Below are 144,179 nucleotides of genomic sequence, written 5' to 3' on the forward strand. Positions count from 1 at the left end.
AATGAAAAATATTATATGTACTAATAAATTATATAAATTTATTTATATAAAATAAGTGAAAATATCTGATTTATTGATTTTGAAGAAAGAAAAAAATAAATAATCAAATCACTTCATCAGATGCTATTATCTTAGTTTATATAAATAAGTTTATATAATTTGTTTTTATACATAATTTTATTAGTGTTTGAGAGGTATTATAAATTTAACATCAGTATAAGTAATATTATATGAATCTATTTTGGGTATACATATATATATATATATATATATATATATATATATATATATATATATATATATATATATATATATATATATTTATATGTGTTATCATATAATTAAGTATTGTTTTATCCGTAATTCAAAATCTTCTAATAATATAATAACATATATAACTATGTATATATATTTGCATATTTAAAATAAGTACATATAGTTATATTGTTAAAGATAAAACAACATCTAATTATATGATAACATATCATTATTTATGCATAAAATTTATATATATAGTTTTATTATTAATTGTCGGAATATATATTAGATCTATAAGTGTGAAGATCAAAACTCATATTACACAAGATCAATTAGTTTGTATAAAGGTTCAATCCACACACTTATATACTACTTATTTTACCTAATTTTATTAAATGTGAAATTCTTTTTTTTTTTTATTTAAGTCTTCAACACTTCTGCTCAATTGCAATTATTGTAGTTGTTACTTGTATCAATGAACACTTTAAACTATTAAGCCCGCCTTTTGGCTCGTGCTCTGATACCGTATCTAAATATATATTGGGTCTATAAATATAAAGATCAAAACCATTATACAAAACTAATTGATTTGTGTTAAAGTCTGATCTACATATTTATATACCACTTACTTTACTTATTTTATTAGATATGAGACTCTCTCTTTTTATTTGAGTCTCCAACATCTCTGCGCAAGTATAATTATTATAGTTGTCACTTGTATTCAAGAAAACTTTAGGTTATTAAACTTGTTGGTTGACTCATGCTCTAATACCATATCAGAATATGTATTGAGTCTATAAGTATAAAGATCAAAATTCATATTATACAAAATCAATTGACTTGTATGTGTTAGAATATATATTGGTACTATAAATATAGAAATCGAAACTTATATAACATAAATTAATTAACTTATATTAAAATCTAATATACATATTTATATATTATTCATTTTATTTAATTTTATTAGATATAAAATTTTTCCTTATTTTATTTGAGTCTTCAATATAAACTAAAATATCTATTAAAAAAAAATAGAACTATTTCGTGGTTGATAGAATCATGAAAAGGGTGAGGCTTTTTTTTTCTTTGTGTCTTTTTAAGAGTTCGAAAATAATCTAGGGCTTCTTTGTTTTTTTGTCTCAACTAGAAGATCTGAACCCGTTCGATCGAGCTGCTGACAAAATTTGAATTTAATGGTGAAAAAATCTGCAATACAAATAAGTAAAAAAAAAAAAAAAAAAAGGGAAAATCCAATAGAAAACAATAAAAATACAATCCTAAAATGGTGGATCAATTTTTATATATTAAACCAATTCAAGTATAATATTATATATATATATATTTTAAATATTATTATATAATTAAATATTATTTTATTATTTATTTAAAATTATTTAATTATATAATAATATATCATTAAAATTAAAAAAAAAAAATACTCACATCGTTTTATTATAAGTTTAGCAGCAATTTTCTCACTACACGTGGAGAACAATCCTAATAGAGCACCTGCACCCAATTATGGAATTAAATAGAAATTCGTAAAATATTTAATAAAGAAAAAATATTGACAGGCTCGTCATAATTATCAAATAAATCAATGAAATTTGTTTAAGGTTTTGGGGTTGGATTAATACGGTTGGATTCAAACTAAGTATATTTGAATTTAAATTTGAGCTTAATTTAAATAAGTTTAAAATGAGTTAGTCTTAAGCTCGTTTGAGCTTGAACTCGAATCAAATTTATCAATTAAAAATTCTGATATAAAATGATATTGTTTTAATTAATATGTATTAAAACGATATCGTTTTAATAACGAAATAGTTAAAAATTCGAATTCTAAATGAATCGAACCAAATTCAAATCAAGTTCGAGCTTAACTTCTATAAACTCGAGTTCTATTATATATAAATCGAATAAAACTCAAACTCAAACTCAAACTCTATTATATATAAATCGAACATAACTTAAACTTAACTCGACTCAAATCTAGCCCTGGGTTTTAGTTCCAATTGGCAGTTGAGTTTCAATAAAAAACAAAATAATAATAAAAAAATAGGGTTATTAATTATAATAACCATATTTTAAAAAAAATTAGAATATTTTCTCAACGCATGCACAGTTGATGCCGTAAAATATATAAAACGATGTCGTATAGATATCTAAGGATCGAAGCTTCTCCTTCTCAGCAAAATGATGTCGTATGAATATATGAAAAAGTTGGCTGCTCTACGGTGGAATGACACTCTCGAAGTTATTGCAGCCTCTGATCTTCATCTGGACAACTTTCTCTCTTTCTGTCCCCTTTCTATGGTTGATGATCTCGCAACACTGTCTACGTGGCGCCTGCAGATTCAATCAATCAATCTCTAAATCTGTTAGACACTAAATAAAAATTATATTCAACGAATCAAAACATTCAAGCCATTGTTCTCACCGTTTTCCAAGTTTCAGGTGTCAATGTGGATGCCGAAATGGCGAAAGATTCGACGGCCAACGCTGGAGCATATTCAAGTCTATCACAAACTTGTTCATTTTCATCAATGAATCTTTTATACGTTGTCAATGTCTCGCCCTTTCCAACCCTTTCGACTCCATCCAAGAAATATATAAGCGGTCTTTCACAAGGGTCGAAGCTCATGGCCTGAGTGTTAAACTGGAATGGCTTGTCTTTCCAACTCCATGATTTGAACGTCAAAACCGCCGTTTCCATTTTCTTTGCTGTCACCAAAGTTGGATACAACTGCACAGTGTAACCCCAAGACACAGAAATGGACCAATATCGACTCAAATCATAGCAAAGACTATGCTGCAGGGCTCGATCAGGGTCCATTTCATATGCACTGATTAACTTCTTCAGCGAGTCAGTCTGAGACATATTCGGAAATATAGTGTCGACGTAGTCTAGATGATGCAGCGAAACCAATGGCGCCAGTGGGTGCGCCGCCAGTAAGCCAAACGGGTTGCCTCGTATATCAACCTGAAAACATTAGCGTCAATTAATACTTAATTACTCAATTATGTAGTACCGGAAACGGAACGGAAATGCCAAGACCTAAAATCCAACTCAGACCATCAGCTAATAAATAATGTATATCAAATCTGACTTGAGTGTTTGTCAACATTTGGAGAAGTCAGAGATTGAAAGAAAATGAGTTTTATCACCACATAAACAAACTTTGCATACGGAAGAGGAGACCAAATCAGAGTTAGGTTTGAAATTTTTTGTATTTTTGAAACACCCCAAAACATTTTGTATCAATTTAGAGCATTTTAGAGACGGAAACATTTCAGAGTAGAGGTGTCGATGGGCTGGGTCGGCTCAGACTCGGCCCATTGGGCTAATGGGTCAGGCCGGACCCAAAGCCCAAACAATAATGGGCTTTTGGGCCAGCTCGACTCATTAATATATAAAGGCCCAAGGCCGGCCATATAAAAAAATGGGTCAGGTCAGACTTTAAATATTTTAAAAAAATTATTTAAAATTTTTAAACACAAATAATTTTTCAAATTATAAAACATAAATAAATATATAATATAATAATATTCAAATGGATTGAATTTATTTGATACTTGATCCATTTGTAATATTTTGTAATGATAAAATAAAAATAAAAATAAAAATAAAATTATAAACACAAATTATTATTATTTATAAATTTAGTTATTTTCTGAAAGATAATTGATAAGAGAAAATGAGATTGAAAATATAATGAAATAATTGAGATTGAGAGATTTGTAAATGAAAGTGAAAATGAAGAAAAATTGAATAGGTTTATATAAAAATGAAGGTCCAAAAGCCTTGGTCTAGAAACCTTGCTTTTGCCAGCAAATTAAAAAAAAATATATATTTTTAAACAGTATTAAGCCGGGCCAATCTATGAGTTTAATATTAAAGTCTGAGACCCAACCTAATAGGCTCATGGGCCTAGCTAGGATGCTACAGTACCAAACCGGGTTTCTCATGTCGTGTTTTTTTTTTTGTGCTTCATATGGAGCCTCCATTCCATCCGGCCCAATTGACGTGTCTATTTCGGAGTGACCCAACATAGACCTATCTCGGTAATGCAGCCTATATACTCAGCAAACTATTATAAATAAAAAGACAGAACTTAAGAAAGAGATAAACCTGGTGAAAACCAGGTTCTTTGGTAAGGGGTACACCAATCTCGCCAATGCAGCCTTGTACTTTTGAATCAGACCCATAAAACTCTGCGTATCGATCAATGCATCCATCTAAAATTTTGACTAGTTCGGCAGCTAAAGGGTAACTTATAGCGAAGCCGCCGCCACCGTAGGCCATGGTGTAGGAATGTTCAACATCTTGATCAATACTCTCACTATTGGAGCCAATATAATACATCTGATTATGATCATATTTCCCCAACACAGTGATCAAATTCTCCACAAAAAAAACTGTGTCGTCGTCTCCCATGACAAACCACCTTACATTATCCAATCCAAGCTCGAAACTTTCTTTCACAATACGAGCAATACGCACAGCAGAGGGCGAACCAAATGAGCAAGTGTATTTAAACCTCGATGTGTCCTCTGAGACTCTGTACGGCGGGGATGTCTCGGGCCAAGGTTGGTTTGGTTTCTCCTCCAGCCAAACGTACCCGCGGGTAATGTTGGGCTTCCACCATAAGTCGGAGAAAAGCCGGCGGGTGTCCCATGACTGCGCTGAGCCGCCTATGCCAAACAAAATATGTGATACATTAGTATTTTCATAATTGATGGAAGTTTTATTGTTATTAGTGGTGTTATTAGTGTTATAAATGGTGATGAATTTCTGTTGAGTGATGAATCTGTCACATTGAGGGCAAGAGTGGACTTGAATATGGGTTGTGAAAGAGTGGTAGAAGAAGAGATAGACGGAAAGGAACAGTAAAATAGCAAGAGTGGCCTTCATGAATAAAGAGAAAAGGTCACTTGGTTGGTTTTATTGTTGGGAAAACTAGAAAATTCCAGGATTTTAGAGGATCTTGTGTCGTGTCTCTTGTCGATGACATGATGATGATGAATATGAATGGATAGATAGATAGATATAAGCATTTAGATTTTGAAGATTAATCCCTTAAGAGTTGCAGAGTTGATCACCTTTCTCCAGTTTCTCACTTGAAGACGACTCCTTTAATACAAAATAGGAGAAATGATGTGACGTCTTTCTTGGTTAATTAATATCTTATTTCCAGTAATGCCTACACCAGAAGATCATTGAGCACCTTGAGTCGATGTCGTTTGGCATATACAATAATGCACTAACAATTTGAAAAGGGTGTTTGGTTGAACTCTAATGAAATTTGCTCTGTGGATTTATTTTTAATTACTTTTATACATACATATATATATATATATATATATGATTAAATAGTATTTTATTTTTAATTTAAAATTATTAATTTATAATTTATATAATGATAGATATAAATATATATATATTTATGTATTTATTTGGATATTTATAATTTTATTGAATTATTTATATTATTTTATTTGGTTTATAAATAATAAAATATTTCAGTAATATTTTATTATTAATAGTTAATAAAATATTTTGATAATTTTCTATTATTAATGATGATTTAATTTTATTATAACTATATCTTTATTTATTAATTTTTTAATAACAGAAATAATCTCATTTTTAATTAATATAATAAATAACATAAAATTTTTTATAATAATTATATTCAAAGATGTTTAATTAAATTAATATATTAGTATTTTTTTTATTACTTATAATCAAACATAATAATTATTTTTATTTATTTATTTTTATCTAATTTTATCAATTATAATAATAATTTATATATAATAATTCGTAAGATAATATTCTAATTTTATTATCCATATAATATGTTATCCTATCAAAGCTTTGAAAGAATTTGGCTTCTTCGTCTCATGTAATAGACTACTGACATTTAAGTTTATGTAGTAAGAGGCCTTTAGTTTGGGACAGTTTGTACTTACCTCAGTAATGTATTATTTTTTATATCTAGTATTACCTTCATTTTAAATATAAAAATATTATCAATAATTATTAATTTTATTATAATTATTAATTTTATTTATTAATTTTTAAATAAAAATACTCTTACTTTCAATTAAATTAACAAATAATATATAAAATATTAAAAAATATATATTAACAACAAGATGCCAACTTAAAAAAAAAAAATCTATATTGATAAATTTTATAATTTGACAACATAAAAACATTTTATTAAGATAAAAAAATATTTTAAAAAAACATAAGGAAATATTTAACAAAAGGTAAATTAGTTAACCAAACACTATTCTAATTTATATTCAATAATTTTTTAAGAGTATCTAAATAAAATCATATTTTAGTATTATTTTGTTATTGTCAAATATCAATCAAACACAATAACTATATTTATAAAAACCAAATTTATCTAATATAGTAATAATTAATATTGAATAATCTTTCGGGTAATTTTTTTTGAGGTAATATTTTATTTTTGCTCATAAATTATTACTTGAACCAAATGATGATAATACTAATATAAAACTATATATACTTATAAGGAATACTAATTTAAGAAATGATAATGATGTGTTACCATATAATTGAATAATTTTAAATTAAAGATAAAGTAATTAACATCTAATGTCATGATAATCATTATCATTGATGTCTAAATTGATATTTATTATAAATACACATAATATTATTTATACATATAAAAAGGATATGATGTGGGTACTTAAAAAAATAGAGGTTAAGAGCATTTTATTGCACATAAATAGAGTAATGTTATATGTACAAACAATATACATGATTTTATGCATAAACAATAACATATCAATATATAACTAGATAGTTCTAAATTAGAGGTAAAATAAAACTCAATCACATGGTAACATATTATTATTAGTATACAAAGTTGTATATATTATTTGTGTACATAATTTTTTTGATTTAGATTAAGTTTGGATTCGATCTGAGATAATTCAAACTTGTAGCTCGAATCAAAATAGCTTGGATTGAACTCAAATGTATCTAGCTTGATTTTATTCCAGCACAAGTTATAGGTTGAGCTTGTATATTAAAAAGGAATTGAGATTTATCTTGATGAGCCCACCCCACATATTTTAGTAAAGTCCAAAACAACACTGTTTCATCCAAAACAATTTCATTTCAAAGTGATGCATAAAATGAATCCTAAGTTTACGATTCTTCTTCATTTCATCTTTCAAAATTTAGTCACAAACCCTAAAACCAATTCTCTCAAAATCTTACTAGATAAGAATTCATTCTAGCCATATTTGTGGAAGAATCAACATTACCAATATCCAATGATAAACCTTTCTACCACCTCACATTAGAGAAGTTTCACTTAGATCACTCATGCAACATAAATAACTAAAACATTCACCATGTGTAATTATGAAAATACCCTTTATTAAAATACAAGTGCACAAATATTTCCAAATGTCAAACACAAGTCGACTATTCAGAATGTAAAAATAATAACATCAACAAATCAAATAACCATCCATAAGCATGTGTACATAAAATAAATGAACATGAGTATGAGTATGAAATGTTCCTGACTAGCTACCTTGTCACCTCCATCTCAATGCTTACCTACAAAACCAACAAAAATGGAGAGGGTGATAGAACTTTCAGTAAGTAGTAACATCTATCATATATAACATATTTATCAAAAAATTCCTTTTCTTATTCTCTTCTCGTATTCTTATTCTTAATCTCTCTTGTTATCTAAGGTTCGTCTTTACCCTTTCTTGGGTGACACAAAATGCGTCATATGCATGTTATTCAATAATTATGGTGAAAACATTCATATTCTATCTTTCCTCTTTTCTCATCTATATGTCGATCAGTCTTGTTAAGTTAAGGATTAAGAGATATGTGAGTTGGTTTATTAATGGTTAAGTCATAAGCTATGTGACATACGACTAAACATAAAAGTAGTAAGTCATCAACTTTGGGATCTATGATAAGAAGTTAAAATGTAAGAGTCGATGTTGTGTGATTGTTGACTTAAAGAAATAGAATATCTGCTAATGTTGTGTGATCTTTGGCATGATGAAAACCATTGTTGTTGGTATGTGGCATAAGAATAAGTTGAGATGTCCTTGTTGTGTGATATTTGGTATAAAATTAAGGAAACATGTTATTGGTATGTGATATGTAGAACTATGTGCTACTATGGTGTGATTTGTGGTGCAGATTCATAAGTCAATAATATTGAGTGATCTTTGGCTTTGGAGCCTAAATGTGAAAGCATGAAAGTTATCATGTAAACTTATAAGATACTTCATGCATACGCCTGTTTTAGGGCATCCATTATATGATGTCAATCTAGTAGTCCATTTATATTGTGTGCATGAAAAGAGGGAGTACAAAAGTTTATTCCTTACATGGCCAGTGAGATGGTTTATGTATGTAGTCCACATATATTGTGTGCATGACAAGAGAAATCACAAAAGTTTATTCCTTACATGCCTAGTGAGATGCTTCATGTACACATCGACGATAGGGATGACCTTTGGATAATTTAGTAGTAATGTATATTGTATGCATGGAAAGAGAAACTATGAGAATTTATTTTCTCATATAATCAGGGTGTCTACATATTTTTAACCTAGTCTAGCTAATAAAGCTAAGTAAATGAAGTAATGTAATTGTTACAGAAATGAATACCTATGCTTTCATAGGGAGTTAGTGATAAGTTGAAGTGTTCTTTCCATGATGAGGAGCAAAATGTCCTAAAGATTGTTTGGAATAATTATTATAAAATATTCTTCATGTTACTTGTTATATTAATTGAAAATGAGAAAAATTTTGTCCTTAAAAAATAAAAAGGATAAAATTATAACAAAATTAATATTATCTTGATAATATTTTAATACTTATGATGAATGTGATAATATGATTACCTTCTATATCATTGATTGGTCATATAATCATTTGTAATAGAATATTGTTGAAATATTTTATTATCTAACGAATCAAAAAAGATAATATCAATAATAAAAGATATATTTTCAGAATAATATTTGATTACATTAATCCAAACACCCCTTTAAAATATTACTATATAGATTGTGGGTTGACAAGTTTTCTTCTATTGTTCATTCTTCTTTCATGTAAAAAATTTATAGTTTTTGCTTGAGGGAGGATAAGAAGAATGAATAACTAATGGAGTTGGTACTCTGTTAAAACATATTCAAGCCAAATGTACAAATGAAAAGGAGACAAAGTTTGTAAATTTGATAAAACGGTGCGTATTGGTATGAATAAGTGAAAGGATTGAGTTTTAAAGCAGAAAAGTATATTGATGTGGTTTTTGTTATGAAAACATTCCAGAAGTGTTGGTGATTTAGGGTTCGAATAGTTTTCTTTGCTCCTACCATAGATATTTTTGTGATTGTTAGATCCAAAGGTTATAATAATCGATTTTGTTGGTAATCGAATGATTAGAATCGTGTTCTAATAGTTTTGCGAACTAACATTCATTTTTCTCTGTATAAAAATAGAAAGACATTTTCTGATCAATAAAATTATGTGTACATAATTTCAAGTATATAATTGAATATATAAATAATATGTTATAATATGATTAAATGATTTTAAATTAAGAATAAAATAATAACACTCAATCATATAATGATACATTATCTGTATAACCAACTGTATACTAAAAAATGTAGATATATAACATTGATCTTTTATGATTTGTATAAGATTCAGTTGAAATTCAAGAATCGAGTTCTTCCTCTGTTAGGGTTTCTAGTATTTCTCAAAGATTTTCAAAGTACAAACTCTATCTGTAAAATGTAGGTAATGATCTACCAGCATGAACTTCAGTTCATGTTAAGATTTCTATAAGCAATTACTTACAAATTATACAGAGAATATCACAAATAATTAATCCAGAGGGAAAGAGATGGGTAGGATCTGAATAGAGAAACTTCTAGCAAAATAGATCTAATTAAGATGTTTTGATAAATATAACCTTAATTTTACAGTACAAAAGCTGCCGCAATCTAATATGAGCAGCATAAAGCATTTATCCCTTTTATATCCTGAAAGACCATTGAGAAAATCTTAACAATAAAGGGGAAAAATAAGAGAGAGATGGTAGATAAGAAGATAACCTCTTTATTAGCTTAACCTGCAGCCTATTTACTTGGAGGACCAAAAAATTCTTTGGTGTTTGTGGCTGCTGATGCCTCTAGAGGTTCCGGTCCTAAACGCAACTCAAGGTCCAACTCTATCCTTTTCTCTTCATTCTCTCTCGTAGAAGTACCACTTGACGACGGGGCCTCGGAGAAGAAAGGTAGCTTCTGAAGTTCTTCAACATCTTTACTCATAGGCGTATTGCTGTGATCCTCTTCTATGGAGAGACTAGTGGATGGTCTTTTTGGGGTACAACTTTTTTGTTCACTAGATTCCAATATGACTGCAGTTTTCTCTTCTTGTAGTTGATCGATCAAGCATGTCTTTGCAATGTCCAATGAAAGAAGATTTTCTTCGGTGAATTGTCTGAGCTTGGCTCTATCTTTTCTGTGAATATTCATGTGACCTCCTAGTGCCTGTGCGTTCGAAAACCCTCTTTTGCAGAAGGCACATGTAAAAGACCTAACACGGCCTAAACCCTGAAGTTGATCATCATAGTTCCACAATATCTGGTTAGACTTTTCTGTGCCTTGGGGTTTACTTTCCATTTTCAAGCTACGAAGAAGAAGAGAGAGAAGAAAATGGGCAAGTAGAGTTGGTCAACTTGTCGGTTGCTAGAGATTTTCATATATATCAAGGTCAGGCTTGCTTTTTCCTCTCGTAAGTAACAAATAATTTCTAAAATAATTGTTGAACTGGCTCAATTTTTTACTAACAGGGGCATGTTTCAGTATTTAAACTGAATTATATCCTTAATACATTTGTGTAACAAGTCAACAATGTATGCAAGAGTGATGACATGGTACATACATATCTATGAAGTTCTTGTAAAAAAATAATTGGCTATAAGTTCTCTTTGAAAGATGGATCAGTAACTTATACTACAAGTTATTTGCTTACAACTTATACATATTGCAACCCTTGGACTTCCTCAAACAGTTATGTGTCATCTTGAGAGAAGTTCTTTGAATCCAATGAAAAGTTAGATTCGCATATTGCAACTCTTTGACTTTCTCAAAGAGTTATGTCTCATCTTGAGAGAAGTTCTTTGAATCTAATGAAATGTTAGATTCAAAAGTTTATCATATATATATATATGTGTGTGTGTGTGTGTGTTGCTTGCTATGTATACGTTAAGACTATTTGCTGTTACCAAGAGCTTACTATTATTAGGATAAAGATGACAACATAACCTAAGAAACTAAATCTTTACCCCGAAAAAGATGAGGATAAAAAATGAGATACAAATGAATAAAATTCTTACAATCGAAAAAGAAAATAACTATATCTTGACTGTCCTCTATCTGATTAGTCTTTTTTCTTATATATTTTTTAAACTTTTACATATTTAATTACTGTTAAAAGTTTTGAATTATTATAAATATATTTTAATACCGAATAAATACTTTATTATTTTTTAGTAAGGATAGAAAGGAGAAAATGTGGAAAATTTAAAAAATTTCCGTGCGGGAGAGACTGAGATTCCCCATTATCTTTGTATCAGAGACCAAATAAAGTTTGTTTTGCAGGGCAAGAACATGATTTAGGTATTCAACCTAGTCCACCCCATTCCCATCTCTAGTTCGGGAAACATATGTTTATTTTTGAATTATTTAGCTGAGAATTTATAAATAGAACTTCTTGCTGTTTATTATTTTACATAATAATACCATAACGTACAGTAGATAATATGGCCATCGAGTTCAGATTGGAGGAAAGTTTAGACAGGCTATATATAACCGCGAAACTTTTGTTGTTGATGTTCTAACAGAAGTCTCCTAATTAAAGTTCCATATTAGGTCGAGTTGAGTTCTCCTAAGAAGTACTTTATCCTTTTAGGTGAAGCTACCGCCATACTGTGCAGTGATGGTGACTTGGTTCTATAATATTATCTTCAGTTACACATTTGAAGACTGAATGTCCTTAGATTAAAGACAGAAAAACACAAGGTCAAAGCAATATTCCGTGTTCCTTTTGATCACGAGATGTTAATTTTTATGTTCTGTCTATAAATAAATGTTCTTTAACAAAGCTTAGACTATAGAAAACCAACATAATTTAAACGTTAATTCCTTTTTATATAACCTTGGAAGGTAGTTTGGCCGTCTCTGTTGGCTGCAAATCATGAACAACCTGCCATTTGTTTATGATAGTTTTACCCGTTGACAGAGCCACGCTGACTTCCATGAACTCTAATTTCTTTTGATTGTATATATATTTATTGTTCTAAGGGTGTCACTACCAATCGACTTACCCTAACCAACATCTTATTTTACATATTTTAAGGATATTTTGACTATGCAATGAGATAGCGATCACAATTCAATCTGTAAAATTAGATCTTTAACTAGATTTTTTTTTATTCAGGATTGAGATTTTTTAATAAAAAATAAATAAAAAAAACTAAAATTTTATAATTGAGAACAAATATATATATATATATCTTCAACTTATCATCTTCTCATTTCATTCTCTCTATTTCATATTATTTATTCTGTTTAAGTTTTTATATATTAGATTATTATAATAAATTTTAAATTATTATAAATATATATTAATATATAATAAATATTTTATTATTTTTTTAACAGTAATAAAAAGAGAAAGTGTGAATAATTGTTCTTATAAAAAAGGAAATTTTTTTTTTTTCTGTGATAAAAAGCATGCTACTTTCCGATAATAAAATAGAGATTTTTACGAGTTCATGCACTGAAGCTCCTTTAAGTTGGAGATCCTGGAGGTCAATCAGGCCTTCTTTCCAAGAACTCCATTCAAATCTAATCTCGATTAAAAAACTAATTAATTGTGAGATGAACGATGAATGAAGTGACATTTACTTGTTTTTTTCTTACGTGGGCCTAACAGCTCCGTGACGTGGCAAGGTTTCATCCGACTAAGCATTGTGCATGATGCTGTGATGCCATGTTTGGATAATGACACTTGTTTATAGTGTTGATGTCTGTTGTTATCCATGCACTGCCTCATCATCACCGTCCAAACGGATTACTTATTTGATCATTCGGCCGCCAGCGACTTAATTGTGGCTCTCAGGGCGTCCATTACAGTGATATCGCGACCGACTATTTCATCATCTATGTAAGTATTTTCGCCACGTGGAAAAAATATGTGCCTGACCAACCGGCATTGTATATTTAATTAATCACTTTAATTTAGAATCATGATTTGCTGTCACACGAAGCTGTTCTAAGTTTTGTCACTTACTAAAGAAAGGGCAGAGCACTGTTTTTCATCTAAATTTTAAATTAATATTAAAAATATATATTTTTATTAGTTTGAAAATCTATATATTTATTTATAGATTAATTTTGATTAAAATTTTTTATTAAAGACAAAGGTAAAATTATTATTTTATTACTAAACCCTAAAACTCTAAAAAACTATATCATTTTACGCTATAATTTGAAAAACTAATATTTTTCCCCTCGAATTAAGTTTTAAAAATTTATCATTTCTCCTTTGTGATTTGAAAATTTTTTCTAGCTAGCAAATCTAGCAAGTCGTTAGTGGCCAGAACGCCAAGAGGACGGCGTCTGAACAATGAAGCATTTTCCATCATCCAGATGCTGAAGGATGATGCTTCGTCATCCAGACGAAGCATTGTCTCTAGATCAACTATTCTTCTGGACAACAAAATGTTGTCTCTAATAAAAAATTTTAACAGAAGGTAAAATGCTTCTGGACAGAGCACTATTTTTCATCTAAATTTTAAATTAATCTAAAATATATATATTTTTATTGGTTTAAAAATCTAAATATTTATTTATAGATTAATTTTGATTAAAATTTTTTATTAAAGGCAAAGGTAAAATTACCATTTTATTGCTAAACCCTAAAACTCTAAAAAACTATATCATTTTACCCTATAATTTGAAAAACTAATATTTCTCCTCTCTAATTAAGTTTTAAAAATTTATCATCTCTCTTTTGCAATTTGAAAATTTTTTCTAGCCAACAAATCTAGTAAGTCGTTAGTGACCAGAACGCCAGGAGGATGACGTCTGAACAATGAAGCATTTTCCATCATCCAGATGTTGAAGGATGATGCTTTGTCATCCAGACGAAGCATTGTCTCGAGATCAACGATGCTTCTGGACAACGAAATGTTGTCTCTAATAAAAAATTTTAACAGAAGTTAATTTATAGATAAGTATTTAAGTTTTTAAATTATCACGAATATCTTTTACGGTTGAGCTAAAACTTGGATGAGAAATAATCCTTTGCCCTATAGAAAATAATACGACGCCAGCCCTCTGCAATAAGGCCTGTCTTAATTATTAGTCTTGCTGTTTAGAAAAGGGTGAGCCCGCTGTTTGTTTTTGGCTTAAGGTTTTGGTGGATTATTCACTTTGAAAATGAGAGCTGGAATTTTATAGATAACCATAAGCTCTCATTTTATGACATAAAAAGAAAAACTTGCAAGCAAAAAGTAAAAGATTTTATGACATTTCTATTTCATCATTTTCCTAATTTATTTCAACTTTTTATTGTAATTTTCTTTTCTATTTCGTTACATATGATATTCCTTATAGGAATCAAGTTGTATATGAGATTGAAAATATGGAGATTACTCATTTGAATATAGGGATGATCCTTATGGTGAAATTGGTTATTATTATTATTATTATCATATAGATAGACTTGTGTTGATGTTACTCCTCATCACATACGGATCTATACAATTTATAGTTGTACGCAATTAAGCTATGGTAGTAATGATCATGAAAAGATTCGAATTGATATGTCATGGTATCTGCGAGAAAAAATAGTAATTAGTTAATTAAAAAATAAGATAAAAATATGTTAATATGATTCGGTTTAATTATTAAAATGCATACGTTTATGGTGTTGTTACCAATGTGAGTATTGTATAAGAGTATTACAAGTTAACTTATGTGGCTGTAGTATTTTTATTTTTTAGTCCACTGCCCCTTGTCATTTTCCTCTTGTTTGTTTGCATAGAAGATTCTCTAGAGGGAAAAAATATATATAAATCAGTTGGATTAGGATAACCCTGAATTATATCTATAACTTGAATTCAAATAAGAGGGAATCTTGCATCCATCAATAATATTATGGGGATGATATAGTCTTGTTGGATGAACTTTAAGATGATGTCTTGTTGAGGAATCTAGACATGTTCTTTTTGTCCAAGAGTACAATTATGACATCCACTTGCAGAGACTTCTTCAATTTGTAGGTTGTCCAGTAAGAGTTTTCTAGTTACTAATCACTCATCGAGATATATATAATTTCAATACGATCTTTGCAAGTTGTAGTACCACTTAGTCATTGTCCATTAGTCATTTATACTTGAGAGTTGACTTCTTAGATGACTTTTTGACTAGAATTGAAAAAAATTAAGTTTCCAAAAACCTCAAATATGACCTAGGAATAATCAATAGTTTTTGCACTAATTTTCACACCATCCGCCTCTCATGAGTCAAGGTAGTTGACCTCATTAAGAATCCCCAAAACCTGCACCAAAAATGGGTTGGAATCCACGTTTTTTAAAAAACCCTAATTTTACTCATTTTTATGGCCTATTAACATAATCCTTGAGGTTGGGTGAATGATCGACAATTTTTATGTTGTTTTTTGCTCCATCCCCTCCTCATTAGTTAAGGTAGATAACCTCAGTAAGGATTCTTGTAACTTGTACCCAAAATTGGCTAAAATCCATGCTTTTCAAAAAATCATCAATTTTGATCATATTTGTGGGCTATGCACACAACCTCTAAATGTGAGGGAATGATCAAAGGTTTTTGCACCGTTTTTCATAATATCCATGCTCTCACAATTCAAGAGGGATGACCTCACTTGGGATCCTTGAAACATACACCCAAAATAAGCCAAAATCTATTTTTTGAAAAAAAAAACACTTAATTTAGGCTTATTTGTGGGTTATAGTTTACAACTCTCGAGTGTAGGGAAGCAACCATAAGTTTTTGCATCATTTTTTTGTACCTTACACCTCCTCATGATTTAAGATAGAAGAATTTACTAAAAATCCTTATACATACACCTTAAATTGGTTGAAATCCATAATTTTTTAAAAACCACTAGTTTTGGCCTTTTTTTTGGGTTATAGCATATGTCCCTTGAGAGTCAGGGAATGACTATCAATTTTGTGCCATTTGTCTTACCATCCACACCCAAAATGGGCTAAAATCCAAGCTTTTCAAAAACCTTCTATTTTTTCATTTTTGTGGACTATAGCACAAGTCTCTCGAGAGTGAGAAAATGATTGACAATTCTATGCCATTTTTTGCAATCACCCCTTCACTAGTTAAGATAGATGACCTTACTAAGAATTCTCAAAAACCATATCCAAAATAGATTGAAATTCATGTTTTTTCAAAACCTCCAGTTTTGACATTTTTGTAGGTTATAACACATAATTCTTGAGGGTGAAGGAATAATCGACGATTTTTACACCACTATTCATTCTCTCACAAGTCAAGATAGATGATCTCATTAAAAATCCCAAAAACTTGCACCCAAAATTGGCCAAAATCTATACTTTTTCAAAAAAACACAATTTTAATTATTTTTATGTGATACAACACACTACCCCTGAGGATGGGAAAATGACAATTTGTTTTTACAATATTTTTCATACCATCCAACCTCTTATAAGTCAAAGTAGATGATTTCACTAGGAATCCCAAAAATTTGTACCCAAAATTAGTTGAAATCTGCAGTTTTCTAAAAACCTCTCAATGTTTATTTTTGTAAGCTACAACACACGACCCCTTAGGGTGAGGGAATAACAGGTGGTTTTTGCACTATTCACTCTCACAAGTCAAGGTAGGTGACTTCATTATTCTCCAAACTTGCCCAAAATGGACCAAAATCTATACTTTTCCAATCCTCTAGTTTAGCCATTTTTTGGGATATAACACATGGTCCAAAGGTGAGGAAACAACTAATAGTTTTTGCATTGTTCTGTATATGATTCACTCCTCATAAGTCAAGGTATATGACTTCATTGAGGATCCTTGAATCCTACACCAAACCCCCATGTTTTGGATATTTTTGTTGATTGTAACACATAACCCTTGAGGGTGGGGGAACAATAAAATTGTTTTTGTGTCATTTTTCATAGCATCCACCCATCCACAAGTCAAGGTACATGACCTTAATGAGGATTCTTGAAACATAGTTGTTGACTCAATGAGTCATTATGCTCTTATTTTGATGATAACAAACTAATATGTCCTTAAACATATTGACTAATGATTTTACTTGAGTGTGAGCTTAGATTGCAAGAATTTATCTAATACATTTGAAGGAGTTTTAAGATAGAAATGAAAGAGAAGAGTCAATTGAAGAATTATTAAAGATTTGAAGAAAAACTCAAGTGTTAGGTATATATATTTGTAATTTAGAGCATTCGTTTTGATTAGAATATTTATTTGCATGAGATAGCTCACTTGAAAACTCATTTTCATATCTTTCACATTTTGGGTTAAAATGTCGTTTCTCAAACTTATTGGTTTAAGCCAATTCTTCCACCAAAGTTTATTAATTCTTTTAAAATAATGAAGTTTTGTGAACTACATTTTCATATCTTAAAGTTGGTTTTGAAAGAATTTTCAAAAATGGGTTAAATTGTCACTTTTCAAAGTTTTAGGGGTCAAATATGATTTTTGAAAATTCAGGGGGTAAAATGGAATAAAATTTGGTCGACCGAATTTGACCGACCGAATCAGCTTTCGAATTGTCCAGAAGCCATGAATTTTGGCTTCAAAAATTCCGTCGACCGAATTTTGGTTTGAATTTTTTCAACGACTAGTGCCACGTCACATCTGGTTGACCAAATTCCATCCGATCGACCGAATTGTGTGTTTTTTAAAAAACTAAAAGGGCTATCTTTGTATACAACGGTAACTTTCCTTATTTTCCCCTATATAAACTCAACCAATTTCGTTCGAAAACAACTTTTGTCACCAAGAACTTTCACATATTTGAGAGTAAATTAATTTTGAGCTATTTACTTACAAATTCTTCTCTCTAATCAAAATCTTTGCTCATATACTTTGTAATTTCATTTGCATTGGGTTGTACTAAGCTTTAACTTTCATATATACTCTTGAGAGAGATCATATTTCAATTTCATACTAAAATTCGTGTTATAAAAGAGTGAGGTTCACTCTTGGAGAGATTAGAAAATTTCTTGTCAGAGAAATTGAGTTTCAACATTTGTAAAAGTTAATAGCACCTTGAAAGCTATTTTGGTTGTGAAGAAAAACTTGGTTGAGGTTTTAATCAACCAAGGATTAGTGGAATACTCCAAGGGAGAAAACTTGGAGGAGTGGACGTAGGCCGGGTTGAGCCGAACCACTATATATCGCGTGTTTGATTTTCTCTTCCCTTAAACTTATATTTTATATTATGTTATTTTGATTGTATTGATTATTTGAAATATTTTAGTTATTTTCATACATTGGATTAAAAATAGACAACATAATTTGATTTGATTAAATTGCTTTAATTATCAAATTTGATAAAGATAGTTTTAAAGTTGCCTAATTCACCCCCCTCTTAGGCCATTCAATCCTACAATAGTTTCAACACAAACCAAAATCCATACTTTTCCAAAACCTTTAATTTTGGTCATTTTTATAGGTTATAGCACATAACCTCTAAGGGTGGCCAAATGACCATTGCTTTTTGCATTGTTTTAATACCATGCACACCCTTACAAGTAAAGGAAGATACCCTCACTAAGGATCCCTAAAACCTTTTACCAAAACCTTTCAAAATCCATGCTTCTTCCAAAAGTCTCCAATTTTAGCTATTCTTGTGTGCTATAAAACATGGCCCTTGAGGACAGTGGAATGACCAATGGTTTTTGTGCCATTTTTCACACCATTCACCCCCTTACTAGTCAAGAAATATGACCTAAATGACGATCCTAGAAACATGTACTTAAAATATGTTGAAATCCATTCTTTTTCAAAAACCCTTAATTTGAGCTATTTTTATAGGCTATACAGTTGAACCTCAAGGGTGGTGGAACGACCAATGATTTTTGTGTTATTTTTTACCTCATCCACATCTTCATGACTCAAGATAGGTGACTTCAATAAAAATCTCCAAAACCTATGCCCAAAACTGGTCAAAATCCACAATTTTCCAAAAACACTTAGTTTTAGACAAATTTATGGGCTATAGCACACAACCACCAAGGGTGCAAAGACGACGACAATTTTTTTACCTTTTTCTATACTATCAACCCATCATTACCCCTAAGGGTGGGGGAATGACCGATGATTTTTGTGTTGTTTTTTAGACCATCCACCTCGTAATAAGTCAAGGTGGGTTATCACATTGAGGATCTGCAAAACTTGCACTCAAAACCAGTTGATATCCATTTTTTCAATTAAAATATCCCCAATTTTAGCAAATTTTTGTGGGCTATATATAGCACATGACCCCTGTGAGTTATGAAATGATGAACAGTTATTGTGCCATTTTTTGGCCTAGTCACCTCTCACAAGTCAAAGAAGATTACTTCATTGGTAAAACATAAAAGTTACGCCCAAAACCAACCAAAATCTATGTTTTTTCAAAAATCTTCACGATTTTGTGGGCAAAATTGGATGCTACTTGTGTAGGGTTTACAGTTTGATGAAGCCCAATATGTAAATAAATGAGTAGAGTTGGATTCGAACTGAGCCGAGCTCATCTTGCAGCCAGTTCAGGCTCGGCTCGATTTATTTATGGGCGGCTCGAGTTCGATTCGAGCTCAACTCAAGCTCAATTCAGCTCAGCTCGAGTTCCGCTCATTTTCGGTTCGATTCGTTTTCGGCTCAGCTCATTTTTCATATTAAAATGACATCGTTTTTAATATATATGGATTAAAACGGCGTCGTTTTGTATAAAAAATTTTAAAAAAAATCTACTGAGCCAATCCGAGTTAGCTCCGACTTGGCTCGAGCTCGATTGAGCCGAGCAGAGTCTGACTCATTTCGGGCCCGAACCAAGCCGAGCTAAGCTCGAGCTCGAGCTGGCTCGGCTCGAGTCCAGCCCTATAAATGAGATAATTATTTTGAGTGAGGTCATGAAAGTGGTACTTGCTTCTATGCAAATATGCCCTTAGTTGTCAAAATAATTATAAACAACAAATACTTCCAAACAACCAACCAAATTACAATGGAATTTAATTATTCTGAAATTCTCATTCTTTAAACAATAAATTGGAATTACAAAATGCCCTAAACATAGAAACGCTCGCCAGCTGAGAATAATTTGCCGTTCCTTGACTCAATTCAATTCTATATCAGCTCCTTAAAAAAAGATCAGGAAGACGACATATCATCCCATGTGCACTTCCGTCACTGCCCCCAAAAACTTCACTGCAAACTCTCTGTATATGCATCAGACCTCGCTAGCTGTTATAAACATAAACCTATTCAACTCACCTCTCAAGTGAAGAAAAATCCCAACCAGTCGCCTTTAAACTCTTACACCGATGTAGAACTTCGTAAAAGCCAGTGCATATTATCTTACTTTTCCTATAGGCTTCTACTCATCAAAACAAACTTCAATTCATAGCTTTTAATCGAAAATATTTGTTGGGTATGACTTAAATTCCCTCAGTCTCATAGAGTTTTTCAATGTTTTCGACAGAAAACTTGCTAAAGTCAGGGAGATGTTCCATCGTTTTTCTTTATATGTTTTAAGTCTACATCTAGGGTTAGGGTTTGTACTTTATTATTTACTTATATATTGGGCATACAGCAGTTGTCTAAGAGATGGTTTATATATACCATAACCTCATCATACATACTAAAGAAGAAACAAAAGATGCGTAGATAGCGCTTATTATAGTGATGCAATAATATTCTTTTTCTGATTAAAAAATGGGTATTATATATAATATCATGTGCAATACTTAAAAGACTTATTCCCGGAGTTGGTGCTATTTTGGATGGATTTTGAAGAAAGAGAGTGAAAGTGAAAGTGAACACAAGTAGATGGACTTATGTAGGAGATGATATATATATAAAACTGCAACAGTTCTGATATGATAATAATAATTCAACTGGAAAAGGGAATCGATGTTCTGATATATCTGGCTGATATGTCTTTGAAAATCCATGTGATTGCGTTAGTTTCTTAGTTTATTGCGTCTGATTGAATGTCAGTGAGGCACTTATTGGGAAAACGAACTTTGCAATTTTCCATGCAGTTTTATTCAGTTTCTTCACCCTTTTATACCCCACAATTTCCTTAATTGCATGGATATGTATTATGTCAAACCCTAAATCATGAGTAACATAAATTGTTTAAACTTTAAGTACACAAAATAAAATAATATAAAAGTAATATTATATGTACAAATAAATTGTATAAAATCATTCATAATTTAATTAAGTGTTTTTAAAGCAAAAGAAAAACTAAATAATCATATCATCAATCATAAACTTTTTAATTTTTATAATTTATTTACACATAATTTTATTGTATAATTTATTGAGAAAGCAAAATGATTTACGAGAAAAGCAAGAGGCCTAGAAAGGAAAAATGAGGAGAACAGACAGTAACAAGTCACTGAGACAAGTGTCAGCCACTTCTGGTTCTATTATTACTTTACCTTGGGCGGGTCACCGAGCCTGAGTTCAAGATCTAAGTCCTCGATCGGGCTGCCGCCAAGTTCATAATCTTCTGATTGAAGGCCATGCTTATCATCAGTTAAACTCGGCTTCAGGAAGAAAGGCAGTGATGACTCTTCTGTTCTCCTTCTCTTGCAACTAAAAGCCTCCTCCTTGTAACCAGATAAATTCCAGTGTGTTGGCCTGATAACCAAATTCAAGCTCACTGACAAATTGGTTTTCAAATAATCCGCTGTATGCCTACTTTCTGCTTTTAGAATTCTAGAATTCTTCTCTCCATCATTCTTCAGATCAAAGATGTGGTGACATCTCTCTGCTACTGAGTTTGACCATGACTGAGGGGAAGAAATAGGTGATCTCTTGCGATGATCTTCAACTATTGGAGAAGAAAAATGAGGGAGAAAGGCCTTTTCATGGCAATACTCCTGGCTAAGAGGAGCTGAAACCCTAGATGGTGAGGAGGGTGATAGGATAGTAGGCAGATCAGAACTAGGGTTAGGCTTATAAACCAAGGTACAAACTTCAGGTGGGTATTGAAAACTCAAAGATTCAAAGGGATTTTTAAGGTGATTGTGGTTATTTTGGTATGGATCATGATCATGAATTTCATCTTCAGGACATGGATACTGCTTTAGTCTAGCTCTATCCCTCCTATGGACATTCATGTGACCACCTAGAGCTTGTGCTGACCTAAATTCTCTTCTACAAAAGCTGCAGGAATAAGATCTCGGGGGCCATACACACCCTCCTAAAGACCCTGCTGCATCTTCTGCAAAAGCTTGTTCTTCCCATGAATCATAACATGTATTTGACGATTGAAAATGAGAACTCAAACTATGCTTTCTTTTAGTCCACATCCAGTACTCTGCTTGCTCCATTCCATTAAGTTGAGGTCCTATCTCAGAGATAGAATTGAAAACAAAGCCTTAAGTGGGCAAGAGTACATGAATGGAGATGGAATGAAAGAAAGTCTACATAATCTAAGTTTGAGAGCAAGCTTAAAACTGCATATTAAAATGGTAAGGTTGACAGGAAAAATGAGAAATTTATTGGTAATTGGTCATGGAAGGTGTGCTGGTGGGTACTCTACCGTGTCTAGCACAGTGTACATATCTACTCTTTTGGTTTTTCTGTGTTTTGGCTTCCAAAGAGAAATTTTAATTTCCTATTTCTTGCTCTTTCATTGAGCCGTGGGTCCCTCTAGGAGAGTCACTTCCGTAGTGCTAGGTTTAGAGACGAACTGTTAACTCTGATATCTGACTGAAGTCGCCTTAGAGAGATTTTAGCAGAAGGGAGGGCTCAACAGGTCTAAATTTACACCATTTCATCTTTTACTTGAGCCGGCCTGTCTTTGGATTTAGTAATTACCTAGACAATCAGTGCATATAAGTCAAAAAATTTAATATTGAAATATAGTAAAATTTGAACTATTACTCTTATCTTTGAAATCCTTATTCTTTATGATTCAAACTATCTTTTGAAAGTCAAATGTAAATTTATTCATTTGCTTGTTAAGAGATTCGCATTATTTTCCTTCTCCTTAATCTTACGATTTAACTGTTCTTATTTTTATTTTGTATTTTATGTAAGTTGAATCCACCCTTCTGCTTTGACTCCATCAATTAGAGAAGCACTCTCCAATTAATGTTTAAGTGAAAAGAAAAATGAAAAATTTTGTTTTATACGTACTTCTAGTAAACCCCAAAGATGTATGTAAATACAAACTAAATAGAAAAATAATAATCAACGAGACATCAACTGAATGGCAAAACTTAAATTAATTCACTAACATGGAATTTGTCCCTGCAAACAAAATTCCAACAATCAGTTCAGTCTTCAAAGAGGCTCCAAAACCAAAGAGGCACACTTCAAATAAAATTTCAGTTTCGACAAATAATATTTAATGGGATTTAATGAAAGAAGCCCTAATTAATTAATGAGAGAGCACTATGGGTATGTTATAAAGAATATGAAATGTAAAGAAATGAAAGGAGGATTAAGATGTAACAATCAATCTTGGCAAAACTATTATAGTTGTTGTCGAGATTGGCTGATTCTTTTAACTGGTCTCATATAAGAAGAAACCAGTCGTCATTTGCTTCTTAATTCAATGGAAATCGTATATTTTTCTCCAAAATATCTATCCATTTTCAAACCTTAGGTCCGATTTTCTGATATTTGGCTCAATTCATTGATCTTCGCTCGATCCTTTTTATGATATCAAATCCAAAGATAAACATCTTAATTTTAGACACGAAATTAAAATCAGAAAGTCGTGTGTGTTTTGGTGATTTTTTGTCTTTGTAATTCTGACTAATCTTTCTTTATTAATTTCTTTTTTACGAAAATTCTTGTTCTTAGCAATGGTTGAGTTTTCAAATGACTGAGTAACCTCGTATTTCTCACTTAATCAATATTTGTCCTCACTCAATCAACCTTTGTCTTGAACCTTTCATCCAATGTTCAAGTTATCTCACCAAAGTTGAATAACATAAATTGTCACAAGTACTATTTGTTGTGGGAGCTCTGACTTGGAAGACCACCAGCTAGGGTTCACAACGTGTCGAGCAACATTCATTCATGTTAAATCAAATGATTCAAAAACCCATTTTGGTATGATCAAGACACTTAATCCTGACTATGTTTTTAGGAAAAAAATTGATAAGTTACTTTTTAGCTAGTTGTTATCATCAATATTCGAAAGTATGTCTAGTGTAATTTGTAAATGTAGATTCTCTGTTGAAATATGGAAATGTTAGAAAATTAGTTTATCCTAGAGTCTAAGTCGTAATTGATGCACATACGTAATCTACTTCAGATAACTAAAAAGGACATTTTGAGTATCAATGAGCACGTGAACAAATGAAAAACTACGTTGATGTATTAGTTTCATAAGGATAGACTACCGTTGATGAAGAAATTATTAACTATGTGTTTAAATGGATAATTAGGATCTGAATATGATGTAGCAGTGGCAAGTTTAACTGCTAAAATGGAGCCTAATCTTGATAGATTTACACTATAGGAGGCTCTTTTTTTTTTTTTGCATAAACATGATTTAAGAATTGAAAGAGTTCATCAAGTTCTAAACTTTGAAATAGCTCTAGAATTTCATAGAGGTACAATACACAGTGCTAGTGTTGCAAATCCTTAAGAAAAATTAGGAAAACCTATGGCTTTTACTTCCACAACCACTGGTTTTAATCCTAGAATATTGCCTTCATCAGTACATGAATCGTTAAGGAATTTGTTTATCTCTAATAATCTAGCTTCAGAAACCTTTGCTTCTCAAATGAGCTCATTTTCAATAGAAAAGTTCAAGAGCTTCAACTATCCACAGCCTAACCATAGTGGAGTAACTACTTGAAACTCCCTATTATGTTCAGGCTCAGCCCGTTGAGAGTCAATTTATGGCACTTAATTCCTTCTACTTGGGTTCTACTGGTTTTAATAGAGGCAAAGGAAGAAATTATGGTCGAGGCAAAGTTATATGTCAAGTGTGTGAAAAACCAGGACACATAGCATTATAGTACTATCATAGGTTTAACTCCAACTACAGTACACACACTCTTGTGCAAAATTTAACGCAGGCCTTATAGGTGCTCCTGCTAGTACTTAGTTTTATAGAAGAAATTTTTGTGTTGATAAATTCATAATTATGCACTCTTTTTTCCAAAATACCTTCATTTTAGTACATGACTTAAAAAAAAAAAAATAGATCCCTTAATGGATGCGACCTTAATTATACAAGAAACTTTCATTGATAAATTCATAATTATGCACGCATTAATGAATCATTAACAAGAAGACTAATGGGAACCAAGGCCTGATCACTCTACACTTTACAGAGATGCTATTCTTGCCTTTATATCATAATATCATCAACCAAATGGGTAGAGTCTCGAGTGAAACATGCCCACAATTATTCAATGGCATGGTTTCACATTAATTATTAATTTTGTCACGTAAGACACCACATAGGATACAGAAGCCCTCGGGCTGCATCGAATATCACATGAATTCTACTTGAATAAAGAAATGGCGAAGTATAAAGCAACAAGTGTCCCACAAGATTGACCGTTGAATCATGGTCACATGTGAAACTTTCAATTATTCTCCTAATAGCCCAGGCTGGATTTTGGGAATATAATGTATAAAGAATGCTTTCTTGTCAGCTGAATCATCAATAGCAATTTTTTTTTTAACTCTCTACTGAATTTTTTTCGGTTTTTCTCAAAGGTCTTTGTAGAACATGTCTATTCAGGAAATCAACATTGCAACGAATATCACCCCCACGGTGGAAAAAGATTTCTGTAATTTAATAATGTTACTCTTTGTGCCTAAGATTGGGTCAAATCAATCAGTCATTTTGCTTAAGCTGTTACTTACTTTTTGTCCATTTGACCGTCATGTAATAGTGGTATTTTATGCATATTATTAGAGAAGAGAGCCGCGCGAATACCTAAATTCATGTTTCAGTCTCCAATATGAGAATGGTGGAAAATCATCATCCTGGTTATACAAAAATTTTCTCTCCCGTTCCCTCTTTCCTCGACATCCTTCCAAGAAAATTTCTTTACACTTCTCATTCTCGTCACTGCTAAAAAATAAATAAATAAAATAATTATTAGACATCTAAATTAACATACTAATATGTCAAAGAAAGGATGCAACAGATCAAAGATATATCATTAAAAACATTTGATATTAATGAGTAGAAAAAGAATTTATCTAATTATTATAATTTAAAAGTATTAATTTCATGATTTTTACTATTAATTATTTATATTTTCATTAAAGCTAAATAATTTTATGATTTAAAAAAATGTTATTAAAAACCTAATTTTTGTCATTAAAAAATTTAATAATGAAAAAAAATATCATCATGGTCTATCATTATATATTTCTCCGTTAAAAGTATTATCGTTATTAATATTTTTAACAGGAGAAACTATTAAAATAGATGAATATGAGAATTTTTTTCGTTGTTACAACTTTTTAGTGACGAGAAATTAACCACCATTTTTTTATTAAAATTATAAATTTATTTAGTTTTAACGTAAATATAAATAATTGATCATTAAAATAATAAAAATAATACTTATAATGACCGAATATTTATCCACTTGTTATTTTCCTCTCACTAAAATCATTTTGTTATAGTATATTTATCTTCGTTTCCGTCTTGTCTTTGACTATAAGGATTTTAGTTATTTTTGTCTATATTTTTATCGAAGAATCTTCACTCCATTAAAAAAGAATCAGACAAAAAACTTGGTTTTATAGGCAAATTGTCATCTTTACAAATTATTAGCATCAAGACAAGTAACAAGTCGATTTAATTACCCACTTAGTTTTTATTGTGATTTAAGGTTAGCTATGCTTTGAAAACAAAATGTTTTCTGCACAAATGGGAAAAGATTTAAAAACTATTGTACTATCTGTATATTGTGATTATTTCAGCTAATATTATGAAGAATTTAACAAAATTTGTGTCTGTGGTTTGAACGTTACTGTGAAAAACACAATACTTGGCTCCTAGTTACTTTGGTAGATGTGATTTGTCATTCATAAGAATCTTTTAATTCCAAAGGATTAGACAAAAGAGAAAGGACGCGTAACTTTTCCCCAACATTATAATATATTATGAGGACTAAGACAATGAAAAATACACGGGAAAGATAGTCTTATCCTCAGAGATTCCAATCAAATTGTCTTCATTCTCCAGTTTTTCAAGTAATTTCCTTTAAAAAAATAAAAAACAAGTTCATTATTCAAAAGTTCACGGGGTTGAAATGGATGTAACATGGCACTATGTAGCATACTACTTAGTGATGGCAATGGGACGGTCAAATATCTTAATTTATATTTTCATCCTATAAGAAAAATCTTTCTATAATCCAACCTTATCTTTAATACGGAGATGATAAAAAATTCTTATCTTCTCCTCATGGTAAAATTTTTCTTTATTTTTCCTCTTTATACCCATAGAAAATTTTTTTCACACTTTCATCTCTCTATTTTTGTTAGAAAATAAAAAAATATTTATTAAATATTGGGTATACATGAAATAATTTAAAATTTTTATAGACAATTCAATATATAAAAGTTCAATAAACATGTTGGATAGAAAACAAGTTGGTTTGTCACTGATCACAAGGATTTTAGTCATATTTATTTTTATATCTATCATTGTCTTTAACAATAAATTTTCTCTCCATTTAAGAAGAGATAGGTTAAAAACCTAATTTTACAAATCGAATTGTCATCTCTAAATTAACTCAACTATTAGTTATAGGTTTTGTGCAATATATATATATATATATATATATATATATATATATATATATGTATTGAATATTACAACATTTTCTAAAGATAGCTATCACTCTTTGCATATATACGTACGCAGAATATCTGAAATTTGTCATACTTTTCTTGCTTAAAATCTTGATAATCGACAAGTGCTTTTCTATGTATTTTATATCCGATTATTATATTTGAGCAAGAAAAGTCGGCAAGTTCATTATCCTGCTACTTACTGAATTATTGAAAATATAAATAAGGACAAATTTAGTTGCTAGTGGTACTTATAGTTTAATGCAACTTTCATATACATGCATCTTTCATTGTTATAATAGTCAGAATTATATATAACAGATCATTTAGCAGTACTTCAATCCAAAAAGCAACAACTTAATTAATCTCAATTATTCATGGAAGTAATGCATCCTCTTTTCTGCCGAATTGGAATAAAATTTCAATAATAATTGAGTTTTTTAACTTAAGAAACTTATTAAGCTAAAGTAAAAAGAAAAGTATTAAGACTAATTTGCCGAATAACCTCAAAATTGTTATAATGTAATTAATAACACTAATAATTGCAAATAGAGAAAGAGAATTATAGAGACAAAAAAGGAAGTAGAAGGAAAGAGAATTAAAGAGATGAACAGAAGTGTGCAAGAGAACTTGAGAGAGTGATTATGCTTTAATTAAAGGAGAGAATGTTGTGAGAAATTATATCCAAATACAAGTGACGAGGGGTTTATATAACATTTCTATGCCACCCATAAAGCCCAAAAAAAAAAATGACTAACTCTCAATTACCTTAAATGTGTTCACATAACATATTAATTATTTTGCTTCTAATGTAATAAATTTGTGTCTAATTAATCATTATATTTAATCACTAGTCTCCCATCATTTATTGTTTTTACATTGGTGGGAAGTCATATTATATGTAACAAAAATGATTTCTATTAAAATGAAAAATTACAAATTCAATGGTTAGTAAAATTTGTAATATATTAGAACTTTCAAAGAGTTTTCACTACACTTATGAAACCTTGATTTACCTAATGTAATAAGTTTGGGTATTATATCTTGACTTTAAATTTACCTATCTAACTAATATGGACAAGGTCCCCGATGATAAAAAAGAACTACAGGAAATATGAGAGCATATGAGTTACTCAAAATAAAGACAAATATAGAAGGAAGAAATGGGGTTTTCAATATTTAAATTACATTAATTCATGTAGTGATGGGAGATCACAGTAATTTTAATGCTGAAATATTATATCAGGAAGGTTAAAAATTTAAATTTGAAATATATCCAAGGGTAATTGAAAATTCCCTATTTTGTCACTCAAAATATCTATTAACTGTTTATGGTAAGAAAAATATAGTTTTGTCGGGTTTGATCGGATAGATTTGGCCATATATATATATATATATATATATATATATATATATATATATATATATATATATATATATATATATTTTTTTTTTTAAATATAAAGGATACCTGCCCACTTGGCTCATCCTAGAAGCATCCCAATTAGAGTCTATGCATGACTAAACAAAACCTTGCTTTAAATTAAACTTTTTTCTTCAGCTATCCTAATGTCTTTAGCAAGACTTTGGTTCAAACATTTTACCACGTAGGAATTTCAGCCAAATCTAACCCGGAATAAGACCATTTACGCCCATAAAGAAGCAACATTAAAAAGCTCTGATGGGAATTTCGTTTAACACTACTGTCGATTTCTTGAAAAACCGTGTTAAAATAATCAGAGCTTCCAAAGTCATGGAAAACAGTGTGATATTTATTGATAATATATAAAGAATGTGTTAGTTCCTTGGGAAATTAATAAACATAGGCACAAAATTAAACCTTTTTTAGTTAGTAATTTTATCTTTTTAAGTAAATTGTAACTTTCATTTCAATAATACCCTTCACCTTATTTCTTTGTATTTAGAGTAGGGTTTTTACTAGAGAATCTTATTTTTAAATATACAGATTAATTTTAAATTAATTTTTGTGTAATTGTTGATATTTACAGATTGAAAACAGATGAATAATTTCTAATGTAAAGATTGAAAATAATTATACAGAATGCGTGTGGGTAAGAAAAGAAACATGTGGATGTGAAATGATGAGAAAATATGCGAAAAGGTACACGTTTTTCGAAAGGGTGTGACAATGTATGAAAAAGTGTGTATTTTTCGAAAGGGTATGAAAATGTGCAAATGGATGTGCGTTTTTTCAAAAAGATGCAAAAATGTGTGAAAAGGTGTGCATTTTTTTAAAAGGGTGTAAAATTGTACGAGAGGGTGCACGTTTTTTCGAAAGAATGGGAAAATATGCGAAAGGGTGAGCGTTTTTTCAAAAAGGTGTGAAACTGTGCGAAAAGGTGCACATTTTTACGAAAGGGTGCAAAAATGTGCGAAATGATGCACTTTTTTTCTAAAGAGTGCAAAACCATGCTAAAGGATCTGCGTGTTTCTAAAAGGGTGTGAGCGAATACGAAATGGTTTATGCAGGTGTGAAGGGATACCCACAGATGTGAAACGTGTAGATACAAAAAAATGCATACAAGTGTGAAAAGGTGCATACAAATATAAAAAAGTGCGCGTATAAATATATTATATTATATAATAAATAATATATTTTATCATTATTTAATATAATATATATTTTATTTTTTATATATTATAATAATATTATATATTTTATATATATAAAACGGTTGCGACGCAACCCTTCACATATATATATATATACAATAAAACTATATGTACCCACTTTGGGTACACAAATGTATACACATTTATATGTATCATCATGTGATTTGATGATTTTGAATTAAGAATAAAACAATAACTAATCATATGATGACACATATGAGTGTGTATACATTTGTGTACCCAAAGTGGGTATACATAGTATTGCTCATATATATATATATATATATGCGCACATCTTTTCACATTTGTATGCACTCTTTTGCACTTGTATGCATTTTTTCGCATCCACATGCGCCCTTTCACATCCATGCATACCATTTCATACTCGCACACACTCTTTCACATCCACGAGCGCCCTTTCGTATTCGGGGGCACCCTTTCAAAAAAATGTGCACCATTTCACATATTTTTGCACCTATTTGTAAAAACGCAAACCCTGTCACACCCTTTCAAAAAAACGTGCACCCTTTCGCACCCTTTCGCACTCTTTTGAAAAACACGCACCCTTTCGCACATTTGCACACCCTTTCCAAAAAATGCGCATCCTCTCACACATTTTTGCACCCTTTCAAAAAAAACACACACCCTTTCACATCTGTGTGCACCTTTCTCACCCAGACGCACTTTGTGTAGTTATGTTTATTATTTCGTAAAGATACGTAAATATCAACCATTACATAAGAAATTATTAATCTGTTTTCGATCTATAAATATCAACAATTATACAAAAATTAATCTGTATATTTATAAAGAAGATTTTCTAGTAAAAACCTACTCTAAATACAAATTGCGCACCCTTTCAAAAAACGTGTACCCTTTCGCATATTGTCGCATCCTTTTGTAAAAATGTGCACCCTTTCAAAAAAAAGTCCACCCTTTCACACAGTTTTGCACCCTTTCTAAAAAACATGCCCCCTTTCGCACAGTTTCACACCCTTTCGAAAAAACATTCACCCGTTCACACATTTTCGCATCCTTTTGAAAAAACGCGCACCCTTTCACATTCGCGTGCACCTTTCTCATTCGCGTGCACCTTTCTCACCCACACGCACTTTGTGTAGTTATGTTCATCATTTCGTAAAGATACATAAATATCAATCTTTACATTAGAAATTATTAATTTGTTTTCGATCCGTAAATATTAATAATTACAATAAAATTAATTTAAAATTAATCTGTATATTCAAAAAGAAGATTTTTCAGTGAAAACCTACTTTGAATACGAAGAAATAAGGTGAAGTTTATTGTTAAAATAAAAATTATAATTTGCTTAAAAATGTAAAATTACTAAAATTTTATCGAAAAAGGTTTACGTACATAATTTAGTTTCTATTTTTATTAATTTCCCTAGTTTCTCCCTGCAGGATAACCAACAGGCAAGGAAATTGAAGCACTCTTCCATGTTTTATAATATCCTGGAGCTGTCATTTTCTATACACTGTATATCTGGTGGATCCAAGAATGACCATGTAGATGGAAGATGTTCAAACTTAGGTTAATCAATTACCTATTATATTCTTAGTTTATCACTTATTATTGTTGTTTTTTTTTTTTTCAAAGAAATCTATATATAGACAAAGAACAACGGACCTGTAGAAGACGTTATGGGAACAAACTAAGCTCACCACACCTGATGGAAAGATAGCAAGAGCAAGCAAGGATTGGTGCCACTACTCAAAGAGACTATACAAAGGGATGTTTCTTGTGAAAGTCTATCAGAGTTCTGACGATGACAAAGTTAGGGAAAAAAAAAAACCCTACAAGAACTAATAATCAAAAAAGGCAAAAGAGGACCTAAGCCGGCTTCTCATGCTCAAACTATCCAAAAAATCAATTACAACATAATGCATAGCAAAGACAACTAAGAAAAGGTTAATAACCACGTCATTGGCATTGCCAAGACAAAATGAGGACACTTGAAGAACAGGCAGATGATAGGAACTGGGATTGGTCTGAAACACGTGATTAAGAACTTGTGCTCATTTCTAATACAAAACAATCTTATTTATAGTTGAGAAATCCTGAGTATAACAAGTATCTAATAATAATAATATTTCAATAATAAATTCTAATTCTAAACAAATGAGAAAAAACAAATGAAATTAGAATCCAGTCTAATTTAATAAAACAACTTAGAAACCCACTCTAATTTAGAAAAAACAACTAAAATTAGCTAGGAATCCTATATAAACCATATAAAATATTCATTTATAACCATATGCATAGTCGTATATCTGATTATGCACAGTTGTACATCACTTCAAAATTTCATGCAAGCACGTTATTCACTACTCTGGCATGGTATTAGACGGACAGGTGTACACCCTTTATACGCAACCATTCATTTGCTTAAAAATTAAACTTTAATACTTAATCAACACATAATTTATGTCACATTGAATAATAACTATAATAATCATGAAATGGTAGATATGCCCTTGAGGAGGAATTTTTTTAATTAAATAATCATGAAATTATTTTTCTTATTAAATAAATAATTTAACTTCTACTAAAACATTGTTGTTTTGTTTTTCAACAAAACAATGTCATCTTGCTACAATATGTTTTTTTTAAATGGTATCATGTCAACTTGCACCTAACCTTTAGTTTCCAGAACAATTTTTATTTTTAAGACGTTTGAAACTAAAACCTCACAGTTTCAGTTCCACAAAAATTAGAACTGAAACTTATCTAATATAGGCTGATTCTAAGCAGAAACCAGAACCCAAATGTTGGGTACTAGATGGTTCTAGCTCATTTGGGGTATTTTCTTCAGCCATAAATTTAGCCTAAAATTACCTCAACTTTAGTTTTATAGATTTTCTAAACAAGTTTCATAATCCTAAGTAAACATTTAAGAGAAAACTCTAGGTTTTTACTTTACCGTAGAAGACTTTGCTAAACTAATTTTGAGCATTAATTTAAGAAAATTGTAATCTATTTGGGATCTAATTCCCTATATTACGAATTGATTTGGTATACAGCAGGATATAGAATTTGGCATTTCGATTTTAGGATGTTAGAGAAAAGTGAATCAACATATTGAATTAGGGCACTCAAGATATAAAACTCATAAAACTGGCCAATTATAGGTTTCTTCTTTTGTCAGATTGGCGAGCCTTATAATTAATAGACCCGAAATGAGCATAATTGTATGTATTAAAATATAAAGTAGACCCCGAAAACTTATTGGGCCATTCTATATATAAAGGGTCTTCTGTTAACATCATCTAGTCACAATCCCAATATGAAAATATTTTAATTTCCAAATCAGTTTCTCTAAAATTCCAAGTTAGTTTCATATTACCTTTCCTACAAGATAATAACAATAAAAATGCTGTCCTTTTCCATGATCAATAACAAGGCTTATAAGTCCAAAACCAACGATATCATTTGCCCTACCACCAGGACCACCACCCCCCAATAATTCATTCTAAAAAACAAATATATCTCTATCCAAGAGATAAGGCAGAAGAAAACTTGGTTTATGTATGACCGAGCTAGTCAGTGGTGGAACAAGAGGCATTGGGTTAATGTGCTCTCTCGGCTGATATTTTAATTCAGTTTTTGTGATATTTTTTCCTTCGAGTTGGTGGGTTTAAATTTGAGTACACCTAACAGCTATGCCATTGTTGAAGAACTAGCAAAATTTGGAGCAATAGTGATGCTATGGGTTTGGTTTATTAATTAAGCTTAGATTGTGTTGGATATTAACTAGTCTTCACACATAAACAATAGACACAGAAGAAATAAATTAAAACAGAAAAATAGAAAAATGGAGTGGACACAATAATTTACACATGCATGACATTAAGAGTTAGCAAAACTAATAGAATATTAGAATTTTTAAAGTAAAACTTTGGGTTCGAACCTCTATCGCACTTGTAGAACTTTAACTTATCTAGTATAATAATTGTAAGCATGATCACTATGCCTAAGGTTTATCCAATAAATGCAGGCAAGGTTTTCAATTATCAAAAAAATAAAATAAAAATAGTTTGTACATATTTTGGTTAAGTTAAACATTGTCCATCTTTAGCAAATATAATACACAAAATATACTAACTGTCAATTACAACCTGAAATTAACACTTAAGCAAACACCATTTATTCACCCAATTTTTAAAACTCTCCTACAGACAACTGCTTATTCTTTGATCTAATACACTTCAAGCATCATATTCGATCTTTATGGTTGATCCTCCAACTTTGAACATCGCCCATCCATCACCATCCTTTTTTTCATCTCCTTCAATGCCCATCTTTTCCCTCACTCTCAGAACAGCCTAGCCAGAAATTTTCATTTTCATTTTATTTTCCATCATGAAAGGGGAACACAACCAGTTGGGTTGGACCCGCCCACCAATTTGGCTCCGGACTCAGGGAAAGCGAACATATGGGAGGATGACATGGTGGCGGCGACTACGGATGGAGGAATAGATAAGTGTTAATGGTTTTGGTGATGGGTTTTCTCAACTCGCTTCGGATTCGGTTCATTATGACCCGTGGATTTTGTTTGATTGACAGATTGGATTCTGTCCAAGTCTTCCACTTTTGGCATAAAGTTTTGCATGAATCCATCAAACAGTTACGTAAATATGACTGAAACTGCAAAATTAGCAGATTCATCAAAACTGGAATCCATCAAAATTACCAATGCAATTAGACGAACAAATCACATTTATGAGAGGTGAATTGGTAATTTAAATTCAATATATAATTTATATTAAGGGTATTTTTGTTATTATATTTAAGAAGGGTAATGTCCTTTTTTTAATCTTGGATGGACAGAAGTCATTAACTGTGTTGTACCGCATTTTAAAGTTTTTGACAGCTCATGCGTTGTATTGTACTGCATTTTTCACGTGACAACTCCACCTTTTTTTAAAATTATTTTGCCATGTTACTCTTACTGTATCGCAGATTGTTGTCGTATTACCTGTCAGATCAGCCTCCTACATTTAACTACTATCATTTCTCACATAGAATTTGGGAGAAATTTGCAGTAACAATTGAAAGAAAAAATGTCGGAAGTCAAAAAGCAAAGATGGTCACTTGAGGGTATGACCGCCCTTGTCACCGGTGGAACCAGAGGCATCGGGTTAGTGTTCTCTTGGCTGTTAATCCTGAATGTTTATGTTAATTCTATCTAAGATTGAACCTTTTTGCTACATCAGATATGCTATAGTAGAGGAATTAGCTGGATTTGGCGCAACAGTGCACACATGTTCACGTAACCAAACGGAGATCGATGATAGAATTCAAGAATGGAAGAATAAGGGGCTAAAAGTAAGCGGCTCAGTTTGTGACGTCAAAGTTCGAACTGAGAGGGAGAAGCTGATGGAAACTGTCTCTTCAATATTTGATGGCAAGCTCAATATCCTTGTAAGTTTTAACAACATAACATTTAGGGATAGCAATTTCTAAATGAATTTAAGATTCTAGATTTGTCCTAACCTTAGCAGGAAGAGAGTTCCGATAGAACTAGGAAAATGATGGGAACCCAAAAGATTTCTATAACTAAAGACGAGAATATATATATTCTCTTTTGTACTGTCCCATTTTATCTTGTTTTTATCATTTTTATATTAATATATTTACGTAAAATATTAATATATTTTTATAGTTTTAAATTATTTATATTTTTTAAATTTATTTATATTTTTTATTATACATATTAAAGTAGTTATCATATATTATTTATAGTATTTGAAAGAATAGATTGATTTTAATTTTAATTAATTTTATTATTTACTGTTTTTATGTTAATGTTTAGAAGGAGGAGATTTTTCTAGAGAGTTAGAGATAGGGAATTCTTGTAATAGTATTTAGAGAGAGAAGATTTTTTCCCATGAATAGATAACATGGAATTTTTATCATTTCTGTAATAGGGATAAAAATTAATATCTCTTATTAAGATAAAAATAGAAAATAGGGTATTCGGTCCAATCTCTCCCCTCCTCTCTCCTCCCTTAACACCTGTAACCTGCTACTATATGTGGCAGCCAAGGGTTTGGCAACTGAAAGATCAACAGATGAAACAAAAAATATCATAAATTATGTAGCTTCTTAATCTCCCAAACAATTAGAAGTTCAATTAAAAATTTCTATAATAAACAGTAAAAATTGTGTAAAAGAATTATTAAAAGGTCATGAGATTTTTCCCTAAATGATCACTTTGTTAGGTGAACAATGCCGGAACTAGTATAGTTAAGGAAGTCACAGAATTCACAGCAGAGGATTTCTCGACTTTAATGGCTACCAATTTCGAGTCTGCTTACCATCTGTCTCAACTTTCGCACCCCCTCCTAAAAGAATCGAAAAATGGAAGCATTGTGTTCAACTCCTCAGTCGCAGGAGTAACTGGTATACCGTTATGCTCCATCTATGCATCAACTAAAGGTTGGCACAGTTCTTTTTCTTCTTATTTCTTATTCCTGTTGGAAAGTTACTAAATTTTTTTCTTCAGGAGCGATGAATCAAGTGACAAAGAACTTGGCGTGCGAGTGGGCAAAGGACAATATTCGTGTAAACGCAGTTGCACCAGCGGTGATCAAAACCTCACTGGTCGATGCTGTAGGAGTATGTATATATTTATACTACCTTCTTGTTGCCATTTGAATATATACATTTAATATGCTTATATTAACTGTAAATTTTGTGTTTAACCAGGAAAATTCCGTAGGCAAGGAAATTGTAAGTCGAATAATATCTCGTACTCCCATCTCGCGTGCGGGAGAGCCTGAGGAGGTTTCAGCGGTGGTTGCGTTCCTGTGCTTACCAGCGGCTTCGTATATCACTGGCCAAGTTTATTGCGTTGATGGAGGATACACTATCAATGGGTTCTAGTCTCTGCTTAGCCCCAATAATTGGCTGGGCCCGATCTATCCACCAAGCTCTGTTAGTTCAATTTGAACTGTAAGGCCTGCGATTGGTCTGAAACCTTGTATTATTGTTCTGTCCTTTCCTCTGATTAAATACTGTCATGTTATTGTCCACGGGTGATGTGTTGATGTGTGCAATGGTATTTCTGAAAGTAACACTAGTTGATGGTTCAAATCTAATGTTGGTAAAAGTTTCTGCAGAATTGGTTTTTCTTTTCTTATGAAGAGCCTAGTTCTTAATGGTATTTCTGAGACAGGTGGGGAGATGAACCGGTAGAAAAACAATTTGACTCTAAAATAAAGTGTTTACAAACTAATGGAAGAGATGAATAACAAAATAAAGATCACTTATACCCTATTCAGAAAGTCAATGGATTCCATTTAGCCATTTATGCCCACGCACCAACAGAATGAAAGGGTTAAAAAAAAACATAGAAAAATAATAAAAACAAATTCATTATCTTATACCCTATCATAAAAACAAATTCAGTTTCCGTACAAACAAGTGTGTTTGTAAGCTATAATCTCCATTATAAAGGCTATAAATGTTGGACCTAAAATTTCTTACAAATCCATTTAACACAGCCTTACCATAACCTAGCAATATCTCCTCATCAATTCCTACATTACCTCACAACAATTTAGACACATTGCAAGCAGCTCCTCAACTAGATTCCCAACTAGATATGAACTAGATTCCCAACTAGATATGAACATGTCCACTCAACTTTCCCTTAAAACATGAAGCCAATATACATCACATGCTCATAAGACCTAAAGCAAGAAACCTTCCTAAACCAAAATAGTGCATCACATCAACGATAACCAAAAATTCATCACCCTTCCACCTAAATACATGTATCATTAACACCAAAACACTAAAATCATAGCCCACCTCTGTAACTGAAGCTTTTTTCGACTTTAATTGGAAACGAGCAATGAAAGCTAAATTTGATGTTCTTGTGGCTAATAATACTTGGTCTCTGTAGAAACTGAAATTAAGGGTTTATTTTCATTAATTAAATTTACTGTTACAGAGGTACATTTATATACACATTAGGTATTCCGTATTAGGAATATGAATATTTGATTCCTATATTTGATTCCTATAATCAAGCTCTATATTCCTATAATTAAGCCTTATTTACTAATTTACAGATTCTGCAACACTCCCCCTCAAGTTGGAGCATAGATATTAATCATGCCCAGCTTGTTACAAAGATAATCAACTTGAACCCCATTTATAGCCTTAGTGAAAATATCCCCTAACTGTTCTCCAATCTTCACATATCCTGTAGAAATAAAATTCTGCTGAATTTTCTCTCGAACGAAATGACAGTCAATCTCAATATGTTTAGTTCGTTCATGAAACACAGGATTAGAGGCAATATGAAGAGCAGCTTGATTATCACACCATAATTGCGCTGGTAACGATATCTGGAAACCCACTTCAGTCAAAAGTTGATATACCCACATTATTTCACACACAGACTGAGTCATAGCTCTATATTCTGATTCTGCACTAGATCGGGACACAACATTTTGCTTCTTGCTCTTCCATGATACTAAATTTCCTCCCACGAAAACACAATAACCAGTGGTAGACCTTCTATCTACCTTGGAACCTGCCCAATCTGCATCTGAGAAGCACTCAATGTTAGTATGACCATGATTTCCATACAGTATGCCACGTCTAGGAGCACCCTTCAAGTAGCATAGAATTTGCTCTAACGCTACCCAATGATCAACCGTCGGAGATGACATGAATTGACTTACAATACTGACAGAGTATGCAATGTCAGGACGAGTCACTGTAAGATAATTTAACTTTCCCACCAATCTTCTATACTTCTCAGGTTCTTCAAACGGTTCCCCATCTTTTGTAAGTTGGAGATTAGGAATCATTGGAGTGCTACATGGTTTAGCTGCCAATTTACCTGTCTCAGTCAATAAATCAAGCACATATTTTCTCTGAGATAGAAAGATACCTTTCTTACTTCTCGTCACTTCAATACCCAAGAAATATTTCAACCCTCCTAAATCTTTTGTTTGAAACTGAGTATGAAGGAATGATTTGAGAGAGGAAATCCCCACAGTATCGCTTCCAGTAATTATGATATCATCAACATAAACAACTAAAAGAATACTGCCAGCTTCTAACTGTCTATAAAAAACTGAATGATCACATTTGCTCTTTATCATGCCAAACTTTTGAACCGCCTCACTAAATTTTTCAAACCAAGCACGAGGACTTTGTTTCAAACCATACGGGGATTTGCGAAGATGACAAACCTTTCCATACTCCCCCTGAGCAACAAACCCAGGTGGTTACTCCATATATACTTCCTCTTGAAGGTCACCATGCAAGAATGCATTCTTGATATCCAGCTGGTGTAAAGGCCAATTATAAGTAGCTGCCAGAGAAATAAATAAACGAACAGATGTCAATTTAGCAACAGGTGAGAAAGTATCAGAGTAATCCACCCCATAAGTTTGTGCATATCCCTTAGCAACCAGGCGAGCCTTAAGACGAGCCACTGATCCATCTGGATTAACCTTAACTGTAAACACCCATTTGCATCCAATGGCTTTCTTCCCTATAGGGAGATTGACCAAGTCCCAAGTACCATTATCAGCTAAAGCATTCATTTCATCTATCATAGCCGCACGCCAACCAGGATGAGATATAGCTTCATGAGTGGTATTAGGAATAGAAATATAATCGAGTGATGCAACAAAGGAACATGAAATAGGGGATAAATGACCATAAGAAACAAAAGAAGAAATAGGATAAGTACATTGTCTTTTACCTTTGCGAAGGGCGATTGGTATATCAATGTCAGTAGAAACTGGATCTGACGAAGAGACTGGTTCAGGACATGCATCTGGGGTTTGTTGACGTCTGGAATAGACCTGTGTAATAGGTGGTCTGACAGGGTTTGATTCTTCAGGTAGAGAAGATTCTGAAGAACTAACAGTTATAGGGCGAGATAAGATAACAGTATACACCAACAAATTATCATCCTTCCCCTGAATGGTGTAAGCAGGAGAAGTGGAGAAGAAAGGAATGTTCTCCAAAAAGGTAACATCAGTAGACACCAGATATTTGTTTAAGGTCAGACAAAAGCACCTATAACCCTTTTGAAGACGAGAGTAACCAAGAAACACACATTTTAAAGACTTGGGGTCTAGTTTTGTGACATCAGGACGAATATCACAAACAAAACAAGTACTGCCAAATATTTTAGGTTCAATAGGGAACAAAGATTTATTTGGAAAAAGAACATTATAAGGAGTCTGACCTTGAGGAACTGAGGATGACATGCGATTAATCAAAAAACAAGATGTTGAAACAGCATCAGCCCAAAACTGTTTGGGAACTTACATTTGAAACAAGAGTGCTCGAGCTGTTTCAAGCAGGTGTCTATTTTTTCTTTCAGCTACTCTATTTTGAGATGGTGTGGCAACACAAAAAGATTGATGAAGAATGCCATTTTTTATCAAATATGACTGAAAGGATTCAGAAAAGTATTCCTTGGCATTATCACTACGTAAAGTTTGAATAGAAACATTGAATTGTGTTTTTATTTCAGCATAAAAGGCACAAAAATGAGAAAACACTTCAGAATGATTTTTCATTAAGTAAAGCCAAGTCATACGAGAATAATCATCAACAAAAATAACAAAGTATTTAAATCCAGCTTTAGACACTATAGGACAAGGACCCCAAACATCTGAATGAACTAACTCAAAAGGAGAGTTAGCTCGTTTATTGACTCTAGACCCTGAAGACAAATAATGATGTTTGGCAAATTAACATGACTCACAATCAAACGAAGATATATGACGAAACTGTGGACATAAAGTCTTCAACACAGGTAGAGAAGGATGTCCCAACTGACAGTGAGCTTCGAACGGGGTTAAAACACTGGAACATGCAACAGACTTTGGTGTTTGCATATCTAGGATATAGAGACCCCCAGATTCATGTCCTCTACCAATAATCTGCTTCGTCGTAAGATCCTGAAAGAAACAATGATTAGGGAAAAATGAGACACAACAATTAAGAGCACGAGTGAGTTTACTCACAGAGATTAAATTAAATGAAAACTGTGGTAAACTCAAAACAGATGACAATGAAATTGATGGAGTTGGATTAACAGTTCCAGAACCAAGGACAGATGACATTGATCCGTCTGCTAAAGTAACACTAGAAGGGGATGTAAATGACTGAAAGGTTGAAAAGACACTAGGATTACCTGTCATGTGATCTGTAGCACCAGAATCAATGACCCATTTGGAGGAGGAGGAAACAAGACATGTATTTGATTTACCTGACTCAGCACTGGCAGCGATAGAAGTCGATGAAGACTTTAGTGAGTCTTGGTACTGAGAGAACTTGGCATATTCTTCTGCAGAAATCATAATAGCCTCTCCAAACAATGAACTGGTAGCAGTGTTAGTTGTTACAACATGTGCTGACTGAGATTTTGAAGCACGATTTAGCAATTTTCTACAAGTGCGCTTTGTATGGCCTGGCTCATGGTAATAATAGCACACAATCCCTCCTGATTCTTGACTTCGATCAATAGCCCTGTCACAGTTACCACCGCTCCCTCCTCTATTACCAGTTCTATTATATGGACGTCCAGTTTCAGAGGCTCCACTTCAACTAACAAGAGCGCTATTATTCTGAAATGATATGGTGCTTTCTGTGCGAAGTACCTTAGTAAAAGTGTCATGCAAAGATGAAATCTCAGGACTAGCAAGAATTTGAGACTTGGCAGTTTCGAACTCAGATGGAAGACCCGCTAGGAAGCTCATGATGGCCATTTGTTCTAGCTGAACTTGTTAAACCTTTACATCTGGACTAAAAGGTAACAACATATTAAGTTCTTCATAAGTTCGTTTAAAGTCCATGAAATAAGAAGTGATAGTCCTATCTTGTTTCTCTGCACGATAGAAAGCTTTACACACCTCATATATACGAGAAAGATTACCTCTTCCAGAATACAAAAAATCTAAATACTCCATTAGCTCCTTAACCAATTCACAATGATTAATTAAACTGACTACCTCACTTTCAATGGAATTCTGGATCTGTAAAAATAATCGAGCATCATCTCGCAGCCATGCTTGTCTAGTACCATCTACAGGAGGAGCTTGCGTAAGGTGATCATCTTTCTCCAGACTTAACAGATACAATCGAACCATTTTACTCCATTCGAGATAATTGGAACCATTAAGCTTGTGTTCAGTGATTTTTGACATTACAGGAACTATCTCCGCCATAGTTATCGGTTTAATATCTGCCATAATAATACTCAAAGAAACGGAATAGAATAAATAGCAAGAAACTACTGGAGAAATTGATTTCTGTAGCACTTAGAGCACGAATACACTGCACAAACCACAAAGAATAGCAAACAAAAAGGACTGAGATCTGATTAGAGAGAGATTCAGCGACAGCAACTGTTCCGACAACGGCGTCGGAGCGTGCGACGGTGAACAACGACGAGGTTATAGGGCTCTGACTCGTCGACGTTGTCTGAGACTGACTGTAACGACGGTGAGATCTAACGCGCCTCCGAACAAGAGATCCGATGCGCAAGTTTGCAGAAGAAACGGGCGGCACGTGCAGGTCACGTGCTGAGTTTCTGGTGATTGGATTCTGGGAAAATGTCGATCGTCGAAGTGTACTCCTTCTTAGTGCGGCGGTGAGAACTAATGTTCACTCTACAAGGGTGAACAACAAAATTGCTCACTAGGGCTAAAAGAAAATTTTCGAATTTGCACACTAGGGCAAACCTTGCTCTGATACCATGTAGAAACTGAAATTAAGGGTTTATTTTCATTAATTAAATTTACTGTTACAGAGGTACATTTATATACACATTAGGTATTCCGTATTAGGAATATGAATATTTGATTCCTATAATCAAACTCTATATTCCTATAATTAAGCCTTATTTACTAATTTACAGATTCTGCAACATCAATGCCCTAAAAAGATGGAAGGAATGTAGTATGAAGTAAGTGGATGTTCAAAGTTAAATGCAACCCAAATGGAACTTTTCAAAGATATAAAGTTAAATTAGTTGCCAAGGGATTATAACAAGCACCTGGTGGGAACTATTTTAAAACTTTTAATTTTGTAGTTAAGTCCACCAAATTCAAGATGATTATAAGTCTTGTAGTTAGCTATAATTGGGAGATTAGACAGACTGATGTAAACAATGTTTACCTTAATAATGATCTAGCTAAACTCGAGGGTTGGTAAACAAGTGTTCATTAGCCAACAAGAGGGTTTCTTTTGCAGTGGCAGTATTGGCAAGTATGTACGTTAGTTACACAAGACTTTGCATGATCTCAAACAAGCTCCCAAAGCTTGGTTTAAGAAACTTATGCCAACTCTAATTAGTTGGAGGTTCACTGTTTTAGTGGTTGACACAAGTCTCTTTGTATACAAGGATGATCAAAGGATACTTTATGTCCTGGTATATGTAGATAACATTCTTTTTACTGAAAAAAACAAATCTTTATTGTCAATATTATAACCCAATTAAACAACCAGTTTGCACTAAAAAATCTAGGGCATTTACACTAGTTTCTTGGTTTTGAAGTGGCTAAATACCAGATTGGTCTATATTTATGCCGCCTATGTATTCCAAGGATTTACTTCTTAAGGATAATACGCTTGAATCAAAGCCTTGCCCCACCTCCTTTAACACTGAAACTAAACTTTATACAAAAAAACATTGAAACATTTGGGCATCATTCCCTATATAGAAGCATAACAAGAGCCCTTTAGTACCTAACTTTAATCAAACCTAACATTGCCTTCTGAGTAAATGAATTGAGTCAACTTCTACAATGCCTAACTCAATTATAATGACAGGCCTTAAAACTTTGGCTTATGTTTCAAACCTAGCTTTATATTGCAACTAAAAATGTGTTTTTTATTCTAATTGAGCAAGCAACAATCATGATTGAAAATCCATCACTAGCAACTGTTTGTTTCTTGGTGAAAGTCTTATTCAGTGGTGTCAAAAGAAGCAAAAGTAGTTGTTTTATCTTTAACAGAAGCAGAGTATAGGTCTCCCACTCATAGTGCAACAAGTTGGCTTGGGTAAAATTTTTATACCCTACAAGCATTTGGTGTGCTAATAAGAATGTCAATGCATCAAACCTTATGTTTTATGCTCGTACAAAACACATTGAAATTAATGTCCACTATATCAAAGACCAAGACACTGGCAAGAATGTTGTTATTCAATATGTACTTAGTGATCTTCAAAAGAGTGATATCCTAACTAAAACTCTACTAACTGAGAAGTTTAAGTACCTTAGAAACAGTCTAAATGTGTGCACTACCGAATTATGTCTAAATAAGCAAGTCTAACTGTTTATTGTGCAACTGATAAACGGATCTGTCAATATATTATCCGGATAGTTCTTTTGATAAATTTGTTGTTGGGTTTACCGATATTATTATTGATGATTTAACTGGCTTAATAGTGTTGATAATTCACTCGTTTATTTGGTTTATTGGTAAGTTATTGGGTTATTGGTACTAGTGATTTACTGTTTGTTTGAAACTTTACTATTACCTTTATTGGTATCTTTTGGCAGGTTCATTGGTTGATTAGTGAGTTGTTCGGCTATTGATGATTTGGTTGTTTGAAGATTTATGGGTTTCTTTATTGGTGGGTTTGGTCGATTAATTGATGTTGATAACTCACTGGTTATTGTTGATTTACTGGTTATTGGCAAATTGGTTGTGATTTATTAGGTTTCTACTTCTCTAAAGCTACTGTGTTCACACAATCTTTGATAACACTCTCTCTCCCTTACAATTCTCTAGAAATATTCCTCTCCCTCTCTCTCTCTCATCTTTTTAATTCAAAATTCTCTTAGATCTTGGGTTTGTTTATATTTTCTTGGTCTCAAATCCATGGATCTGGTTAGCTTTCTGCAACTCTCACACAACTCCACCTTTTCATGTTTTATTTTGTCATTATAGTGCTGCCTGCTGTGTATTGGCAGATTGCTGCCATAGTACCTGTTAATTCAGCTTCCTACTTTTTAACTACGATCATTTCTCATTTACTTAAGTTTTGGAAGAAATTTGTAGTGACAATCGAAAGAAGAAATGTCAGAAGTCAAAAAGCAAATATGGTCACTTGAGGGTATGACCACCCTTGTTACCGACGGAACCAAAGGCATCGGGTTAGTGTTCTCTTCGTTGTTAATCTTGAATGTTTACATTAATTCTATCAGATATTGAACGTTTTTGGTACACCAGATATGTTATAGTAGAAGAACTAGTCGGATTTGGTGCAACAGTGCACACATGTTCATGTAACCAAACGGAGTTCGATGGCAGAATTCAAGAATGGAAGAATAAGGGGTTAAAAGTGAGCGGCTTAGTTTGTGACCTCAAAGTTCGAGCTGAGAGGGAGAAACTAATGGAAACTGTCTCTTTAATATTTGATGGTAAGCTCAATATCCTTGTGAGTTTTTGCAACATACCATTTAGGGATAGCAATTTCAATCTGAATTTATGATTTTCGATTTGCCCCAATTTTAATGTGAGGGGACCGAATACATATGTTCCCTTTTCGTTCCATCCCATCCTACCTTGTCCTCATCCCTTTTATATTAATATATTTTCATAATTTTATATTTTTTATATTTTTTAAATTTATTTATATTTTTTATTATGTATATTTAAGTGGTTATCATATGTTATTTATGACATTAAAAATAATAAATTAGTTTTAATTTTAATTAATTTTATTATTTAATATATTTATTTTATGTTTAGAGGAGAGAGACTTTTTATAGAGAGTGAAGAAAGGGAAATTTTTGTCGTACGGTTTAGATAGAGAGAATATTTTCCATAAATAGAAAATGTGAAATCTTTATCATTCTCGTAAAAATTAATATCTATTGCAGAAACAAAAATGGAAAATAGGGTATTTGGTCCACCTTTCCCCTCCCCTCTCCTTCCTTAACACCTGTAACCTGCTGCTATATGTGGCAGGCAAGGCTTTGGCGGCTGAAAATTCAACCGATAAAACAAGAAATACCATAAATTATGTAGCTTCTTAATCTCCCAAACAATTAGAAGTTCAATAAAAAATTTCTATAATAAACAGTAAAATTTGTGTAAAAGAATTATTAAAAGGTCATGAGAATTTTCCCTAAATGATCACTTTGTTAGGTGCTGGAACTAGTGTACTTAAGGAAATCACAGAATTCACAGCGGAGGATTTCTCGACTTTAATGGCTACCAATTTCGAGTCTGCTTACCATCTGTCTCAACTTTCGCATCCCCTCTTAAAAGAATCTAAAAATGGAACCATTGTATTCAACTCCTCCGTCGCAGGCATAACTGGTTTACCGTTATGCTCTATCTATGCATCAACTAAAGGTTCGCACAGTTCTTTTTCTTCTTATTTCTGGAAAGTTATTAAATTTTTTCTCATCAGGAGCGATGAATCAAGTGACAAATAACTTGGCATGCGAGTGGGCAAAGGACAATATTCGTGTAAATGCAGTTGCACCAGCGGTGATCAAAACCTCACTGGTCAATGCTGTAGAAGTATGTATATATTATTACTACCCTCTTGTTGCCATTTGAGTGTATATATACATCTAATATGGTTATATTGACTGTAAATTATTTTGTGTTTAACCAGGGAAATCCCGGAGGCAAGGAATTTATAAGTCGAATAATACCTCGTACTCCCATCTCGCGTGCCGGAGAGCCTAGGGAGGTTTCAGCGGTGGTTGCATTCCTGTGCTTACCAGCTGCTTCATATATCACTGGCCAAGTTTATTGCGTTGATGGAGGATACACTGTCAATGGGTTCTAGTCTCTGCTCAGCCCCAATAATCGGCTGAGACCGAGCTATACACCAACCTCTGTCAGTTCAACGAGTTTGAACTGCAAGCCCTGCGACGGATCTGAAACCTTGACATTATTGTTTTGTCCTTTGATTAAATAGTGTAATGTTATTATCCACGGGTAATGTGTTGATGTGTGTGCAATTATATTTGAGGTATGGTTATGTGGTGATTGTGGAAGATGCATTAATGACACTAAAATAAAGTGTTTACAAACCAATTGGAGAGATGAGTAAAGATCACTTCTACCCAATTTAGAAAGTCAATGGATTTCATACGGCACTCATGCCCATACACCAACAGAATGAAAGGGATAAAGGGCAACATATAGAAATAATAGAAAATGGGTTAACATTGTTAGCTTGGTCTAGTGTACCTTTAAAATTATGGTGGCTTGCCTTTCAAGAATTAGATGTTTTGATTTATACTATACATTCCTGTGTCCTGGGCTTTCTATCCCCATTTCTATTGCTATTAAAAAAGAAACTCAATTACTTGTTCTTTAAAATATTTGGATGTACTAACCTTCATTACCTTGTACCCTAGGATAAGAACAAATTCAGTTTCCATACACAGAAGTGTGTTTTTGTAAGCTATAGTCTTCGTCATAAAGGCCATAAATGTTTGACATTAAATTTCTTACATGATTCATCTTTGAACTATCTTGGTTTTAATAGCTTAGTCATCAATAGCCAATGAAAATTCCACAACCACTCTTGATTATGTGTATTTGCCTTTCCATTCAAACCTGCTTCTTTATCTACATCTTGTCAACAAAGCATTCAATCTTAACATCATATTCTTTGCGAAAATTTATCTCCTAGACTACAAATACATTTGACACAACCCTACCACAACCTAGCAATATCTCCTTACCAATTCCAACACTGCCTCAAAACAATTTACACACATTCCAAACAACTCCTCAACTAGATATGATCTTATTCACTCAACTTTCCCCTTTAAACCATCGAACCAATATACATCGCATGCTCGTAAGACCCAAAACAAGAAACCTTCCTAAACCAAAATGGTGCATCACATCAATAATAACCAAAAATTCATCACCCTCCTACCTAAATGCCTGTACCATCACCATCCCACTAAAATTAGAAGCCACCTCTATCATAGCAACCTCAGCAAACCATGATTGGAAAACAAGCAATGAAAATTAAATTTAACGCTCGTGCTAATAATACTTGCTCTTTGGTGCCTTAGAAAAATAGAAGGAATTTAGTAAAGAGTAAGTGGTTGTTTAGAGTTAAATACAACCTACATAGAACTGTTCAAAGATATGAAGCTAAATTAGTTGTCAAGGAATTTCAACAAACACTTGGTATGGACTATTCTAAATCTTTTAGTCTTGTATTTAAGTCCACCACATTCAAGATCATTATAAGCATTGTAGTTAGCTATAATTGGGAGATTAGACAGACTGATGTAAACAATGTCTTCCTTAATGGTGATCCATTTAGATAAATGTTCATGAGCCAACTAAAGGGTTTATTTAGTAGTGGCAAGTTTGTATGTTAGTTACGTAAGATGTTGCATGGTTTCAAACAGCCTCTCAAAGATTGATTTAAGAAACTTAAGCCAATTCTAATTAGTCGGGGGTTTATTGTCTCAATGGCTAACACAAGTTTCTTTGCATACAAAGTTGATCAAATAGTACTTTATGCATTGGGATATATGTAGATGACATTTTGTTTTACTGAAAACAACAACTCCTTATTTGAAAATATTATAACCTAGTTGAAAAACCAGTTTGCATTGAAAAATCTAGGGTCTTTACACTATTTTCTTAGCTTTGAAGTGACTCAAAATCATAATGTTCTAAATTTATGCCGCCTAAGTATGCCAAGGATTTACTTTTAAAGGATAATATGCTTGAATCAAAGCCTTGTGCCACCCTATGTGCCACTAAAACTAAAATTTATCTAGAATACAATGAAAAGTTTGAGCATCCTTCGATATAGAGAAGCATAATAAGGGCCCTTTAGTACCTAACACTTACCAGACCTAACATTTCCTTCTCAGTAAATGAATTGATTTAATTTCTACAATGCCTAACTCAATTATAGTGGCAGACCAATTAAAAATTATTGAGATGCAACAAAGGCACTATGAACTTTGGCTTATGTTTCAAACATGGCTCTATATTGCAACTACAATGTTTTTATGATTCTGATTAGGCAAGCAACATTCATGATGGAAGATCCACCATTGGCAAGTGTTTGTTTCTTGGCGAAAATCTCATTTAGTGGTGTCCAAACTCCAAAGAAGCAAAGAGTCGTTGTTTTGTCTTCAATAGAAGTAGAGTATACGACTCTTACTCATGTTGCCACGGAGTTGGTGAAGGTAAAAACTCTGTTCACTAAACTAGGCCTAAATTTATTTGCTCTCCAATCATTTGGTGTGCTAATCAGAATGTCAATGCATTGACATCAAACCTACATTTCATGCCCATAAAAAAACACATTGAAATTCACGTCCACTATATCATAGACTAAATCACTCCTAAGAATGTTGTTATTCAATATATGCCTAGTGATCTTCCAAAAGGCTGATATTCTAACTAAAGCTCTACTAGCTCACAAGTTTGAGTATCTTTGAAACAGCCAAAATGTGTGCACTACTGAATTCTGCCTAAACAAGCAAGTCTAACTGTTTATTGTGCAACTAATATACTAGTTTATCAATATCTTATATGGACAACTCTTCTGATAAATTTGATATTGGGTTTACTGTTATCATTATTGCCTATTTAACTAGCTCATTGGGGTTGATAGTTCACTAGTTTATCTGGTTTATTGGTAAGTTGTTGGTTTATTGGTGATTTGGTTGTGATTTGATAGGATACTAGTGATTTATTGTCTATTTGAAACTTTACTGTTAGCTTTATCGGTTTTTTTTTCTTTTTGGCTAGTTCATTGGTGATGACAGTTTACATGTTTATTGGTGAGTTGGTGGTTATTGATGATTTGGTTGCTTTAAGACTTAATAGTTTCTTTATTTGTAATTTTGGCTATAGTCCATTGATGTTGATAACTCACTAGTTACTGGTTACTGACAATTTGGTTGTGATTTCTTGGGTTTCTTTTTGCTTTTACTGATAATTCACTATTTTTTTTCTGTTGGATGACTTATCAAGTGATGTTAGTTCTCTAATTTACTGATGATTTGTTGGGTTGATTAATTTTATGTAATCGCAAGGTGATTTGTTGTTTACAGCTATAGTAGACTTGCTTGACTGTTGATACTGATAATGTTTCTAGTCTTAATAAAACATAAAATAAGAGGGGGATGATGACCGGAGCTATGATTTGCTTGTGTCGGAAGTCACATAAAACAAAAAAAAGTTAACGAAAAATGAAGTTGAGTTCAAGCAGAGATATGAAGTGAAAACAGAAAGTCTAGTCCAATTTAAGGATATTTTACTGTTAATAAAACTACATATACACACTTATGAATGAAATAATATTTAATTATATAATTTTTAATTATTGACAAAATAATATTTAATTACACAATAATATATTATTTATATATACATATAATGAATAACAGAGTACTGAAGTGTTAAAAATGTTATAAAAGTTACAACTAAAAGTGGTAAAAGACTATTAAAAATGACTGAAACTGTTAATGTTTGTAATTTACATTAACATAGAGATATTTAGGATATTAATTAAAATAGTGTATTTTTTCCCTTGTATACATATATAATCATTTTTTTCTATTTTACATATATAGTCAAAAATATAAAATATTTAAAATACCCTTAGAGTTTGTGCGTGCCTAACCAAGACTCACCCAGTCAAGTATGAACTTACTATTTCAATATATAAAACTCACCCAATCACTCAATCAATGTTGAGATATTAGATAAAATGAGGTGAAAATAGTATATTTTCCAGCGACTTAAACTATGGGAAGGTTGATCAGGTGATTGGCTGACTGGCAAACACCTAACCAAACAATTTATTTTTAAAAAACAGATTAGCTGGGTGGTTAGATAGGTGGTCAAACACTCAACCAACTAATTTATTTTTAAAAATTGATTAACCCAATGTTTGGTAGGCCAGCCAACCTATCCGTCCAACTCATCTAATCAACTCAAAATCTAAAAATTTTCTTATTTGAAAGGTAAAATCAAATTAAAAAATGACTATATTTATATAATAAAATAAAACATAACTCTATAAATATATATATATAAACAAAAAAAAAAAAGTAACTACATATTTTTGTATAAACACAACTCAATCTTTAAGAACACTCTCTTCTTCCTTTCTCTGTTCTTTTTTATTCAAAATTCTCTCAGATCTAGGGTTTTGTTTATATTTTCTTGGTCTCAACAGCTTTCTGCAACCTCACACAACTCCACCTTTTCATATTTTATTTTGTCATTATAGTGCTACTTGTTGCGTATTGGCAGATTGCTGTTGTAGTACATGTTAATTCAGCTTCCTACTTTTTAACTACGATCATTTCTCATTTACTTTAGTTTTGGAAGAAATTTGCAGCGACAATTGAAAGAAGAAATATGGAGAGTTAGAAAGCAAAGATGGTCACCTGAGGGTATGACCGCCCTTGTCACCGGTGGAACCAGAGGCATCAGGTTAGTGTTCCCTTCGTTTTTAATCCTGAATGTTTACATTCGATCTAATATTGAACGTTTTTGCTACTCCAAATATGCTATAGTAGAAGAACTTGCTGGATTTGGAGCGATAGTGCACACATGTTGACGTAACCAAACAGAGCTCGATGACAGAATTCAAGAATGGAAGAATAGAGGATTTAAAGTAAGCGGCTCAGTTTGTGACTTGAAAGTTTGAGCTGAGCGGGAGAAGCTAATGGGAACTGTCTCTTTGATATTTGATGGCAAGCTCATCATACTTGTAGGTTTTAGTAATGAAATGCAGTAATCTGGGAGGTTGGGCTCAAATCAAATTTGTTTGAGCTTTGTTCAAACAAGTCCAAAACGAGTTTAATTTAAATAAATTTGAGTTTGAGTTCAAATAAAAGAGTTAAATATTTTTTAATTCAAACTCAAACTCGAGCTTTATAGGTGTTCAACTTGTTTAGTTTGTGAGCATGAAAAAATTCAATGCAAATCGATAAAAACGATATTGTTTTGATCAGTACACATCAAACAATATTGTTTTGATACTTAAACTTAAAACTTGATTCAAACTTAACTTAAGATCGGCTTCTCTCAAATGAGTCTAGCTCTAGTTTGAGTTTGACCCTATTTAAATTAAGTTAAACTTGAATTTAATTCAATTTGAATTTAATTTTACCAACTACTATACGTGAGAATCAAGGTTTAGCAACATATTTGAGCTAAAGTCTACTCAAATCAAACCAAACTTAAAATTAGACAAACTTAAGCTCAGTTTAGCTCAAACCCATCCCCATAAGACTATGTCAATCATATTATGAAATTTTCTCATAAAAGATCACTTTGTTAGGTAGACAATGCTGGAACTGGAATTTATAAGGAAATCATAGAATACACAGCTGAGGATATCTCGACTTTAATGGCTAATAATTTCGAGTCTGCTTATCATCTGTCTCAGCTTTCGCACCTCCTCCTTAAAAGAATCTAAAAATGGAAGCATTGTCTTTATCTCCTGGGTCGCAGGCGTCGTCGGTTTACCCTTGTGCTCTATCCATGCATCAACTAAAGATTGGCACAGTTCTTTTTTTTCTTATTTCTTATTCCTGTTGGCAGACTGAAGAATTCTTAAATTTTTTCTCTTCAGGAGTAATGAATCAAGTGACAAAGAACTTGGAATGTAAGTGGGCAAAGGACAATATTCATGTAAATTCAGTTGCATCAGCGGTGATTAAAACCCCACTCCTCGATGCTGTAGAAGTATATATCTATACTACCTTCATGTTTCGGTTCGAGTATATACATCTAATATATTGACTGTAAATTTGGTGTTTAACCAGCCAGGGAGATCCCAGAGGCAAGGAATTTGTAAGTCGAATAATATCTCGTACTCCCATCTAGCATGCCGGAAAGCCCGAGGAGGTTTCAGCGCTGGTTGCATTCCTGTGCTTACCTGCGGCTTCATATATCACTGGCCAAGTTTATTGCGTTGATAGAGGATACGCTGTCAATGGGTTCTAGTCTCTGCTCAGCCCCAATTATTGTTTTGTCCTTTCCTCAGATAAATAATGTCATTCAGGGACACACTTCCCCTAAATGAACTCACTGCAGTCCGTTTATCTGAAATAGATGGCTGCATTAGTCTTTGAAACGTTAAGAAAAAACTCTCTTAACGCAACTTTCAGGATTGATGCTTCCATCTTACCAAGGGAAGCTGCTTAAGATCTATGAGAAAAATCAAACATGAACTTGGATGAACAACTTTTAACAAGCATTTTCAAGTCCACATCATATTTCTGAGAAGTATATCATCACCTGAACAGCATTCCATAGCATAATTTTTTCTCTCTTCCTGTTATTTTTTTTTTTTAAACTGGGTTGTCAATACTTATTGTATGGATAAATTTGAGATACAATAATCGAACTTACAACTATACTAATTAAGTCAATATTTAACAAATACGATAAAGACTCAAACTTATACCTCTATCTTAAAATTTTTAATAGTCTAATAATTTTACTAACCCCGGAGGTTCTCATCCTCGTATACTTAATTGTGTCTTGTGGCTGATTCTATTAAGTCGGCATTCGTGTTGGAACTAGGCTGATTCTATCCAGTGTATGCTGTAGTCCTGTAAATGGGATAACAAAAGGTGAAGGCAATTTCAAGGAGTAACAAAACCGCTTACAACTCTCTTCTACTGTTACATTAATTAACCATACCACCACACCAAATCGCTATTTATTCAAATTCATAAATGAGTTTAATTCAAATAAATCTGAAATAAATTTGACCCAAATAAATTTGAATTCAAATTTAAATTTGAAAATTAAATATTTTTGAGTTTAAATTCAAGTTTAAAGGTATTTAGTTAATCAAACTCGTGAATTTAAAAAAAATTTATATGAATAGATTAAGTCGATATTATTTTAATTAATATATATCAAAACAGTATTGTTTTAGATTTTTTTGCTCAACTACAATATCAAACTAAACTTAAAATTTGATTTAATTTAAACTCAAATTGAACTTAAACATAACCATTTTTAAGTTGAACTTAAATAATTTTAAAAAAAGTTAAGTAAACTCAACCTCGAATTTGAGTTTGATTTTTCTTAAATCTAATTGAGTTCAAACTTAAACAAATTTAAACTTAACTTAATTTGAATATAGTCGTAATTTAAAGCGGACGCTGAACATACACAATAATTTAACTTCAAAAATTTCGTTTTGTTCACCCGTCGTCCATTTTCATTGATAAAAGCTATCCGATTTTGGTGACCAAATCTATGAAAAAAGTCAGCTAGTGACCGCAGCAGTGTTGGTGGCCTTGATTTATCCTTGAAAATTTGGCAATTGATCATCTTTATGTTATTTTTCCGTAATTTACGCTTGTCATGATGTCCATCCAGCCAAGAAAATTTGATATGAACGGACCAGATTGTGACACGAATCACTGCCTCAAGTTGGTTAGAGTCCCTAAAATATTAGTTCGGTCGGATTGAATGAAAACTCAGTACAAAACATAAAAAAAAATATGGCACAAAAAAACTCAACCGGATACTGCAATGTGTCAGGCTACGCATATGGGCCTATTAAGCTGAGTCTTGAGTTTTAATATTAAATCCATAGACTGGTTTGATCTGATCTAATATTATTTAAAAATAACAATAATTTTTTTTTTTTGCTTCTGCCTTGCATGCTTCCGCTACAAGGCCGAAGCCTTGCTTCCTTCTGCATTGTGGCAAAAGCATTGGTCTTTTTAATTATTTTTTAAAATTTTTTAATTTATTTAATTTTTTCTCTGCATAAACTCATTCAATTTTTTTCATTTTCATTTTTATTTACAAATCTCTCAATCTCAATTATTTTATTATTTTTTTCAATCTTATTTTCTCTTATCAATTCTCTTTCAAATAATAATTTTTTATGTTTATAACTTTATTTTAATTTTAATTTTATTATTACAAATAGATCAAGTATCAAATGAATTTAATCTATTTGAATATTATCATAGTATATATTTATTTTATGTTTTGTAATTTATATTGTATGTAAATTAATTAATTTATATTATGTTATCAATTTATAATATTTTTTATCATGTAACCACGATATTCTTCCGTCATAAGTGAGAGATTATAAATAAAACATTCAAGATATTGTCTTCGGTTTTAATAATTGAAAAATAATTTTATTTAAAAATTTTAAATAATTTTTTTTAAATATTGATTAAATGGGTCGGGTCAACCCATTTACAGCCTAGCCTAGCCTGATTAAGGCCCATTATTATACGAGTCGAGTCTTGGGTTTTTATATATTAATAGGTTGGTCGGACCTAAAAGCCTATTACTATTTGGGCTTCAAGTCTGACCTGACCCATTAGCCCAATTGGCAAGCTGGAGTCGGCCCAATCCGACTCGACCCATTGACACCTTTAACTAAGACAATTATGAATAGGTCGAAGGACTGTTTTCCACCTAAAGTATATTGTTTTCTCAAGTTTCCCCTCTTTAATTTTGAACATCTCAAATACCCACTCATGAACAGTTAAAATTAACGGAACTCTAACCCTTTAAAATTTTATCTCATTTTGCCTACCTAAACTTTAAAAACTAAAAGTTTTCCCCCAACCTAAGTTTTAAAAAATGACAGTTTTCCCTTAGAGTTTAGTTTCTATATCTCTAACGCTATTATCAATAGCTTTTCCCTCCTGAAGTTTTCTCTCCTTTTAACGATCTCTCTCTACTTATTTGGATACTCGATCGGTATCGGAGGAGGTGTGAAAGACGAAGATGACAACTTTATCTTCCCCAACAAAGCTTTTCATCTTTCATGCCTCTTCCAATATCGATCGAGCGTTCAAATAGATAGAGAGAGACCATCAAAGGAAGAGTAAACTTCGAGAGAGAGAGGTCATTGACAATGACATTGGATATATGGAAACTAAACCCTAGGGGGAAACTGTTATTTTTTTAAATTTAGGTTAGATAAAACTTTTAGTTTTTAAAATTTAGAGAGAAAAAAATTATATTTTAGTTTATTTTTAATATTATAAATAATAATAATTTTATCTTTATTATCATTAATTTTAATTAATCATGAGTAAATATTTGAGATTTTAATCCGTGATGTTTGTAGAGAAGAAGGAGAAGGGAGTATGAATATGATTGAACTAAGGATTAATTCTAACTCACTGTTAAAACTAAAATATAAATGAGCGGTGCGACCCCACCACGTGGCACTGGCGTGGCGGCAACTAGATAAACTGAAAAACTGTTGAACGTTCAACGTTATCCTCCAGAAAGTTCCAGGGAATTCCTGGTGTACAAGGAACGATTAAGAAACACCTTTATGATCAGGCCACGTGTGCATAAAAATACGTGGCATCCAACGTGGCACATCTGTTTCCCGGAAAATGATACGGCCCAGCATTTTTTGAAGTCAAAATTTGTACTTACAAAAACGAGACTTTTGTTTACCATTTTATTCAGTTCTTTTTTCAGAACGCAAATCTTCGGACCTCAAGCTCAGTGTAAAAATGGAGAATAATGGATATAAGGGAGAAGAGGATGTGAAAATGGAGAAATGTAAAGAGACAGTTGTGTATATGTGCGGCTATTTACCGGGAATTTCGCCTGACAAATCGCCGATTCTTTCTCCGATTCGGGTCCGGTTACATGGCGATGATGCATGGAAGGATGTTTGTGGAGGTGGCTGCGGATTTGCTATTGCCATTTCAAGTAAACAAATTTCAGTTCGTGTTAACTTCTCTGGTTCTAATTCTCTACTCAAGTTTGATCGAGTGATTCAATTGATTCGTTTTTATCTTCTTCATATGTTAAAATTCAGCTTTTTTCTTATGTTTTCCCTTCTTTGAAGTAATTCATTTTCGGTTTAAAATAATTATATTCTTTGGTTGTTTTGAATTATAAGGTAATTAATTTGGACAGTTTAATTGTTGAAATTAGAGCGTGGAAAGCTGATATCTTGGGGTTCAACAAATGATGAAGGTCAAAGTTATCTGACTTCAGGAAAGCATGGGGTAATGGAAATGCAGTAATTTCTGATATGCAAAATTATTTTTTGTACTTTGTATAACAATTGATTTAGCGTCCTGTTTCTGCCGCCCAATTATCAAGGAAACACCGGAACCTTTTCTTCTTCCAACTAAAGCTTCAGTTGTGCATGCTGCTGCTGGCTGGGACCCTTTTGGTGGGTTTCATCTACTTTAAAATATTATTCTCTATAGCTTTTGTTTTTATGAGTTCTCAATGTACAGATATGGGTGAAGTGTATACATGGGGTTGGAAAGAGTGTGTTCCCTCGGCTAGAGTTCCTCTTTTTTTAACTACCGGCGGAATTTCTCAGAAGGATGTGATAGGGAAACAAAGTGGTTCACTTACTGGGCAAGGTAAATTCTTGAAATACAATGCATCGAGGAATGTAAAACTGGGAGCTCTCATTGTTTAAAACTAATGTAGATCAAAAGTTTTAACAGTTAACTCAGGGTCGCTAGTTTCAAACGTAAATGGTGGGACACCAACTCATTCTGACAACAAAAGGGCTGGGGAAGAAGTTGTAAAGAGGAGAAAAACATCATCTCCTAGAGAAGAATCTGAAAACTCGGGCTGCGATGATTTTTTTAGTCTGTCCCCTTCTCCTGTAACTCTGAATCCTGGCGTGAATATCACAATGGTTGCTGCTGGTGGGCAACACACATTAGTATTATCAGGTAAATCAACTATATCTTGGGTCAGCACTGCACGGACACTTATGATTTTTAGGTGAAGTCTGTCTTTTCTTTGTGGTCACCCTGAGTAGTTTTGTAGGTTGTAGAAGTTGAAAGCCTTTGAAAGATTTTTGATGTAAAGCAACACACCTGATGCTTCATATTTTTAACCGAAGTTTTAGATATGGGACAGGTGTGGGGGTTGGGGCTAGGCAGGCCAAGGACAGCTAGGTTTGGGTTCCCGGATAAAAATGGTGTCAACTCCTCATCTTATACCTTGCATTGAGTCTGCTACTTCTGGAAAAGATAGATCATTAATTAGTAGTCAAGGAAGCATGGACTCATCAGCACAAGTTTTAAAGGTCACTGGAACTTATGTGAAAGGAATTGCTTGTGGAGGTCGTCATAGTGCTCTAATAACAGGTCAGCATTTGATGGCTAACTTTTTAGTCCTCTTATTGTTAAAATGTTTCTGAGGTTCTTCAAAGAGATTGAAGAAGATTCACTGTATTAGCATAGTTTATGTACTGTTTATGCAGATGCCCTTATCTCATAGATTGCCACATCAATTTACTACGACTTTTGGTTCATTTTTTTCCCCCTTTGGGGGGAAATTTTAGCTGATTATACTGAGATAATGGATATGGTGAAGGTATTAATGTGTTCTTGGTGAAATTATTTTAACTTCAACAATTCGTTCGCATGTTTTACTTTGCAGATACTGGAGCTCTACTTACATTTGGCTGGGGACTATATGGACAGGTGAGATATATATAATTTTAGTTCGTTGTCTTGCATTGAGTGATTTGTGGCACCTGATTTGCAATAAATAACTCTAAGCCCCTGTTGCTACAAACTCCTGGGTTGAGTTCTTGACAGAGCTCAATTCCTGAATATGATTATATAAAGTATTTGTAGTCACTAGCACCACAACCTGTGGTAGACCTTTTCCCAGGCTCCAGTAGAGGTGATATCAAGGGTAAATTGGCCTCTCAGAAAGGGAAAATATTGGACTTTATGTCATCCAACAATTTGTCTGAAGAGGCACTTTTCGTTTGGTTCTGAACTTGGGCTTGTGCATTTGCTTGTTAGAGAAGCTAGTTCTTGTTGCTATAGCATCAAGAATTTGAGTTTTATTGCTAAAACATTGTCTCTCATGGTTTCCCTTTGATCCAGTGTGGGCAAGGGAGCACAAATGATCTGTTGAGACCAACTTCTGTGTCTTCTTTAACTGGCATTCAGTTGGGGACTGGTGCTGACCAAGCTGAGGTAAATGTCAAATGCTATGATATGTAAATTTCATTTGCCTTTTTTCAACTAAAACCCATCTATGAGATGCAGATAGATAATTGCTGGTACAACTTGTACCTCTATGCAATTTCCTGTGCCATAATAATGTGCTTAAAAAATTACACTTTAATACTTAATCAACACATAATTTATGTCACATTGAATAATAACTATAATAATCATGAAATGGTAGATATGCCCTTGAGGAGGAATTTTTTTAATTAAATAATCATGAAATTATTTTTCTTATTAAATAAATAATTTAACTTCTACTAAAACATTGTTGTTTTGTTTTTCAACAAAACAATGTCCTCTTGCTACAATATGTTTTTTTTAAATGGTATTATGTCGGCTTGCACCTAACCTTTAGTTTCTGGGTCAATTTTGATTTTGTAGATGTTTGAAACTAAAACCTCACAGTTTCAGTTCCATAAAAATTAGAACTAAAACCTATCTAATATAGGCTAATTCTAAGTAGAAACCAGAACTCAAATGTTGGGTACTAGATGATTCTAGCTCATCTGAGGTATTTTCTTCACCCATAAATTTAGCCTAAAATTACCTCAACTTTAGTTTTATAGATTTTCTAAATAAGTTTCATAATCCTGAGTAAACATTTAAGAGAAAACTCTAGGTTTTTACTTTACTGTAGAATACTTTGTTAAACTAATTTTGAGCATTAATTTAAGAAAATTGTAATCTATTTGGGATCTAATTCCCTATATTACGAATTGATTTGGTATATAGCAGGATATAGAATTTGGCATTTCGATTTTAGGATGTTAGAGAAAAGTGAATCAACATATTGAATTAGGACACTCAAGATATAAAACTCACAAAACTGACCAATTATAGGTTTCTTCTTTTGTCAGATTGACGGGCCTTATAATTATTAGACCCGAAATGAGCATAATTGCATGTATTAAAATATAAAGTAGACCCCGAAAACTTATTTGGCCATTCTATGTATAAAGGGCCTTCTGTTAGCATCATCTAGTCACTATCCCAATATGAAAATATTTCAATTTCCAAATCAGTTTCTCTAAATTTCCAAGTTAGTTTCATATTACCTTTCCTACAAGATAATAATAATAAAAATGCTGTCCTTTTCCATGATCAATAACAAGGCTTATAAGTCCAAAACCAACGATAGCATTTGCCCCACCACCAGGACCACCACCTCCCAATAATTCATTCTAAAAAACAAATATGTACCTATCCAAGAGATATGGCAGAAGAAAACTTGGTTTATGTATGACCAAGCTAGTCAGTGGTGGAACAAGAGGCATTGGGTTAATGTGCTCTCTCGGCTGATATTTTAATTCAGTTTTTGTGATATTTTTTCCTTCGAGTTGGTGGGTTTAAATTTGAGTACATCTAACAGCTGTGCCATTGTTGAAGAACTAGCAAAATTTGGAGCAATAGTGATGCTATGGGTTTGGTTTATTAATTAAGCTTAGATTGTGCTGGATATTAACTAGTCTTCACACATAAACAATAGACACGGAAGAAATAAATTAAAACAGAAAAATAGAAAAATGGAGTGGACACAATAATTTACACATGCGTGACACTAAGAGTTAACAAAACTAATAGAATATTAGAATTTTTAAAGTAAAACTTCGGGTTCGAACTTCTATCACACTTGTAAAACTTTAACTTATTTAGTATAATGATTGTAGACATGATCATTATACCCAAGGTTTACCCAATAAATGCAGACAAGGTTTTCAATTATCAAAAAAAATAAAATAAAAATAGTTTGTACATGTTTTGGTTAAGTTAAACATTGTCCATCTTTAGCAAATATAATACACAAAGTATACTAACTGTCAATTACAACCTGAAATTAACACTTAAGCAAACACCATTTATTCACCCAATTTTTAAAACTCTCCTACAGACAACTGCTTATTCTTTGATCTAATACACTTCAAGCATCATATTCGATCTTTATGGTTGATCCTCCAACTTTGAACATCGCCCATCCATCACCATCCTTTTTTTCATCTCCTTCAATGCCCATCTTTTCCCTCACTCTCAGAACAGCCTAGCCAGAAATTTTCATTTTCATTTTATTTTCCATCATGAAAGGGGAACACAACCAGTTGGGTTGGACCCACCCACCAATTTGGCTCCGGACTCAGGGAAAGCGAACATATGGGAGGATGACATGGTGGCGGCGACTACGGATGGAGGAATGGATAAGTGTTAGCGGTTTTGGTGGTGGGTTTTCTCAACTCGCTTCGGATTCGGTTCATTATGACCCGTGGATTTTGTTTGATTGACAGATTTGATTCTGTCCAAGTCTTCCACTTTTGGTATAAAGTTTTGCATGAATCCATCAAACAGTTACGTAAATATGACTGAAACTGCAAAATTAGCAGATTCATCAAAACTGGAATCCATCAAAATTACCAATGCAATTAGACGAACAAATCACATTTATGAGAGGTGAATTGGTAATTTAAATTCATCATATAATTTATATTAAAGGGTTTTTTTGTCATTATATTTAAGAAGGGTAATGTCCCTTTTTTAATCATGGATGGACAGAAGTCACTAACTGTATTGTACTGCATTTTAACGTTTTTGACAGCTCATGTGTTGTATCGTACTGCATTTTTCACGTGACAACTCCACGTTTTTTCAAAATTATTTTGCCATTTTAGTCTTACTGTGTCGGCAGATTGATGTTGTATTAACTGTCAGATCAGCCTCCTACGTTTAACTACTATCATTTCTCACATAGAATTTGGGAGAAATTTGCAATAACAATTGAAAGAAAAAATGTCGGAAGTCAGAAAGCAAAGATGGTCACTTGAGGGTATGACCGCCCTTGTCACCGGTGGAACCAGAGGCATCGGGTTAGTGTTCCCTTCACTGTTAATCCTGAATGTTTACGTTAATTCTATCTAATATTGAACGTTTTTGCTACACCAGATATGCTATAGTAGAGGAATTAGCTGGATTTGGCGCAACAGTGCACACATGTTCACGTAACCAAATGGAGCTCGATGACAGAATTCAAGAATGGAAGAATAAGGGTCTAAAAGTAAGCGGCTCAGTTTGTGACGTCAAAGTTCGAACTGAGAGGGAGAAGCTGATGGAAACTGTCTCTTCAATATTTGATGGCAAGCTCAATATCCTTGTAAGTTTTAGCAACATAACATTTAGAGATAACAATTTCGAAATGAATTTAAGATTCTAGATTTGTCCTAACCTTAGCAGAAAGAGAGTTCCAATAGAACTAGAAAAATGATGGGAACGAAAAATATTTCTATAACCAGAGGCAAGAATATATATATTCTTTTTTTGTCTTGTCCTATTCCATCTTGTTCATGTCCTTTTTATATTAATATATTTACTTAAAATATTAATATATCTTTATAGTTTTAAATTATTTATATTTTTTAAATTTATTTATGTTTTATATTATACATACTAAAGTGGTTATCATATGTTATTTGTAATATTTGAAATAATAGATTGGATTTATGGTGTTTATGTTAATGTTTAGAAAGAGATTTTTTCTAGAGAGTTGAAGATAGAGAATTCTTGTAGTAGTGTTTAGAGAAGGAGGATTTTTTTCCATAAATAGATAACATGGAGTCTTTATCATTCATGTAATAGAGATGAAGATTAATATCTCTTATAAAGATAAAAATGGAAAATAGGGCATTCGGTCCAATTTCTCCCCTCCTCTCTCCTCCCTTAACACTTGTAACCTGCTACTATATGCTACTATATGTGGCAGCCAAGGCTTTGGCACCTGAAAGATCAACCGATGAAACAAAAAATATTATAAATTATGTAGCGTCTTAATCTCCCAAACAATTAGAAGTTCAATTAAAAATTTCTATAATAAACAGTAAAAATTGTGTAAAAGAATTATTAAAAGGTCACGAGATTTTTCCGTAAATGATCACTTTGTTAGGTGAACAATGCCGGAACTAGTATAGTTAAGGAAGTCACAGAATTCACAGCAGAGGATTTCTCGACTTTAATGGGTACCAATTTCGAGTCTGCTTACCATCTGTCTCAACTTTCGCACCCCCTCCTAAAAGAATCGAAAAATGGAAGCATTGTGTTCAACTCCTCAGTCGCAGGCGTAACTGGTTTACCGTCATGCTCCATCTATGCATCAACTAAAGGTTGGCACAGTTCTTTTTCTTCTTATTTCTTATTCCTGTTGGAAAGTTACTAAATTTTTTCTCTTCAGGAGCGATGAATCAAGTGACAAAGAACTTGGCGTGCGAGTGGGCAAAGGACAATATTCGTGTAAATGCAGTTGCACCAGCGGTGATCAAAACCTCACTGGTCGATGCTACAGGAGTATGTATATATTTATACTACCCTCTTTGTTGCCATTTGAATATACACATTTAATATGCTTATATTAACTGTAAATTTTGTGTTCAACCAGGAAAATCCCGTAGCCAAGGAACTTGTAAGTCGAATAATATCTCGTACTCCCATCTCGCGTGCGGGAGAGCCTGAGGAGGTTTCAGCGGTGGTTGCATTCCTGTGCTTACCAGCGGCTTCATATATCACTGGCCAAGTTTATTGCGTTGATGGAGGATACACTGTCAATGGGTTCTAGTCTCTGCTTAGCCCCAGTAATTGGCTGGACCCGATCTATCCACCAAGCTCTGTTAGTTCAATTTGAACTGTAAGGCCTGCGACGGGTTTGAAACCTTGTCATTATTGTTCTGTCCTTTCCTCTGATTAAATACTGTCATGTTATTGTCCACGGGTGATGTGTTGATGTGTGCAATGGTATTTCTGAAAGTAACACTATAGTTGATGGTTCAAATCTAATGTTGTTGAAAGTTTCTGCAGAATTGGTTTTTCTTTTCTTATGAAGAGCCTAGTTCTTAATGGTATTTCCGAGACAGGTGGGGAGATGACCCAGTAGAAAAACAATTTGACATTAAAATAAAGTGTTTACAAATTAATGGAAGAGATGAAAAACAAAATAAAGATCACTTATACCCTATTCAGAAAGTCAATGGATTCCATTAAGCCATTTATGCCCACACACCAACAGAATGAAAGGGTTAAAAAAAACATAGAAAAATGATAGAAAATGGGTCAACATTGTTAGCTCGGTCTAGTATACTTCTAAAATTCTGGTGGCTTGCGTTTCAAGAATCAGTTGTCTTGATTTATACATACATTCCCATGTCTTGGGCTTTTTATCCCCATTTCTATTGCCATTCAAAAAGAAACTCAAGTGCTCATCCTTTAAAATATTTGGATGCACTGCCTTTCATTATCTTATACCCTATCATAAAAACAAATTCAGTTTCCATACAAAGAAGTGTGTTTGTAAGCTATAACACAGCCTTACCATAACCTAGTAATATCTCCTCATCAATTCCAACATTACCTCACAACAATTTAGACACATTCCAAGCAGCTACTCAACTAGATTCCCAACTAGATATGAACATGTCCACTTAACTTTCCCCTTAAAACATGAAGCCAATATATGTCACATGCTCATAAGACCTAAAGCAAGAAACCTTCCTAAACCAAAGTAGTGCATCACATCAACGGTAACCAAAAATTTATCACCCTTCTACCTAAATACGTGTACCATTAGCACCAAAACACTAAAATCATAAGCCGCCTCTATCACTGAAGCTTTATTAAACCTTAATTGGAAACGAGCAATGAAAGCTAAATTTGATGTTCTTATGGCTAATAATACTTGGTCTCTGATGCCCTAAAAAGATGGAAGGAATGTAGTATGAAGTAAGTGGATGTTCAAAGTTAAATACAACCCAAATGGAACTTTCCAAGGATATAAAGCTAAATTAGTTACCAAGGGATTTCAACACCTGGTAGGAGCTATTTTGAAAATCAGTTTTGTAGTTATGTACACCAAATTCAAGATGATTATAAGTCTTGTGGTTAGCTATAATTAGGAGATTAGACAGGTTAATGTAAACAATGTCTTCCTTAATGATGATCTAGCTAAACTAGAGGGTTTGTAAACAAGTGTTCATTAGCCAACCAGAAGGTTTCTTCTGCAGTAGCAATAGTGGCAAGTATGTATTTTAGTTACACAAGACTTTTTATGATCTCAAACAAGCTCCCAAAGCTTGGTTTAAGAAACTTATGCCAACTTTAATTAGTTGGGAGGTTTATTGCCTTAGTGGCTAACACAAGTCTCTTTGTACACACAGTTGATTAGATGATAGTTGATGTCCTGGTATATGTAGATAACATTCTTTTTACTGAAAAAAAAGATCCTTATTGACAATATTATAACCCAACTAAACAACCAGTTTGAACTAAAAACTCTAGGGCATTTGCACTAGTTTCTTGGTTTTGAAGTGGCTAAATGTTAGTAACTTAAGGTTATTTGTGTCTTTTAATATAATCCAAGTCAGCATAACTATTTTGTTAGTTTTTGTTTTTGTTTAAAATAGATAATGATCCATATTTTATGGAACTTTTACTAATACAAGTATGGTTTGTCTTACTTCTTGGCATGTGAACTTGTACTTTGATGTATATAAATGACTTTATTTGAGAATGAAAACTGATCTTTTTTTTCTCACTTAGCTCTCTGTTTTCTCCTGGAAAAACAACCTTAGAAATCTATTTTACATCATCTTTTCATCCGAAAATGGTTAATCTTTTGGTCTAGCTAACTGTTTCCAAGTTCTGCAACATGGTATCAAAGCAACTATGATCTTAGTGGAGCTGTGTCATTTCAAATCAAAACTTATCAGCAAAAAAAAAAAAAAAAAAGGCTTTCTTTAGTCAAGTAAATGGCTTCATCCTCATCTTCCTTATCACCTATTGTTTATAATGGTGAAAATTATCACATTTGGGCAATTACAATGAAAGCTTTCTTAAAAGGTGTAAGTCTCTGGCAGTATATTGAGGAAGAGAAAACACCACCTCCATCAGGGCCCAATCCTACTTTGAATCAAATAAGGATGCATGAAAAAGAAGTTACCAAAGGTCCAAGAGCCCTATCCATCATCCACCAAGGAGTAACTAATGTTGTTTTCACCAAAATTGTAGCTTGCGAAACTGCTAAAGAAGCTTGGGACAGACTTAAAGAAGATTCCTAGGGCAATGAAAGATCAAGGCAAATGTTTGCTCTAAACTTAAGGAGAGAATTTGAAGTCTTAAAGATGAAGGAAACAAAAACTATTATTGAATACACTGACCGAATCATAAAGGTAGTGAATCAGATTAGGCTGATGGGTGAGAAATTATCAGACATGAGGATAGTAGAGAAAGTCCTTGTAAGCATTGTTGAAAGGTATGAGGCAAAGATATCCTCATTAGAGGATTCAAAAGACTTTTCAGAATTGACTCTTTCAGAAGTAGTAAATGTTTTAAAAGCTCAAGATCAAAGGAAAGCATTGAGGCATGAAGATGCAATTGAAAGAGCTTTTAATGTGAAGCTTAATGAGAAGCAACCTGATAGTAGCTTAGGCAAGAAACATCATGTGGAAAAGAGAGAAAAATGGAAACAAATGAGTGAAGGACAGAGAAATAGTGAGAAGAATGGGAGATATCCTTTATGTATATACTGCAAAAAGAAAGGCCATTCACAAAATCATTGTTGGTTCAGACCCAATGTAAGGTGTAGAATCTGTAACCAGTTAGGCCATGGTACGTGCTGTCGTTGACACCCAAATTAAATCCTAAATTCCTGCAACAAAAATATAGTAAAAGAAAGTAGGGATCGTTCCCTCGAAGAGCTTTAATTAGTATGTCATCACAAATAAATCGAAATAAAGAAATAAAAGGGGGGTTTTGAAGTGAATGCAAATTATAATGAAAAACAATAAATAAAAATTCAGTAAAATATTCTAAAAGGAATAAATCAATTTAACAAACCTTGGTCTTCAGTCACATCCACCATTGGAACTACGATTGATCATCGAAATCAAAAATATCAAATTAATTATTCAAATATTCGTTGTGGTATTAAATTAACATGTCCTTCCTTATGATTAGTTAACCAAAAATATGTATTTCAATTAACCCTTATTGATTAATAATTTGGATACGATCTCTAATTTAATTAAACAATAACATTACGAATTAGAAAGACCAACGAAGCAAGACAACATAATCGTACGACGTTGTATTTAATCCAGTTGATTATTTTCCTAGGATTTATAGTTTCTGACGTAGCAAACGATAAACCTAGTTGCTACTTCGATTAGATGGATTGAACAATTACGGATTCAACACCTAAACTAGCAATAGATTATATTAATTGATAAACTAATTGCGCACCTTAGAAATCAATCAACACAATCATGAAAAATAATTCAGAAAAATAATCAATACTCAAATAATTAAAAAGATGCATTAAAGAACAATCTCACAATCATTGTAGTTCCATGGTTTCAGATCCCTTCAACCAAGAAAAATTATTCAGCCACTGTAGACCATGTTTTTCTCTCTAATTCTCTAATTACAATCGTGAATCCTCCTCAACAGAATAAAAATAAACATATATATATTATCTCCCTACTAAAAATCTGGAAATTAAAAGTCAATCCTAATCTTCTAATCCAATCAAGCAAAGTGATACATATCTTCCCAAAAAGAAAGGAAAAGATATGTATATTTAATGTATATCCTTCCTCCAAAAATATTCTTCCTTATACATCTTAATTAATCCTCTTTTCCAACTAGTAAACATCAAAATGCATATTCCTCCCCCCGTGAACATTTACAGAAGCATCCCAATTAGAGTCTATGCATGACTAAACAAAACCTTGCTTTAAATTAAACTTTTTTCTTCAGCTATCCTAATGTCTTTAGCAAGACTTTGGTTCAACCATTTTACCACGTAGGAATTTCAGCCAAATCTAACCCAAAATAAGACCATTTACACCCATAAAGAAGCAACATTAAAAAGCTCTGATGGGAATTTCGTTTAACACTACTGTCGATTTCTTGAAAAACTGTGTTAAAATAATCAGAGCTTCCAAAGTCATGGAAAACAGTGTGATATTTATTGATAATATATAAAGAATGTGTTAGTTCCTTGGGAAATTAATAAACATAGGCGCAAAATTAAACCTTTTTTAGCAAAATTTTAGTAATTTTATCTTTTTAAGTAAATTGTAACTTTCATTTCAACAATACCCTTCACCTTATTTCTTTGTATTTAGAGTAGGGTTTTTACTAGAGAATCTTATTTTTAAATATACAGATTAATTTTAAATTAATTTTTGTGTAATTATTGATATTTACGGATTGAAAACAGATGAATAATTTCTAATGTAAAGATTGAACATAATTACACAGAATGTGTGTGGGTAAGAAAAGAAGCATGCAGATGTGAAATGGTGCGAAAATATGCGAAAAGGTACACATTTTTCAAAAGGGTGTGAAAATGTATGAAAAAGTGTGTATTTTTCGAAAGGGTATGAAAATGTGCAAAAGGATGTGCGTTTTTTCAAAAGGATGCGAAAATGTGTAAAAAGGTGTGCATTTTTTTTAAAATGGTGTAAAATTGTACGAGAGGGTGCACGTTTTTTCGAAAGGATGGGAAAATATGCGAAAGGGTGAGCATTTTTTCAAAAAGGTGTGAAACTATGCGAAAAGGTGCACATTTTTACAAAAGGGTGCAAAAATGTGCGAAATGATGCACTTTTTTTCTAAAGAGTGCAAAACCATGCTAAAGGATCTGCGTGTTTCTAAAAGGGTGTGAGCGAGTACGAAATGGTATATGCAGGTGTGAAAGGATACCCACATATGTGAAATGTGTAGATACAAAAAAATGCATACAAGTGTGAAAAGGTGCATACAAATATAAAAAAGTGCTTGTATAAATATATTATATTATATAATAAATAATATATTTTATCATTATATAATATAATAAATAATTTATTTTTTATATATTATAATAATATTATATATTTTATATATATATAACGGTTGCGTCGCAACCCTCCACATATATATATATATATATATATATATATATATATATATATATATATATATATATATATATATATATATATATATATATATATATACACGCACATCTTTTCACATTTGTATGCACTCTTTTGCACTTGTATGCATTTTTTCGCATCCACATACGCCCTTTCACATTCATGCATACCATTTCATACTCGCGCACACTCTTTCACATCCACGAGCACCCTTTCGTATTCGTGGGCACCCTTTCAAAAAAATGTGCACCACTTCGCATATTTTTGCACCTATTCGTAAAAATGCACACCCTTTCGCGCCCTTTTAAAAAAACGTGCACCCTTTCGCAATCTTTTGAAAAGCACGCACCCTTCCGCACATTTGCACACCCTTTCCAAAAAATGTGCATCCTCTCACACATTTTTGCACCCTTTCAAAAAAAACACACACCCTTTCACATCTGTGTGCACATTTTCTCACCCAGACGCACTCTGTGTAGTTATGTTTATTATTTCGTAAAGATACGTAAATATCAACCATTACATAAGAAATTATTAATCTGTTTTCGATCTATAAATATCAACAATTACACAAAAATTAATCTGTATATTTATAAAGAAGATTTTCTAGTAAAAACCTACTCTAAATACAAATTGCACACCCTTTCAAAAAACGTGTACCCTTTCGCATATTTTCGCATCCTTTCGTAAAAATGTGGACCCTTTCAAAAAAAAGTCCACCCTTTCACACAGTTTTGCACCCTTTCTAAAAAACATGCCCCCTTCCGCACAGTTTCACACCCTTTCGAAAAAACATTCACCCGTTCACACATTTTCGCATCCTTTTGAAAAAACGCGCACCCTTTCACATTCGCGTGCACCTTTCTCACCCACACGCACTCTGTGTAGTTATGTTCATCATTTCGTAAAGATACGTAAATATCAATCTTTACATTAGAAATTATTAATTTGTTTTCGATCCGTAAATATTAATAATTACAATAAAATTAATTTAAAATTAATCTGTATATTCAAAAAGAAGATTTCCAGTGAAAACCTTCTTTGAATACGAAGAAATAAGGTGAAGGTTATTGTTAAAATAAAAATTATAATTTGCTTAAAAATGTAAAATTACTAAAATTTTATCGAAAAAGGTTTACGTGCTTAATTTAGTTTCTATTTTTATTAATTTCCCTAGTTCCTCCCCGCAGGATAACCAACAGGCAAGGAAATTGAAGCACTCTTCCATGTTTTATAATATCCTGGAGCTGTCATTTTCTATACACTGTATATCTGGTGGATCCAAGAATGACCATGTAGATGGAAGATGTTCAAACTTAGGTTAATCAATTATCTATTATATTCTTAGTTTATTACTTATTATTGTTGTTTTTTTTTTTTTCAAAGAAATCTATATATAGACAAAGAACAACGGACCTGTAGAAGACGTTATGGGAACAAACTAAGCTCACCACACCTGATGGAAAGATAGCAAGAGCAAGCAACGATTGGTGCCACTACTCAAAGAGACTATACAAAGGGATGTTTCTTGTGAAAGTCTATCAGAGTTCTGACGATGATAAAGTTAGGGAAAAAAAAAAAAAACCGTACAAGAACTAATAATCAAAAAAGGCAAAAGAGGACCTAAGCCGGCTTCTCATGCTCAAACTATCCAAAAAATCAATTACAACATAATGCATAGCAAAGACAACTAAGAAAAGGTTAATAACCACGTCATTGGCATTGCTAAGACAAAATGAGGACACTTGAAGAACAGGCAGATGATAGGAACTGGGATTGGTCTGAAACACGAGATTAAGGCCTTGTGCTCATTTCTAATACAAAACAATCATATATATAGTTGAGAAATCCTGAGTATAACAAGTATCTAATAATAATAATATTTTAATAATAAATTCTAGTTCCAAACAAAGAAGAAAAACAAATGAAATTAGAATCCAGTCATATTTAATAAAACAACTTAGGAACCGACTCTAATTTAGAAAAAAAACTAAAATTAGCTAGGAACCCTCTATAAACCATATAAAATTTTCATTTATAACCATATGCACAGTCGTATATCTCATTATGCACAGTTGTACACCACTTCAAAATTTTATGCGAGCACGTTATTCACTACTCTGGCATGGTATTAGACGAACAGGTGTACACCCTTTATATGCAACCATTCATTTGCTTAAAAATTACACTTTAATACTTAATCAACACATAATTTATGTCACACTGAATAATAACTATAATAATCATGAAATGGTAGATATGCCCTTGAGGAGGAATTTTTTTAATTAAATAATCATGAAATTATTTTTTTTATTAAATAAATAATTTAACTTCTACTAAAACGTCGTTGTTTTGTTTTTCAACAAAACAATGTCCTCTTGCTACAATATGTTTTTTTTAAATGGTATCATGTCAACTTGCACCTAACCTTTAGTTTCTAGAACAATTTTTATTTTTAAGACGTTGGAAACTAAAACCTTACAGTTTCAGTTCCACAAAAATTAGAACTGAAACTTATCTAATATAGGCTGATTCTAAGCAGAAACCAGAACCCAAATGTTGGGTACTAGATGATTCTAGCTCATTTGGGGTATTTTCTTCAGCCATAAATTTAGCCTAAAATTACCTCAACTTTAGTTTTATAGATTTTCTAAATAAGTTTCATAATCCTAAGTAAACATTTAAGAGAAAACTCTAGGTTTTTACTTTACCGTAGAAGACTTTGTTAAACTAATTTTGAGCATTAATTTAAGAAAATTGAAATCTATTTGGGATCTAATTCCCTATATTACGAATTGATTTGGTATATAGCCGGATATAGAATTTGGCGTTTCGATTTTAGGATGTTAGAGAAAAGTGAATCAACATATTGAATTAGGGCACTCAAGATATAAAACTCACAAAACTGGCCAATTATAGGTTTCTTCTTTTGTCAAATTGGCGAGCCTTATAATTAATAGACCCGAAATGAGCATAATTGTATGTATTAAAATATAAAGTAGACCCCGAAAACTTATTGGGCCATTCTATATATAAAAGGTCTTCTGTTAACATCATCTAGTCACAATCTCAATATGAAAATATTTTAATTTCCAAATCAGTTTCTCTAAAATTCCAAGTTAGTTTCATATTACCTTTCCTACAAGATAATAACAATGAAAATGCTGTCCTTTTCCATGATCAATAACAAGGCTTGTAAGTCCAAAACCAATGATATCATTTGCCCTACCACCAGGACCACCACCCCCCAATAATTCATTCTAAAAAACAAATATATCTCTATCCAAGAGATAAGGCAGAAGAAAACTTGGTTTATGTATGACCAAGCTAGTCAGTGGTGGAACAAGAGGCATTGGGTTAATGTGCTCTCTCGGCTGATATTTTAATTCAGTTTTTGTGATATTTTTTCCTTCGAGTTGGTGGGTTTAAATTTGAGTACATCTAACAGCTATGCCATTGTTGAAGAACTAGCAAAATTTGGAGCAGTAGTGATGATATGGGTTTGGTTTATTAATTAAGCTAAGATTGTGTTGGATATTAACTAGTCTTCACACATAAACAATAGACACAGAAGAAATAAATTAAAACAGAAAAATAGGAAAATGGATGGACACAATAATTTACATATGCATGACATCAAGAGTTAGCAAAATTAATGGAGTATTAAAATTTTTAAGGTAAAAATCTGAATTCAAACCTCTATCACATTTATAAAATTTTGATTTATTTACTATAATAGTTATAGGTATGATCACTATGCCTAAAATTTACCCAATAAATACAGACAATGTTTTTTATTATCAAAAAAAAAAAAATTTTATACATGTTTTGGGTAAGTTAAACATAGTCCATCTTTAGCAAATATAATACACAAAATATACTAACTGTCAATTACAACCTGAAATTAACACTTAAAAAACACCATTTATTCACCCAATTTTTAAAACTCTCCTACATACAACTGCTTATTCTTTGATCTAATACACTTCAAGCATCATATTCGATTTTTATGGTTGATCCTCCAACTTTGACCTTGAAATCCCACTAAGCTATATTAACATATTTGTATTTAGAGTTTGATTCAAATCGAACAGAGTTTGATTCAAATCGAACAGAGTTTGAACTCTCCTAAACTCTAGCTCGACTCATTTTAATGAAGTCAAGCTCGAGCTCTTGCCGAATTCATTCCAAAAGTGTTTAAGTTTGATTCGTTTGATAGGAGTTTGATTAAAGTTTAAATTTGAATCTAATTTTGAACTAAATTTAATACTAAAATAATATTATTTTGTTATATATGGGCTAAAACGATGTTATTTTAATAGTTTTGAATCAAATTTTTTAGACTCGTGAGATTTATAAATTGAACAATCTTAAAGTTTAAAATCAAACTCGAATCTAACCTTATATACATCCCATGATATAAACAAATAGGATAACTTACAAGATGAATACTAGAGACAAACAAGAGAGAAATTGCGTAACGCAATTACACTAAATAAAAAATAATAATAACAATAATAACCTAAGGAAATGACACTAAAAAATCAATACATAAAAGAGAAATTATAGGCTAATTGATTGGAAAACCCAAAATTCTACCCATGAGCCGTTAACGTCAGTTTAATCTGTGAGTGAAAAGGGTATTTAAGTAAATTTGATCATCTTAATTTAAACGTTATCTTAATAAATGCTGGCGGCTGAAAAGTTTCTGCATCTTTATCTGTTCTTTCCAGCTTTCACTCATTCTTCAAAGACCACTGACTCATTTTCTCTCTCTCCTTCATTGAACATCGTCCATCCATCACCATCCTTTTTTTCATCTCCTTCAATGCCCATCTTTTCCCTCACTCTCAGAACAGCCTAGCCAGAAATTTTCATTTTCATTATCATTTTCGTCTTCATTTTATTTTCCATCATGAAAGGAGAACACAACCAGTTGGGTTGGACCCACCCACCAATTTGGCTCCGGACTCAGGGAAAGCGAAGATATGGGAGGATGACATGGTGGCGGCGACTACGGATGGAGGAATAGATAAGTGTTAGCGGTTTTGGTGATGGGTTTTCTCGACTCGCTTCGGATTCGGTTCATTATGACCCGTGGATTTTGTTTGATTGACAGACTTGATTCTGTCCAAGTCTTCCACTTTTGGTATAAAGTTTTGCATGAATCCATCAAACAGTTTCGTAAATATGACTGAAACTGCAAAATTAGCAGATTCATCAAAACTGGAATCCATCAAAATTACCAATGCAATTAGACGAACAAACCACATTTATGAGAGGTGAATTGGTAATTTAAATTCAATATATAATTTATATTAAAGGGTATTTTTGTCATTATATTTAAGAAGGGTAATGTCCTTTTTTTAATCTTGGATGGACAGAAGTCATTAACTGTATTGTATTGCATTTTAAAGTTTTTGACAGCTCATGTGTTGTATTGTACTGCATTTTTCACGAGCAACTCCACGTTTTTTTAAAATTATTTTGCGAGATATTAATTAAAATAGGTCATTTATACTTTTTTAGATAAATGTACAATAATTTTATTTTTATAAGCAAATTTTTTTGTAACTCTAAAAATACCCTCCCAACCCTATATACGTAAGTATTGGAAGAAAGATTTGAGTGCGTGGGTGCATGCGGAATACGCACGGAGTGCGTGGGTGCGTGCAGAATGCGCACGGAGTGCGTGAATACGTGCAGAGTGCGTAGTGCGTGCAGTATACACAGTACATGTGCAGTACGTGCACTGTACACAGTGCACGCACCGTACATAATACACAGTGCTTACACAGTATGTGTACAGTGCGTGCACTGCACACGCACTGTACACTATACATATATTTTATATATATATAAAATATTATATTATTATATATATTTATTATATTATAATATTATTATTTATATATATTATATTAAATATTATAATATTTAATATATATATTTATTTATTATATTTTTTTATATTATTTAATATATATATATACATATATATATATATATATATATATATATAAAAGAAACGGTGCATGCACTGCGCGCGTACCCTCACACTTTATTTATATATATTAATCAAGATGCGCGCATTGCTCACGCACTGCACACACTGGGCGCATCGCACGCACTGCGCGCACCGCGCACTCCGCACACACTCACGCACTCAAGTTTTCCTTCCAGCGTCTACGTATACAGGGCTGGGAGGGTATTTTTGGAGTTATAAAAAAATTTGCTTATAAAAATAAAACTACTATACATTTGCATAAAAAATTATAAGCGGAACAAATTTTGCCTATTTTAATTATTATCTCTTATTTTGCCATGTTACTCTTACTGTATCGCAGATTGTTGTCGTATTACCTGTCAGATCAGCCTCCTACATTTAACTACTATCATTTCTCACATAGAATTTGGGAGAAATTTGCAGTAACAATTGAAAGAAAAAATGTCGGAAGTCAGAAAGCAAAGATGGTCACTTGAGGGTATGACCGCCCTTGTCACCGGTGGAACCAGAGGCATCGGGTTAGTGTTCTCTTGGCTGTTAATCCTGAATGTTTATGTTAATTCTATCTAAGACTGAACCTTTTTGCTACATCAGATATGCTATAGTAGAGGAATTAGCTGGATTTGGCGCAACAGTGCACACATGTTCACGTAACCAAACGGAGCTCGATGACAGAATTCAAGAATGGAAGAATAAGGGGCTAAAAGTAAGCGGCTCAGTTTGTGACGTCAAAGTTCGAACTGAGAGGGAAAAGCTGATGGAAACTGTCTCTTCAATATTTGATGGCAAGCTCAATATCCTTGTAAGTTTTAACAACATAACATTTAGGGATAGCAATTTCGAAATGAATTTAAGATTCTAAATTTGTCCTAACCTTAGCAGGAAAAGAGTTTTGATAGAATTAGTAAAATGATGGGAACGAAAAAGATTTCTATAACTGGAGATAAGAATATATATATTCTTTCTGTGTCTTGTTCATTCTACCTTATTTTTATCTTTTTTATATTAATATATTTATTTAAAATATTAATATATCTTTATAATTTTAAATTATTTATATTTTTTAAATTTATTTATATTTTTTATTATACATATTAAAATAGTTATCATATATTATTTATAGTATTTGAAATAATAAATTAATTTTAATTTTAATTAATTTTATTAGTTACTGTGTTTATATTAATGTTTAGAAGGAGGAGATTTTTTCTAGAGAGTTAGAGATTGGAAATTTTTGTAGTAGTATTTAGAGGGAGAAGATTTTTTCCCATGAATAGATAATATGAAATCTTTATCATTTTTATAATAGAGATAAAAATGAAAAATAAGGTATTCGGTCCAATCTCTCCCCTCCTCTCTCCTCCCTTAGCACCTGTAACCTGCTACTATATGTGGCAGCCAAGGGTTTGGCAACTGAAAGATCAACCAATGAAACAAAAAATATCATAAATTATGTAGCTTCTTAATCTCTCAAACAATTAGAAGTTCAATTAAAAATTTCTACAATAAACAGTAAAAATTGTGTAAAAGAATTATTAAAAGGTAATGAGATTTTTCCCTAAATGATCACTTTGTTAGGTGAACAATGCCGGAACTTTTATAGTTAAGGAAGTCACAGAATTCACAGCAGAGGATTTCTCGACTTTAATGGCTACCAATTTCGAGTCTGCTTACCATCTGTCTCAACTTTCGCACCCCCTCCTAAAAGAATCGAAAAATGGAAGCATTGTGTTCAACTCCTCAGTCGCAGGCGTAACTGGTTTACCGTTATGCTCCATCTATGCATCAACTAAAGGTTGGCACAGTTCTTTTTCTTCTTATTTCTTATTCCTGTTGGAAAGTTACTAAATTTTTTCTCTTCAGGAGCGATGAATCAAGTGACAAAGAACTTGGCGTGCGAGTGGGCAAAGGACAATATTCGTGTAAATGCGGTTGCACCAGCGGTGATCAAAACCTCACTGGTCGATGCTGCAGGAGTATGTATATATTTATACTACCCTCTTGTTGCCATTTGAATATACACATTTAATATGCTTATACTAACTGTAAATTTTGTGTTCAATCAGGAAAATCCCGTAGGCAAGGAATTTGTAAGTCGAATAATATCTCGTACTCCCATCTCGCGTGCGGGAGAGCCTGAGGAGGTTTCAGCGGTGGTTGCATTCCTGTGCTTACCAGCGGCTTCATATATCACTGGCCAAGTTTATTGCGTTGATGGAGGATACACTGTCAATGGGTTCTAGTCTCTGCTTAGCCCCAAAAATTGGCTGGACCCGATCTATCCACCAAGCTCTGTTAGTTCAATTTGAACTGTAAGGCCTGCGACGGGTTTGAAACCTTGTCATTATTGTTCTGTCCTTTCCTCTGATTAAATACTGTCATGTTATTGTCCACGGGTGATGTGTTGATGTGTGCAATGGTATTTCTGAAAGTAACACTATAGTTGATGGTTCAAATCAATGTTGTTAAAAGTTTCTGCAGAATTGGTTTTTCTTTTCTTATGAAGAGCCTAGTTCTTAATGGTATTTCCGAGACAGGTGGGGAGATGACCTGGTAGAAAAACAATTTGACACTAAAATAAAGTGCTTACAAATTAATGGAAGAGATGAAAAACAAAAAAAAGATCACTTATACCTTATTCAGAAAGTCAATGGATTCCATTTAGCCATTTATGCCCACACACCAACAGAATGAAAGGGTTTTAAAAAAACATAGAAAAATGATAGAAAATGGGTCAACATTGTTAGCTCGGTCTAGTATACTTCTAAAATTCTGGTGGCTTGCTTTTCAAGAATCAGTTGTCTTGATTTATACATACATTCCTATGTCTTGGGCTTTTTATCCCCATTTCTATTGCCATTCAAAAAGAAACTCAATTGCTCGTCCTTTAAAATATTTGGATGTACTGCCTTTCATTATCTTATACCCTATCATAAAAACAAATTCAGTTTCCATACAAAGAAGTGTGTTTGTAAGCTATAATCTCCACTTTAAAGGCTATAAATGTTTGACCTAAAATTTCTTACAAATCCATTTAACACAGCCTTACCATAACCTAGTAATATCTCCTCATCAATTCCTACATTACCTCACAACAATTTAGACACATTCCAAACAGCTCCTCAACTAGATTCCCAAACTAGATATGAACATGTCCACTCAACTTTCCCCTTAAAACATGAAGCCGATATACATCACATGCTCATACGACCTAAACAAGAAACTTTCCTAAACCAAAATAGTGCATCACATCAACGGTAACCAAAAATTCATCACCCTTCCACCTAAATACATGTAACATTAACACCAAAACACTAAAATCATAACCCACCTCTGTCACTGAAGTTTTTTTAAACCTTAATTGGAAATGAGCAATGAAAGCTAAATTTGATGTTCTTGTGGCTAATAATAGTTGGTCTCCAATGCCCTAAAAAGATGGAAGGAATGCAGTATGAAGTAAGTGGATGTTCAAAGTTAAACACAACCCAAATGAAACTTTTCAAAGATATAAAGCTAAATTAGTTGCCAAGGGATTATAACAAGCACCTGGTGGGAACTATTTTGAAACTTTTAGTTTTGTAGTTAAGTCCACCAAATTCAAGATGTAAACAATGTTTACCTTAATAATGATCTAGCTAAACTAGAGGGTTCGTAAACAAGTGTTCATTAGCCAACAAAAGGGTTTCTTCTGCAGTGGCAGTATTGGCAACTATGTACGTTAGTTGCACAAGACTTTGCATGATCTCAAACAAGCTCCCAAAGCTTGGTTTAAGAAACTTATGCCAACTCTAATTAGTTGGAGGTTCACTGCCTTAGTGGTTGACACAAGTCTCTTTGTATACAAGGTTGATCAGAGGATATTTTATGTCCTGGTATATGTAGATAACATTTCTTTTTACTAAAAAAACAAATCCTTATTGACAATATTATAACCCAATTGAACAACTAGTTTGCACTAAAAAATCTAGGGCATTTACACTAGTTTCTTGGTTTTGAAGTGGCTAAAAACCAAATTGGTCTATATTTATGCCGCCTATGTATTCCAAGGATTTACTTCTTAAGGATAATATGCTTGAATCAAAGTCTTGTCCCACCTCCTTTAACACTGAAACTAAACTTTATCCAAAAAAACATTGAAACGTTTAGGCATCCTTCCCTATATAGAAGCATAACAGGGGCCCTTCAGTTCCTAACTTTAATCAAACCTAACATTGTCTTCTGAGTAAATGAATTGAGTCAACTTCTACAATGTCTAACTCAATTACAATTACAGGCCTATAAACTTTGGCTTATGTTTCAAACCTAGCTCTATATTGCAACTACAAATGTGTTTTTTATTCTAATTGAGCAAGCAACAATCATGATTGAAAATCCATCACTAGCAACTGTTTGTTTCTTGGTGAAAGTCTTATTCAGTGGTGTCAAAAGAAGCAAAAAGTAGTTGTTTTATCTTTAACAGAAGTAGAGTATAGGTCTCCCACTCATACTGCAACAGAGTTGGCTTGGGTAAAATTTTTATGCCCCTACAAGCATTTGGTGTGCTAATAAGAATGTCAATGTATCAAACCCTATGTTTTATGCTCGTACAAAACACCCTAAAATTGATGTCCACCATATCAAAGACCAAGACACTGGCAAGAATGTTGCTATTCAATATGTACTTAGTGATCTTCAAAAGAGTGATATTCTAACTAAAACTCTACTAACTCAGAAGTTTAAGTACCTCAGAAACAGTCTAAATGTGTGTACTACCGAATTATGTATAAATAAGCAAGTCTAACTGTTTATTGTGTAACTGATAAACTAATCTGTCAATATGTTATCTGGATAGCCCTTCTGATAAATTTGTTGTTGGGTTTGCCCATATCATTATTGATGATTTAACTGGCTCAATGGCTTTGATAATTCATTGGTTTATCTGGTTTATTGGTAAGTTGTTGGGTTGTTGGTACTAGTGATTTATTGTTTGTTTAAAACTTTACTATTACCTTTATTAGTATTTTTTGACAGGTTCATTGGTTTATTGCTGAGTTGTTCGACTATTGATGATTTGGTTGTTTGAAGATTTACGGGTTTCTTTATTGGTGGGTTTGGCCGGTTAATTGATGTTGATAACTCACTGGTTATTGTTGATTTACTGGTTATTGTTGATTTACTGGTTATTGGCAAATTGGTTGTGATTTATTAGGTTTCTACTTTTCTAAAGCTGTTGTGTTCACACAATCTTTGATAACACTCTCTCTCCCTTATAATTCTCCAGAAATATTCCTCTCCCTCTCCCTCTCTCTCTCTCTCTCATCTTTTTAATTCAAAATTATCTTAGATCTGGGGTTTGTTTGGAAAGAGTGTGTTCCCTCGGTAAAGTTCCTCTTTTTTTAACTACCGGTGGAATTTCTCAGAAGGATGTGATAGGGAAACAAAGTGGTTCACTTACTGGGCAAGGTAAATTCTTGAAATACAATGCATCGAGGAATGTAAAACTGGGAGCTCTCATTGTTTAAAGCTAATGTAGATCAAAACTTTTAACAGTTAACTCAGGGTCGCTAGTTTCAAACGTAAATGGTGGGACACCAACTCATTCTGACAACAAAAGGGCTGGGGAAGAAATTGTAAAGAGGAGAAAAACATCATCTCCTAGAGAAGAATCTGAAAACTCGGGCTGTGATGATTTTTTTAGTCTGTCCCCTTCTCCTGTAACTCTGAATCCTGGCGTGAAGATCACAATGGTTGCCGCTGGTGGGCTCCACACATTAGTATTATCAGGTAAATCAGCTATATCCTGGGTCAACACTGCACGGACACTTATGATTTTTAGGTGAAGTCCGTCTTTTCTTTGTGGTCACCCTGAGTAGTTTTGTAGGTTGTAGAAGTTGGAAGCCTTTGGAAGATTTTTGATGTAAAGCAAGACACCTGATGCTTCATATTTTTAACCGAAGTTTTAGATATTGGACAGGTGTGGGGTTGGGGCTATGGAGGCGAAGGACAGCTAGGTTTGGGTTCCCGGATAAAAATGGTGTCAACTCCTCATCTTATACCTTGCATTGAGTCTGCTACTTCTGGAAAAGATAGATCATTAATTGGACTCATCAGCACAAGTTTTAAAGGTCACTTGAACTTACGTGAAAGGAATTGCTTCTGGAGGTCGTCATAGTGCTCTAATAACAGGTGAGCATTTGATGGCTAACTTTTTAGTCATCTTATTGTTAAAATGTTTCTGAGGTTCTTCCAAGAGATTGAAGAAGATTCACTGTATTAGCATAGTTTATGTACTGTTTATTCAGATGCCCTTATCTCATAGATAGCCACATCAATTTACTACGACTTTTGGTTCATTTTTTTCCCCCTTTGGGGGGAAATTTTAGCTGATTATACTGAGATAATGGATATGGTGAAGGCATTAATGTGTTCTTGGTGAAATTATTTTAACTTCAACAATTCGTTCGCATGTTTTACTTTGCAGATACTGGAGCTCTACTTAGGTTTGGCTGGGGACTATATGGACAGGTGAGATATATATAATTTTAGTTCGTTGTCTTGCATTGAGTGATTTGTGGCACCTGATTTGCAATAAATAACTCTAAGCCCTTGTTGCTACAAACTCCTGGGTTGAGTTCTTGACAGAGCTCAATTCCTGAATATGATTATATAAAGTATTGTAGTCACTAGCACCACAACCTGTGGTAGACCTTTTCCCAGGCTCCAGTAGAGGTGATATCAAGGGTAAATTGGCCTCTCAGAAAGGGAAAATATTGGACTTTTTGTCATCCAACAATTTGTCTGAAGAGGCACTTTTCATTTGGTTCTGAACTTGGGCTTGTGCATCTGCTTTTTAGAGAAGCTAGTTCTTATTGCTATAGTATCAAGAATTTGGGTTTTATTGTTAAAACATTGTCTCTCATGGTTTCCCTTTGATCCAGTGTGGGCAAGGGAGCACAAATGATCTGTTGAGACCAACTTCTGTGTCTTCTTTAACTGGCACTCAAGTGGAGAGAATTGCTGCTGGACTGTCGCATACCATGTGTATCTCAGTTGAGGGTCGTGTATATGTCTTTGGTGGGAACCAGTTCGGTCAGTTGGGGACTGGTGCTGACCAAGCCGAGGTAACTGTCAAATGCTATGATATGTAAATTTCATTTGCCTTTTTTCAACTAAAACCCATCTATGAGATGCAGATAGATAATTGCTGGTACAACTTGTACCTCTAGCAACTTCTTGTGCCATAATAATGTGCTTTTTGATATATGTGACATTATCTTAAAGATTTCTATGTTTGCTTCAGACTAAACCAAAGCTGTTGGATGCGCCGATATTGGAAAATAAGCGTGCAAAAGTAGTTTCTTGTGGGGCTCGGCATAGTGCCATGCTGGCAGGTATGAATCCACAACTGGTACTTTCCTTATGGCCTATAAAATAATTCTTAAGCCACTTAGTTTTGAAGTTGAGAATTACAGTATATGCACCAAACAAGTCACAAGATTTAAATTTCAGCAAGTTTACTTTGGATTATATGTCTTGCATGCATGCCACTACCGGTGGACTCATGGATGGCCTTTGCTTCAGATTAACGTTTTTGTTTCCCCACTAGTAATGTTCGTTCATTATCTATGCCTGGAGGCCATTTCTTGTTTTGTCTCACTTGCCTGCCAATAACAAAAAGATGAACTTCCCGGCGGCAACATTTCATAATCATTAGTCATGTCATGTATGACAGCCGGGTTTCTAGAAATTAATGAATTGCATGATTGGCATAGTTGACTTAGTAATACCAGAAATTAGATAATTAAACATCATGTCTGCCATTTTCTAGTTTTAACAATGCTTTCTGTTCTTGATTATCGAAGAGGACGGCCAGGTGCTTAGCTGGGGATGGAACAAGTATGGCCAGGTGTAGTTTTTAGAATGCCCTTCATAGATTTATATATTTATGTTTTATAACAAAGTCAACCGTCTATATTCTGTCCTCTGCAGCTGGGTCTGGGTGATTCAACAGATCGCAACGTCCCTTCTCTGGTTCCTGTGGACAGATTTCTGCCTCAAAATGTTGCAAGTGGTTGGTGGCACACACTATTGCTGGGTCAAACAAAGCTCTGATTTCCTATCTTCGTAAACAACCAGATGACAGTTTTCTTAGGATAATTAGCCTCTTGACTATTCTGCTGATTTCATGTGCTTTATCTTTTCAACTGCAAGGTACATAATGGTTAACGCTTTAGTTTTGGGCTGTAGCTTTAGTGTAACGTAGACTGCAGTGGAAATTTGATGACTCTCTATACATGATAAAACTCTATCAACAAGATAGGTGTTCATTACTTTCTTCACTCTAAAACTTAGCGATCCAAAGATGTTTGTGAATTGAAATAAGATTATTTAGAACAGCTATCTAAGTGTAGCACTAGCAGGTCAAATTTTGCTTGAGATGGAATTAGTTTTGCGCTGCATGAGCTGCATGAGAGGCCAGAAAATGTCCATCCTGTGAAATCCCTTAGACGCCTGTGCAAAATTGCAATGTCATTGCTACTTCTAATACTTTCTTATCAGGGGTGGTAGCTATAAAAATAGAACAACAGTCTAATACCTCAACAATGAAATGAGCCCATGTGTTGTTTGATCGGTTTTCCATGACACCCTTCAGGATGGTTAATTGAGAGCTTCGAATCACCTGAGCAATCTCAAGAAACAGATAATGCTCATCGCATAGCATCTGACATGAAACAGAGGGAATTAGCATTGTTTTTTTGTTAACAATAGGGCTTCTAAGATAAGATCCAAGTTCATAGAACAAACCTCTATAAGCATTTGTCCTGGGCATGCAAGATCTTCAACAACTATGGGGAACACCAAAAATTCGTTTCCCAATTCAAAGGCCCAAGTTGTCCCATTTTGGTTTCCATCTGAAGCTTCAGAAGATCTTAAATTCTTGCGGACACCCCTCTGCAAGAATTACAGTTTTAGCTTCATAAAGAGATTAAATACATGAATGATCATCAGAGACCATACCTCATTATACACCCATTGTCTCAACTTCTCAGCCTGGTCGGTCACACTTCTCAAGTACAGCATATGCTTTATGGTTCGATCTAAGAGGCCATCTATGCTACACTGAAACCACCAAAAAACAGAGCAAGCTTATTTATTTAGTTTGATCACAACAGAAAGTGACTGTAAACCCAAGAAAGACGTTACCTTCAAGCCATCTGGAACAAGGTCCCGCAGTTCCTTCAGCCGGTCCTGGATCAGCTGCCTATCCCTAGGTCTTGGTCTTTGGTTACTACCTGGCTTAGCCCTTTTTTGGTTAACAGTGGATGGCTGTGATTCCTTCTCAGGCTGCATGAACTTGGAATCTTTTTCCAGCTTTTCTTTGTCAATAACTGTGCTCATTGTACTCTTGATAGTTGTTGAAGTTGGAGAGGATTCATTCCTCTCTCCAGCATTACATGAGGATGTGAAATGCCTCCGGGAGACCAAATCATCCCCAATCAACACACTTGCCTCATACTCACTTTGTGGTTGCAATGAAGAAACAAATTGCCCCAATGAAGTTAAAGACGAATTGATGCTATTACTTACATCAGAAGTATTATCTAGATCCCCACATACGTTGGCAACGACAGCGTCCAAGAGATATTCTGTATCACCTTCTTTAGCAAAACAGGATGGCTCAAATCCATCAGAGAGATTCCCATTGGAGACCAAACTTGAGCTGCTACATGAATTATGCACTGAGGAAGATGAGTTCCACAAATATTCATTGGTATGTCTCTCAAAAGTTGGTCCAAGCGCTTTGTGTAACTCACAATCCTCGGGGAAGCTAAGGAAATCAGCCAAACTGTTGTTAATCGTATTGTTTAGGATCTCGTTTTCAAATAGCTGTTCCATTGTATCTCCAGCAGTATAAGAATTCAGAGCTCCACTATAACTATACAATTCTCCAAACACTTCCTCATCGTATTTATTGTATGAAGAATACAACTGTAATTCTTCTTCCAGACAAGACAGTCCAAACAACTTACTCTCTGCTAACTCTATCTCACCTGCATCAATACAATAACCCGAGGATTCTGATTCTTTATTGAATCCAACCAGTGGCTTGGTCTCACTTATGAAAGTTCCTGATAGGTCCTCAGATACTTGCAGTGCATCGTGAAAATTTAAAAGTGGCACAAATTGATCAAAAGTTGACAGTAAATCTTTATTTGGCTCACCAATTTCAACAGTATCAGAACCTTCAGATTTAGCTGGGCAAAAGGTAGAATCTGATGGTTTATCTAAGCTATCGACGATACCGGACACTAGGGCTGATGATGATTGAGTTTGGATATCTCTACCTAAGGTGGAAGGTATAATATTCCTCCCAGTATTGTGAAACATGAATCTATCTTTGATATATGCAACCAATGACTGATCTTCCACGACCTGTTATAGGAAGGAGATGCATGCATAAGTGCTTATGGATAATCACATGTATGGCACCGCATAAATGTAGGTGTGTGGGGACATGCACAGACTTCAAAGGTAGAGAAGTAGGCCAAGTACATGAACTATCACTATACATAATCACAGCATCAAGAATCAACATTACAGCCAGACGAATACGCACCATTTTTAAAGAGCCAAGCTGCAGAACTCCATGCGGAAGTACAGGTACCAGCAAAATAGTCTGCATAACCATTATAAACAGTTGACCCATCAATTTTTAGAGTCAATACATGGACATGTGCACATCTATTAAGAGCTGCCAATGTTTCAAATACGATCTGAAAAATATGGAAAAATCAAATTACCTTGATACCTGATGCCAACTGAGGCAGCCATTCTTCAGGGCACTGTAAATAGAAAATTTGCATTTGAGAATGTGAACTGAAAAATTTTTACTCCCCAAAATTAAAAAACTGTTGAAAGGAACTCACCTTTGGAACTAAATTAGAATTGATTTTGCTACTAGAAACATTATCATTAGAAAACCAAAGATGATTCCCTGTATTTGCCACTTTTCCAACAACCCTGTTAAGTTACAAAAACCCCTAGTTAATTGACATTACATATAACAATTTTCACAGAACTCAGCTATAACCACACAGCTTATTTTTGTCCTTTTATTAAGAATAAATACCATTTTGGCAAGCTAAAATCTTCCCAAAAAAACAAGGAATTTGCTCCAAGTTTCACTTCATAATTAGATGCAAATCAGAAAGGTGTTCAGGTTGCAACTTTAGCACAGAGGATGACATGCAGAGAGGAATTATATAGTGACAGGTGACCTTCAAATTTAGTTTCTTGAGGGTTCAACAGCAGAACCTCCATTCCACAAGAAGCAATAACAAGGACCCATGAAGCTCCTTGCTTGACTAATTATAAAATATATAAAACACAAATGGAATGAAACAATGTAGTATATGTCATTACAAACAGTAAAACTATGTATGCACATTTTTTAATACAAAAATAATATGTTATCATGTAATTAGGTGATTTTGAAGTAAAGATAAAGTAACATTTAATCACGTAACTCAAAAGTATCTGCACATAGCATTGCTCTCTTATAAAGGCCAACAAACAGAACTTACCCCTCTCCCAACGTATAATGAAGAGTTGACATGCTAGCCACAGCTAACCCAATTGAATATCCCCCATAATCACCATCTTGTACACTTGTTTCACAGTGTGAAGAAATTATTTCATCAGTACCGGTACAGTAAATGTCTTCTGACAGCACTTTTACAGGTTTCGGGAAATCAAAAAACCCATCTTCCCAGCTCAAGACCCTGAAATAATAATGCAACTAGTTCATAACATAAAACTTGCACACTTATACAAATCAGCATCTCAAGTCTAGATATCTACACTTATAGGAAAACAATATATAAATTATACAGTAAAAATTCAGTATAGTGGAAAAGTGTGTAATCCTTCATTTTCATCCTGTAAAGGTATCCCATACATGACAAAGTATGCATCATATATATACTTGCAACAGATGATGTAATTAGAAATCTCAACAACAAATATATCAGACAATTTTAAAAGGAACTTCAATTCCTACTTGAATTTAAACCCAGAAGTCAATTCCAGCATAACAAGCCTATTTTCCACATATTTGAGATAAAAGAAAAACCATCATGCAGTATTAGACCAGCAACTCAAAGAAGACTGTAAATCTTACAAGTAGTCTGCCTCTAAACATCATGTCAACGAGATTGAAATAAGTTAATCATGCATAAAAATTACAAAATTTACAAACTAAAATAAAAACATACATTTGGGCCTGATGGCTGAGCTTCCAAAATACAGCATAATTCCAAGATAAATTGGTGCAAAAAGTCTTGAATAATTGCCTCAAAGCAGTAGTCCCCATCTGATAAACTCCAGAGAAAAACACAAATATTTCTAACACATAAAAGCTATTTACTCAAAAATTACCACTAAAATCTTCCCTAGCTAGCACGATATGAACCTCGTCCCGCCTGTTTTATCCTTAACCCAGCTCTTCGCTTTATTGGTGGCCCCGTTGAACATAGCAGTAACCAACCCATTTCCAGTAACTCCACTTTGCACTTTCACTAACTCTAACCAATCTAATTCCTCATTATTATTCCTACACTCCCTCAATAAAACTTTCCAGTAAGACTTCCATTTCGATCAAATTACAAACCTAAACGATCAAACACTAAAAACAAAATAAAAAAACTAAACCCAGTTTCAAACTCACTCTAAAATTAACTTCTAAAACTCAAACTTCACACGACCCAATAAGTTTCAAAGATTATAGATCATTACAATCTTCAAACTCGTCGGATTCCATGCCTCAAGCCTCCGACTTTCTTCATGCTCTGGTTATGGAAGAAAATTATAAAAAGAAAAGGCTCAACTCAGTAACTTTTAACAAAACTAAACCAGGTAAAGAAGCTCACTTAATAGCCACCTTCGCCTGCCGGGACTGGCTCGTTATATAATACTCACAACGGACTCCAAAATTACCCAAAACAATATTTAATAAATGACTTGAGGTTACAGTGCTATTCGAGGCCCACCTAGTCACATTAATACGACACCGGATAAAATTAATTTGTGTTGACATTTTCCTTTTTTTTTAATTAATAAATAATTCAACTCCTTTATTTTTTAGCAGCTTAAATAATTCAATTAATAATTTAATTATATGCAAAGGACTTATTCCCACGCAAAGTTTACTTTTTTTTCAAATTTTCATTTGTTATATTCTTAAAACTTAAATATTTACTTATCTGTTAAATTATGTTATTACTATCATAAAAAAAAATTATAATTTTGAGATTTTATTTTAAAAATAAATAATTTATTCTTATTTCAAAATTTTTTCTACTAACTTGATTTTAAAAAATTACTTTTTCACCTCTATCATTTAGGATTTTTAGGTTTTTTATACTTGAAAGTTAACATTACCCCTTCAAAGTTCAAAATATTATACTTATAACCCAAAAACTCATTCTTCTCAACCGTTAACTCTAATGGCACCTTCTCTCCCTCTCTAATGGTTTCCCTGTGCGAAAACCGTCAAAATCTAACCATTATTTGTTTGCCATCTTAAATGACAAAAAAAAAAACACTAGGGTTGAAATAGTCACTTTTCAAACTTTAAATAAAAAAAATTGTTAAATTTTTAAACTAAAAGTAATAAATATGATAAAATTTTAATTTTTCAATATTTTGAACTAAATAACTTTTTTAATTTTAATCTTAACTGAGAATTTTAACAAAAAAATGAGTTAATAGTTGCCCCTTTAAAGTTTAAAACATTGCACTTATAACCCAAAAACTCATTCTCACTTTTTGATTACCATTCTTTCCAACCGTTAACTCTGACAACATCTCCCCTCCCTCTCTTATGGTTTCCCCATATAGAAACCACCAAAATCTTATCATTATTAGTTTATTATCTTCGATGAAAAAAAAAACCGTAGGAAAGAAATAATCTCTTTTAAATTTTAAATAAAAAAATTATTAAATTTTTAAACTAAGGATAAAAAATATAATAAAATTTTAGTTTTTTAATATTTTTAACTAAATAACATTTTTATCATTAATTTTAATTGAGAATTTTAACCAAAATATAAATTTTTAAAATTTTAAAAATACGCTAAATCTTTGCTGAGAATAGGTCTTTTGGACCTTTTATAAAAAAGGGAAGTCAAAGTAAATGTATAAACAATGAATAAATAAATATCATTTTCATTCAATAATTTTGGTGAATATACGGCAAATAGTGATTATCAATTAAATATAAATGATTAATGAAAATAATATTAGATTAATGGTAAGTAAAACAATCATTAGAAAAGACAATAAAAAAGGTGACTTGCCAGGCTCACCAAAAGAAATAATTAATTAAATAAAACCTGACTAGATTCAATTTATGTAACAAAGTTGACGAAATCTCACATGTCAATTTCATATTTATATTAAGGTTTGATTTATGCGGCAACTTGTTCTGCTTCATTCACAAAATTCAAAGCCTGTTGCAAAGTAAAATTTCGATTAGCGTAGGTTAAAACCAATTAATGGACAGCAAAATGAACTCTAAAGACCAAACAAAGGCCATATTCATGTCTTTGTCCAAACCCCGCAATTTTTTAAACTTCATTTAAGTTTTATCCTTTTTTTCAAATAAATGTTTTTAATATTGAATTAATTATCTTAATTATTCACAATTTAATCGAATAATTAACTGATTTAACTTATTATTAAATTAATATATATTTATTAAATAGTATCAATCATTTATCATATTTTTTAAATATAAAACATATAAAATATATAAGATATAAATATGTTAATTAAATAATTAATACTTTATTATATAGATAAAGAAAAAAATTAATTATAAATTTTATTATTAATTCAATTAAGATATTACAAATTATAACTTTTTTAAGTTTTAAAAAGACAAAATTTGTATAACTTTATCTGACTTTATTGGTTTTAAATAGTTTTCTTAATTTAACAGGTTTATTAAGTTTAATCAAATTTCAAATAATATGATCGAACCAAATTATGAACTAAACCGAATTGATGTTAGTTAACAATTTAACCAACCGAAGACAAACACACCAAACAAGCAGTCTTTATGTTCCATCCAAACCCCTTTTTACTTTACTATTTTGGACACCAAACATTTGAAACTTAAAATTTAAGTTTGGTGATCGCTCATATAATTATTATATTAAGTAAATTAAAATTTTGATTTTAATATATTATTAATAAATTACAAACTTATGCGCTTATATTTGGGCACCTCTCATCCTTTGCTATTTCAACGATCACTTGGAGACAAGAAGCAATCTTATCATATTATATTATAATTATAATAATAATTGATTATATAATAATTATTTTTTACATATTTGGTATAATTTATTATCGTTAGATTACGAAACATAATAATTCAATCGTGATTGTTTGACCAATACTCTAAAAAAAATTATTATTTGTGTTAAAATGTCTAATATATCTAATATTTTAGCCTTTGAATTAAAAATATAAAAGATTTTTTTTAATTCAATAATTCAAAAAGGATTATGACTTGAATAGTTTAAAAAAGTTATTATATGCAATTAGATTGTTTGAAAAAGTTACACTAAATATATTATAATTGATTATTTAAACAGACACTTATTATCTATTAAATATATTGGAATGATATGAAATCTGGTTTTAAATATTCAGATGATATATTATTATATAATTAAATGATTTTTAATTAAAGATAAAATAATATTTAATCATATAATGATATTTAATTGAATATTTAAAACTGAGTGTATATAGTATTGTTTAGAGGAAATTATATATTTAAGGTGTTACACTTTTAGACTTTCTTTTCTGTCTAGCTAAAAATGGGAAATGCCCCAAATTCCTCTACAAAAAATTAGAAATATCCTTATATTCAAGCCTAGATATGATTTGAGTTGGTTTAGTCTCGAAAGTTGGTTTGGCTAGATTCAATCCGATTCAAATTCATTTGAATCAAATTTGAGCTGATTTCGAGTCAAAAGATTTGACTCGTTTTTTAAACTGAATCAAACCCAAGCAAGGAGATGTTTGACTTGGTTCAGCTCAAGATCGATTCAAATTCATAGATTAAATAAATTGTTTAAATTGGTGGCTCGAATCAGTTTGAATTGATGATTTGAATTTATGGTTCGAATAAATAATTTTGAATTTCATTTAGGTAAAACGATATCATTTGGTCACTAAACTATAAACTCAAGCCATGAATATGAGCTATAAATTCAAACTATGAATTCAAGTCAAACCAAACTACAAATTTGAATCATTGATTCAAGTTACCAAAATCAAACCGAACTCAAATCAAACTAAACTGAACCATTTTTTATTTGAATCAAATCTAATTTTGGCTCGCTAATTCAAGTTGAAATATTTTCTATTTGAACTGAACTCAAGTCAATAGATATTTAAACGCAATCCAATTCGTATCTATCCCTTACTTATATTCATCATGAATAAATATTTATGTAGGACCATTTAATGAGTGGAAGAAGCCTTTTAACTTGCGTGTTCGAGTTTCTAACTTGCCTTTAAGAAGGGAAACATAAGAATTTGCAAATAAATTCTTTCTTCCACCCGCTTAAAATAGAATTGCCAATACAATTGGACCGACCATAGGCATCTCTCCATCGATCTCCATTTATAAAAATAAATAAATAAAGTTATAAAATAAGGTGGCGGGTAAAAAAGGCGGTTCAAAATTATAAAAATTTTATTATAAGGTATCCTTATGATATAATATATGAACAACATGACAGCTACAACTTGCCTTAATAAATTTAACTATATATTTTTCAAATAAGGCGACTGGTTTCATCATGGATAAGTAGAGGAGCACTAATTATTATAAGGTCAATTTGATTAAAATTGCCTCATTGAAAGTGACTTGATTGAGTTTGATACATTGCACACATGCCTCAATTGCAACCCCATAAATTATTAATTATAACTACCTCCCCCTTTTAAATTTAGATTGTGATATTACCTAATTATCCTGAGCTTCACCTCCTTCAATTTCTATGGAACTGTTTTATAAGCTAAAAACATATGAGCAAATACTATGCATATCTATTTTTAAGTTTATGAAGATGAAGAGATTTGTTTTCATCAAAAACAATGAAAGACTTCAGAGAAGAGAGAGACGGTTGCAGGAGGGAGAAAGGGTTAAAGAAACTCGTTGGAAAATACAAGACCTGACAAAAAAAATATATAATTTTTCAAAGTTTAATTTTGAAAGAAAATTGTTAGTTTTCTAAACCTGGGTGGAAATAGATAATATTTTATTATTTTTAATATAATACTGATTAAATGACAATTTTACCTTTAAAATTAATTATTTTTATTAATTTTAACACTCTATAAGTGAAAGTTTAAGTTTTCAATACTTAACGGATAACAGTGTGGGTTTGTAATAAACCTTAGGTGGGAATATGTCTTTTGACAAAGTAAATATATGATGTGACATCACATGATTAGTTATTACTTTATCATTAATTTAAAATTACCTAATTACTTACTTGATAACACTCAACAAATATGTATTCATTTGCGTATTTAAGGTCAATATGCATAATTTTATTGAAAACATATAAAACACCTCTCTTTTTGAGTTTATACATATGACTTTTTGTGGGATATGATAAGTAATTAGTTACAACTGGGTGCAACAACAACTAAATACGTCTATTATTCATCAATTATTTAAGAGCATGGATAAACTTTTTGCTTGAAGACAATTATCGAAGAATTTCACAAGACAATACACCTCTTTGGTATCGATGAGATAAGTTTTGTAATTTTTTTCTTGTGTTCGCAAGGAAAAACTATTATTTTCTATTAAATGGGAATCACTTCATTAGCATAATTATCTTATTTTAGTTTAATTAGAATAAAAAGAAGATTCAAAAATAATATTTAATTTAAGAATAGTCAAATATGATTATTTGAATATAACTATTCTTTTTTGTCCTAAAAATATGATGCTCAATAGTAAGAAAATGAGGAAAAATGTGTAAACACGGATTAAAAAAAAGAAAAACCCCTTATGGGGCATTTTGTTTTGAGGAATATTTTATTATTAATATTGAAATATTACTTTAAAGATAAAGTATATTAAAAATTATTAAGTATAAATTATTACTATATTTGATAAAAATAATTATTGTATTTAGTTAAAGATAATAAAAAATATTAACATATTATTTTATTTAAATAACCCTAATTATAATTATTTTAAAATATTTTTATATTATATTAATTAAAAATAAGATTATTTTTATCTTAAAAAACTAATTAATAAGGATATAGTTATAATAAAATCAAGATTATCTTAATAATCTTTTAATATCTAAAATGATAATAAGATTATCTCATGTATAATTTATCATATTTCTATTAATAATAATATATTATTATTAAAATTTTTTAATATTTATAAATCAAATAAAATAATTAAAAAAATAAAAAATAAATTATCGTGCTAATTTTTAATTCTTTTTAACTAAACACCCTTTAATCACATATATTAATTAATAATAAAAAAATCTCATTAATATGACAAATTTTTATTAAACCATAAATAAAATATAGTATATTTAGTCATATGTTATTTTCATAATAATAAATGCATCTTACTTTTAATATTTCAAAGTCAAATGCCTTTTTTAAAGTAATTATGTGGTGAAGACTTTAGGGCTTGATGCGATACACGTGGCAGAAGTTGATCTTAGTTTAACGGATGAATGATGAAGCGTGCGGTGAGTTAAAATGAAAATTGTATTAGGAGTTGCGTAGATTGCTTTGTTCATGTCACAATGTTATATGTCAATAACAACGGGTGGAAAGGAGTTAATTATCCTAATCTCCACTCTCGTCTTTGTAAACGAAAACTCTTTTTCGGTTTCCATCTTATCATCAATATGGGAATTACAGTGAATTTTTGTCTCCTTTCTACAAGCAAAATTTCTCTGCCCATTATCTATCTTATATCTGTGTGAAAGGTTTATTTCCCTTTTTTTTTTCTCATTTTTATTATTAAAATAATAAAATATTTAGGTTAAAGGACTATTTCCCACCCAAAATATTATTTTTTCTCAAGTTTTCATCCTTTAATTTTGAAAATTTTTATTTTTCATCTATGAACAGTTAAAGTTAATGGAATACTAGCTCTTTAAAATTTTATTTATTTTTCTCCCACAAACCCTAAAAACTAATCATTTCTCCATATATCAATTTTAAAAAATGACAAAAAAATGACATTTTTCCTCCTAGGGTTTAGTTTTCAAACTCCGATTCCATCTTTGGCACCATTGTCAGTGGTCTCTCCCTCCTGACATATCCTCTACTTCTCTCACCTGGACGCCCGATTGACATCAAATAAAGCAAGAGAGATGAAGATAAAGATCTCGTCTTTGTCTAGAAACACAATTGTCTTCTCATAAGAAGATTAGCGTCTTTCTTGTTTTCTTCTAGGAAGACAATCGTTTTCCTAGACAAAGAGTTTCATCTTTTTGATGACGTCGATCGATTGTTCAGGTGAGAGGAGAAAGATCATTGGAGGAAAATGAAGTTTTGGGAGGAAGAGATTATCAGAGATGACATCGAAGCTTGAAAACTGAACATTAGAGGGAAAATGTTATTTTTTAAAACTTGACATATGGGGACAAATGGTTAGTTTTTAGGATTTAGGGGGGGAAAAATAAAATTTTATTTTATTTTTAATATTATTTATGAAATGATGGTTATGTCCTTAAAACTAATAATGTTAACTGTCTATGGATAGGTAAATAAGATTTTCAAAATTAAGGGGTAAAAATTTACAAAAAAATGATATTTTGGGTGGGAATAAGTCCTTTGGCCAAATATTTATTCTGTGTTAGAATGTATTTATGATAAGGTCAAATGACTTATTCCCACCCAAGGTTTAGTGTAAACTCAAACTCACCCTTGTTAACTTTTGAAAACTCAAATACTCATTTATTTGATGGTTTTTATTATTATAATTAGAGGAAAAATTGTCATTTAGTTAAAAATATTAAAAAAACTAAAACTTTATTATATTTTCCCCCAAGTTTAAAAACTAATAAATTTTTTCACGCCAAAGTTGAAAAGTGACCATTTACCCCCTAGGGTTTCTTTTTTACTTTCCTTCTACAACAAGTTTTCTCCAACGAAAGCCGACCTCCTTCCTTTGTCGTAGATGACCACCGATTCTAGCTATAACTTTTTTCGTCATAGACGACCACCAAGACTGACAAAAAATGACCAGATTTTTACGTACGGAGCTTCCTGATACGGAAACAAATCACGATGAAGATTGGATTGAAATGTTGATCTTCAATGTCCTTAGTCTTCGAGAAACTCAAATCGGTGTTTCCTAAAGATGAAGGATGCTGAAGATTGATGTTTTGTGTTGATCTTCATTGCGATTTGTTGTTGTTTCATGAAGCCCTATGTGTGAAAATTTGGCCATTTTAGTCAAATTTTTAATGGTTTCACATAGGAAAACCACGGAGGAGTGATGGGAGATGGCGCCGGAAAGGAACGTAAAAAAGAAAGGTTGTTGAAAAGATAGAATAAAGTTTTCAGAGTGTAAATGAAATATTTTAAAGTTTGAGATGATAACTGTTCATTCTAAAATATAAAACCTTAAAAATCATATATAATAAGGGTGAAAGATTAGTTTTTTATAATTAAGTTATAAGAAATACTTAGTTTAAAAAAAGAAAAAAAAATTATTTAAATAAAAATATTTAAATAACGATTTTACTTTTAATTGTAATAATTAAAACTAACGAATTAATGAATATTTAAGTTTTAAAAAATTAGCAAAACTAAGTTGGAGTTTACACTAAACTTTAGATAAGAATAAATCATTTGGCCTTATAATAATTGAAAGCTCTTTAAATATTTCAACATTTAAAAATTTATGGAATAAAACAAATCAAGAAAACGAGTCAATAATATATATATTTCACTCTTATTTTTTTTATTATAGGGATTTTAATATTTTTATTTCATTTTTATCCTTATTTTTATTAAAAATTTTCCTTTTTATTTGAAAGAAAGAGCAGATTAAGGATCGATTTTGACGAACCCAGTTATTACGTCTCGTGATTTTAACATCCGGGCCCCTTTAAATTCGGATAAAAATTAATTTGTTCTAATTTTTAAAGCAAGCTTATTTTTTATTTATTCAACAAACAAAAATTTATAAATTCATTTGATTTTGTGCAGACGTAAGCATGTCAGAAGCAACAGAATTGAACGTGATAACGGCCGACAACATAGAGAGCAGTGATGGCTCCTGTTGGGCTAGGCTGAAACACTTTCTCAACAACCACACCCACTTGATTATATCCCCTTTATTTAAATCCCTACACGTGTCACTCTTTGGAATCCCGAGGTGAAACAGAAACAAATTTCTCTATATATATATATATATATATATATATATATGTTTTTATAATTAATATTATCATAATTTTATAAATATACTATTTATAATATGCCATATTAAAATTGTGTTTTTATATATATATATATATATTACATTTTTTTGTATTTAAATTATATGACCACTTTTTATTTGATTGATAACAAAGAATGTGTCCAATATTTAATTATAGTCCCAAGCACACATAGCATAAGTACAACATATGTTACAAATACATAACATAGAGCACTGGTGCTCTCTCTCTCTCTCTCCCTCTTGATAGTCTTTTTGAAGAACGACGATTGAAGAATTGTCAAATTGAAACACGAGTTAGGTGTTTTGTCAACCCATGTTTCAAATTGACATTGGCAATGGACAAATTGATAAATGCTTTGGAAAAAGGCTAACTTTCATGGCTCGGGACATAGTGTTGAGGAATAAGATGGGTGGGAAGCTAAAGTCGGCCAATGACAGAGAAAGTCACTGGAGAATAAAGGAAAAAATAAACTTCAAGAGAAAAGTAAAGTTTTTAAAACTTACGTATAAAAAAATTATTAATTTTTTAAATTCAAGAGAAAATATAGATAAAATTTTATTTTTTAATATTAAATATTAAATAACAGTTTTGTTTTTTAAATTAATCAATTTTATTAATTTTAATAATTAACAAGTAAGTATTTAAAGTTTTAATACTTAACCGACGAGAGTCTAAAAATTTGTAAAACCTTAGGTGGGAAGCATTTGGCCATAATTTTATTGTTTCTATGCTTCTCCATGTCACAACTCACAGCCTTGCCATTCGCTCGGTATTCTCACAACAAATAAAACAAGAGAGAAATTTACCCAATTAGCAAAATTGCATCTTAGTTTCAGCATTTGCTTTACAAACTAACTTGACATAATGTTGGAACCAAAAAAGGCCCGACACTGGAATAAAGGGATGGAGCAACAGCCATTTTCATCCATTTCACAGCAGAGGAAAGGTAAAGGGACCTGAGCATGTGGCTGTGGACCATTGATTCCAAGTTTGCGAAACCATCTGCTGGCGGCAAAGATGAGGATTTTGGAGTGAAAGTCAAGACACACAAAAAGAGAAAGAGAAAGAGAAAGCTACGTCAACTTCTCTCTCGTCACAAACGGAGTTTTTTGCTTTTTAACTTTAGCTTTATAGGCCAACGCCCACTTTCATTCAATGGCCGTGCTCTGTACATGGACCCACTACTCTATGTAATTAGGCCCATTACTTAGTTCATCGAGCATTCACGGTCCACTTCACTCATAAGGCAGTTTTGTGTAAGGGTCTATTCAAATTGAACTGAATTAATCGTTTAATAATATATTATTTGAATATTAATTGAGTAAATGTAATGTTGCACTTTTCCAAATGATATAATGAATGGCAGAGATGATAATTTCAGCTTAAATTTAAGGTGTCTGACCTTAATAGAGAGAAGATTCTCCGATAGAAATGAGAAAAAGAATGAGAACGCGGGCGAAAAATATCCCTGCAATCAAGGACAGGATATATGTATCCCCTCCCTGCCCTGGCCTAGTCCCCGTCCCCATTTCCATCCAACCCCAACCCCCCCCCCCCCCCCCCCCCCCCCCCCCCCCGCTTTATATTTATATTTTTGATTAAAATACTAAATTATTTTTATAGTTTTAGATTATTTGTGTTTTTCAAATTTATTTATATTTTTGTTGTGTATATTAAGTTGGTTAATATATAATATTTATGACATTTGATATAGTAGATTGGTTTTAGTTTTAATTAATTTTATTATTTAATATATTTATATTGTGTTTAGAGAAAAAAGAAAAAAAATTTTTTTCCCATAAAAATTGGGATGGGAAAAGAATAAGGAGGAAATTGTTTTTCATGGGAAGGAAACAAGAAATCTTTTTCATCTTTATAACAAAGATGGGTCAGAGACAGATTGATATATCATATAGAGACAAGATTGGGGATTAAGATTCCCTTATTACCACTCCTCGTTGCCATCCCTAACAAGTGGCGGGATAATGAGTTGGTGGAGCTTTCCTTCTTGGACTACCAAACATTTTGCAGACCAAACCAACTTTATTCTCTGCATAAGCCTGCAATTTCTTTCGGGACCATAACCATTTATACAACCATGACCATAATCATAATAAAAGCAAAGTTGAAAATGGAAGCCTGGAGTCTCCATCTGAGTAGTAGTGGGAAATTAATACTTTTAACTATATAAAGAAGCTCGAAGCATTTAAACCATGCAAAAGATAAAAAGGGTTGTCCTCCCTTAAACCATTGGATTTTGAAGTTGAAGGTTCATTATTCTTCCTGGCTATGAAACCACATGATCAGGAGTTCAAGATTCAAGCTGCAAATGTTTACTATATATTTATCTTTCCTTCTTCATTTTATGCAAGAGACACCAAAGGATGCAACCAATGTCACGAAAATGTGTTTTTATAAAATAATAAAACTATGTGTACACATTTTTAAGTATACAATTAATATGTCATTATATAATTTATTGATTTTGAATTAAAATTTTTTTAATATTTAATTATACGATAACATATCAATTATACACTCAAAAGTAGGGTTGGATTTAAGCCAAACTGAGCTTGAACAAGGTGAAACTCATTTTCAGGTGGGCTTAACTTGTTTTTAGCTCGAACACACTAATATGGAGAAAGACCAGTTTGTATTTAGCTCGCTTCATTATTTAAGAGTTTGTGATTGGCTACCTAACTTGGGTTTGTGTGGATGGATGAGACTTGACTCGGATTCTCACAAGATGTTTGGCTTGGCTTTCCTATACGATGTTGTTTCTTTTAATTTTTTTTAATGATGCGAGTCATGCTTGTTTCGTGAGTCAAACACAATCTTTGTTCGAACTCAAAGTTGAGTTTATTGTTCCTGCTAATATCTAGTTTGTATTTGGGTTTATATTCATTTATCTCATATTCATATTCAGATTCATTCGATTAAAGCTTATTTCGAGTTTGAATAAACTTAAAAATATTTCTTACTAATGTTTGGTAGGCCGCCCTGGGAAGGCAATTTGGGATTGAAGTGGAACCCATTGTATAAGTAGGCTGATTACTGGGTCAATGAACTCAACCCCATGGGCCATCTCTTGAAATTGAATCTCTCTCATAAACAAACAGAATTTTGGCACCAACTAATTTATCACATATTCATAATTAATATTAACTATTTTCTAATTTTATTTTATGTTATAATTGAATTTTAGATGAAATTTTGGATGAAACAATGTTTTAGATTCTCGTTGTTAAGATTAGAGATACATATAAAAAGAGTATTAAATTTGAATGAGTCTAAAACAAGTTTGGATCTAACGAGTTGACCTTAAACCTTAGAGATTGATACTTTCATACTTGAATTTTAGAAGTATATGACTTGTCAAGCTTACAAATTTGAAAAATTTAATATGAATCGACTAAAATAATGTTATTTTAATATCAAACTGAGCTCAAACTCTACTAAATTAGAGCTTGACTCCTCTAAAAAAAAATCGAGCTTGAGCACTTTTGAGTCAAGCTCAACAAATTTGAACTCAAGCTTGAACTTGAATCCATTGAAGTTAAGTCAAACTCAAGTTTAGACGAATTCAAATTTAGTTTGATTTGAATTCAACTCTATAACTATTATCTTTAAAAAATAGTTTGACTAACAAAAGTTATAGAACCCCCTTATATACCCCACAAGAGGGTAAAAGTTTGAACCCTATTAACACAAAAACAAGATAAAACTCTTAAATTATTCAGTTTAAGATTTTACTTGTTTAGTGCTATCAGTCAAACCCTAATATAAGACAAATTGGTTACAATATAATTTTTTGTTATGGGAAAAAAAAAAAAAAACACCTTACATAGCTGTTTACCTTAATTTATTTCGCAATTGGATGACTCAACGTTTCGTAATTGCCTACTCCACTTGAAATTTGTAATTAATATTTTTAATTTCCCATAATCAATTAAAAAAAACATGGGAAATCTGATGATCAACAAGAAATCGCTAGATTTTTTAATTTTTTGTTAATAGCTCTTCGAAGTCTTATTGATAGGTTGAAACGTCCAAAAGACCAGACTTCTCTGGGGAGTTATGATCTCCAATGGTACCCAGATTCAAGACACCTGCCTAATTACATTCTTTTCCAAACACACACCTAAATAAATAAATAAATAAATATATATATATATATATATTATTATTATGAAAACCGGAGATTTTGTTCGTATTTTTTGAATGTTTCACGTTTGGCTTGGATCCAGATTTTTATTTAAAAAATTTAAATATTTCATCAATATTATTAACCCAGGGGTGTTTAACAAAAAATTTCAGGAAAATTATTTATATATATCAAAGGAAGAATATTCCAATGGTTGATGATAAAAAAAAGATCATCAGGTTGGATATGAAAACTTGATAGAAAATATATACTCATTTTCAGAATCAAAATTCAAATGAATAAATAATAGAAAGTATAAGCCTTTCTTCTGTTCTCTCCAGGCTTTACCTAACCCTCCATCCACAGTTTTTTTTTTTTAAAGGTAACAGGAACCTTACTTGAATCTAGTCATCTTTTAAGATTGAATTGATCACATTGAATAGATAAAATTTTAAGTATAATAATTAATTACCTAATTATTATATCAGATTAGTTAAAAATTTAATCATGAGTTATTCTCGCTAGTCTTAAATCTAAACTCTTTTATAAAAATTTTATATCTTTTATCATTCAAACTATCTATTAAATATCTGTATGTGGCTTTTGCTTTTGCTTAGGAGTTGGAGCGATGAATTGATCTCTTCTTTGAAGCTAATATTTTTATTGGATTGTGATAACGACCCTGATGCTTAATTTCTAGCCGTGCGATGATTCTGATGATGCCAAAACCATGGCAAGTCTGACATTGGAGTAGTTGTTCTAATGAAGCAATCAAAGCCCGTTTTACTAATTTTTTCATGTCAACGCCTTCCATTTTTTTTTTTTTTTTGTTTGGCAGAGTAGAATTTTAGATTGAGGTTTACACGTTATTTCCTCATATAAATTTTGTTTATCCATTAATATACATGAACAGGCCGGCCAGATTGTTGACAACTAGATTTAGACGTGTTCCTACTCATTTTCATTTTCAAATATAACTATCAATATCTTATAATACATGATACGATATAATTAAAAAATGAGACGTATCATAAGATATATTATAATTAATATGATATAATACACATATCATATAATACGATATATATTACTGATACAAAGTGATATACCTTTTAGAGAAAATAATAATATAGTAAAATGTATATAAAAAATTTTAAATTTTTATAAGTATTCATGATATTTTTTAAAATAATAATATGTCTATTTTTTAAAAACTGTATCATACAATACGATACGATACAATACTTAATAAACGATACATAAAATTACGTTTTTTGATATATTATATCATACAAGATTCAATTACCATGTTTCGAAGTTTCAATATGGTAACATTATGTAAGACTGATTCTCATTAATCAACTTAAGGGTTAAGGATTTAATCCAGAAGGGTGTTCAAGCTCAATGATTCTGACATTTTTCTTTTATATTAGAAGATTGATTTAGTCATGGTATTTTTCTTTCGTTACTGTAAAATCTTGTACAAATTTACATCAATTTGAACGACTTTATTACAGTGGGATTAGGTAAATTCAAAGATGCCAATTCCGCCCCGGAAATTAGATTTTCGGTTGGACTATTTTTCGGACATGCAGAGAATTTCTTAATAAAGACGAGAGATAAAAGACAAGATAATTAAAATCTTCATAATAAAAAATAAAATATAAATAAAGATAAATATATCTTCGATCTATTTTCTCTTTTAATTCATTTTTTTTTCTTTCATCTCTTTCTTTACATTTTATAAATATTATATTATTTTTTCTAATAGTAAAGAAAAGAGGTAGGATAAGGAAATTCTCTATGAGATAGGGATGGAAAGGAGGGAAAAAATTTTCCAGGGATAAAGATTCCTCATTATCTCTCTATCTGGGATAGGACGATACAAAGAAAAAGTTTTTTCTGTAAAAACAGAAATGAGAATTAAGATATACAGTCTCTATCCATGACAGTTTTTTTTTTTGTGAAAAATACAATGTGCCATGATTTCAACATGCTGGTCATTTGATAGGAATATAAAAATAAATATAGTTTCAAGTTTCTGAATAATCAGATGAATTTCGTGTGGTAGTCAAATTTGGAAGCAAACAAACGATCCCCAACATTTGACCATTAAAACCTGCAAGTAACAATTATCCAGAAGGAAACCTGAAAACCTCAGTGGAATCCAGCTGTGTGGCAGTCAATTTTCTTCGGAAAGTTTTCCCACATAATTATCTGCAAAAACAGGAATGAATTCGGATGAAACAATTACATCGATTAGAAAATTCCAACTTGAGACACCAGGCCAAACGAAGAATAGTTTCTTTAAATCTTGCGAGCAAACATGTGGCGCACCCAGTATGAACCACCAACTCATACTACCAGCAAGAAGAAAATGGCTGGCCACAAAAAGTTGAGAAAAAGATACAATGAAGGCCGAATGACTATTTCCCACACCCCAGGTTTGATGTGAAGCTAACTTTTCACTTATTAATTTTTAAAAATTAAAATACTTATTCATTTGTTAAATTTTATTATTATTATCAAAGATAAAATTATTATTTAATAAAATATTCAAAAAAATTATAAATTTATTAGTTTTCTCTTAGATTAAAAAACTAATAATTTTCTTTAAATTTAAAATTTTAAAAATGACTATTTTCCCCCTAAGGTTTGCATTTTCTCCTTTGTTATTTCTCCGGCGACGACACCAAGTCAATCTCCTCTCTTCCATCTCTTTGAAGAGAACGAATCATCGGCCAAGAGTTACAGATTTGTACAATGCACAGATTAGAGACATTGGTTGATGAATTGTTAGTTGACCTCTGGTTAGTCGATGATTCGTTTTTATCTTGGAGATGTGAGAGAGAAGGTTGGGCGGCTCTAGTTGCCAGAGAAATAACAAATGAGAAAATACAAACTCTAAAGAAGAATACCCATTTTTCAAACTTTGAATTTAAAAAAATTACTAATTTATAAACTTGGGGTGAGGGACATGATTAATTTATAATTTTTTTAAATATTTCTATTAAATAATAATTTTATCCTAATAATAATAATAAAATTTAATAAATATTTAAATATTTAAATTTTTAATAATTAATAGATAAAAATATAAGTTTACATCATACCTTTGATGGAAATAGTCCTCCGGCCTAAAACAAACAAGTAGAAACCGACAAATCATTTAAAAAAGGCTGAGACTCATCAAACCAACATAGAAAAATGGAATTAAAATATAGGATAAACATAACATTCCAGTGAGATTTGGTGAGATGTATCGGAGATGGTTGTAGTTCAGCTATAGCTTTCAATATGATATGACCTTCAAGGTCCTCAAAATCCTGCGTGGCTTAGCGTGAAGAGCTGGAGTTTAACCCATTACGCCACGTCATACTCCTCTCTTTATAAACCAAACCTACCAAATCAACACCAACGAACAAATTTGCTAGTTTTGATAATCTCTCTCACTTTTCTGGTTTTTTTCCAGGAAAATTTAAGGGAAGAAATGGAGGGTCTTATTCCTTTTGTATATAGAGCTTTTATGCAATACAGGAATGGAAATGAAGGCCATTTGGGGTCCTGGTTGATCAGTGAGTCACCATCAACTTCGTACATGAGACTTTCAGGGGATTCAGGCAGGTTTCAGGCCTCTGATTTTGGCTTCTCAGCATAAGCAACATCGGCTCCTGCTTCAAGTACCACCACACAGATTATCTTATCGACGGGAGTTCAATCTCCCCTCTGTCGCCTCACTTCTCGTCGAGTTGCTACATGATCATGCCTGAAGAAAGCTGAAGGTGTTGAATTTGTTAGACTTGGTGATGGGTTGTCGTAATTGTGTTTAGAATTTGATATGATTTTATTTTATGACATATTTGTTCTTCTTTTACGGATGAATAAGCATATGGGAAAACCAAAGGGGCCATGCCATGTGCTGTGTGTCATAGCAACTGCGTTGCTGGTGTGAAACCTGAAGGTCTTGTAGAAGAATTAAGCGTCTGGAAAAACCAAAGGGACCAAATGCTTAATTTGTGTTGAATTGTTAAGATTATAATCTGTCAGGTAAGATTTGTGATCTCTGAAAAATGTCTGTGCATGTTTCAGGCCGAAGGGCCTCATTGTTTAAATATATTACTCTTTGCATCTGTATCGTTCTGGGTTCCTGAAGATAGCAAAGCAAAAGTTCCTGAAAGCTGAAATTTACCCATGATAGCAGCTCCCTGTAGATACAACAAATTGAAATTAATGAAACAAATTGCAGAATGCATTTATGAATTCAATCAACATATCCAGTTTCCTCGTTAAATTTTACTTTGAAAGAGTCCATGGAAAGTTGTTATCAGATTAATCTTACAACAATCGTTCTGGCAGAGAATTCATTGTTTATCATTTTCACAAGTTGGGTTCTTTAGCTCTCACCTAACACTCTGCTCGAAGTAAAGCGAGGTCTGGAGGCCTATCTTGATGTGTTGTTGCAGCCATTAAATTAGACAAGTCAAAAATTTAATTTTAAAATGAATGTGAGAGAATTTGAATTCATACCCATTTATACATGGGATCCCTGTATTTCGCCACTCAAACTACCTTTGTGGGCAAATCGTCTATCTTCTGTTACACCTATTTCTTTGTTCGTTGGAGACCCAATAAAAAATCTAAAGATCAGGCGTGATACTTTTTGGGCTTTGTTACAGGACTTAGTTGATTAGTCACTTTCTTGATTTAGATAAGTTTTTTTAGCCGGTTCTTATCCCTTATTTTTAAGCTTGAGAAGGACATTTAGCTTAAAAACGATGGTACTGCAGATTGTACAAGCTATTGGTTAAGCCATAATTTTCATCTACTAAGAACAAGAAATCTCCATAAATAGATAAAGTTACATGGCTGCTCAAGTAATCAATCGAAGTTATAATGACAGCTTACCTTGCATTGCCTTTCATATAAGTTTCAGTATGTAGAAGAATGATAACACTTGAGCAGTATTCAGAACTATAATACTGGGAAACTTATCAGTTGATCTGTCTGCATAAGTACATGGATTAAAATTTGATCCACAGAATTCTGCACATGGAAAATGTTCAATGAAGAAAGTTCCCTAGTTTTAAGAGGCCTTCAGAGCATAGAGTCCACCAATTGGTTAATTTTATATAGGCACCATATCAAAGGTTGTCTAGTTGTTTAAGCAACCTTCAGATGCTCTATTTGGGTGGTTCTGATACAATGGTATCCATCGAACCACTGGCATAGCGCCGGGCTAATAATCTGTACACCGGGCTGTGGCGACAACACATGTATAGCAGCTGATCGTTGAAACCTAGGAATAGAATTCAACAGCAATCTTCCCTTTTACATCAGTTGTACTGACACTGGAGCTAGAAGGTCAGGATGGTTGGATGTGCCAATGTGGGCAACAAAAGAAGCCGCTAATGACATTAAGTTCATTATTTATCAAAAGACTGCCTACTGGAAAAACATCTAAATAACACTAATATAAATTATTCATGATATTCAATGCAGTTTGACATAATTCTTTTACATCCACTGGTTTCATCCTGCCTTGGACTCGCTAAAAGAACGACTCTAGTTCTAATTAATTTGTGCAAGAATGGTTTAATCCCCCTTCAATGTACCTTGACTACATTGCAGAAGTCCTATGTTTGGAACACCCTAGTAAGCAATATCACACTCATGAAACCAAGAAAATGAGAGAGATCAAAATTAAAAATAATAACATTAACAAGACTACACATATATTTGAGTGAAAACACAATGATGTGTTTAAACAACCCTTTGCAGCACATACCATGTGCATCTCATCCTTTTCCGGAGACATTTCACCATCATGACATCCAACTATTAACCATGTCGAATTTTACTACCAAGCTTTGAGAACAACTCCGCCTACAACTTGAACATGTTGCACCCTTTCTCTTTTGTTTAGAGACCATCTCGGAAGAACCATATCCTAGTTCATAAACTTGAGGCTTCGATATTACTATTGGGATGTTATGCAGTGAAAAAATATCTAGAGCATAATATTAAAGGATATAAATTACTAAATTTTAGTCCTCTAATTAGAATTTAGTTTGGTTTTAAAAACAAGTCAACTCTTTTAACTTGAATTCAAGTCAAACGAATTTAAACTGAATTAAACTGGTTTTTTAAAATTGAAACAGTTTGGTTTGGGTCTAGCCATGCCCCACGCATTTTGAGATGTGGTATATAGTGTCCAAAAACAGTAAAAATCTCATATGCAACGAAAATTCAGGTTTAGATTTTATGTTGATTTTTTTTAACTACAATTACAGCATGAAAGTGAAAGGGTGAAAACATCTGTTTAGTGGCATCAACTAAATAATTAACCAATTAATAAATTATGGAATCTCCAGAAGAATATAATTTACAGTTGACAAAGAGAGCAAGTCAAGTTGATAGGCTTATTGAGCACGAACAACACCAAGCGTATTAATGAGAAGTCCAGACTGTTCACATCTCAAGTCCATTTCGTCGACCTTCATCGTCCTTCCAACTCCAGAGCCCAAAACTCACGTCACTGTAAGTCTCCCTCAAGATCTTTCTTGCGCTTAAAACTTATTACTTTGATCTATTTTTTTGATGGGTTTTGTTAGTGTTTATGCTTTTTCAATTGCCAGGTTAGCCTTTTTTGATCTTATTTTGTTTTGTCTCTTTCATCGCTCAGTTCATGTAAAAACTTAGTACAACTAGTTAATCTTGCCTTAGATTAGAAACTGTATTCTTTATTAAGAATCAAAATTTTAAAACTTTCACCACCCCACTTGGGATCTCTGTCAAAGATTTAGCTATAGTTAATATTTCTTCATCATTCAACAAACAAACCCATTTATATTTTTCTGTAATGGTTATTTGTTAATTCTTTTTCCAATTGAATAGATTCCTGTCTTGTGGCTTTGATCTGACTTAGCTTATTATCCAATTACTTCGTAGTTCTGAGCTATTCTTGCAGCAATCAATTTAGGCTCTTTTTTTTTTTTTTTTTCTGCATTGGATCAATTTAGAGCTGGTTTGTTTGCTGCGATTAGCACAAATTATGATAACGAGATCAGCTTTGAGACTCTGTGAAATTCAGATTAATGAAGTGTTGATAAATTGTTTATTTCAAGTACCTTCCTTTTTGCATTGTATGTTAATTTGGAACAAGTTGTCTTCTGACTCTGATAATGTACAACACAGGAGAAAAAAGAATAGGAACAAAAGAAGGGTAGCTTTTTAGGCTATCAACATGAAGGCACTTATTCTTGTTGGAGGATTTGGAACACGATTAAGGCCTTTGACCCTCAGTGTACCAAAGCCTCTGGTTGATTTTGCAAACAAGCCCATGATACTGCATCAGGTATAACTTTACAAGTTTTTCTTGGTTTGTTCTGGTGGAAATGTGTACAGATTTTCTTTCTCATTGAGTCTCATTTCTGCATGTTATCATGTTCGCACAAGTTGCGTTGTCATTTATTTCATTAGTTTTTTACATTAGCTTCCATCTGTTCTCAGACAACTCAGTCTAAATTTGCCTCAGCGCTTGACTTTTAGATGTTTCTTATGGATCTATCGTAATTGTATTTTATGTTAATGTTTAAGTTAAAATTTGATTTTTCTTTATGGAAGTGTGAGTATGTACTTTAAATAGGGAACCATGGTATAATTTTAGTGTTGAATGATGCTATTGAGATCATTTTTGTGTTTGTGTAGATATATTAACCACAAGCATTATGAATGTGTTGTTTCTTTACTAGATTGAGGCACTGAGAGCTGTAGGAGTGACTGAAGTGGTTTTAGCCATCAATTATCAACCAGAGGTAACATAGAAAGAATATGCCCTCTCCAAATCTTATTGATGATGATGGTTCATCCTTGCAACTGGATTTTCTCATTCCTTTAGCTTTATTACTCCTATTCTACTTTCAGGTTATGCTGAATTTCTTGAAAGAATTTGAGGAGAAACTTGAAATTAAGATAACCTGCTCACAAGAGACAGAGCCACAGCAGGTCCTCTGGCTTTGGCAAGGGATAAATTGATTGATGACTCTGGTGAGCCTTTCTTTGTCCTCAACAGTGATGTTATAAGTGAGTACCCGCTAAAAGAAATGATTGAATTTCACAGAGGTCATGGAGGGGAAGCTTCCATTATGGTAACCAAGGTAAACTAAAACCGGTAACCTTTCTCTTTGTCACTTAGTAAACCATTTACCATTATACTAAAAGAAATTTGTTCTTGTTTTAAGGTGGACGAACCATCAAAATATGGTGTGGTGGTTATGGAAGAAACTACCGGGAAAGTTGAAAAATTTGTTGAGAAACCAAAAATATTTGTGGGTAACAAAATTAATGCTGGCATCTACTTGTTGAACCCATCTGTTCTTGACTGGATTGAACTGAAGCCTACCTCTATTGAGAAAGAGGTATTCCCTAAGATTGCAGCAGAGCATAAGCTTTATGCTATGGTGCTACCTGGTTTCTGGATGGACATTGGACAACCAAAGGATTACATAACAGGCCTGAGATTGTACCTAGATTTCTTGCATAAGAAATCCTCATCAAAATTAGCAACTGGATCACACATTATTGGAAATGTTTTGGTGCATGAGAGTGCTCTGATTGGAGATGGATGTCTCATAGGACCGGATGTAGCTATTGGTCCAGGATGTGTGATTGAATCTGGGGTTAGGCTATCACGCTGCACTGTAATGCGTGGAGTTCGAATCAAGAAACATGCTTGCATATCTAGTAGCATCATTGGGTGGCATTCCACCATTGGAAGGTGGGCTCGAGTGGAAAATATGACAATCTTGGGAGAAGATGTTCATGTTGCTGATGAAGTATACAGCAATGGGGGTGTTGTCTTACCTCACAAGGAGATAAAATCTAGCATTTTGAAGCCTGAGATTGTCATGTAACAACAATTGTGAAACTATATGGTACTAACATCTGCTCAATATGTTGGTCTCTTTATAGTTTCTTGATTTTATTTCACCCCCATGTACCTTTATATAGAACTTTTACCACTTTAACCAGTTAAGAAGTTAGTTACCAGTGAGCTACCTTCTTGTATTGAATTGAGTTACAAAATTGTGGTCTTGATTAAGGGCTGCCTGACGATTTTCCCCTGCTGGTTTTATTGTTTTCATTTTTAAACAGTCTGTTGAGCACTAGCTCTAAGATTCATGTATATTTGATCACCTTTCATCTCCCGTTGGTTTTATTTTTTAATTAAACTATGTGTACATACTTTTAAGTACATAATAGAATATGCAGATGATTTGTTATCATGTGATTAAGTGATTTTGAATTGAGGATAAAGAAACACGTAACATTGTCTTGTTACCCAATTTATAATCATATGATAACATATCATTTTATTATCCATTCTGATGTTCAAAACTAGATGCTCAATTTGGTCCATTATAACCTAATTCATAATCACATAATGACACATCATTTAGATACTCAATTTAGTACTTAAAACTAGGTGCTATCTATATCTATGCATCTTTGTTAGCATTTTATCAGCACTTTTTCTAAGTTCTCGTCACAATGATATTATCCATACGGGAGTTTTTTATTTTCTGCAGATTTCTAATTCTGGTAAGTTTTGTCATTTGGGAATCAAGATCTTGAAGAAGACCTTTCAGGAATCTGGGTCCCTGATGTTTTTGTTCAGTTCCCTCAAGTTGCACTGTATTGTGCCCCTTCACTAATGGATTATTCAAACAGTCACCAAAAGCAAACAACTTGAAAGTCAGCAGAAAATGGTTTGATGATGGCTTCACTGTTTCTTAGATCACCGCTCAATCATTCAATAATCCCAAACATAGTTGGTATAATTCCATATCAAATGTTTGGTTCATTCTCTAAGAGCTTTGCATTTGTAATTGAATGTTAGATAAGTTTTCTTTGACATTGTTGACTTAGCTAATTTGGGTAGCATCTTATGTGGATAAACCCTTTTTTTAACAAACCTATTTTACTAGGTTAAATTAGGGCCGGTCCACACCAAGCCAGACTGGCTCATTTTAGCTTGGCGAGAATTCGATTGATTTGACTTTGAGTCGTATCCAAGTTAAAAGATTTAGTTCATTTTAAAAATCAAGCTAAACAAGTTGAGAGTATTTGGCTCAAATTTATAACACAAATTAGTAATTTAAATTCATCGTTTGAGTTTGATTTTGGATTAATTCGAATGATAGTTCAAATTTATTATTCGAATTTATGGTTAGAACTAGTGATTTTATATATTATTTAAGTAAAATGATGTTGTCTTGTCAATGAGTTATAAACTCAAGCTACGAATTTAAATTATAAATTTGAACAATTGATTTAAGTTAAATTGAGTTAGTTTTTATTCGAGCCAAATTTGATCCACTCTTAATTTAAGTTAGACAAACTTTAATCGGATTTGAACTAAATTATATTCTACATTAACCGAATTCAAACCAAAGGGTGTTCGAATTCATCTGATTCATATCCACCCCTAGCCATAAGTTAAATTTTTATAAAAATAAACCTATCAAATAATTAATGGGAAAAACAAAATAAAAGTATTATAAATAATAAGACAATAAAAGTGAGCAATAATGATTCCATAACAATATTACGATATGTATTTTTTATATATAATTTAAATACAAAGATAATATATTATTATATAATTAAATATTATTTTATGTTTAATTTAAAATTATTTTATTAAACTGAAGATATATTATTATATATAAAAATATATATTTTTTTTTTTCGTATTAATTAGTTCACTATGAAAAGTGTCATTTAAAGGTAGAATGGAGCATCACCAAAATCCAACCCGCTAGATGCTGCCGCCGGCTACCCTAATCCAAAAGCAGTCAACGTGACGTAGCAGCAGTTGCTTCTCCGTGCTTTACTTATAATTTGAGACTTTCTACTGAAATATTGAGATATTATTTTGATTCTGCTAATTTCCAGTAATTGATTTCGATTGCATTGATTGGCCTTGATGAACATCACAGCTATGCTTTACATTGTAATCACTTGTCTAAATCCATGGGCAAAGAAGATCCATTTATATGAATGCATTCGAGTTGAAATATAATCCGAGGCAAGCGAAAACCCTTGTAGTTTTGGACTATTTTTTATCTGATCTCACTAACTAACTATGCTTTGGTATTTTCTCCTAACAAAATAATAAAGATATAATTATTTTAATAATTTTTTAATACATACAAGTGGAAAATTAATTAAAATAAGCAGTCTGTTTCGTGCATAAACGTTTTTCAGCAACAATTCTTACTTTTTATCTTTTTAAGCAAATTCTATTTTTTATTCCAAAAATACCCCTATTTTAATTTCTCAACGTTTGTCGTAGTTTTTCGTCAATTAATTACTTACATTTCAGATGATAAGTATTAAGACATCAAGATTAAGTTTTCTGTAATGAATAAAATCTAATTTTACAAAATAAAAATAGTGCGTTTTTTCAAAACAGTGTGTTGTCTCAAAAACGGTGCATTTTTTTTAAAACGGTGCTGGTGTGTAAAGGGATGTGGGAATTTCGAAAAGGGTGTGGGAATAAGTATGGGTGCATGAAGGGGTGCGAAAATTTGGAAAAAAGTGCTGGTGTGTGAAGGGGTGCGAAAATTTGGAAAAGGGTGTGAGAATTTGGTAAGGGATGCGAGAATTTGGAAAAAGGTGTGGAAAGGGTTGTAGGTGCGGGAATTTGGTAAGGGGTGAAAAATGGGTGCAAAAATTTGGAAAAGGTGCATGAATGAGTGCGGGTGCATTAATTTGAAAAGGGTATGTGAAAGGGTGTGACAACCATTGCTTATAAAAAGAGAGCGTGAAAATATAAAAAGGGTGCGGGATCCTGCACCCCTTTATAATATATATTATTAATATATGTTATATTAATAATATAATAAAATATATTATATATATAAATATATATTATTCTTACGATGTACCCTTATATACTTTCCCTCACCTCTTCATAGTTTCATGTACTAATTACAGAAAACTATAAGAATCAATTATTTTATAAAAAATTAATCTATTTTTCATTTGTAAATTTTATCCATTGTAAAAAACTTAATCTCAATGCATATTGTGTAAAATATATCGAATTGATTTGAAATATAAGCAATTAATCGATAAAAAGCTACGATAAAAACTGAGAAATTAAAAGAGAGGTATTTTTGGAATAAAAAATATAATTTGCTTAAAAAATTAAAAAATAAGAATTGCAATCGAAGAAAATTTACGCGTGAAACCGACTGTATATTTTAATTAATTTTCCCATAAAAGTCTTTAATAAAATATTATCAAAATACTTTATTATTTATTAAATCAAGCAAAAATAGTTTTTTATTCCTTTCAGAGCACCCTTAAGGCCACTATAAATTTCCATGGCCCAATAGCCCACGTGAAATAAAGATCACGTGACTCACGTGGGAGAAGCAACTATAAAATCCCAAAACCCTTCCTGCAAAACCCTAGCAAAACCCTAATCAACGCCCAAACCCCGATTCTCTCTAAAGGAAGAAGATGGCGTTGAACTTGATGCTTCGCAGATTATCCTCCTCGGTCCGCCCTCTCGCTGTACGCGCCGTTGGATCACCAAGAACCTTCCGCAGCGTAATCTCCGCCGTTCTCAGTGTTGAAAAGGGCACTCTCAATCGGAGCCATTTTCTTCCCTTCCTACAGTTTTCTACCAAACCAAGCTCCGATGAGAACCTCATTCGAATCCTCGAGTCAGAGATTGACTGCGCTGAGAAACCTACCGTAAACTCTCCTTTTGCTTATCTTGTATTTTAGGTTCTGTTTTTGATTCCTAAAATACAATTATTATGTTTTCTTGAACTAAATGATCTTTTTATTACTTATAAACGATTTTTAATAAAGGTTAATGCTTTACTTATCTTGATTGGGCAAACTAGAAGTCTAACAAATATGCTTGTATCTTCCATAAGTAATCACATTTTTCTTTGTTAGGGATGTGTTTCTAATGTTCACTATATCTGAGGTAGCTACGAACGTATGAATTTTGTAGGTTGAATATTTTTTTCCAACTTAATGTGTGGAATTTGGGTTTTTTAATTCTAAGAAATAATCCATAAGCGCTACTGCATAATATCCGAGGTTTTCCTATTAGAGAACACATACTGAATCATGGTAGAGATCACTAAATAATTAAATTGTTCGGGTGTATTGTTTTTACATCTTATTTTGACCTCAAAGTTTGTATTATTTCTATGTGTGATTAAAGTGTACAGGAAAAGATTTAACTGTGAAAATTTTGCAAAGACTATATATTTATGTTTCGTTTCCTGGTTCTCTTATCCTTATGGTTGTTATTCAAACATCTTATTTTGCTTGCAATTGAATTATATGTTGGGAAGATGCTCTTATTCTTTTCTTCTAAATCTCTAATTGTTTCTGTAGAGATGATTGCTTAAGAATTCGATAATCTTTATACTCTCTTTCTTCAATAATATCTGAACAGGGAGAAGAAATCCCAGATGGGTTTCCTTTCAAGATTCAGGACAATCCTGGAGAAAGGACCGCATTACTTACAAGAGAGTATCAGGATGAAGTTATCAAAGTGGAAGTTGACATGCCTAATCCTGATCTTGGGGAGGATGAAGATGAGGGTAGCAATGAAGATGAGGCTAATGATCGGACAAGTATTCCCTTGGTTGTCAATATATCAAAAGGAAATGGCATGCACCTGGAATTTGGTGTAACTGCCTTCCCTGATGAGATTACAATTGATAGCTTATCAATTAAGCAACCTGGAGATTCTGAAGATCAGCTTGCATATGAAGGGCCTGACTTCAAGTAAGTATAAGCAAGCACATCGTAATAATAAAAATAATTGTTCTATTTAATAAACATTTTATTTTTTTTCTGATTGTTCTTTTTCTTTGTTTCTTTTTTCTAGTGATTTGGATGAAAACCTGCGGAAGGCTTTCCATAAATATCTAGAGATAAGAGGGATCAAACCTAGCTTAACAAACTTCTTGCATGAGTACATGATCAACAAAGACAATAGAGAATACTTGCAGTGGTTGAATAACCTCAAGAAATTTGTTGAGAAGTAATTGTATGAACGAACGAGCCATGATTTTTTTCGTGGTTTGTTTACGAGTTTGTGCTCCATCTACATCTTTTTTATGTGTTTTAGTATTTATCTTACTTTTCAAGCTATTTTTAGCCGTGCTCGTACTGTTTTAGTTGAGAGATTTAGGTGGGTTAAGAATCCAACCCCAGGAAGCTTGATAGGCTACAGGCATTTCAAGACATTTTGATAATCAGGATGGAAGCACTTCTTTATTACTTTAATTGTCAGGACTTGTTATCTTTTTTTTTTCGGTTAAGATCTATTGCTTCTTTATTGTTTGTTTAGCCTCACTCATTGGTTGACCAGTTGACTTCATCCTCTGGATGATACCTAGCACAAGAACTATACTAAAACTATATTCACTCAGTTTTTGGGTACCTAATTAATTATCTAGATAATGTGTCTTTATTTAATTGGAAGCAATCATACAATAGGATCTAGTCATATGATAACATATTATCTAATTATTTAAAATAAGTACTCATAGTGTTGCTCCAAAAAATGGTATGTTAAGGTGAAATATAATTTGTTTATGCAATTAGAGTGTGTAATTGATGCTACCCATATTATATATTGTACAAATGACAAAAACATCTATTAAAATTAACAGCCAACTTGGACAGATGGATGAGAAGATAGACTTTCAAATTTAAAGGGTAAGAAATGTCTATCAGTTTTATGTGTATTCATTTTATGTACGTAAAAGAGTATATACTCATCTAATCACATAATGAAATAAATTAAACATATATTTATTTATATATTTAAAGTGAGTATATATAATTTTATTGTTCTTAACATCCGCATATTTAACTGTGTAAAAAAATATTAATATACTACCAATTATCTTGCTTCCCGAAATTTTGCAGTAGTATTATGATTTTTTATTTTCAAGTCTCCTTAAATAGGGAAATAAATATATTTAACAATAGCAGAATAATTAGCTTGACGAAGACGCCACTTGGGAGCATGGCTGGCAGTCTCTAATCTTCTCATCTCAATCTGTAAATATCATTTACCAGTTTAAATATTTTCAATTAAAAATAAGATTAGGCAAACAAACCCATCTAAAATCGTATTTATAATTTTCGTCCCGGTAGCAAAGCATAGGACCATTACCAAGGCAAGAAAATTTGAAGATTGAAAAGCTGTAATAGCCACCAGTTGTTGAGTCTGAAGCAGAAAAGATCCCTGTATCTGTCAACGTATATTGCACCAAGGTATTACCTTTAAAGGTTTCATAGGTATTCTATAAATCTACTCTTGTTCTTCAGTTAAATACCAATCTAACTTCAACTATTTCATATGGGATATCTCTTCATAGTTTTGGTTTTTACTGTGGAAGAATATGAATAATCACAAACAAACCCAACATGGCCCTTTACATTTTGATCTCAATACTGGAGCTAAAATACCTTCTGTTGGCCTTGGAACCTGGAAAGCTCCTCCAGGTTGTGGGCCAAGCTGTCATTGCTGCCGTTAAGGTTCATTTGATTTATGTATTTATTTTTGTTAATTTGATTAGTCTTTAGTTGCAGCTACAAACATGACATTATGAGTTCTGGAATCATAAAATCTTTTGTTGCAACCTTTTTCAGGCTGGTTGTACTAAAGTTTATGACAATGAAAAAGAGATGATAATTTCGAAGATGGTTCTTTGCTACACATTGTTGTTTGTATGAAATTGTAATTTTTCTTGTTCATATTTGTTGTGAGGCAGGTGGGTGCAGCACTGAAGGAACTCTTTTCCACTGGTGTTGTGAAGCGAAATATGATGTTTATCACATCTAAGCTATGGTATCTGTTACTCTTTTTTATTTTTTTACACATTTTAATGATATTAATTTTGATGACGATTTCTGAATATAATTGAGTAAGTTTAGATCAGTTAAAAAGAGAAAATGCTGCCTCATTTATCTGACTCTGAAATTCGCAGGTGTAGCGACCATGCTCCTGAAGATGTTCCCAAGGCTCTGACTACAACTTTAGAAGACTTGCAACTCGACTACGTTGATCTGTATCTTGTATGCCTTTATAATTCAAATTTATTACCTTAGAGGAGACAGTATTTCAATCAGATTTTGTGATGCCTCAAGTAAAATCTAGGCTCATGTTGCCCAGACTGTAGTCATTGGATATTTTCATCTGCAGTTTTTGTATATGGAACTGAAATATGACCTTTGCTTTGCTTTACAGATGCATTGGCCATTTCAAACTAAACCTGAATTGCGCAGGTTTGATCCTGAAATCATGCTTCCTTTATGCCTTCCAGAAACCTGGACTGCATTGGAGGGCTTGTATAAATCTGGAAAGGCGCATGCCATTGGAGTGAGCAACTTTTTCCACAAAGAAGCTGCAGGACTTGTTTAAATATGCAAAAGTTCAACCGGCTGTCAATCAAGTGGAATGTCACCCGGTGTGGCAGCAGCTTGCCCTTCGCCACTTGTGCAAGTCTACTGGAATTCATCTCTCTGTATGACTCGAAGAATCTTCATCTTAATTACTTCAGTCCACATGAATATCACATTTAGCCTTGATATTTGAAACAAAAAAAACCTGTGGAAAACCATTTTGCAGGAATATTCTTCTCTGGGATCTCAAGGGTCCTGGGTGAAGGGTGAAATCTTGAATGAACCAGTATTGAATGAACTTGCTGAAAAACTTGAGAAACCTACCAGCACAAATCGCTCTGAGCTGGGGTCTTCAGAGTGGTCATAGCATCCTTCCAAAGAGCATAAATGAAAGCAGAATCAAAGAAAACTTAAACCTGTTTGATTGGTCCATCCCTCCGGAGCTCTTCTCCAAATTTTCCAAAATCAACTAGGTAACTCCCTGCCATTGTGAATAGACCAGCTATATATGATAAAGATGATGTGGTCCATAGAAACCCAGGAATGTGCAATCGCTTGTGTCTTCAACATGAATAGACCATTATTGGATTGCATATTCTTGGTTTTCTATGGATCACATCAGTCTATATATATCAACAGCCTGGATTTTGCCCATTCATAACATAATTTTGCTGGTGTATGTTTGCAGCAAAGACTCCGTGAGGGAGAATTTGCAGTCCATGAAACTAAAAGTCCTTACAAAAGCCTTGAAGAATTGTGGGATGGTGAAATATGAGACGATTTATTTTCTTTCATGTTATTTCCATTGAAGCCACAACGATGTTGATCCCGTTACGAGAAGTAAATAATGCAGAAGCGAACCTGACACGAGCTAAACCTTAGTCAATTACCAGAATGAGAATCACATTTGCACTAGGGTCGTTCCTATCTTAGTGCATTTCCATCAAGACAATGCAATAACACATAAACTCAATTCTGTAAATTACTATTTATTTGGCATAATAGCAAATTTTCTTTCAATTTTAACCAGTCAAATGACCTCTAAATTATGCAAATTATATATAATTGGAAAAAGCATTCAAAGAGTTTTCTAATGGTATATAATGTCAACCACAACTCAATCAAAAAGACATCCAAAACTAGCTTCAAAGTTTGTTGGCAAAAATTGAAAATTGCAAAATCATACACTGTGAACAGTAACCCAAGGCGTACAATACACATTCAAGTTTTCACACTTTTGATTTCAAAGGTAATAAGAAAAATAACCAAAGTATAAAGGAAATTCCACCAACCTTGGGTTCTTTCACCACCAAAAATGAATTGGATAAAGGAAAATAGAGAAAGCCAGCAAAGTTTTGCTTCAAACTTTTATTACATCAAATTGTCTGAACTCTTACAAAAGCATTACCACTCTTTATATAGGGAAGAAGTGGTAGCAAAATAGACTTTCCAATACAAAATCTATTGATTTTTTAATACAAAAATCCTTTGAATTAAGTTAAGTTATACCTTTTAATTGCTAAAGACAAAAAGTGAGTTGTCTTTTTCCTAAATCTAGGAACCATGTCTCTTAGCTTTGCAACTAAGTTTCTATCTAGTTCTAAGTCAACTAAATACACAAGTTTGAGTTAAAATGGGCTTCAAAGGAGTCTTGGACGGATTGGGCTTGAAAAGGTATCATGTGAAGCTTATTTTAAGCCAAAAGAGTAAACTACTCAAGGGATTCTTGAGTCCAACTAATGAGGTTATACCCAAAAGTAAAGTTGGGCCAAAATTGAAGGTGCAATGCTTCCTTTGGCTTGAGATTTGCTAGAACTTCATTTTTCTTAGCTTCAAAGGCTGCATGGAGACTTGAGGATGGCTTGGAACCCAAAAATGACAATGAAACCATGTATACATCATCTTCTCAAAGATTTAAGAAATTGTCAAAGATAAGGTTTGAGTTTTGTACTGTTTTGTTATCTCTATTGACTCTTTGCATAATGGTTAGCAATCTATAATCAAAGTTGAACAACTCTATGCTAGAAATTTATGCCCCATGGAAAGTTTTACGGGAACAAACATTAAACAATAGGATTTGTTTTCTTGTGAAGTTAAAATAGATCTTGCAATATGAGGACATTGCATTCATAAGACTTCTAGTTGGTACTAGCATTATTAGATTGAACAATGTTATGTATACACATTTTTTAGTATAAAATTAGATATACAGATGATATATTATTATATAATTAGAGTCACTTTATCATTAATTTAAAATTACTTAATCAAATAATGACACATCATTTGTATACAAAAATGTTTTAAATGTATAAACGTTTGTCTTCGTCTCGGTGATGGTTAGAAATATACTGGAATGGAGAGAGAAGTTGGGAGGGAGAGAAAAATGCGGTTGTCGCTATCTCCAGTGACCAGTAATGGTGATTGGAAAAACCATAGAGGTAAATGATCATTTTTCATACTTTGAGTGGGAGAAACTGTTATATTTTTAAACCTAGAGAGGTGAATGTGATAAATTTTTAGTTTTTTTTAAAATATTTTAACTAAATAACATTTTTATCCTTAACCTTAATAACAAAATTTAACAGATGAGTGATATTTGAGTTTTTAAAAATAAAAGGTGAAAACTTGAGGAAAGAGTAATTTTTTGGTGAGAATAGGTCCTTCGGCCTTTTTTCAACTAGGGGAATAAATAAAGAAATAGTTACTTTTAATATAAGAGGTAGAATGAAATAGACATGTCAATTAGGCCGGGCCAAATGGAGACTCACGTGAAAGGGCCCTATCCATCAATATAGTATGTCGGGCTTGACCTATGGGTCTTTTAAATCAGACTGTGAGCTTTACTATTATACTCATAGGCCAGTTTAACTTGACTTGACTTGATATTGTTTAACAATTAAAAAATAAAAAAATAAAAAAATAAAATGGCAGAAGCCAACGACTTATGCTTGTGGTAGAAGCCTTTAGTGGCTACTGCCATTGTTTTATTTTTTAAAAATTTTTTAATTTTTTTTATATAAACCAATCCAAATCTTTTTCATTTTCAATTTTATTTACAAGTCTCTTAATTTTCAATCTCAATTATTTCATTATATTCTTAATCTTATTTTTTCTCATTTACTTTCTTTCGAAAATTGTCTAAATTCGTAAATAATAATCTTTGTGTTTATAATTTCATTTTTATTTTTATTTTATCATCATAAAATATTGCAAATGGATCTAATATCAAATGAATTCAGAAATTTAGATATTGAAGACGAGCAGATAAATAGTATGGTATATATATTTTATGTATATTTGTATTATACAATATGTAAATTAATTTATTTGTATTATATTATAAATTTATAATATTTTTCATTATATAACCACGGTATTCCTCCATTACAAGTAAGAGATTATAAATAAAATGTTCAGGGTACTGTCTTCAGTTTTAATAATTAAAAAATAATTTATCTTTAAATTTTTTAATTAAAAAAATTGTTTAAATTATATAGGGCCAGATTTTAGGCTTTAAAAATTACATGGGTCGGCCGACTCGAAGGCCCATCACTGTATGGGCTCTAGACCTGGCCCGGCTCATTGACATGTCTAAAATGAGAATATTAAACTTTCTCAAAGAATATAATGAGAAGCATTAAATCAAATAATTCAATAATTCAAAAATGTTATTACTAGCTTTTGGATTAGGAATAAAATAATCTAAAATAATCCAGTAATCTGATAATCTGGATTAAATAAGTTATACTGTGGAAAAGACCATAAGCATGTTGATAAAATTTAAAACCATAGCTTCTAGGACTGCAAGGGAAGATCCTTGTGTGTGTAAATGACCCCTTTATCACCATTGACCACCTGCCCATTCCCCCTCAAAATCCTGCATTTATAACAAAGGGGCATATTATGTCAAATTGAACATACCAACAATGTTCCACATAACATTAGCTAAAGAATTTGAATGAGAAAATTCACTAACAATTTCCATACCATCGAGTTGTAAGCAACCCTTCAACTCCGACTGGACCTCGAGCATGAATCCGGCCAGTACTTATCCCTACCTGTATATCCATCAAATCAAATAAATCCAATAATGCATAACACAAAATCATCAGTGTCTAAAACCAGTAGTTCAGTGAAGTCTTATATACCTCTGCACCAAGTCCAAACCGTGCCCCATCGCAGAATCGGGTACTTGCATTATGGAATACTGCTGCACTGTTGACATCAGCAGATATAGAAGGTTACCAACCACAAACTAAGAATTTTTTTGCAGATTATCGGGCATAAGAAGAGTAGATTGAATATATCCATGAGCTCAAAACATATGTAAATCAAACTTACCTATCAACTTGACATAAAAATATTTCAGCAACTTCATTATTTTCTGTGACAATACAATCAGTATGAGCACTGCAGATAAAGAACTGAAAAATGTTAAAAAGAATCACTGTAATACTAACTTCATCCAAAAGAAAATTCAAACTAAGAAAAAAATAAAATGATGCCAATGATATTTTAACATGCCTTCCATGTTGATGTATATGGTTAATGGCAGCGTGAACATCATCAACAATTTCAATTGTGCAAGCCAGTGAATTATACTCATGATGGAAAGAGCGTGTCTCTGGAAGATTTAACAAATTGCTTGCTCTTGGACCTCCAAATAATTTAACACCTGCAGAAGATGAATTTGCAGTTGGGAAGACACTTGTTAATGTAACATCCACCTCAATAATTTCGACTTTCAGGAAGGTAAACTCTTTCTGTGCCAAATTATTTGGTCTCAAACTATACTAAACTCCGGCCAGGTTCACAATTCTTGATTTAGAACAACAACTAGGACTGTGATAGTTTTTTATGCATACCTTCGCGCTGAAGTTTTATGATAATCTCATTGAGTTTCGGATTACTCGATAAATCCTTGTGTACCAGAAGCGTTTCCTGAAAAAATACCATGATAAACACAAGAGGCAGAATTGTGACAAAAAAATTCAAAGCAGGAAGTAGACATTTGTAGTTAGTCGAATGAAATGAGAACTGGAGTTACCATAGCATTACAGGCTGCAGGATAATCTATTTTTGCATCCAAAACAATGCGTGATGCCATCTCCATGTCGGCTGATTTATCAAGATAAACATGACAAATTCCATCTGGGAAAAAACAAAAGCTGCAACTTTAACGGAAGCTTGAGCTTGTATATTATGACAGAGAGAAAAACACCCTTTCTTACCAGCATGACCAAGAACAGGAATTTTTGTTGATTCCTTGATTTCAGAAACAAGCTTATTGCTTCCTCTGGGAATAACAAGATCTATAACATCATCAAGCTGTACCCCAAAAAAATTAGTTATAAAATGACCATATACTAAAGAATCAACAACAGTTTCACAACTCAATATCCACCTTGAGTAAATCAGTAATCTCTTCTCTTGAAGTCACAAGTCCAATAAGTTTTTCACCAATAGTATCCGGGATGGCTGAAGTAATGACCTACAAAACAAAGGAAGTTTGAAAACAACCAAAACCAGTAAGGAACACTAAGCAATTAATTTTATTTTCAAGTAGAAGTAATCATTGCTTAAACCCAGTGAATCAAACCTTGTGCAGGATTGCATTTGATCGCTTAGCTTCTTTGCCTCCTTTCAGCAGCAGACCATTTCCACTACGGATGGCCAATGAAGCTATCTATTGAAACATTTGATACACTGAAATGGTCAATTAATGAAGATAATACTACAAGAACATCATGAAATTTTGATATAAACTTAACATCAACTGGTTGAAAGCTACGAAAAGATCAGTTTTGTTATCCCTGCTTACAAAATAAATACAAAAGAGAAAAAGCTAACAATGGAAAAGAAGATTCAAGGCTCAAAAAGTTTTATAGTTCAACAATATATTCTTCTCAGAGATTTCATTTCCCTTACAAAACAGAATAAAAAAACATATGAGATACTGAAGTATAATGTATGCTTCTCACTACACATATGTTGACAACAGTCAATATCTTATCAGTAATATACATGCTTGAGGATTTGATAAAAAGTGTAATCTTTTACCTGGACTAGGGCATCCGGTCGAGACTCAAATATAATCAAGAGGACACCCAAAGGACTAGATGTTTTCTCCAGGACAAGTCCATCTGCAAGCTGGAAGCAAAACCAACGCCAAAAGGGTCAAAGTCAGAATGGTTAATGCAAAGAAACAATAGCATAATCAAATTCATTTTTATTGGCAAACCGTAAAAACTTGGTGCCCATTTCCACGTTACAGCATTCAACTTGATCCTAAATTCTAAACCCTAAACCTATGCAACAATTACCAAACTAAAAGAACTCTGGAGGCATTCCTGACCTCCGTTCTCCTTAGAATATAACCAATGGGATCTTCCATGTCTGCTAGTACACGGATGGATTTTGCAAGACTAGAGATCTGTGAGTACAATAACAAAAGACAATGAGTTATGGTTTCCTGTCAGACTTCAATATAAAAGAATTACAGTTATCAACAGGTGCATGCCTTCCCAGGCTTCAAGGCCAGACGAGATATTAGTGATTTCTCATAATCAGCCTCTTGAGCAGCAGTAATGTCAGCCTCATTCTCAGCTCTAATCAAGCTTTCATTTGCTTCTAGGGCATCAGCTACATCCAATAAAATTTTCCTCCTATCTTGAGACTGTAAAGCCTGCAGTTGGGATCATTTATTTAAAATATTCAAACTTCCGATCTAACCCCTTATTTTCCTCCGTGAAATAGACTAGTATTCTCACCTGAAGCCGTCTAGAACATTGCCGCGCTGCAACTGCCATCTCACGAGCACCATCATCTTTCTCTGAAATCCATAAATGAGCATCTTTGTGAAAGAGAGTGCCAACACGCTCTCCCTGAAGTACCTTTAGGATACTGTTGGTGGCAAAACCACTTCAAGAGAGTTGGAACCAGCATTAGAGTACAAACGGTAAACTGTTCATTCTTAAAAAAACAAAGCTTTTGACTAAATTAAATTAATAATAAAGAAATACCAAAATGATATAAGCATAACATTACTCCTTACAATATTGGTGGGTTTTGTTGAAAAACCACACTTTCCAATATATCTTGTATTTGAGACCACATTTAATAACCCTACCATCTAAGTGGGTCAGTTGTGTTTTCTATGTAACTGAAAAATAGGGTGATAACTATAATACCAAATATTATAAATTTTAAAATTAAAAAGTAGTTATTGAGATTAATGAATCTAAAATCATATAATGTCTAATATAAAATTCAATTCTTATGCTCTGTAATTGAGATCTTAACAGTTTCACATATGATGTTACCAATATATCATTTCACTTTACAGAGTAACAACAATAATTCTCTCTGGTATAACTATCAAGATTTTCATTCTGGAAGAGTAGCTTTTGCCCTTTGTCACAGACTTTGGTCATACCTAGTAATAACAACCGGGATACCAGAATAAGCTGCGCAGACAGCGGCATTAAACTTAGCAGTCATACCCCCTCTTCCAACCCTTGACTTGTCTCCAAATGTTATTTCTGGTTGTTCTTCTTTTACATATGTATGGATCAGCCTTGAGTTTGGCTCGTTTGGAGGACCACTATATAGGCCCTGTACATCGCTCAGCAAAATAAGAAGGTCAGCTTTTAGTTCCAAAGCCAAAAGGCCTGCCAGACTATCATTATCCCAAAATATGCCAGAGGAATCCTGCAAATTGCTTTTACGATTAAATAGTTACATAGGAATAAAGGAAATTATCACAATAAAATATGCACAAGAAAACATTTTTATAATTAGAAGTAGACAAATACTTCATATGGTGCTTTTCTAGTACTGATTGCATCATTCTCATTAAAAATGGGAATAACTTTCAGAGCCAACATCGATTGGACAGTTTCAGAGAGCTGCTTTCTGAGATCTTTATTCCTAAAATCACTATCTGTCACGAGAACTTGAGATGCAGTGACATCAAGCTGCATCAAAGAGGATATCACGTTACCCTTAGAAGAAATGAATTTAGAAAATGAACTAGAAAGCAGTCTGAAATTGAAAAAGTACAAAACTAAAGAATCCGGGTGTGAAATTTGATTATATTATACCTGGCTAAATAATGCATCATAAAGAGCCATAAGACTGCTCTGCCCGGCAGCTGCACAAGCCTTCCCATCAAGCTCATTTTGTGGCTTTTGGAGATCATCCAAACTACAAAATAAGTATTCATTCTCAATATTATTAAGCAGAATTCAGGTATAACTTCTACTACAAGCCAAAAGACTCAACTAATCACAACAAAAGTGCACATAACTAAGGAAATTATATGAACCTGCTATTGATCAATTTTCTATATCCTAGTCTTTGGCGACCAAGACCAACCGCGCCTGAAGAAACCAAAATAATCTCATAATCTTTAGAAATTAGCTCTTTTACCTGCAAAGAAATGTATCAGAAAGTTACATCATCATCCAAAACATAATCCATGGTTGAATGTTCATTCCTAAGTACTCTTCTATCTTCTTTTATCATAAAATCAATTTAAAAAAAAAAAATTGATTTCCTACCTGCTCACAAAGAGCTCCAAGCCTGCCCAATGCTAACCTTCCATCACCACGAGTAACCACAGCTGTTCCAACCTTCGATCAATTAAAAAAAAAAATTAAAAAAAACCAAATTAATTCAAGAAACGTCAACAATAGGCTCGAGTAAATTAAGATTAAGTCATTGAATTAGACCTTATGTGTGACAGAATATATATAGATTTAAATCTATGAAAATTCACACTAAATGCAGAAGAGAAGAGAAAAAAATTTACTAACAACAACTCATAGAGTGAAATGAAGTTACCTTAATAACAAGACGCCTAACGTCCTTAACGAAAGCTCGAGAAGGATCCATGGAGTACTCTTCGAAGAGAGTGGAGGGGAAAACCAGCAAAATGAGAGAGCGGACAGGAATTCAAATATCAAAGATGAGAGGGCCGGCTCTCATGCACGTCAAAGAGTATTTATACACTACATTTCTGCTTTTCTAGTAATATAAATATTCCTATATAAATAAATACTTATACCATGTAAATCAACATTACTATATGAGGATAAATTTCTTTATTCTTTGCATTTTAAGTCTTAACGGTTGATTTTTTTTAAATTTTTTCCATATCAGATTTATTAATTTAATTTTTTATATGATGTTGTTAATGATTTGTCGGGAATTAAGATTCATGCTCGGAAATTTGAAGAATACTAAACGGTTAGAGATGAACTTTTTTACGTTTAGACTTAAAAATTTTAGACATGATAGTGTAGTTATTTGACAGGTTTGATTTGAAAACTTATATTTATACTTTTAAAACCCTAGTCATCACTGAATCTCACCATCACCATTGTCGACAACCGAGCCACGAAGCCAAGGTTGTTGAGAAAGGTAAAGTCATGTGTCAAAGATCGAAGAGCGATTGATTCACATTGTGGAAGGAGATCGATGTCAATTTTCGATTTGAGTAGTTAATGGTTTCATCGGTAGGAATAGATACAATTGTTAAGGAAATGAGCCAAAACGGAGACGTCAATGTCTGATGTACATCTGGAAGTTGAATTATCATTGAAGATGGATGTCAAGAGTGGTAACGATGACTAGGGTTTGTTTGGTTTAAAAAAGGGGGGGGGGGGGGGGGGTGAGGATGAATGAAAGGAAAAAGAAATAAAATAGTTATTATGCAAATTGGATATATAAAGTGTTCTTTGAATTTTTGTTGATTCGAGGGTATATCATAATTTTGAAAAATGAAATAATTGAGATAAAATGGTTTTTTTTTCAAAAGAGTTTTTTTTTTTTTTTTCTTTTGGAAAAGTATTACTTATGTCATTTAAAGGTGTATCTGATTTGGGTAATATTTTATTACTAAAATTAAAAAATTACTACATAATTATTTAGAAGATTACTAAATAAAAATTATTTAATAAAATTATGAGCATAAACAATGTAAACAAATAATGGTATGTCACTATGTTATTGAATATTGTTTTATCTTTAATTTAAAACTACTCAATTGCATTATAACACGTTATTGTTTATAAATAAAATTATGTGCATAACATTGCTTTAAATTATTACTACCTTTGATAAAACTTGGTCAAAATTAGTATATATAAATAATTATTGTATTTGATTAGAGATAATAAAAGAAAACTAATATATTATTTTACTTAAATATCCTTGGGTATAATTATTATAAAATATTTTATAGTTACTTATTATATTAATTGAAAATGATATTATTTTTGTTTAAAAAAATTAATAAATAAATATATAATTATAATAAAATCAAGATTACCTTAACAATCTTTTAATATCTATGATAAAAGTGGTAATAATATACCTTTTATATTACTTATTACATCATTATTAGTAATAAAATATTATCAAAATTTTTTATTATCTATAAATCAAATAAAATAATATAAAATAAATTATCAGAGTAATTTTTATCTATCTAAACCAAACAACCCCTAAAGATATAAAGTATTTTTAAGCCCAACCTTGGGCAAGAAATCGACATTTACTCTATGTGAATGAAAACAAATATATATTTTTAATTTAAAATTATTTAATTATATGATAATATATTATTATTATTATTTAAATTAATATTTATTATAAATAATATTATATATATTAATAATAATGTGTCAATAGTGCAGGTTTTCACCCAAAGTCTAAATTGACAGCTCTAGTGGTCACTTGTCCAATGGGCCAACAACAAGGCCATTTTATCCAAAGCAAAATGATTCATTCGGAAACACAATCTATCGCACGCACTCTCGCTTGCGGTTCCCCGAGAGATCGAAGTCATCGGATGCATGGCGTGCAGCTTTAATATATTTCTCCGGTGCTCCACCGATACGCGGCGTTTTGGTGACGCATGTCGTCCTCAGTTTCAATCTCCTAGCCCTCGCTCCTCTCTCCTGCTTAAACTCTTTCCCTCTGTCAATCATCACTCCAAGAAGGTGACACACAACTCAAACGCTCTCTCTGCTTCTTCTTAATTTGTCTCTTAGATTCATTTTAACCTAAATTTCAAACTCAATTTTATTTAGATCTCGTATTCGTGTACTTCGCGCCGTAGTTTTGTTACTGTGAAGTCACACATGGCCACGGAAGAGAAGCCTATTTCCGAGGACCGAATGCTTGTTAGTCCACTCTACACTTTAATGTTCTTTAACTGTACTGTCTACTGTTTTTCCTTTTTCTCTTTTGAGAATTAAAAAGTTTTGTTTTGATTTTATGGATTTTCCAGGTATTTGTGCCACCGCATCCGTTGATTAAGCACTGGGTTTCAGTTTTGAGAAATGAACAAACTCCTTGTCCCATTTTCAGTGCGTATAGTTTTTATTTTATTTTATTTTTCGTGTAATTAACCAGATTGTTGTTGTCTGACTTGTTTCAGCGTGTATTTAATAATTAAACCTGCTGTTATTTGTTATATTCTGATATTGATGTGACCTCTGCTTTAAAGGGAATGCAATGGCTGAGTTGGGGAGGCTACTTATATATGAAGCTTCTAGGGATTGGTTGGTCAGTTACTCATTATTAAGCAGTTATTTTTATTTGTCCTTGTAAAAAATGGGTTTCTAATTGTTTTTGTGATGCCATTTCTTATCATTATTAATGTCGTGCATGCAAAATAATGAATCTCAGTAATATTTAATTGTTGGAAGCCAGAAAATAAGTTATATGGCTCTGTCAGAACGATAATTAATACCTTATGCGGCTCTTTGTCTGAGTTTATATGGCATTGTCTCTAAAATTAGATTGAGAAACAAATGTTGTTTTGCTACCTTAGCTGAAACTTGTTTACACTTCTAAAATTTCTTTGATATGCTTTACTCATGTATTTGTGTTTTCTTCCACTGTCAGCCTACTGTCACCGGGGAAATTCAGTCACCTATGTGTGTTGCCTCAGTTGAATTTGTTGACCCACGAGAGCCTGTAGCGGTCAGTATGTAATGGCAATCTGTAAAGTGTTTATTATTGTTACTTTCTTTATATGCATTTACAGTGCTTTATATGTATGTATCTAGCTCATGATGGTTATATGCAACAACTTCATGATTATGCATTAAGAAGTTCAGTCATCTTTGTTTATATTTCTGCAATTAAATCTGCTGTGATCTAAATGTAAAGTGATTCACTTTATCTGATGGTCATGTAACACAAAGATGGATCAGAGCTTTTTGCTGAGTGTTATTTATGCTTTGTTTTTATATTTTCAGCTTGTTCCAATTCTGAGAGCTGGTCTTGCTCTTGTTGAGCATGCAACATCAATCTTGCCTGCAACAAAAACATTCCATCTCGGTAAAGGAACATTCATTCTTGCAAAGGAGAAGTGGTGCTTTTTTAGTGCTGGTCTTTTGTTATTTTGTTAAAACTGATGATTTAAAAGGGTCCCACAATCCTTGATTGAAGAAAGTTGTATCCTGAGAACCAAAACTGTATGCTTGATATTATGATGATCTTCCATCCTCATTTTTTCAACACATCTGGTTCTTGTAACTTTTAATTTTTTTAACTCTTGTGCAAGACTTGAGATGTCTTTTCATATTCTTTTCTGTTGTTTTGCATCAATAGTTGATGGGTTTATTATCTGTCTTGCAAATGAAGGTATAAGCAGAGATGAAGAGACACTTCAGCCGACAATATATCTGAATAAGTAAGAATTCTCTATCACAGAAATGAGAAATATTTATCATAAGTATTTGTGTTAAATGGTTTTTAATATCTGTTTTTCCCAAGAAAATGATCTGTAAAATATTTCTTATTTTCATACGAATACAAATTTCTGCGGTAGAAAATATGTTTGGGCTTCGATTTCATGTTTTGTTTTTCTTCATGCTTTTTTTTTTTTTTTTGAAGCTTATTTCTGTGTTGTTGTCTACTTAAATGGTTGTCCTTTTTGTTGTATCTTCTGTAGGTTGCCTGAAAAGTTTCCAGATGGTTCACGAGTTTTTGTAGTAGACCCTATGCTTGCAACAGGTGTTAATTTTACCTACTAATGACTAGAAATTCTTTTATCGCATTCAACATGTAGTTTTCTCTCTGTTTTCTTTCTTTTCTCTGAAGTGGAAAAATTCATGACACTACCTAAACAAAAGACCCTCTCAAACTGGATATCAACTTCTTCTGGCTAGTAAACATACCCAAAGACATTGTTGTTGTCTAGGATTGTGTGGTATGGTCTGTTTTTATGTTCTGAGTTTGCTTCTTCAAATTAATCTTTATGGTAATTATTTTCAGGTGGAACAATTGTTGCAGCTGTCAACCTCTTAAAGGAATGTGGGGTTGGAAACAAGCAAATTAAAGTGGTATATGTTTAACCGACGTCCTTTTGTGTACTCCTGAAAATAGTTTATATTTATACAAATATTACTGTTGCTAGCATCTTCTATTGCCAATTAAAAATAGTGATTTTTGATTGGATAGTTTCCCTGTCTATTATTTGCTGTGCTTTGGAAGTTATGCCTCTGGTACAGATCATAATGTTCCTCTTCCTGCTAATTGTATGGAATAAAGTTAGTTGTCTAACAAATATTTTAAACATTGGCCTCCTGAGTTAAACTTAGGTGCAAAACCATTAGGATTGACATCGTTTCTAACAAGTTTGACAAGTATTTCAATGCTCTGATTATGTGGAATCTGAAACTCAGTGGTTTCATTGCTCTACATAATCATTAGGATTGACATTATGTCTAGCAGAGTTTAACAAGTATTTCAATGCACCGACAAGTATTCATAATACTCTGGAGGATTTTAAACTTTGTCTAACAAGTATTTCAATGCCCTGATTATGTAGAATTTGAAACTCTGCAGAGTCATCACTTCAAAACACAATAGAGAGTCATGTTTAGTTACACTTCATTCAGTTCACTACTGACGGGAACTAATGTCTCACAGATATCTGCTGTGGCTGCTCCTCCAGCCCTTCAAAAGCTCAGTGAGAAGTTCCCTGGGTAATATAATATTCATATTCAAGTTTCATAAACTTGCTTACTCTTGCTGCCTGAGCTTTTTCTGTTTCTTGATTTTGTTTTTTGCAGGCTTCATGTCTACACTGGAATCATCGATCCTACTGTCAATGACAAAGGGTTAGCATTTCTAATCATTCTCACATATAATTTGTTTAAAATCTGGACATTCTGTAATTTTTATTTCACACTAATAATGAATGGTCTATTTCAGATTTATAGTTCCTGGACTTGGAGATGCAGGAGATCGGAGCTTTGGTACATAGAAGATTATCTGAAATGGCATGTAAAAATTATGGCCCAATTCTGGGTGCATCCGACTCTTAATTCTTGGTTGCAATCTATTGCAGTTTTGATATATTGAGCCTGTCAGACAATTCTGAAATCATTCCTGAGTTCATACTTGCATAAATTAGGTGACTGACTTTATGTTCTTGCTTGCTTCAAAGCATGACCAGAAACAGAACCGTCTGGATTGTGTAAATTAGTTGTAGAATTCAGTATCCATTGGACTTTACTTCCGTCAATATGTCATATCCTGTGGTTGAAAAGTTGGCCTGTATAATTTTGGAATGCAAATTCAATCAATTTATAGCCAGGGATATTTGCTTTACATGATTCCTGTGGTCATTAATATGAAATCGACATGCTGATTAGGAGGTAATTTGTGGTTTAAGCTTTTGATTGTCTTTTTTTTTCCGGTGACCAAATAACCCCGGGTACAGTGATTGGATCCACAAATACAAGTTTTTAGGGAATGTTCAAAGATTCTTTGTTATTATTTTCCGTATATAATGCTATTATTTTTCACTAAAATTGTAGTTTATGTAATTTCCTTTATATGTATAATTATTATAAGGGATTGTTTTAGAATTAAAAAAAATTGATGATGTTAACAGAATAAAAGATCACCACCACCATCAAAAGATTTAATTTAAAAACCTCCATGAGAGCCGACATTTAATTTTGTGTATGGCTACACCCTCGCCACGGTGGTGACGCTATGTTCACCACCTACGCCAAATTACCTGATTACTAGAGCTCTGATGCAACTCACTAATAAAAATGTTAACGATATGGCACACCAAGCTATGGTTAAAGCTTGCCATTGTTGCCAAGCCTCCATTCTTCTTTTTTCTCTACACGTTCTGATAATCCAATGACTTTTCTTTGATCTATATTCAGCTAAGAACTTTTAAGATTGTAAAATGTACCTGGACAGCGAGTTAGCAGCATTCACCAGATTAAGATGATGAAGAAAACGAAAGAATTCCCAGAACACAATGCATACTTTACTTCTCTGATCAACAGGTAGGTGTATATATACATATATTTATACACTCTGGTATGTAAGTGTTGATGTGAACCACTAACTACAAGGACACAATTCTTCGAGGTTTTGGCTCCTCATAGCTGTAGGCTGTAACTGAAGACGCTACACTAACAATTCTTTTCATCTTGGCAGCGTTGGGTGCCAGAGTTTGGCAGGGTTATTGGGTTTGTTAAGAGAAAGACTATCCGGTCTTAAGCAATGGAAGCTTAACTTATTAGATACTCAAAACTAAATACTTTGACGATATATCATTGTATTATTATAATAATTATTAGTATATTACAGTATATAATACGTATCTAGTGATTCAATACAAATGAAAAATGATATTACCTTAAGGTATATCAAATTAATACAATATAATAGATATATTATACGATACAATACATATTACCGTTCACGGATGGATACACATTTTAAGAGAAAATGATGATATAGTATGGTGTATATTAGAAATTTTAAATTTTTAGAGATAGTTATAATATTTTTTAAAATAATGATGTATCAATTAAAATTTTTAAATATTTTAATATTTTATTTTTCAATAGATTATATGATACAATATTCGATTTGAATACCATATTGATAATGCATTCATTTGAATACTTTGATGATGTATTATCATTTAATTAGGTATTACTTTATCTTTATATATCATCTAGTTATCCAATCATATGATAATATGTTATCTGTGTATCTAGACTATATACTAAAAGTACGTAAACATAGCATTGCTCTAATCATAGATGGTAAACGGAAAAATGGAAAAGAAGATACATAAATTTATTAAATAGCATATATGCAGATACACAGAAGAAAAGTAAGAACAAAATTGAAGTACAAGTAGGTGTGGTTACTAAATTATCGCAATCGATCTTATTTGTTTTGTAGTAATGTTTCCTACCATATGCTTCTTTAGCCGACGCCGCCACCGCCACCGCCACTGCCTCCTTCTCTTGTTCCTTGGCCGCCACCACCGCCGCCATCACGGGAGCATTTGATGCAAACGGCCACTATAATATTTAAAACCAGCACACTAAGCACAACTATCAATGCAATTCGCCAAGGCTCCATTTTATTTTATCTCACTGGCTATGGATGATCCAAGCTAGCACTCCTTTTATAGTAAGCCAAGAACTTTGCAAAGTCTACTCCTTCAAGACTAGAAGCAATTTGCATATTAAAGTTTCTAATACGCTGGACTAGTCAAGGCAGTTTGTCGTTTTACCTGTCTTGTCTACGGAGTGCAAGATTTGTTTCTATGAACTAAATAAAATCAATGAACCATTATTCTTGAAGATCTATATATAGAGTATAAAATATTGATTTAAAAAATTTAAGGTTAAAAAATTATATGGAGTGTTATACATCTAGAATTCGTCGTAAAACTTTTAAAATTACTTGCATAAGAGTAATTAGTCTACCACTCTTAAAACCTTCTCTAAATAACACTTTTCAACAGAAAAAATTATATTGTATGAGTTTTACAGAGAGAAGCTAATCAATAAATAGTTGGATAAAAACAGTGATAAACCCAGAGATACAATATAGAAAATGATTAAATCATGTAAAAAGTAAAAACATAGAATATCAATTAAAAAATAATGAATTCTAAGAAGGGTTAGTACAAGAGTTTAGAAACGAGAGCCACTATAAATGTTTAAAATCCAAGGGGGGTATTTCTCACATTGTAAACTTTGAGTGTATTAAATTATTTTTATTAATCAATTAGACTCATATGTAAATTGTCATTGAATTATTGAATTAATTAATTTTATTCAATAAATAATTATAATTAATGTTAAGTCATATTAAAAAAAAAATTCAAGATAAAGGACTATTATGATAATATTAGGCATAACTTACACACTGGTCATCACATTTTAACCCATCAACAATCAAACGATATTGGAGATGTTTTTGTTTTGTGCCTTCCCTTATGGGTTAGGGACATACAAGGTTAAGGTTTCTCACGGCATCTGTTATCCTACTTCTTTGACCAGCTGCATATCCCCCCCAACAAGCCAGGATAGTGAAGAAAACGGCAAATTATTTGTATACCCGATTTGAATGTATAAATAGATATATATTTTATATATATTATCGTGTGATTGAAAAATTTTAAATTAAAAATAAAATAATATTTAATCGTATAATGATATATCATATATATATTTATTTGTGTAATAAAATACTGGTACGCAAAACATTTCTCTCATCCATTTCTTTTGTTTTATATGTTGTTCATCTCTAACTTCGAAGATGAAACATTCTTGAAGAGATAGTTGACTAAAGTCAAATGCCAAACCTCTTCTGCTTTTTTTGTTTTTTTTAACTTTCTTTTCTTTTCCCCTTGATTTTTCCAGAATTACCAACATGTTGTTGACAGAAGGTGAAACAACTAGTAATCTTCAATGCCATTTGAGAGTTAATAAAGATTATTTTAAAATTTTATCTTTTTATTATTTATATTATTTGGTTTGGTTTATAAGTAATAAAATATTTTACAATTTTTCATTGTCAATGATGATATGACAGGTAATATAAAAAGTAATCTGATTATCACTTCCATCTTATGTATTAAAATATTACTAAAATAATTTTGATTTTTTAATAATTATATTTATATTAATTAATTTTTTTTAATTAATATGATAAATAATATAAAAAATATTTTAAAATAATTAAACTCAAAAGTATTTAAGTAAAATGATATATTAGTATTATTTTATTACTTATAATAAAAAAACAATAATTATCTATAATTATCATTTTTTATCAATTTTATTAAATATAATAATAATTTATACCCAATAATCCTTAAGATAATCTTTTAATTTTGATAATAAAATATTTCTTAAACCAAACACCCCCTAATAATTCTTCAATTCACTAAAGAGAATTAAAATTTAAAAAATTTGTAAAAATAAATAAATGAACATTTGCATACCGGTGGCGAAAGTGAGCAAAATTCTTCAGTAATAGATTGTTAACATGGCCTGTTGCGTACGAAGCTTCATTCTTCTTCCTTTCACACATTTAAAAACAATCACCACACTAAATGGCAAATATTGCAGATTAATTAACAGCCGCCTCCACCTCCGCGGCCACCACTGAAACCTCCTGCAACAACATGGGCATCACTTATGAGTCCATCAGGGTGGTGATGATACACTAACTATATATTTAAAATTAGATACATATAATATTATTCTTCGTATAAACCGAAAGATAAACAATAACCTAGGAAGTTTGTTTAACCAGAGGAGATAGAGCTTCCAATGTTATATATTCTCATTACTCGTAACTTTATACTTCAGGGTTTCAATAGCATGTCATAATGTTTACTCAAAAACTATTTTGATTATTTATCAAATATATATTGTTTTGTTACATTTTATGCTTTGCATTGATGTGAACAATATTAAATAATGTTACAATAGAGGTTCTGATTGATTCCAACTTTAAATAGACGAAGATATAAAGTTTTCTCTAAAAATTATATATAGTAATTTAGTTGGTCGAGTTGATGAATCACCCAAACTTGATGATGAGAACTCATCTAATGAAAAAGATCTTTATTGTAAGTGAGAGAGATTCATCAAGTTAAAGTTGCTCGCCATGAAGAGATATTACTTGACACCATAGATATTGAATCAAGGCCAAAAGACTTATTCCTACCCAAGGTTTAGTTCATTTTTAAACTCATACTTATGAGGTTTCAAAAACCTAAATATTCATCTATCTGTTAATTTTTGTTATTATTGTTAAGAGTAAAATTGTTATTTAGAAATTTTATTTAAAGAAATAATATTTTATCTCTTTATTCCCACTATGGTTTTAAAAACTAACAATTTCCCCTCTAACTTAGTTTTAAAAAATTACCTTTTCACCTCATCATCTAGGGTTTTCATATTTTAAGGTTTACAATTACCTCTAAAAGTTTAAAAATATTGCACTTACATATCAAAAAATGCATTCTCTCTTTTTAGTAATTGTTCTTTCCAGCGATTCAGTCTGGAGCATTGTCAACCCCATTGTCGACATTTTCTATCCCTCCTTGATGGTTTTTCAATGTGAAAATCATTGAAAATCTAACTGAAATGATCAAATTTGTTGCACAAATTTGTGCAATGGATTTGTGTGTTAGCCAATGCATAGATCGATCAAACGACATCCAAACCTGTGCAACGTCGTCTAACCAATCTATGTGACAACCAACACACAGATCTATTGCATGGATATGTGCAATGACCAACACATAGATCCATCACACTGATCTGTGCAATTTGGCACACAAATATATGCAATAAATATGACCATTTTGGTGGTTTCTGCATTGGAAACTAATCGGAGAGGGAGAGGAGATGCCAACCATGAGGTTGACGATGCGTCAGATGAATCACTAGAAAAAATGGTTACCGGAAAGAAAGAATGCACTTGGGGAATATGAAAACTCAATATGATAGGGGTGAAAAAGTAACTTTTTAAAATTAAGTTAAAGAAAAAATTATTAGTTTTCAAAACTACGGTGAGAAAAAGAAGATAAATTATTCTTTTTTTAAATAAAATCTCTAAATGATAATTTTACTCTTGGTAATAATAACAAAAATTAACATATGGGTAAGAGTTTGAGTTTTCGAAACTTTACGAGTATGAATTTGAAAATGAGCTAAACCTTGAGTGGGAAAAAGTCTTTTGACCTTAAATCAAATATCTGAAAATGCTTAACTTGTTCACTTAATGAATAAATAAATTGAACAAGGTATAATGGTTCCCAAAAAGATTCAATTCATGCCCAATAATCATTTCCAAACGTGTTGCTGAAAAAGAAAATATTAGTGGTGCTACAGAGAGGAAGCGAGAGTATTAGTAGTGCACATAGAATGAGCTTGAAAAGAAGTGAGATAACGTGGGGACGACCGTGCATTTTACAGCTATACAGGGTAGCTCAAATGTCAATTCTGTCTTCTCTAAGGGCCACAAAAAGACTATTTCATCCCTTTTGCTGGTTATGTTGAGACAAGTAATCTATTAGAAGTATGATTAGATACATTATTTTAATTCAACATAATCTATGTTCCATAAATTGTATTTTCGAGTAAAGCTAGTGAATCTACATATAAAATAAAATAATATTTAATTATATAATTACACATCATATTATCAATTTTTTTACTTCGTTAACTTCATATTATGTGTTAGGGTTTCTTCTTCATCGGCAACAGAGTAAAAAGAATGGAATGAAGACAGTTTCGATCGGAGCCCCAAAAAAAAGAAAAGAAAAAGATTGAAACTCTTAAAGAGAAAATATAACTTTTTCAAAGTTTAATCATAAAAAAAATTATTAGTTTTTTAAAACTAAAGAGAAAATTAATAAAATTTTATTATTTTAAATATATTATTAATTAAATAATAATTTTACCAGATAATATTTAACAAATATCAATTTAGAAATACAACAAACTTCGCTTAGAAATAAGTCCTATGGCCTATTTTAATTCAATATAATATGCGTTCAATAAGTTGTATCTTTAAGCAAACCTCATGATTTTGAATCAAAAATAAAATAATATTCGATTGTATAATAACACATCATCTGAATACTCAAAACTGCATGTGCATAACATTAATGAAAGAAAAAGCCCCCACATCATCATTGTTTAAACCTTGAAATGAGCCCAACGTTTCAATTATTAAGTTTAAATGAAGATCAAAAACGGCTACGATAGTCAGAAAAGTCATGCATGGTTCAGTACAGAACATCCCTGCTTCATAGATGTCGACTGCTGGCAGTGGCAATAACAAGAACCTGCCTGAGAATTCTACAATTTTTTTTTTTTTTAATTTTTTGGTACAGTTAAAAGCATCCGGAAAAGGTCTGCTTTACAAAAACAAAGGGTCCTGGCAATTCACAGCCTTCTGGTGGACCTGCAAATATTGGCAGCTTCAGCTGAGAAATCTAGTCCTGCTACGATAATTATTTTATAGCAACAGCAGCAATTAAAGCTCAATCCAGAAAAGAGGAGATGTAGAAGCTTCACAATGGAAAATTCAATCCCTACCAAAAAAAAAAAAGCAAAAGCTGTTAAAACAAGTGCTATTAATTGGAGAAAAAATAATGGAAAATTAAACAATTAATATTTCTACAATGTTAACAATCTTAGGCTCAAACTTCCGCACTTCATGACTGAGATATTCTAGCATATATTAATAGAACTATAGCTTAAGTCGCAAAAACACATTTCCTCCATCTGTAGTCAATGCTAGTATAGGAATGGTTTTAGAGGGAAAATTTATTAAATGGACAGACAATGCCATTAATTGGTATGACCTGTGCAGTTTATATCTAAAATATAAGATGATTGTTACAAATGGACTGTTTAACCTCTATATATCTGAGTCATGGTTCCTAAAACGCATCTAGTAGGTGCACTAAATGGAATTGGTGTATCAAGATGAATGATTACGTTTGTACGCAATGATATTAATTTACATAGATTAAAACATGTCAATATTACCAAACAGAGATTATACAACTCAGTCAAATAAAAAATAAAAGCACATAAAAAGCAAATTAATATCCTATTTATCTTAACTGCATCCAGACAACGTTCATCTTAACTACTTCGCAACAGACAAAAGCAGACTGCCACTTTGAACTCAATTTAATTTAGGGACAAGAAATTTAATATTCAAATTTAAACCTTTTATGCCGAGTACACAGTATAAACTACCATCGAAAGTCCATTAAAAATCTCAATTGACTTATAATTAAAAAATTGATCCAAATTATAAACCTACTTGAATTTATAAACCCTTAATATTTCCTTCATATGAACAATCTTCCATTAAATTTATGGAGAACTATTAAAAACAAAAAAAATCTAATTCAGTAACAAATAGCTGAATTATACGAAGTATAACAAGAATAACAGGATGTTAAACTACCATGCAACAGAAAAGAAACTTATAACAACAGCAACTGCCGATGATATGATAACAACTAGTGTAGTTAGAAATGTTCAATATAAAGACCATAAATTAAATGAAAATACAATAATCTTACAATGCAAATACTCGCTTCCTATAGAGCTCACATCACTACAGTTCGCTATAATTGCGCCAAACTGCACGGAATTCCTCCCGAAATGTATTTAAACGTGCCTTCAAATTAGGTGTTCTTAAACTTGCATGGAGGATAGTGGCTATGGAAGAGAGAGATATAGTTAATATAAAAAAATCTAAAGGGAAAAAAAAAATGCAAAAGGTTAGTGGTCAACATACCAAGAAGTCCAATAGCAAGTGCCCATAGGACAGTCAATAGACCACAGGAAACATACCAAAGGATGAAACTCACTAAAAGGGGAAGAATTACAATCAGTTGATATTTAATACTACATCGAGTCAAGAACTAGATAAGTTCGCATCAGTTTATTCTAAAAGGAAAAAATAAAATAAAATTTTAAATACCAGAAGAAAATATCAAGACGATCACCCAACGAGGCCGACCACATATGTGAATTGCCCTTTTAGCTGATGGACGTCCACGAATCACCGGTCTGGAAACAATAAAAGTATTAATAAAGAGCAATTCCAGACACTCTGAAGCAAAATAACAACAAAATGAACTTACGTAAGAGGAGGCCTCATCTTGGCAGCTAGATGTGGAGAGAATTGTCTCACAGTTCTTGTAACCTTCTCACTGAAAGTGCCTGCAAAGCTGTACAAAAAATTCTTAACAACCATAGGTGTGGAGGAAAACACTAGCCATTGACAAGAAAGTACACGAACATCATTCCTTTTCTCAAATAGGTTATATTTAAGCTTAAGACTAATCCCAATTAAAACACTTTATCCTCTCAGTCAAAACCCTCACACATGAGACACTAAATTTATTGTTTCCACACAATAGGCATGGGATTAAATATTTAGGTACAAGAGTATGTTTGTTGCACTTGTAGTTGAAGTTCTTCCATATTAAGAATCTTCCCAACAGACATAGCTCACTCAGAACCAAAAGGATTTGGAAAATTACAATCTTTTTATCAAATGACTAAGTTAACGGGGACATTAAAAAACATAAATTTATTTGTTGACAGGAACAAAATATAATTGTAGAACCCAACATACATCTCATTTACAAAATTTTTAACCAAGTTATTTCTGCACCTCCAGACTCAGACCATTACTAAATTGCATCTCATGGAGGTATGAAAATGCAATGCTTACTGAAAGATAGCAGGTGTGAAACAGCTTACCTGTCATTCAGAAATGCAATGCTAAGCGCTGTCAAAATAGCAGCAACAATAGCAAGCGGCCTTCTGAGGAAACCCAATCCTGAAGTTTGAAAAACACAGTTGAGAACAAAATAGACACATGAATAGAACAGAATAAATGATGAACTAAGGCTATATTCTCCACTCACCCAGAATAAAAATAATCATGATGAAGTAGTTTGTTCGGTAGCTGCAAAAACATGTAAAGGTTATAGTTAATTTTAAGGCTAATGAAATATCAAACCACTGGTAAAAACAAAGAAAGTGTAACGTCTCTTGAATTTTTAATCATGCATCCATTTGTTAATAAAATAAAGTACAACACACCACACACACCTAAACCACCATTTTGAGGATAACCATTAAAAATACCGAGTTATACGAGTATCAACTCAACTACGGTAAAAGCGATCAGAAATCTACAATCCGAAAATAATTTTTCCATTTACTCTGCAAGGGATCCCCAGCATGGAAGCTGATAATACAGATTTATATCAGAAATAATACGATTCATTAAAAAAAAATCAACGAAATTAAGCCATAATCTTCAAATTACTTTGCATGCAATAGGTAACTTCACAACTCTCTACACGACCTAATTAAGTTTAATTTCTTACGGAAACCTATTAAACGACGATCAGAAACCAAAGCGATTGAATCCAGAACATTAAAATATCTGAGCTGAACAAGAAACACGATTAACATAAAAGCAAAAATGATCGTACTAGTAGAGATTGCATTTTAGTCGGCTGTTCCATTTGGCAGATGATCGGGGGAGGGTGAATCTGGAGAAGAATTCGGAGAGAGGACGGGGCGGATTTGACCAGTCAACCTCACGGAGCGCGTCGATCAGATCTTCTGCAGTTACGTTTCCCCAATCCATTTGATTACTAATTTCAGTTGTATCGAAACCTAGAGTGAAGGAAAGAAGGAGCAAAATAGTCGAATTCGAAGTTGTGGACTCTGTGAGACGAAGAAATTGATATCAGAATTGTTATGGGCAGTGAAAGCGTTTTTACAGATAAACGGTTAGTTGTGATGTGAACTGTAATTTTCGGACAAAAGAAATTTAATTAAAATGAAGAAGGCTTCTGCTATTTTTGGAAAAAGAAAAGTAGGCAAAATTTTGTCTGAGCCCGGGTTCGAACCGGGGACCTCTAGTGTGTGAGACTAGCGTGATAACCAACTACACCACCCAGACCACGCTAATAACGGACCTCTAAATTTTAGTAAACGTTTTGTTAAAGAAGATGCTGATAAATTGATGGTTTGTACATACTTATTTTTCGATATGATACGACACATATAAAAAATAATACATATCATAAAATATATTAAATTAATATAATAAAATAAATATATTTTATGATATGATACATATTATCAATACACTTTTTAAAAAAAATGATAATATAATATGAGTATATATGAAATTTTTAATGATATTTGTGATGTTTTTTAAAATGATAATTTGTCAATTATATTTTTTTTATTGTTTAAAAACTATATCATACGATACTCAATACATAATATAAAAAAATTAGATTTTTTATATATGATACGATACACAATTTAACTACCATGGACTGGTGGATCACCTAGAGGATGAGATAAAATTACCATCAATGTCATGTGTGCACTAAGAGGAAGGGTTGAAATCCTTTCAATGACATTTGAAGATTAAACTCTTGATTGACTTGATACAATCATTGTGGGTACAATCACTAAATTTAGGGTTTTATCTGCTTGTGTAGTCGATTTAACTTTAAAGGGGCACTCTAATGCAAGTAAGGTTTCTTTATTACAAAAAAAAATTGTTTGTATACATTTTGGATTATATAATTAAATACACAAAAGTTATTTCATCATGTGATTTGATAATCATATAATGACACATCATCTGTGTATATAATTATATACTAAAATATGCACACATATATTATTATTGTAAATAATATTTTTATTGTTATTTATATAAATGAGGGTTACATATGTATGGTCATTTAATATTAATAATGTTACGTGTATTCCAATGAATAAGGCATTTATTTTATAACGAATAATATTATACGTACTCACTTTAAGTATATAAATATATACATACTTATATGTGTTATCATATGATTGAGTATTGTTTTATCTTTAATTCAAAATCATTCAATCACGTGATGATACATATAAGTGTGTATATATTTATACACTCAAAGTGGATAAACATAGTTTTATTGTTTTATAAATTATTTAACTACCATATCATATAAATTAGGTGATGTTATCTAATCAATTGTCTCATTTGTTGGATTCCAACTTCATGTGTAATATTTATTTTTTCTTATGTTGAATTAAACCATAGCAAAATAAGGCATAATGTCATTTTATGATATATATGAGTTTTGAATTTTCCAAAAATAAT

The 144,179-nt window shown here is 32.2% G+C and overlaps 12 protein-coding genes, 1 long non-coding RNA gene, 1 other non-coding gene and 3 pseudogenes across 19 annotated transcripts; 10 read left to right on the forward strand and 7 right to left on the reverse strand.

The window, feature by feature from the left end:
* Positions 1-2,490: 2,490 nt before the first annotated feature.
* LOC123202221 lies at positions 2,491-5,243 on the reverse strand. Its single transcript, XM_044618050.1, has 3 exons — positions 4,391-5,243; positions 2,699-3,241; positions 2,491-2,607 (listed from the first exon to the last, which is right to left on the reverse strand). Exons 1-3 carry the CDS (start codon positions 5,171-5,173, stop codon positions 2,491-2,493), a joined length of 1,443 nt encoding a protein of 480 aa, XP_044473985.1. The 5' UTR covers positions 5,174-5,243.
* A 5,194-nt stretch (positions 5,244-10,437) lies between these two features.
* On the reverse strand, positions 10,438-10,983 carry LOC123202222 (transcriptional regulator TAC1-like). Its single transcript, XM_044618051.1, has one exon. The coding sequence runs from the start codon at positions 10,981-10,983 to the stop codon at positions 10,438-10,440; it is 546 nt and encodes a 181-aa protein (XP_044473986.1).
* Positions 10,984-21,872: 10,889 nt separating this feature from the next.
* LOC123202427 (probable transcriptional regulator RABBIT EARS) lies at positions 21,873-23,179 on the reverse strand. Its single transcript, XM_044618365.1, has one exon. It carries the CDS (start codon positions 22,953-22,955, stop codon positions 22,050-22,052), a length of 906 nt encoding a protein of 301 aa, XP_044474300.1. The 5' UTR covers positions 22,956-23,179; the 3' UTR covers positions 21,873-22,049.
* A 12,731-nt stretch (positions 23,180-35,910) lies between these two features.
* Positions 35,911-48,063, forward strand: LOC123202064 (tropinone reductase homolog). Of its 3 annotated transcripts, XM_044617788.1 has the most exons (6): positions 44,031-45,957; positions 46,129-46,223; positions 46,300-46,490; positions 47,221-47,430; positions 47,489-47,601; positions 47,699-48,063. In XM_044617788.1, exons 2-6 carry the CDS (start codon positions 46,147-46,149, stop codon positions 47,873-47,875), a joined length of 768 nt encoding a protein of 255 aa, XP_044473723.1. In that variant the 5' UTR covers positions 44,031-45,957; positions 46,129-46,146; the 3' UTR covers positions 47,876-48,063. The 3 variants fall into 3 exon arrangements, with proteins under 3 accessions (XP_044473722.1, XP_044473721.1, XP_044473723.1); XM_044617787.1 differs by lacking the exons at positions 44,031-45,957; positions 46,129-46,223; positions 46,300-46,490; positions 47,221-47,430 and adding exons at positions 35,911-36,211; positions 36,288-36,495; positions 37,296-37,512; XM_044617786.1 differs by lacking the exons at positions 44,031-45,957; positions 46,129-46,223; positions 46,300-46,490; ... (1 more) ...; positions 47,489-47,601; positions 47,699-48,063 and adding exons at positions 35,958-36,211; positions 36,288-36,495; positions 37,296-37,512; positions 37,580-37,692; positions 37,783-38,194.
* Positions 48,064-50,054: 1,991 nt separating this feature from the next.
* On the forward strand, positions 50,055-54,048 carry LOC123202223 (annotated as a pseudogene).
* A 3,452-nt stretch (positions 54,049-57,500) lies between these two features.
* On the forward strand, positions 57,501-84,334 carry LOC123202074 (alsin-like). The gene is made up of 10 exons (XM_044617797.1): positions 57,501-57,804; positions 58,000-58,073; positions 58,171-58,243; positions 58,311-58,442; positions 58,530-58,763; positions 59,479-59,522; positions 82,934-83,116; positions 83,296-83,386; positions 83,858-83,901; positions 83,985-84,334. The coding sequence occupies exons 1-10, from the start codon at positions 57,570-57,572 to the stop codon at positions 84,105-84,107; spliced, it is 1,233 nt and encodes a 410-aa protein (XP_044473732.1). The 5' UTR covers positions 57,501-57,569; the 3' UTR covers positions 84,108-84,334.
* LOC123202076 (tropinone reductase homolog) lies at positions 60,015-78,472 on the forward strand. Of its 2 annotated transcripts, none has more exons than XM_044617800.1 (6): positions 60,015-60,029; positions 76,357-76,534; positions 76,611-76,818; positions 77,595-77,811; positions 77,880-77,992; positions 78,083-78,472. In XM_044617800.1, exons 2-6 carry the CDS (start codon positions 76,458-76,460, stop codon positions 78,257-78,259), a joined length of 792 nt encoding a protein of 263 aa, XP_044473735.1. In that variant the 5' UTR covers positions 60,015-60,029; positions 76,357-76,457; the 3' UTR covers positions 78,260-78,472. The 2 variants fall into 2 exon arrangements, 1 of the variants encoding a protein (XP_044473735.1); XR_006498915.1 differs by lacking the exon at positions 60,015-60,029 and having other exon boundaries at positions 78,083-78,345; positions 78,380-78,472.
* LOC123202075 (tropinone reductase homolog) lies at positions 62,648-64,891 on the forward strand. Of its 2 annotated transcripts, XR_006498914.1 has the most exons (6): positions 62,648-62,917; positions 62,994-63,201; positions 63,988-64,204; positions 64,273-64,385; positions 64,477-64,739; positions 64,774-64,891. XR_006498914.1 is itself a non-coding variant. In XM_044617799.1 (5 exons), the coding sequence occupies exons 1-5, from the start codon at positions 62,841-62,843 to the stop codon at positions 64,651-64,653; spliced, it is 792 nt and encodes a 263-aa protein (XP_044473734.1). In that variant the 5' UTR covers positions 62,649-62,840; the 3' UTR covers positions 64,654-64,891. The 2 variants fall into 2 exon arrangements, 1 of the variants encoding a protein (XP_044473734.1); XM_044617799.1 differs by having other exon boundaries at positions 62,649-62,917; positions 64,477-64,891.
* LOC123202073 (transcription factor LHW-like) lies at positions 84,261-88,936 on the reverse strand. Its single transcript, XM_044617796.1, has 10 exons — positions 88,271-88,936; positions 87,581-87,778; positions 86,924-87,017; positions 86,798-86,839; positions 86,614-86,673; positions 85,200-86,429; positions 85,014-85,115; positions 84,801-84,947; positions 84,592-84,717; positions 84,261-84,506 (listed from the first exon to the last, which is right to left on the reverse strand). The coding sequence occupies exons 1-10, from the start codon at positions 88,366-88,368 to the stop codon at positions 84,417-84,419; spliced, it is 2,187 nt and encodes a 728-aa protein (XP_044473731.1). The 5' UTR covers positions 88,369-88,936; the 3' UTR covers positions 84,261-84,416.
* Positions 86,215-86,867, forward strand: LOC123202077. The gene is made up of 2 exons (XR_006498916.1): positions 86,215-86,353; positions 86,439-86,867. It is a non-coding gene; the product is annotated as an uncharacterized LOC123202077 (long non-coding RNA).
* A 19,468-nt stretch (positions 88,937-108,404) lies between the features above and the next one.
* LOC123201377 lies at positions 108,405-110,956 on the forward strand (annotated as a pseudogene).
* A 3,181-nt stretch (positions 110,957-114,137) lies between these two features.
* On the forward strand, positions 114,138-116,057 carry LOC123201418 (uncharacterized protein At2g39795, mitochondrial-like). Its single transcript, XM_044616915.1, has 3 exons — positions 114,138-114,440; positions 115,162-115,496; positions 115,600-116,057. The coding sequence occupies exons 1-3, from the start codon at positions 114,204-114,206 to the stop codon at positions 115,757-115,759; spliced, it is 732 nt and encodes a 243-aa protein (XP_044472850.1). The 5' UTR covers positions 114,138-114,203; the 3' UTR covers positions 115,760-116,057.
* Positions 116,058-116,792: 735 nt separating this feature from the next.
* On the forward strand, positions 116,793-119,000 carry LOC123202224 (annotated as a pseudogene).
* A 2,783-nt stretch (positions 119,001-121,783) lies between these two features.
* Positions 121,784-127,099, reverse strand: LOC123201597 (delta-1-pyrroline-5-carboxylate synthase-like). Its single transcript, XM_044617172.1, has 20 exons — positions 126,978-127,099; positions 126,695-126,766; positions 126,460-126,563; positions 126,236-126,338; positions 125,948-126,109; positions 125,569-125,843; positions 124,904-125,054; positions 124,654-124,818; positions 124,489-124,566; positions 124,194-124,283; positions 123,733-123,819; positions 123,538-123,624; positions 123,365-123,461; positions 123,181-123,284; positions 122,999-123,074; positions 122,658-122,808; positions 122,475-122,543; positions 122,282-122,348; positions 122,121-122,191; positions 121,784-122,010 (listed from the first exon to the last, which is right to left on the reverse strand). The coding sequence occupies exons 1-20, from the start codon at positions 127,026-127,028 to the stop codon at positions 121,929-121,931; spliced, it is 2,142 nt and encodes a 713-aa protein (XP_044473107.1). The 5' UTR covers positions 127,029-127,099; the 3' UTR covers positions 121,784-121,928.
* A 1,803-nt stretch (positions 127,100-128,902) lies between these two features.
* On the forward strand, positions 128,903-132,767 carry LOC123201979 (uracil phosphoribosyltransferase-like). The gene is made up of 12 exons (XM_044617668.1): positions 128,903-129,139; positions 129,230-129,322; positions 129,430-129,508; positions 129,649-129,707; positions 130,050-130,127; positions 130,406-130,487; positions 130,794-130,842; positions 131,104-131,165; positions 131,427-131,494; positions 132,084-132,139; positions 132,227-132,274; positions 132,369-132,767. Exons 1-12 carry the CDS (start codon positions 128,993-128,995, stop codon positions 132,418-132,420), a joined length of 873 nt encoding a protein of 290 aa, XP_044473603.1. The 5' UTR covers positions 128,903-128,992; the 3' UTR covers positions 132,421-132,767.
* Positions 132,768-139,120: 6,353 nt separating this feature from the next.
* LOC123201980 (PRA1 family protein A1-like) lies at positions 139,121-142,847 on the reverse strand. 2 transcript variants are annotated; one of them, XM_044617669.1, is made up of 8 exons: positions 142,492-142,846; positions 141,916-141,956; positions 141,749-141,827; positions 141,124-141,210; positions 140,961-141,049; positions 140,775-140,846; positions 140,557-140,695; positions 139,121-139,548 (listed from the first exon to the last, which is right to left on the reverse strand). In XM_044617669.1, exons 1-7 carry the CDS (start codon positions 142,647-142,649, stop codon positions 140,592-140,594), a joined length of 630 nt encoding a protein of 209 aa, XP_044473604.1. In that variant the 5' UTR covers positions 142,650-142,846; the 3' UTR covers positions 139,121-139,548; positions 140,557-140,591. The 2 variants fall into 2 exon arrangements, with proteins under 2 accessions (XP_044473604.1, XP_044473605.1); XM_044617670.1 differs by lacking the exons at positions 140,557-140,695; positions 140,775-140,846 and having other exon boundaries at positions 142,492-142,847.
* A 46-nt stretch (positions 142,848-142,893) lies between these two features.
* TRNAV-CAC lies at positions 142,894-142,967 on the reverse strand. Its single transcript has one exon. It is a non-coding gene; the product is annotated as a tRNA-Val (tRNA).
* Between the last annotated feature and the right edge of the window lie 1,212 nt (positions 142,968-144,179).

This window comes from Mangifera indica, chromosome 18 (assembly GCF_011075055.1).
Source record: "Mangifera indica cultivar Alphonso chromosome 18, CATAS_Mindica_2.1, whole genome shotgun sequence".
Lineage (NCBI taxonomy): Eukaryota > Viridiplantae > Streptophyta > Magnoliopsida > Sapindales > Anacardiaceae > Mangifera > Mangifera indica.

Bases quoted from the DNA above. Each gene is read 5' to 3' on its own strand.
- LOC123202221 (XM_044618050.1), bottom strand. From the start codon at position 5,173: ATGAAGGCCACTCTTGCTATTTTACTGTTCCTTTCCGTCTATCTCTTC. The intron at 3,242-4,390 runs GTTTATCTCTTT...TAATGTTTTCAG, and splicing joins AAGAACCTGGTTTTCACCAG to GTTGATATACGAGGCAACCC. The intron at 2,608-2,698 runs GTGAGAACAATG...TTGAATCTGCAG, and splicing joins CACCTGAAACTTGGAAAACG to GCGCCACGTAGACAGTGTTG.
- LOC123202075 (XM_044617799.1), top strand. From the start codon at position 62,841: ATGTCGGAAGTCAGAAAGCAAAGATGGTCACTTGAGGGTATGACCGCC. The intron at 62,918-62,993 runs GTTAGTGTTCCC...TTGCTACACCAG, and splicing joins GGTGGAACCAGAGGCATCGG to ATATGCTATAGTAGAGGAAT. The intron at 64,386-64,476 runs GTATGTATATAT...GTGTTCAACCAG, and splicing joins CACTGGTCGATGCTACAGGA to GAAAATCCCGTAGCCAAGGA.
- LOC123202076 (XM_044617800.1), top strand. From the start codon at position 76,458: ATGTCGGAAGTCAGAAAGCAAAGATGGTCACTTGAGGGTATGACCGCC. The intron at 76,535-76,610 runs GTTAGTGTTCTC...TTGCTACATCAG, and splicing joins GGTGGAACCAGAGGCATCGG to ATATGCTATAGTAGAGGAAT. The intron at 77,812-77,879 runs GTTGGCACAGTT...TTTTCTCTTCAG, and splicing joins CATCTATGCATCAACTAAAG to GAGCGATGAATCAAGTGACA.
- LOC123201418 (XM_044616915.1), top strand. From the start codon at position 114,204: ATGGCGTTGAACTTGATGCTTCGCAGATTATCCTCCTCGGTCCGCCCT. The intron at 114,441-115,161 runs GTAAACTCTCCT...ATATCTGAACAG, and splicing joins ACTGCGCTGAGAAACCTACC to GGAGAAGAAATCCCAGATGG. The intron at 115,497-115,599 runs GTAAGTATAAGC...TCTTTTTTCTAG, and splicing joins TATGAAGGGCCTGACTTCAA to TGATTTGGATGAAAACCTGC.
- LOC123201980 (XM_044617669.1), bottom strand. From the start codon at position 142,649: ATGGATTGGGGAAACGTAACTGCAGAAGATCTGATCGACGCGCTCCGT. The intron at 141,211-141,748 runs GTAAGCTGTTTC...TTTTTTGTACAG, and splicing joins ATTGCATTTCTGAATGACAG to CTTTGCAGGCACTTTCAGTG. The intron at 140,847-140,960 runs GTATTTAAAATT...TTCCCCTTTTAG, and splicing joins CGTCTTGATATTTTCTTCTG to TGAGTTTCATCCTTTGGTAT.
- LOC123202064 (XM_044617787.1), top strand. From the start codon at position 36,135: ATGTCGGAAGTCAAAAAGCAAAGATGGTCACTTGAGGGTATGACCGCC. The intron at 37,513-47,488 runs GTTGGCACAGTT...TTTTCTCATCAG, and splicing joins CATCTATGCATCAACTAAAG to GAGCGATGAATCAAGTGACA. The intron at 47,602-47,698 runs GTATGTATATAT...GTGTTTAACCAG, and splicing joins CACTGGTCAATGCTGTAGAA to GGAAATCCCGGAGGCAAGGA.
- LOC123201979 (XM_044617668.1), top strand. From the start codon at position 128,993: ATGGCGTGCAGCTTTAATATATTTCTCCGGTGCTCCACCGATACGCGG. The intron at 129,509-129,648 runs GTGCGTATAGTT...TCTGCTTTAAAG, and splicing joins AACTCCTTGTCCCATTTTCA to GGAATGCAATGGCTGAGTTG. The intron at 131,495-132,083 runs GTATATGTTTAA...AATGTCTCACAG, and splicing joins GAAACAAGCAAATTAAAGTG to ATATCTGCTGTGGCTGCTCC.
- LOC123202073 (XM_044617796.1), bottom strand. From the start codon at position 88,368: ATGGGGACTACTGCTTTGAGGCAATTATTCAAGACTTTTTGCACCAAT. The intron at 86,430-86,613 runs GTGCGTATTCGT...TTCCTATAACAG, and splicing joins AGCTTGGCTCTTTAAAAATG to GTCGTGGAAGATCAGTCATT. The intron at 84,507-84,591 runs GTATTAGACTGT...AATTTTGCACAG, and splicing joins GGGCTCATTTCATTGTTGAG to GCGTCTAAGGGATTTCACAG.
- LOC123201597 (XM_044617172.1), bottom strand. From the start codon at position 127,028: ATGGATCCTTCTCGAGCTTTCGTTAAGGACGTTAGGCGTCTTGTTATT. The intron at 122,809-122,998 runs GTATGCATAAAA...CATCTTCTGCAG, and splicing joins CATAAAACTTCAGCGCGAAG to GTGTTAAATTATTTGGAGGT. The intron at 122,544-122,657 runs GCATGTTAAAAT...CTTTATCTGCAG, and splicing joins CATATACATCAACATGGAAG to TGCTCATACTGATTGTATTG.
- LOC123202427 (XM_044618365.1), bottom strand. From the start codon at position 22,955: ATGGAGCAAGCAGAGTACTGGATGTGGACTAAAAGAAAGCATAGTTTG.
- LOC123202074 (XM_044617797.1), top strand. From the start codon at position 57,570: ATGGAGAATAATGGATATAAGGGAGAAGAGGATGTGAAAATGGAGAAA. The intron at 57,805-57,999 runs GTTCTAATTCTC...TGTTGAAATTAG, and splicing joins AGTTCGTGTTAACTTCTCTG to AGCGTGGAAAGCTGATATCT. The intron at 83,387-83,857 runs GTATGAATCCAC...TGATTATCGAAG, and splicing joins GCATAGTGCCATGCTGGCAG to AGGACGGCCAGGTGCTTAGC.
- LOC123202222 (XM_044618051.1), bottom strand. From the start codon at position 10,983: ATGGAAAGTAAACCCCAAGGCACAGAAAAGTCTAACCAGATATTGTGG.